General features: G+C 40.6%; 1 protein-coding gene across 2 annotated transcripts; it reads right to left on the bottom strand.

Annotated features, from left to right (window-relative positions):
* Positions 1 to 58,011: 58,011 nt before the first annotated feature.
* On the bottom strand, positions 58,012 to 107,066 carry LOC139808063 (uncharacterized). 2 transcript variants are annotated; one of them, XR_011730778.1, is made up of 4 exons: positions 105,293 to 107,066; positions 83,094 to 83,266; positions 60,578 to 61,061; positions 58,012 to 59,578 (listed from the first exon to the last, which is right to left on the bottom strand). XR_011730778.1 is itself a non-coding variant. In XM_071769684.1 (3 exons), the coding sequence occupies exons 1-3, from the start codon at positions 106,203 to 106,205 to the stop codon at positions 60,786 to 60,788; spliced, it is 1,362 nt and encodes a 453-aa protein (XP_071625785.1). In that variant the 5' UTR covers positions 106,206 to 107,066; the 3' UTR covers positions 58,012 to 60,785. The 2 variants fall into 2 exon arrangements, 1 of the variants encoding a protein (XP_071625785.1); XM_071769684.1 differs by having other exon boundaries at positions 58,012 to 61,061.
* Between the last annotated feature and the right edge of the window lie 37,113 nt (positions 107,067 to 144,179).

Here is a 144,179-nt window from a genome sequence, read left to right as displayed (position 1 = left end):
ACATTTTATGCATTATTTATATAGCGTCACAACTATACAATTAAGGCGAAGCTATTCAGAAACGTTAAACATGATGAAGAATACGAGACAGAAGCTAGGGTTATTTGATACATTGGTATACGTATATCAATGATTTAATACTCACTTTGCTAACAAAATCGCGATGTTGTAATATATAATAGATTGTTGTCAAAGTTATGTAAATAAAATTATTATTCATATATACCAATTTATCAAACAACACTAGCTCCTCTATCGTATTTTTCTCTTAAGTCATAATATTTTCTGGGATCTGACTGCAAACAGCAGTACGTCCTTTATTTAGATAGATAAATAATATTATGCGTTATTGTAAAAATTCCACGATTTTTTGTAGAAACATAAGTAAAACATATCTTTAAAAACCGTTCTGTTTTAGTAAAATTAAAATAATTAAAGAACAAGTTCTTTGACGGACGGAGTCTTATTATGTAAAATAGATATTGAAAAGTATTTGAGAAGGATCGAAGGATTTAAACGAGCTTCAATTCCGATCTTATACGGATCGATCTCCGAGTCCTGTTTAGGGTCAGTGTTCGAGGATTTCCATGCAAGATGATCGTAAATCCCATGAAGCGTGCATAAAGAGATATTCTCCAGGGTCTCTAATCATGCGATCGAGTCATTGGTTATATTTTATCGGTTCCGCGAAAACGATACTACCTCGTGGTCGATCGATAGAGATCGATCGTCCATGGCGATCACGTTGGATCAGCTCTTGTTTACATACCTCGACGGTGACCACTCCTGAATTTGAAATGCCACCTTCTACCTTTAGGCACATTCTCGAAAAAGCAACTTTCGCGTCACGTTAACAGAAAGAAGACCCATTTTTTTTTAAATCATAATAACAACTTTATTCCCTACGTACAAGGTTAATTTATGATAAGCTGGATAAAGCGATATAGATGTTTGTAGATTTTATAGACAAATTTATACGCGATTATAGTTTTTTTAATTTTTTAAAAATTAACTTAATTTTTTATTATTTTTTAACAAATGTTTTGTCTCTAACGGAAAAAGCCCGAAAAATAATAAAGGATAAAAAATGAGTGCAATTTGAGAGCAAGATTGAGACAAATGAAAAATTTTATAGCAATTGTCTCATCTTTAATTGAATAGACTCCAACTAATTATCTAATTTGCCACGCGCATCGCGGACGAAGAGATGAAACAGCTTTTATCTAGAGAAAACCTCCTTGCATTATAGGTATAAGCTCAATTTAATGTGACCATCGAGGCGGGAAGAAGAAAAATGAGGGATTTCCAGGGTTGAAGATTTGATCTTGAAATCAGTAGACTATCTTATACAAAACGCCAGTTAATCCGAGTCTGTTATACTAGTGACCTGTCAGATTAGATTAAAGGTCCGCAGAAGCACAGACCACCAGGTGGATGGTAACTGATCCCGTGTCAAATGCACGAACTAGTTCAAACGTCCGTCATCCTTTTGCTTCTTTGCATTTCTTTTTTATTCAAAGAATTCTCAGCGAAGAAGAAATGCAATGCTGAAATTAACAATAACTTGCTCTTTTAAAACTCGGTTTATTTGCAAAATTACTTACACAAAAATATGCATGATTAAATAAATTTAGGCGAGTTATAAATTTAGAAATAAAAAAAGGTTATAGCTATTTGTTTTTTTATTTTTCAAATATTAGGAATGTGGTTTCTGTTAATAGTAAAATCCTTTTAAAATTATTAAATTTAAGCTAAAAATAATTAAATAATCATTTGAAAAAACTGTGATTTCTATTAATTTAATGTTTTTGTCTTTTTCCTTTGCTCTTTTTTCTGCAGTTAACTACTTTAATTTAATGTTATTATATGTTAATTAACTGTTTTATGATAATGCACAGATATCTTTAAAAATATATTTTCAAAGAGATTTTGAATAGGATTTAACATGCTGATTTAAAATTAACGTTAGGAGTAACTCCACTATCTAACTTATAATAAAATATTTATAAAAATATATATATCTTTCGAGCTATCTATAGCATACCCGAAATTATCAAAAATCCTCCGGCTGTTCCCTTGCGAGCGAGACTCTACAGACCGCTGTGAATTTTCTAACTTTTCGCGTGCACGTGAGAGCGCGTCCCTTCGACTTCCGCTTCAGTGGACGGGACCCGAGTTTTCGGCGAAGTCACAAGGTGCCGCTCGTAAAACCAACATTAGCCCGCGACAATACTGGGCCGAGGTGACATTTCAATTCTGGACCGTGTGTCCATTCAGAGTCAAAAACCGCGAAATCCTCGTCGCGCGACTCCGATATCGAGCGGTGCATTATCCGAAAACCACGTGATGATTCCCTGAGATCCCCTCGCGTTTCCACCCCTGCCCTTTCTCTCGCATCCTTTTGTCGTCTGAGCCATTCGATGCGTGCTGAAAATTATTTCACATCTGCACTCGCGCGACTCCCTCGACAATAGGTCTTCAAAATATTTATTTTTTGGTCCCGCGGTTCGTCCGGCCGAGCGGCCGATTTGAAAGGGGACCGCTTAATCTCGTTAAGAGGCGACAATGGACCGGACGGGACGCCGGGTTTTGACTTCGAAGTTAAGAGGCCCCGATGTCATGTCCTTGCTCCAAGTCGCTTCCTGCCTACCTCGTCATCCTCGCCGTGCTTTTCCGGGAGCGAGGAGGAGATCTAATTTTCTGATTTGCCTCGAGCGTGCAGCCGGGTGCGGCCGATAATTTTCCAACCCAGCGAGATTACTATCGGTAACTTGCACGTTATGTGGAACGCTTAACTGCATTTGTGGAAAGTGCAGCGTTGTGAGTCCTAATGCTGGGTTCGTGGATTCCTACGGATTCTGTACGATTAACACGTGCAAAAGATATAGTAATAAATATAATTGGTCAAGTTGATCAACAATTTTTATTCTCTTTTAACTTTAATTTTCTTTATTTTGCGTATTTTGATTCAAAAACTCAAAAATTCATCTAACAATAAGAACACCGCGATATAATTTTAAAACTCTCGCAACTGGTAACAGCGGTGGTCCGTGGCATTTTTCGGCGTCGTCATTAACGAGTGCGTTCGAAGAATCGATTACGACGGTGTCGCCGGAACGTGCTGGCATCCGCGTGCTTCTAACGCTTACGTTTCAGAACGCGCGATTTTCAGCGGCAGGTCGACGAGCGGCAGAACGAATGCTTATGGCAAAAAGGAGCGGAGACACCCACGTAGCGGCAACGAGACTGGAATTCCATCCGGCACTTGTAGCTGTTGCACCTTCATCTTGCGCCACCGTCCGCACCTCGCGGGAGGTGAAAATATAGACGATAAAACGTGCCTGGAAGTCTAATAAGCCGCTAATTGTCTGATGACGCGACATTGTAGCGCGCGTCTCGTGAGCCCGAAATATTGCAAACGCTATCACGTACTTGTCTTTAAAGAAAAATATTCAAGCTTATTTCTCTCTTAGGAGCAACGTTCGCCAATCGTTCGACTCGACCACAGAGCGATTGAGAACTCTTTCTTAAACAGATTTTATTTTAATATTCCAACTCTCTCATGACAACTGTTAATGGCAGATTCCTGAGATCATTTTGAGATAAAAATCCTAATACCGAAATATCGAAGCTACAACCGTTTTTAAATAAGAAGTATTTAAAGTTTACCAATTAAATTGTTCAAAAATCAGGCATCGCACAATAGTAAAGTTGTATGCAGAATCATACCAATTTTGTCATACTATAAGCGCACAAATTTTGGATAATGTGATTGGTCAACTGTAAACATTTCTTATTTAAAAACTATTATAGTCTTTGCATTGTAATGTTATAATTTTCATCTCAAAATGACCTCAGGAGTCTATCATTAACAAGAAGTGTGTGACACTGTATAACAAATAATTGTTTATTAATATGAAACATTCTTCGCGTGACAAATAAAAATACTTTAAGAAAAACTCGATCTCGGATCAATTGAGGGTGTTGTTGCTCGAATCTGACGCGGAAGCGGGATAGGCAAATCCCATTGGTACTATTGGTAGTCCTGTCACATCATCATGCCTGGGTTATTTCTATAAGATCGTTAACACCTGAATCACGATCCCGGGATCGTCGCCGGGATAGAAACGCCTGAGATCGAGTTGTCCGTTAAATAATTGAAATAATCTCCCGATGGTGCGACGCGAACGTTCCGAGAATGCCTCGCGGACGAGATCGAAGTGTGTGCACCCGGGTGTGAAATGTGTCCGTGCCTTATTACGAACGTGCCATAATAATGTGCGAGCCGTGCAACGGTAAGTATGCGTCGCGCGATATCCGCGCGGCAGCACGCATATTCGCGAAGAGGATTCCCCTACACCTCTTCCTCTCTCACGCTCTTTCTCTCTTTCTCTCTTTCGCTCTCTCTTGCTCACTCTTTCGCACTTTCTTCCCGCACCTCGCCATTTGGGTGGCACTCAGCCGAGATATTCTTGTCATGCGAACGCCGACGATAATAGTTAAACACGCTTAAGCATCGGCACGTGATCCGCCGATTTGCGCGCGAATAATTGCCGGTTAATCGCCGGGATGTTAAAACTTAAAACACGTGGTCGTTTGGAGCTCGCCGGACGATTTGCCATGCTGGAACTTCCCATTGAGATCCCAACCATTCCTAGTCGATGTTAGACATAAAATGATCGATCGGGAAAGTTGGCAATGAGGTAACAATTCAGACTTGCCGGGTATCAATGCTGATTGTTTTATAGGAAAAATTATAGTCCTATCCAATGCGAATCACGCTTTCTTCGTGCCATTTAAACTTGTAAGAAACCGGCGTCCTATAGATTTTTCAGCAATTAATTGTATAATGCCCAATATTTCTTCGTCAATTTCTTTATTATAGAATACAACCTATATCTACATGTGCTAATATCATCTCGAATAAAAAAGAGAGAAATTTCCGGATGCATAGTAATCAAACGAGGCGATGCGTTACACTCGTCAGAAATTAATCTCTCGATAATCCTCTTTGAAAAAGGTAAAATACAGCGCAAACTCTATGTTCCGCAGACTCAATTTTTTCTGAGCACGTACGCGCTTACACCGAGAAGCAAAGTTTGCTTAATCGCCCTCTCTCCCCCCTCCCCGTACTTTAATTTCGCAGGGAGCGAATCGTGCGCGATTCAGGAATCTCGTTAGCATTTCCATAATGCCGTCGAATTATCAACACCTATATGCTCTCGCGACTATCTCCCGGGGCTCTCTTCCGTCGTGTTGCCCCCCCCCTTCCCGATCAACTGTGGCCGTGTATGCCCTACGTACGAGATATCTTCCCGGTGCCGAGGCACGCGGCATGATACATAAATAATGCATGGGCACCGCGTCTCGTGTCCCGGTCTGTAATTTGATTGCGGAGGCGTCGATTTAAAAGTTTGGCGCCCACCTTCCCACACGGACGCGACCATAATAGCACTTATATATATGCATACGCGAGCGAACGCAACGGACGAGAGAGGAGAACACGCGGTGAGAAAGCGCGGAAAGAGGACACGAAGTACCGGGTTGCAGCGAGGGCGGTAGAACGGGGGTGAGGAGAAAAAAGAACGGAAAGGGGCAGGTTCTCTCGTGGAGATTCTATATCGTCTAAGACAATCACACCATTGTTGCCGGCCACGTGCAATTAGTGATACCATCTCGCGGACTTGTTCATTTATCATTGGTCCCGCGCGCCACGACTCGTCGGGCCCAACCCTTCTTGTCCTTTTAAATGACAACGATGTCGATTGCGCCGAGGGGTGACGGCGCCTTGACTTGCGAGTTTGCGAACTCGCGAGTTCGCAGACGAATTGTATATCGCGCCGTATAACGGTATTTACTTTGTGCCAGACATCTTAATCTGTAATTATATAATATACGTCACGAGAACTGCGATGATATCATAGCGATTTCCGTTATGATAATAGCTAATCCATCAATGCATAGAATACACAATTTATTGTACTCGCAAATAAAGGTGTCCGTAAAGATTTGATGTAGAAAGGGAGAAGGGCCACACTGATAGAAATTGCTTAATATAGAAAATAATTCACGAGAAATAAAATAAGGCAAAGGATTTAAGAAGTTGAAACAAACTTACAAAGATCTAGTTCTATCCCGGACACGAGTTTTTAGGTGACACAAGGTATTTTTAGAATGGCATGGCCATGAAACTGTGAAAGGTGAACTCCGTTCTGGACCATCAATGCCATATAAACAATTTGGTGATTCAAATTTAATTTAATTGATCACTAATCATTTTCATTGTCAAACGTCGATCAGATCTGATGAGAGTCCTTACTTACTTTTGTCACATTTTCCTCAGTTCATGCAATCGTCCAGAAGGGAGTTTATCTTGACATTTTCACCGCCATCTAAAAATGCCTTGTGCCCGGGATAAAACTTGACCTCTGAAAGTCTGTTTTAACTTCTTAAATGTTTCTATCGCATTGTCCTGGAGTTTGACACAGAATTTAGTCGCATAATGCTTTACAATTATTGTATTAATGTTCTATATTCTCTCGAAATATTATTTACTAAATTCGATTTTGCAATGGATTTCCAAGATGACTGATTTAAAATGACCTAAGTATCTGAATATTTCATGTCGGAGAGACTATGTTAGTTGTTTAAAGTCGCTCTGCCTTGAGGAATTTCGCAGAAGGGATTGTCCTGAATGTCTTGTGGGTCGTACATCGCGAAAGGCAGCGTCTCGCGGCACCGTGCGAGACTTCCTTCCTGCCAGGTTCGCTCATCAGCGATGTCAGTCACACCCAGGCGATATTTCAGAGACGGTGATCGCCTCGAGCACCCGTACTCGGCCGTAGGTGCGTTTTGTTTATGGCGGTCCTAACTCGGTCCTCCGCCGAGTTAGGTACACACACACACGGCGCGCATCGCGGATTCGTGATTAATTGGCGGCCTTCCAGGTAGCCAGCCGATATTGGCCGGTGGCGACTACGCGGCGCATCGTCGTGGTCTTCCGACGCTAGTACCGGCCATTGTTCTATGATTAATCATCCATTCGTAAGTCACCGTTCTTTCGCGGTAGAGAACGTCGTTTCAATGTCTCCCGTATCTTTCGCGCTTCGCGTCGCCGATCGATCGATCGTTCGTTCGTTTACTCGTGAGCGAGCACGCTCATGACTATGCTGGAGTAAGATACTTGAGCTCCAATGTGCGACACGTGTTATAAGATTTCATTTAGCAAGTGTACTTCTTTCTAAATATATTCAAAATATTAATAACAAGGAATTATGTTTTCGTCGTTCTTCCCATTTACAGAAACACGATTCAATTTAATTTAATTATATGTATACTTAGGTTTATATTGCTCTTGTGTTCATCACCACCATTTGCCTTTTTTAATTCTATTGCAAAATATATGTATAACGCCTATGATTCCAAAATTATTTCCAAGATTTCCAAACCCCGCTATCTCAACATAATTATCGCCTAATTAATAGTCTATTACTAGTTTGTTATATCTGCAGGGTGTCTGATTATTGTTATCATTGACTACGATATGATGTCGTATCTTATTATCACCAGAATGTGAAACTAAAACTATAGTATATGTCGTTATCTAAAAAAGAATTTGAGACAATGCTGTGTTAATCTTTTACTTCGCTAGATTAACTCTCGGAAAATGTAAAATCCTTTAAAAAGAAGATATCTTTTCTTCGGAAGATATGGCTGAGTCATTCTTAATTTGTTCTCTATCGAATCAAAAGGTTGCTCCGCGTATAAATATAGCATAAAACAACGATTCTAGATTTTTATACCCTTGTTATATTATAAATAGAATCTACAAGTAATTTTCGAAAACTAACGAATATCCATCGGATCTCGAGCGACTCGAGCCACCACCAGCCAAAAAGGTTAAACGAGAAAAAACACGTGACGCGAGATCAAACTTTATATTTTCATAATTTTACAACAATTTCCTCCGTTAATTGCGAAGTTAAGAATTGATAAGCGATATCGAGAGATTGTTGAACGGGAATTCATATACCGGTGCGGTGCACGGTTTATGCTCGGCGATCCATCGGAGTCACTTTATCACCGTCGACACGCGATCGAATGTTTGACGACGAGCGTTTCCGTGTAATGTGACATCATGGAAATCAAAGATTCAAGGCGTCCCCATCATAACCATTTACCGTTGACACTGTCTGCATCGTTCAACCGTTGTCACTACGCGCGCCGCATACGCGATCGAATGCAGTCGAGACGGCTGCAGTCGAACGGCGAGACTCATCAAAAGCCGGAAGCTTGCGACGTCGCAGAGAGTAATGTATTAATGTCGCGCCGGCAGTCAATATCACCCGGAATTGTTAATCGATTACGGATTTTCGTCAGATTTCCTTGATCGCTCGATGATCACGCGCGAAGGAAGTCACGGTAAAACGTCTCCCGAGTGAAGCACTTGCTTGGAATACCAATCGATCTATGGCAATGCGCACAATTAGCAACGCGTACGCATTAAATTTTGTGAGGAATTTCAACAATTTCTTTCGTCTCACGGGCGAACATTTTGTTGTTACACTACGACAAGCTGTTTGAGCCTTTTTCTCAATAGTTAGTGAATGCTAGGATTTGAATGAAGAAGGTGGCTTAAGATTAATGAACCGCTTATGGTAGAGCATGGACAGAAGCATGTAAATGCTGCCTCTATGTAATCCGTGACAGGTGATTTTAATGTTGACTTTTAGATTTGGAAGGAACGATTTTAGGATTCTCGCAGTATAGTTCGCGGACATTAATTTCGGTGAAATTAGTGACGTGATTCTAATACGTTTCCTCCTCTCCGCGGGAATTCCTCCGATTTCTCTGCTGTATATCTGTCAGCTCGTCAAATTAATCACCGGTCTATCTTCTCTCCGTTCTGGCTTCTCTCCTCCGTGGCCCTCGCCTATATCCGGGCATGGATCGCATTTTTGGGCCCCCTCGGGAAACGCGCCGATCGCAGAAATTTCGTAAATTCCAATAAAACTGAGATGGCCGTGTCGGCAACACGTGTCCACGGCCCTCCACGAAATGCGAAAAATGTCTCAGCTTTTGCTGATTCGGCTTGCTAAATCTATTCGTCCGATCTCGACGTTCATTCCCGTCCGCGGTCCGCCAGGTTCAATCGCCGACTCTCGGACTCTTGCTTACGGGTCCCGAATCATTATCAGCGCGTAGGATAAAATTTAGCACGCACCAATGACGATATTTATAACATGTAATTATGTCTGCGGGAAAAATTACGAGTATCTTGTGAGACTATTTAATCAAATAAATTTAATAATTAATTTAATTCAAATATCATAAATTCAAATATTATAAATTAATAGACTTTACATCTGAAACAAAAATCAAAATTATCGAGAAAAGTAGTTATTGAAATCGGAGATATGTAAAATTAATATTTATGCCTTCTCTAGATTTACGAAAAAAATTGATTATAGCCTTCTGATTTTATTAATATCGCGCTTGTTTTTTGAAATAACTATAGTATTATAAAACAAAGAAGTTTCTTAAAATGTGGTTCAACCGTATTAAAGGCAAAATTAAGACAGATTTCAGGGAGCGCGTATACCTATCGCGCGTTAGAAATATCCGATACCTAACTAATATGCTAAAGACCGTGATTTTGCCTTCGTACAATCGCACGATTCGCGAGACCTCGATGCGCAAAAGGAAGATGCGAGGGGAGGAAAGAAAGGATGCTGCCGCGTGGACCGTGGACCAGTCCTCTCTCTTTCTCGGGGTTAACCGTGAGCGTGTCGCTGGCGCAGTATGATGCCGATCCTATCTGAGGCGGCTAATATAGTTGTCGTGAATATCTTAAGGCTGGGCGCGCATTCCACGGGGTTCCTCTTCGAGGGTCGCCGCGGGGCGCCCATTCGATCTGGCGAAAGCATCTGCTAATTCGGAATCATGGGAATTTGATTGGCCTTCTCTCGGTAGGTACGCGCCAACGCGCCCTTGTCGCTCCCGCAAGCGTCACCGGAATTAATTCAACATTAAGCCCGCTTCACCATTACTCGCTCGTTGCAGGAACGGACTGACTGAAAAATTTACGTCAGAGGAAATATATACTTCTTACGTATACAGGAAGAAAAAGTGTCGCGCGAGAGAAATCTCTCTATAAATAATCGTTCAATCATTTTTATAGGCACTATAACTTCCGTATAAATCACATTGCATTACCAGATAATACCTCACATTTTTTTTATCGCCGTGAGAATGCAAATGAACGCGAAAGAATAAATATTATTTTTTATTTTTATAATCAGTAGGAAGACAATAATTTTAGCGTTTTAAATTTCTCATGAATTTTATTTGGAGCAATTATAGAAGGAATTGCGTTTATAGTTGTTCACACAGATGGTCCTTTCAATAAAATATAGATGTAAATCTGTCATTTAAGATTTTAACTTGGATAAAAACAGATCATATATATTCAGTTTTTATCTCAATTATGTCTGCCATCCTTCTTTCGCTTAAGAACGTGATCTGCTAGCTGGTAATCCCAGCGAGCGGCTAACGGCCGATTCATCACTGACTGGCGTAATCCGCGACGAAGCGGCGTGCAAATCGATTACGCTAAAAGATCGCGAGATTACGCGGCGTATTCCACGGCAACTTTGTTACATCGACACCGGCGACAAGAAATAATCGGTCGCTTCCCGTTGCACGCGCGCTCGCTCGCTTGCTCGCATAATGCGCCGTGAGATAAACGCTCGGACGCGTTCCGCTCTTCGTTCCGGATGCTGCGAGTCGGACACGTTCCCCCCTTTCACGGAGGAGGCGAGAGGGACGAGACGCACCGTCCTTCGGCGAATTAGCATGTAAATCCGCGGTATTAAGACGTCGGTGGTAACGCGGGATGATGAAACGCTCCGTCCCAGCATTGTTAATCAAGGAATTAGCATATGAAATCTGTATTATATACGGTGGACCTCGTGGTCGTCGTATCAGCCGGCCGTGTGGGATGCGCCAGGTAACCCTCTCTGGAACGCGCACTCCCAACACCGGACTACGATGTCGTGAAGCCCCGCATATTCTGAAGCGCGACGTATTTCATTAATTTTTGTGGAAACAGGAACGTACAGCCCGTCAGTCTTTTAATCTAAAAGATAAAGAAAGAGGGAGAGAAATAACTTTAAATAATTTAATTTTAAAAATATGTATGTCTTAGTTCTCCATTTAAAATATTTTTTTTCTGTGGTACTATTACAAACAGTATGGTATAAAGAAAAAATAATCAAGATTAAAAGGTGTCAAATATTAATTTCTCATTTAATTTCTTAATAATGTAGTGACATTGCAGCATCTCTATTCGAAAAATTATACACGATCGTATCGAAATTCTCAATTACGACCATCAATATCACCATCCGACGATCCGTCAGTGGCTCTTCTGCACGGTGGCTATGTCGCACACGTGGACATACCGAAAGGTGGCCGGGTGGGTCCGAATGTGAGCGCATCTACGTAGCGCGCAGCGCATCCCGACGTACATACGCGGGCCACGAATGTGCAGGGTGTACATAATAAATAAGAGGGACTTTATCAGATCCCACGCAGACCCCTGCGGCTACCAGCGGCATTATAATGCCCGTAAGCTGATTAGCCGCTTGAATTTGTCCACGTTCTTATAATTGGCTCAATAAGCAGGTTGCCCGATTAACGGTCCCTCTCTCTTCCGTCGTTTCTTTGTATATTTATACGCATTTTCTCCGCCTTGTTCGTTTTGGACGAGCCTTACGCCTCTGTATTACCGTGGATATATGGTATACCGCAGGGGGGGTGTACCCCGCCGTCTGGATGGCAAATGCCCTCGGACAAACGCGAGGAAATATGGGTGGCGTAACCGTGGCCGCGTGAAAAATCTCCGTAAGCGACGGACGGCCTCTTTATATACCACGGCCGTAAGGGCATTAATGTTGGGGTATTTTTCAGATTTACGACGTGCCACTGTACATATTAATCGCGTTTACCTTCGCATTTATTATCACTGCATAGCGTGATATATTTTGAACCTTTTAATCGTGAAAATTAACAGGGATGTTCTGTCTCTTTCGGCAATATTATTTTTATATTGATAGACAATGATTATGTGTATAAAAGTCGGAACATTTTTTTTGCAATTTTAATTCCGGCAGATACGCAGAGGAGGAAGAGAGGAAAGAATATCTAATTTTACTTTATTAAATTTTTAATTTAATGATATTGTGCGCCATTACGTCAATATGTTCAACGCTAATACATCTAAAAATATTTACGCAAACGTCACCTCGGTGTGCAGGCACCTTTAAGCCGTATTTATTCAACGGCGGGCCCGAAAACCCCGGGAGGAAACAAAACGCGCAACAAATAGGACTTAATCGGCCGGCTACATCGATACTAAACGCGCGGTTCATTGTGTGGAGGCAAACGCCTGCTCGATATAATTGGCCTCTAATTAGAGTCCGGCAAAAAGTAAACTCATCGCTCGTCCGCCCCACCAGCTCCTCCATTCCTCTCTTCACTGTTCTCTCGTTTCCACTTAGATCCTCGCTTCGCTCTCCTCTCCTTTATTCATGTCTTATAAAATCTCCTCTTTGTTTTGCGACTTCTCTGTCCATGGAGATTCGCTTTTTGCAGCTCTTCGTCATCTTCGAGAGTTTCCATTCCTATCGTTTCTTTGACTTCAATTAAATTCGACGAGTTATTGACATTTAGCCAATCATGCAATAATCACGATACTTTTAATGATTTGATTAAGAAACCTAGTATTGATTAAGAAACCTTCCAATATGTTCAAGATGCGCTAAAATAGATACCAATAGTTACAAAAATTATAATTATACAGTTAAATGTTCTACAGCGAAATTGAAATTTTCATATCGGCAAAAAGGATAAGGAATAACGTCCGTGATCCCGGAATGAATATATCTTAAGACTCCGCGACGAGGCCTACGCCATTGCTCAGGGTACCTGTCAGCGCGTCGAGAGGCGCTCGCGAGGCCGTTTAACGCTTTACACATCGTCGACGGAGAGACGACGACTCAACTAGCCCGCGCTGCGCGCGGCGATGGAGATTGATTTGCCTTTGTTGGCAATTAGCCCGCGTCCATTAGTCAGCCGCTGACTTTTCAATCGACCGCCAAAACGAACGAACGGGAGGGATCGTTACGGAGTCGGCAGCCTCGTCATCGCCGAACAAATGGATTTTCTTCACGGGCCCCTTCGCCCCTTAATCCTCCCCCTCTCGCCGTGATGCGATGCGACGCGACGCGACGCGACGAGCGTGTTTACGCGTCGAAAAATCCGCTAACGCGGTGGTTAATTAGAGGGGCGCCCGCCATTCCCCGGGAAGATGCATCGTTGCGAAAGCGATGAACAGGAAAGCGCCGCTAAAGACCTCGATCACGCAAAATGATAAATAGTGATTGAGTATCTCAAAATCTTTTTTCACGGCATGCAATAATCTTTTATTCTCGAATTCTTTAATGAATTTATCTACTATCTAGCTCTACTCTTGAGTAAGACTAAAAGTCTAAGAATCGTGTCCCATTCTTTTGATGTTATATTTCTCTGTTTATTTTGAAATTTTTTGACTGTTCACACATCATTCGATGCTTCAATTAGGTTCAATCATAATTACTAGGTATCGACGGAATTTTCCAGTTTACTCGATGATCGAGTTGTAACTTATCAAAACGCGACTCTATTCTACTATCCTCGAATATTCGAGCCTGGCGAATCTCGTCTCCGCATAATTTTCTCTCCTCTTCGCCTCTTTCCGTCCTGGGTGCTCCCTTTGGACCATGTCGTGCTTTTTTTTCGGCGGCCAATTAGACTATGATTTACAACGATCGTTTAGACGAGCATTTAACGCTCGTAAAAGTCTGCCGCTACCGATAATTAGCGAGACATTAAACTCATTAAAAGCATTAGCGTATGCCGCGCAATATGCCAATTAATTAACGATCAACCAGCTCGTCGAATAAATCCCGATTCCAATCATGTTTGAAAATACCTCTCATTGTGTAAACAAGGACCTCTATTTATTCGCACTTTTATTCCATTTAGCTTATAAATTTATATAATAAATACGATAATGTCAATAATATTTGTGTTATTTAAAGAATTAAGCGAGTTCAATGGGAGTCTGGGAAACTTTCTAAAAAATATAAAGTTTTTTTATAAAACAACATTATAATATATAGAAAATTATTCGTATTTATTTAGAGTGGAAGTTTTTAATGATTTTATTCGTAGATTAAACAAAATATCAATATATCTCTTTATCCATGTAAGTAAAGAGTCCGTCCATTGACGTTTGAATTTCGCAAGCAGTTAGCTCGCAATAAAAAGAGGCACTCTTCACAGAGCAACTAGAAATCTCGAAAAACGTTCACGGCGGAAATCCACAATTTCAGACACGAGCAAGAGAGCTAACATTGTTGCTGTACAGTTAATTGGAGCGATTTCGAAGTGAATTGTTAGAGCGCGGAGGTGTTGTCGGGTCGTAACCTTAAGGCTTTACAGAGTATCGGGCTGAAGAGGGTGAACAGAGGGGGGAAGACAAACAGACGCGAAGGAAGAGAGAGGATGGAGGTGAAGGAAGAAAACGCGCAGGAACACGAAGACACGAAACGAAGACAGCATCGGGAGGCGTCTCGAGGTGGCGGATTATCGGGAGAAGAACGGGAGAAGGAGAAGAGAAAGAAAGAGAGAGAGAGAAAGAGAGAGAGAGAGAGAGAGAGAGAGAACGAGTATGGGTTAACGAGGGTGTGATTCATGGGGCCCCGGCGGCGCGGTTCCCCGTTCGCGGTCGAAAGGTGCTCATATCCCAAAATTATGTCCGGTCTGCACCTGCTGCATCCACGAACTTCCAGTTTCTTCGTTGGTGACGTCCTCCAACAGTAGTCCAACGTACAGTATATTCCCCCTCTCTTCCGAATCTGCGATCGATCGTCAAATCGAAGCGATAAGCGATGTAACGAATTGATCGGCGACTGTAATGACTGCTATCAGCACGTCTCGGTGTGTACATTGCACGTATATATTACGCATGTAAGATATTTTGAATAGATAATAATTATATTTGTTTAAGATAATTAATAATAATATTTTAATGATGTATGGTCATGTCGTTTACAGCATGCGCGCTCCTTTGTATTTCTTAAAAAAATGAAATTTTCTATCTATCTGAGAAGATAAATATTTATTTACTCGTATTTTTTTACATATGCTAAAAATTATCTAACCATTTTAACTCAAAATAATTCTATTCTATATAGATCTGTTATTTCAGGTAGGCACAATGTGTTGGCCTTTCTTGACGCCGGATATTCTTAGTTTCTGTTATTCAGACTTTTATTCAATATCTGTTATGACTAGAGATTTAATGATCAATATAATACTTAACAAGAGTCACACTTTATCTCTTCGAGTAATCTTTATCTCCTAAGTCACATTGTGTGTATGAAATCAGACAATTAACTTAGGATAAGATTTAAATAAAATCAGTTTTTATTAACACGTCCTAAGCTAAGCATTTGGGAAAACCTCTTTTGTGGTGTGGCTATCCCTTAATCCTCGGATTTCCGCCATGAATTTTTGCGCCCGGGATTAAGCTGAGAGTCACTGCGTGACGCATCCAGGTATTATTTAACTTGGTTAGGGAGCGACGGTGCGTGCGACTGATGGGTATGAGGTTGTAAAGGATCCCTTCGAGACATTAATATTACCAACGTAAGCACTGACTCTCGCTTGTAATCATGGTGCATCGTTGCACCGGCCGGGCTGGTCAGTGTGTATGCAAGTCGACTTTAGGTGCGCACATGCACAGTGCACACTGCACACACAGTGCCCGTTTGCCGCTGCTTTCACGTGAACGCCCCTCGTTCACTCGCTCGCTCACCCGCTCGCAAGTCGATCGCATGAGGATCGTCGTCGCGTCGTTAACCGATGCGCACCGAGCGCCCCTTAAACGACCGGTGTTTTCGCTTTAGCGTCAATTTATCCAATTTATTCCGAGGTTACGTCGAATTAAGGGAAAACGGCGTAAACGCCGAGATACCGCGACTGCCATGCCCGCCCCGGGCGGGGACGTGCGTAATTGAGGAAAGTCAGTCGATGGGCGAACAGGGCGAGTCCCGATCGCCGATTATCTTATCTCTGTTCCCGTCGTATTTAAATAGAAGCGCAACGGAAAAGATAATCGTCCGGGGTGATGACAGGGAAATCGGCTGGTCCTTATGACGATATCTAATTAGATTATCCTCGTTTTGGCTAAATGTCTGTATTATAAAGCACACGCACACACAATCGAGAGTAAAGATTTTTAATTTTTTTATTTTTAATTTAAAAGAATTAAATTTGCAAAACAAAATCCAATATCCATACTTTTTAAATTTTTAATTGTATTCTCATACAAAAAATTAAATTAAATCTTTAGTTTTATTTTTACACAAAAAATTTATATGTATAAATTGTTTATTTACATCTTAATTAGGAAAAGAGGATATTAAAAAAGTATCGATTTTGGCCCCCAAGTGTAAAGTGAATAAACCTTGAAAAATCATTGTTTGAGTCATCAAATGACAAAATATAATTTGTCTGAGAAGTAGTGGGAACATTGCTAGAATGACTTAAATATAGTTTAAAAAATGAGTTAAATGACTTGTCGAAATTTGGAACTTTTCTGGAGCAATTTTTAAAAAATGACTAATTGTCCCATTTCTTTTTTGACACAGAGGTATATCTAATTATCAAAAGTTTCTCTGTGTCAAAAAAGAAATGGAACAAGTCATTTTCAGCGCAGCGAGAATATTTAAAGTGATCTAGGAGTAGGTTTTTTTAGTATAAGGGTGTCTTCCGCAATGTACATACATATATGATCAACTATACGAAAATAAATTCCCGTTGAACCTGCAATCCTTAAATCGAACACAATGTTAAATTAATCCATCGGCCATTTGGAGGAAAGAGAGAAAGCGTGAGAAAAGAAGAAATGGCTTGCCTCTGGCCTTATGCAGAGAGTATCCTCATCCGCGAGTGCTTGCAGTAAAATTTGTCGCGCAAATCCGTCGGCCATAAATCGGTGCCAACGTAGCACGGCCCTGGACACCGAACAGGACCAGTAACGCGATCGGCGCCTTCCGATCTCTCCCGTTCTCCTTCTTTTTCGCCCGGCTTCTCACCGTAAAAGCCACATCGCGCCTTCGACCGAGAGAGAGCGCCATTTTTACGATCTTATTCCATCGCAAACGCACGTCGGGAGACCTCGTGTTTCCAGACTGAAATTTTCTGCGCCTCGAAGAAGCGCGCGGGACAACAAACGGGACAGCTGCACCCGCGATTAACATATTCGGCGTGATCGCGTTTTGTAGGGCCGCCCGATGGCAGGTTGACTCTGAATTGTCCGAAAGGACGTTTTTACGACTGCATAAGTGTTGCCTATCCTGTGGAAGCGGGACTGGAGTGTGTCCGATTAAGGATAAGAAGAAAATGTGAGGGAAGACGCACAATCTTTCATCCACTTAGAGCTATTCACGCTATTTATCACATCTTAATTATAGTATTCACGTGGCGTTAATTATAATATTCCGTGGCATCGAGCTGAAACAATGGAAAATGAATGGCGAAAGTAAGTTTAAAATATCACACATTATACATTTTCTGTACTTTGTATCATATACAAACGTTGCGTGACCGCAAAAATTGGAATATTTCTTATGGCTTTATTCTGACAACCGAAAATAGTCAGTAAAAAAAATATTATTCTTTCGGTCTTCCCGGAACATCTTTCGCAAAAAAATTCTCCAAAACATAGCTCATCCTTCGTGTTTGCGAAAAATTTTCACAACTCTTATAAAAACATTCCGAAATGTTCAAATAATAGGTAATGTCAGAACATAGGACATCCACGATCGACGTCTTACTTATTGTTAGTAGACAAAGCACAAACTGAACCGGACGTTATACAATAGGTTTATAACGTAGGTAGAAACTACCTACCAATAGCATCATTGTCATCAGTTTACTCCATTTCTGTCTCTATCACTCCATCTTCCATAACCGCATAATACGATCCTAAATGATAAACGATGATTTTCTTTTTAACCAGCCAAAATCTCTCTCTCTCTCTCCAAAGTTTTATGGCTTCAAAATTTACTGGACTTTTAAAACCAGCAATTTCTCCATTTTTCCTTCAATTTCTCCGGTCGTTCGGTCAATAAAAGGCTACAACTTTTGTGGTCACTTATAGTAGATTAGTATTGTCTACCTTTACCCTTTATAATGTTCAATTCCCAAGTGAGCCTCAGGGGTTATTCGACAATTCTCTTCTTTCTCTTTCTTTCTCTCAGGCTCCGTCCTCCTCTGGGTCTCTTAATGCCAAGGCTTCGTGCAGTCGACGACCCCACGCGCCTCCTCGTGTCGCAGGCACAACGGGCTCCTTTGACGAAAAAATTTCGTTCGTCAGGTCTGCTTTCTTTCCCTCTCTCCCCTGTTGCCAGAGATACCATCCGCGACGATGAGTTATTACGGTAATTGGCAGGCTATCGTGTCTCTAACGCGTTGGTGATTGACGGGTCGGAAAACGATAAATCTCGACTTCGAAGGCGAGACGCGCGGAGACGCGGGATCTAATAGAAATATCATTACGCGTTATTAATCCGATCTCCTTTAGGGAGGAGAGAAGAAGGTGTCGTTTGGGATGCGCCCGCGCCGGTTTAATTGCGTGATTTAAAACGACGCAACGTGACATAGCACATTGTGATGATTATACACCTAAAGTGGAAAGAAGGAATCCTGTTTCGTAGTAAATTTGAAGATTTTCTTAATATAAATTATTGTGAACACTTTAGATTAATTTTATGGAATCATGATTATGCAAGATACGATCTAAATGGAAACTTTATTGTTTCGTACAATCATAATAATTAAATTTTTTGTTAGATTATTATTTTACACATTTTATATATATATATATATACACACACACACACACACACACAACAAAATATTCAGACTACAAAATAAGATATAAAGAGATAGAAGATTCGCGAGATAATTTACTTCCTTATCACCCACTCCGAAGAAATTCCCATCTGACGCTGACGTTTTCTGTGACGACGAAAAAGTAAGTAATCGCGAGAAAACAGCGTAGCATAATTCCAGCCGCGTTAATCTAACCGCGTTACATGAAGAGGATTCGTGCATAATTTGACATATCCTCTCGCAATTACATGATGCGGAACGATTGCAATTACGCCGAGATAAACTGGCGGAATCGCCGCAATTTCGCGCGCCTACGCGTCGATTCGTGACGCGAGCACCTCTCTACAGTCTCTACCGTGTTGAACGCCGTTAAACAAAGAGTTCCTTAGGAGCCGCGAGCGTAAATTAAACTATACGCTGAACGTTGGTGTGGTTTGGTACCCGACTCTCCCAGGTCCATATTTATGATCGTCAGAATGTATCGAGTGAGATACTCACGATAAGGTCTCACAAGCCTCGCCGATAATTCAATAGTCACACCTATTGAGGAAGGAGGCGAGTAAGACCTGATTTGACCTAAGACGAAGGAAGATATTCAAAGCTCTGTAAATACTAATGAAAGAATGTTGTCTTATTGACACGTTATGAATTAATTTTTTGTTCAAAACATTTTTGAAATTGCAGCTGCAAACTCACATGGGATCGGCTCTTGAGACCCGTATCGTATGTCCCGGCCTGATTATCTTCTTTAGAATCCGTCTTCTTCGAGGATCGATGATAAATATATGATGTCACGGATGCCAAATTGACACTTGTAATTATTAATTAAAATGCGTTGCGACTCGGGATTAATTTGAGTCGAGTTTTTCAGTACGTACACAGTTATAAATATAGCTCTCGCAGCTCCAACGTGACGGCAGGTGAGGAAGAGGAAACGCGTACGCATCTCTCTTTCGGAGGCAAACTCTGAAGAACCCGAGCTGGAAGATCTTGAAACACTCCGCGAGCATCTCGACGCACTCCACCCACTCCCTTCTGACATTTTAACAAACAGCGGCGCGCCCAGAACAGATAATTATTTTTGCGGGCCGCGGAGACCCCGATTGCCTCGCGTCTTCATTTACCCGGGGCCCCGTGCCTCCTCCACCCTGTTACTCTCCTTCGCCCGTTACCACGCACCCCCTCGCTCTTTCCCTCGCCATATCGTACACGGCCTCGGCGATTTTTCGTGCTGAAAGCCGCCGCCCTTTTGTGTCTTTTTTTGCGCGGGCCCGAGGGCCCCGCCACATCCGTGGTCGGAAAAGGGTGAGGGGCGTGGTGAAACGCGCTCGGCGTTTTAAATCACCTCGAGACACACGAGAGTACGAACCACCTTCGTATACTTAGAGTATTTTGACGCCTCCATCCCGCGTTATTCTATACGGTACCCCTCGCGGTATGGGCCCCTTCGTTATTGGCGCTTAAACGATCGGCCTGCGCGCGTCGATGATATTGATTTTTCATCTTCGCTCTCTCGCTCGGCTAGGATTTATATACCTGTACACGTTATCGAGCAGCGGTCAATCAGCGCGTTCGGCCGCCCTCGATGGGCCCGATAAGAAAATGAAATCGCGTCTCGGTTCTCGGTACTTAATATGTCGTGCATAAAGGGGTGTTGTGCGAGATGTCGAAGGCGGGATAGTGCGATGGTATCGTACCTGATATCTGGGGATTAATGTTAATGTTGTATGAAGAGATGCACGGTTTAAAACATACTTTCTGTTGCATTCGTCATTGATATTTGTAATAGATAAGTAATAATTTAACGATTTTCTCTTTTGACTGATTTAGAATTCTTGCAAAAATGTAGATATGTGTGACTTCTTACAGTGTTTATATAAAAACTTGAAATATAACAATCTTTATAAATTAAAAGAAATAAAAGAGAGATAAAAATTGGAGGAAAAATTTTTTTAAATAACACTATTTTTATAATAAAGTTCTGTTTCTACAGAATAATTCTTTGTGAACTGCAAATTTTCACTTTAGAATCAAATTGCTTTTGAATTCGTAAACCTTATGAAATACTCTTATTTTTCTACAATTAAATCTAATCGCATTTTGCAATACTGCAAAATCGTTTGGAGAATTTACAATGATCGTCGCACTACAAAACATGCCTCATTCACAATTTATTGCCATCTCATCTCGTCGCCTTACGACATTTCTCGTTCGCATAACAATCGACGCCGAGTACGCTCGTAACTGAGCTCGTTCAGCGTTCACTAGAAAAGCAGAAGAACTGTAGGAGAAGAGGAAGATGAAGAGAAGGAGAAGAAAGAGAAACCGGTGGAGGCGAAGAAGCGACGGCTCGGGGGACGAAGGGCAAAGGGGGCAGAAAACCAATATGAAATTACCCTCGCGCGAGTGAGCGCCAAATTGCAGGTAATAAAGAGGGCCGATAAACAAATGAAGCAACGAGAGGCGCGAGGTGCGGCTTCTCCCCGACGGGAACAAGAAGAAAAGGAGGAAGATCATCGAACGGAAAGGCCGAGTGGGAGAGAACCGAAGAAGGAGAGGGGAACGACGAGAGAGCTCATCTTGTGCGTAAAACAAATACTCTTCGGACAACGAGCAGCCGGTGGCAAACGCGCGAACGATGGGAGAAAACGCGTCGAACGAAAAACGCGCCGAGTAACTTTTTTCCTTCGTCGATTTACGATTATTCTCGTCTCAGCTCCGGTACGAAAATAAATGCCTATTTCATTGAAATAGACGATAAATAAGTACAAAGGTCCAGCCAAATTTCGGAGCAATTTGAGATCAATTTCTCAATCCTTCATTACGATATATTCTTCTTACATATAAATTAGACTGCTGTTTACTTTGACATTTGTTCGACGTTTCCCCGTATTGTACATTGCATAATGTCTTATTATGAACTAGCATCGCGTGTCAATACACAATAACCTGCCACGATCGGCTAACTATCGTCGAGTTGAGCGTCGCGCCGCGACGATTATTAAGCGGGAAAGATGATGTTCTCGGTAAGATATGTTAATACAGTGGACAGACGTAACTATATAGTACGATTCCAGTACTATATAATTAAGCGAAATAAAACGTTCGCGTAATGCACACATAATTGACACTCTTTATCACATGTTTAATAGATTTCCATTTATTTTCGTCACACACCAATAAACTCGCGATTATTGGCTGACCAAAGGCGGAAAGATACCTCGCTTCTGGGCGATCGTTACTCCGGAGGGAAGAAAAAAAGGGGAGTTATTACGGAAATTAATACACGATGAGAAATATGTTCGTTCCCAACTATGCAGCGCCGATAACAATAATTTCAGACATTTCTCTCGTTGAGTATGCGTAGGAAGGGGCGGAGCATCGCATCTGTCACGTGACAGCGGTCAAATGAAGGGTTGTCCGCGGCAATGACAGAAGTTGATACGCCATAATTTCGCGTTGCGAAGGATAGCGTGCAATGAGTAATAATAAAGTTGCGTTCGCGCGGTTATACGATCACCACTGTCGTGTTTGCAAATGGCGTCGCGAAGCGAAAGTCGGATCAATTATGGAGCATTACCGAATGCCTCCTCTTGCGGTGTGTATCGAGAAACACACGTTGCCTCTCCTTAAAATGCGTTTGAGTCTCTTTCGGTGTTCCGCCATAATGTTGTCGTAGAGCATTCTGGAACATCGAACGTCATTCGAGTTACAGATATTAGAGAGGAAATCAAGAAAAAAAAAAGAAATAGCGCTAGCAGCGAACATTTAATGCCGGAAGAGATTACGGAGCCGATCGATATTGAGAGCTAATAGCGTTTGATAAAAGGCAGGTGACCATCAGTGACGATCTTAGACACACAGGATCGCCGCTCACGCCTTAATTAATGAATCGTAATTACGGTCTATACGGCACGCGATCCTGGTGCAGGACGGTGTTCCGCCAGCCGGTCGGCAGCGTTCGCCGGTCCGTGGCTTTCGTCGGACCCGCGATTTCATGCCAAGATGGCCGCGCTCGACGTACGGCCCTCTTGGTCTCCCGGCCGCGGTGGGGGTAATGACGCTCATCATCCGACAGTGTTTTGCTATACCAACGTCGAGCCGCGAGCCTCGAGATCGTGAGATCGACGAAGAGGGCCCGACGGGTCCCGGCCGGCCGTGCGAGCGAGAGGCAGGAGAGATCTGATCTCATCTGCGATAGGGAGACCTCCCGCCTCCTCACCATCGCCCCCGTTCCCTCCACGGCGAATCTCCACCACCTTCGAATCCACCTCTTTCCGCACCCTCCCTCTCTCCCGCGTCCCTTGCCTCTCCTCCGTTGTGCGCCCTTCCTATCTGTTCCTCCTCTTCGTCGTCTCCCTTGTCTTCCCTTGTTGTTCACGAGCCTCATCGCGCGCTGAATTTATCCCCCCAGCTAAATATCCGCGCGTTCGCCTTCTGATATCGCCCTCTTCATCTCCATTTCTCCCACTTCTCCCACCTCCAATCACTGTTCTTTTCGCGTCCACAAGCGCGTTTTTCTCTGATTCCTTCTGTTATTTATTTCGTAGCCCATCAGTCTTTCGGCATAGGACTCACGTACGCTTCTTCGAATCCCCACTTAATTTTTTATCAAGCTTCTTTTTTTCCACCATTGTCCTTTTACATTCCTATCTTTTATATTCTAGTAAATCCTAGTAAATCCTACATGGATTAACCACTCCGGATTAATCTCCAACCATTTTCTTTGCTGGTGACATTTTTCTCTTATTGTTCATGTCTTTATATTACTTATTGCTTATGGCTTTATTTTTACCCTTCTTTCACAATCAAATATGGTGGATATTTACTTTGCTCCCCTTCATCTTCATTGTAATCCCCTCCTGTCATTCCATATATGTATATCTCCTCCGCTTCGCTTGCTTCCTCATTCTCCGCCAAAGGATTTCTCTTTCGGTTCAGCGCGAAAGTAACTCACGCGGGTCGTTACGACGCTCAGCGCCGTGATGTCGTCGCCTAGAGAAGGAGATCGATAATATGAGGCTTCGAAGGGACGGAAGCGGGACGGAGAAGATCGATGAGTGGCTGGCTAATAGAGGCTCAACGATGGATAGTTGCGTGCGCAAACGCACCTTTGCTTTCGCTTTGCCACGGCGCCATTTGCATGAATTACATGATCATCGCCACATGATTTATCGGGGCTGCAACAATCAGGTCTGGAAATACAGCCAGCTTCGAAGACTTCGGTGTAGAGCGTGTGGTTCAAGGTTTCTTTAATCTTTGCGTTGAAAATGCGTCAGGTCGATGATGTAAAAAGTTGAAAAGTTAATTAATTATCTCAATGCCAATGATAAGTTGGTAGCTAATTTTTATTTTATAAAATTTTATTTTTTTACCTGAATTTCTTGAGTCACGATTTAGCCTTCTCTCGATTATAATTTGATATACAAAGAAGCTTTTTAATTCGATTAGAACAAAGGTGTGGATCGATGGCTCGATGCGCGTATAGATGAAATTGTGTGGAGAAATTGAAACGAGTATTTCTTCCGTATTCGCAAGGCCCGATAGGTGTAATAATATCCTCCTTCCCCGCATGATTGATACGATATGAAACTTTATACTTGGCCACGGGCGCGGCATAAAGCAGCAGCGCACCGAACGATATCAACTCAATCAGTATCTGTGTTCCTGGATTACATTAACTCGCGAGTAATATAATTACAACCGGGAACAAAGAAGCATGCATCGCAGCGCCGACGGGCACGTTGTTTGAACGCGCGTAATAGCAACGTCCTGCATCACGTGCAACGCCACGGGAGCCATCCCGGGAGAGGATGCGTGAGTTATCCCTCCAGGTTGGACCCAGTCGATGATCCCGATAATCTCTCCCACGAATCTTCTTCACAACCGAGATCGAACAAAGTAAAAAAGATATACATAAATATTTTTTACAACATTTGTTGCTTTTGCGAGCCTGAAACATTTAGGAAATGGAAACATGTAATCAAAAGGCGAGAAGAGAGTGTCCATCTCGTAGCGCCGCTGAGAGATGGACAAGCTAACTCAAGCGAGACAATATGGGAGCGTTTATCGGGCGGATTATCGAGGGGCACCGCGGCGCGGCGCGGTGGGCACACCGTCCGACGGAAAACAAAAGAGCATCGGCGGAATGATGCACGAGGTGTGTTTAGGCGCGCGATAGTGACGTGCTGCAGCGACGTGCATACTGCATCGCGCCACGGGAGCCGTTCGTAGCTCGTGCGTCTCCGTCCCGCCGCTGATACCGACGCAGGATCGTCGGGCATCCTCCTTAGCCTAACGAGAGACCGGGGATAGAGCCGTCAAAACCGCGGGGGGGCAACGCTGCCTCGCCGACCCCCCGTCGCTCGCCATCTTAGCTTTTATTAACGAGATAGAGGAGGAGGGTTCCTGCGCGGGAGGAAGAGTTTCATCCCCCTACCCTACATCCCTCTCTCTCTCTCTCTCTTTCTTTCTCTCTACCGCATTTAGGGCATAGGGACTCACTCTGGTGAGACGGAATTCATTAAGGCCGCGGCTGGTTAATGACTCGTTCAGCTACTTCGTCACGTCCAAACCATCGCGATGATGCCCCCGCAACCCTTCGTTCCATTTCACACGAAATCGCATTACTCGCGTAATGTGTCTTATTGTCGACACACATGTGGCGTTGGATGAATTGGAGGTACCTTAAGGTGATTGGGCCATCAGAGCATGTTAAAGAAAAAAATCCGAATTAAATATATGTTATAAAAAAAACCTAAATACGCTTAAATTTGCAATTTTGAGAAGATCTGACGTCTAGTTTTTAAGATATTAAATCTCAAAGTTGGCAATTTTAAATAGGTTTTATGGGAAATTGTACCGAAAACATACATTTTTCGAGAATTTCACTCACTGTCTGTAAAGAAACAAGTTCAAAAAACTGAAAATAACATTATTTGATTCTTCTAGCACTTGTTAAGTATAAGACAAAACGACGTTGACGTGTAATAAGGCCAAAAATTCAATCAAAAGTTGATGAATCGTCGCGTTTCTTGTCGGCCTTTCGATCAGCTGTACGCGACGTGAACATGTGGCAACGCCGCGCCGTGTAGTGTTTTCTTTCCACAGCACTATTCTTTGGCAAGCAAATCTCCCGTTATCGAAATTGTTTGTTACCTTCCATTATTTTTTAACATAAACACAATACATAACCTCACTCAAACACATGGCACTGGCATGATAGCTGCCTACATCGAAGAGATGCAATGTCGCGACATTTCTCTTGTACGAATGTCAACTGAAGTCAAATCTTGAACTGTTTACATTTATCAGTAGATAAATTGATACGTAATCGAATGAAAAGTTACATTATAAAACCAGTAATTATACAAGTGTCTAGAATACATCCATAAAAATGGTTTTTCTTAAAATAAAATTTAGCCCTTATATTGACTCACATGGTACATGGCCCAATCACCTTAAATTAACTGCTTAAACTTCTCTAGCCGTCTCTGAGTAATCGAATCTTTTAAGTTATTTCGAAAGTCATTATACGATGTACAGAGCAAAAATTATATTCTTTTGTAGAGCAAAAACTGTTAGACTATACTGATACAAATATAGATGAGGGAGTTCAGATTTCGGAGTCTCGAAGGCTCGAAGGAAAAGAATAGATCGAGACGCATTTGAAAACTTGACTGGATTGTACTATAATCGGAATAAATAATAAAAATTAAAGTCGTTAGAAGTCTGTGCCTCTTCCGTCTATTACTTCTAAACTTATTTTTGACTAGGCCTACTCTTACACTTTAGACCAGTATTATTTGTTCTTCCGTAGTTAACACCAAATTCGAGATGTAAATGCGAACTCACCAGCGCTCTATATTGTGAAAAAAATAATATATTATAATTTAATATTATATAATTGAATTTTATATAATAAGTGGAGTCTCGTTAACTCGAAAAACGACAATGATAATGATCAATCAATTTATGTCTCGTGGAAGTTAAGTGGATAACCATGAGCTTTATTGTCACGCATCAATAATTCCAGGACCGACATTATTATTCACAGAAATGGCGAAACAGCGAGCGACGGACCGCTCGTTCGCGACTTTATGGCGTGGCAAAAATTACAACTTCCGGATGCACAAAGTTGCGTGTTTTTTTAACGCGCTCGGGGTGTCAGCTGTATGCATATGGCATAACGAGCCATGCATATGTGAAATAATACATAATTTCGCGTTCTCAAATACGACAAATGCCGCAATTTCGTCGGTTTCTCACCGTGTTACCGTGTAACACGCCGTAACATTTTTGTGACGGTTTGACGTGGGGTATCCTCCAATCACACCCATTCGATCCACTTTGTCCTTTCCGCCAAACACTTTCGCTTATATTTCAATAGGATAATGCCACGTTACTTGTTTGTCATTTAAAATTTCAAAGAGCTCCGCGGCTTTCATGCCTTTTCGTGTATCGCTAAAAGAACAGCTTTCTAAAATTCGTCGGAAACCATTTTCTTCGATAATTATTAGAAACATCGTTGAATACGGCAACAATGCGTTCCTTTATCTATTTGACGCGATAAAGATTCTTCTAAAACTCCAGATTAAATCTAGATTTTACAAATATACTAAAATATAAAAAATAAAGACTTTCAGACTTACTCCGAATTTATTGCACACTATTTAATTTAATATAATATCTAATACTTATTGCGAAATCTTTCATTTGCTCGAAGCAAAGCGCGAACAAAGATCACTTGGCAATCGAAGATCTCCCTTTTGGAATCAATGTCGCCCAGTCTGGCGTCAGGGATGTAATCCAATTGCGCGCCAAGGGTAGCATCGTCTTCTTTTTCTTCTTCTTCTTCTTCCCTCTCGCATACGCTTAAACCTCTAATGCGACCCGATCCGCGCTTGCCAAGAGGTGAGTTCGCGCACAACGATCGTTCCAGGATAGCGTGACCGTTAACGGCGTCAATGGAGCGTAGTGCTCATAAGTGCCCACTTACGCGCGCGGATCCTGACGAGCGACCATCGCTACGAGTTTAATCCTACCGTCGTTATTGCCCGCCGCCTACCCCCTCGGGACCGTCGCCGTCGTCGTGGTCGTTACAATGACAGCGAGTTTCCCGCGATAGAGCCGGACGCCGGAAACACGAGAAGAGTTCGCCCCGACGTCATCGTGGGCGTCACGCCGAGGCGTCGCTTTAACGCGTCGCATAAATTCTTCCTCGAGGACGCGAGTGTCCTTCGGATCAGTTTGTGTGCAATGAAACTTCTATTACGAAACTTGCTATCTTTTCGCTATAATTAAATTTTATTTAATCCCGAGTATGATTTAAATATAATTGAAGTCCAAACTTTAAATTATGAGAAAACTCTCTCCCTAAGTAAAAATTAATTTTAATTTGATTATGTTTAAAATCTCACATTTGATTGCTTGTATAATACACAATATTTTGTATTTAAAATAAAATGTTTGCCTTTAGAAAGGAAATTAGAATGTGCTTCACGTCTCTTAGTGGGAGTTCATTAATTCCTCCAAAATCAACGTCGGCTTATTCTTTTCGGCGGCGATAACGCAACGTCAGTATGAATCCCACTTAACTCGTTAGGATGACGGCGAACGCAGCTCGGTCGTATAGCCGGCGGTTTCATTGTACACCGCCGAAAAGAGCAAAAGGACATTTATCTCCCCTGACACCGTGTTTATTAAAAATAATGACGTGGGTAGGATGGCCGAATTAACGGGGATCGGCTACAGTCGCACAAATCTACCCTTCACTTCTTTTACATTCATACGGAATGTCTCAGAAGCCTCAGACTCTCCAAATCGGTCAGGTCAAGTGGAAGAGAGTCTTATTAAAATTAAGTATCGGTGATTTTGAGATGGAAACACCGTAGAGCGTGGTATATAATTTACAGTTTATTAAAGAGAAAAAAATATTAAGATGAGACCATTTTCTTCAATTATGTTACTATATTGTTAAAGTAAGGTAGTATTTTCTTCTATTACCCCCCTTCTATAGTACCCCCCTTGTGTCTATCAATTAATTATATTTATTACTTAGCTGGGGCGAAACGCACGCTTATAATAAACGATCACACACGGTCGAAAATATATATTTTCATCGATTATCATCGACGACACCATGTTCACGAAAATGACAGTAATCGATAATTATCGATAACTCCGCCGGCGTATAACAATCAAACACTTTTGTCTCGCTAATTATAGTGATTCTCGCTGTAATGTCCATGCGGACGAATAGATGCAACCGCAAATCTCAGGGTTCCATTACAGACGCGTCGTTAAAGTTCAAGGACTTCTTCATTAAATCCTAGACATTCCGCCCATTAACGGCGATGATCCTCGCGTTTATCCTCAATAGGATAAGCGCGAAATTTTCCATTCCTGCCGGCCACAGAATCGAAGGTTAGTCTCAGTAACTCATCATTATATCAGAATTGTTGTGAACATTGAACATTAGTTATGCAAATCAAATCGCGATCTTTGCTGCACGATCTTTGAACAAGATTTCACACACAATGGAAGGAATTTATTTCAACAGAAATATTCAACAGGGATATTAGTCGCAACACAAGCTTCGAAATTTTCATTAAAAAGAAAAGAAAGAAGAAAGATTTTATAACTATTCTCGAGATATTCCTATCAAAAAATAAATATTTTAAGAAATTAATTAGAAATATATTAAATATTCTGTCTTTGAAACATTTTGTGATTTATTTTATAAATGACATTATATATAAAGTTTTTTTTTCGGCAAACTTATTTATTAGAAATAGTTTTGATTAAAATTATTTTAATATTTGAACTCTGATCCCGAAGATCCAAGCAAGGAAAAGAGGCCTCTCTCGGGACAGGTAAGACGCCTTCTAGATCCAGATGTCCCCGCCGAGATACGGGTTCCACGAAGTAGTTTTGGATGGTCTAGAACCCGGAGACCCACTGTGACGGATCCGAACGCGTTATGCGATCCTATCCTACAGCCAAATCTTGCTGGTACCGTTGCCACTATAGTCTCTTTAGGGACGTGTTCAGCGAGCAAATTACCTTTTGTTTTGAAAACTTAACGGTTTTCGTTGGATACATATTCATGGATTGTCGATACATACCGATACGTGACTCATCACGCTTCGCAAAAATGCCGTCGTCACCGATAAACAGCTCACTTGCGAATATTTTCATCCTCTCACCTAGCGAATAATACGAAAACTCCGAAAGATATTCACAAAATTAGCAAGTTTATTACGTTAGAAAACTGCACGTACATGACAAAAATAACGACACAACACCATTTTTGAACGATTTGTTCATTTGATAATTTCCCAAACTGCGCCATTATACTTACAAAGATAAGTATGATGTATTATACAAGAAAAGAAAATGACCGTGGAGCTTCATTTAGTAATTAATCGCTCTAATGACACTATTCGCAAGAGTGAACGCATGATACGTCGGAGCCGGGACGTTCCTTATCAGATGCCATTATTCTCGATGTTCTTTCTCGACATCCATGTCGCACGGTTACGATAGACTATAAACGAGGCTGCCGGCGGATGATCGCGCAGGTGATTCTTTCTAGCCTCGCGGGAAACGATCGAAGACTACCCCGGGTTGGCAGGCACGAATGAACGTACGCGTCGGCAACAAATGGTCCTGCCGCCACAGATCGCTATCGGCGAGCTCTCGTGGATATATTTATACGGAACTCAAGCTGGTAATGTACCCGAAGAAGAGCTCACGGAGGAGGACTCGTCTTGGCGCAGCCGCGCGGACCGGGACGATCGCCCGTGGCCGCGCCAAGACATCGCGTGTCGTCCGATTACTCGTGATTCTGATCCCCGCGCCTTGGATCGGGTTACTACTCGAGATTCTCCCGCTCGAGTGTCCCGGATGTCCTTGGCGGGACATAGACATCTTACTCCAGCGCAAGCGGCGGGACCGAATACCGCGGATATTGAAAGTCGATGGGCCGTTAAGAATTCAAGAATTCAACAATACCTACACCTCATGTGCAACCGTTTGCGTTAGAATACAGATCCCGAGAAACTTTACTTTGTTCATAGTTTAAACTTTTAATCATGCAAGAGGTATTCTATGGAGTATCTTTATCCTCTTTAACTGAATCAGTAAAAATTTCACTAATTAAATAGGAACTAACACAGGATTTTATTGAAGATCAGGAGTATTTACTTCATTTTACTCTTCCGTCTTATGTTTCACTGATTACGGTCAATGGAAGAAAAACAAGATTTTACTATAAAATCAATAGTGGTCGTAGATATTCGCAAAAGATGTAATTTCTAAAGCTTTCTATATTTTGAGTCGCTATTTTTTGGGAGTGGCACCCATATCTGGAGTAAAATTCGTATTATTACCCAAATTTAGTATTATATACTTATATTTTTAAGCTTATTGTTCGCAACAACTGTTTAGATTAATAATATTAGACACTACTTCCAGCAGTCTAATATCGTTGATTAAGATAGCCTATTATTTATTAATTGATTCTTTCCATTGAAATCTCACAAATACAATTGCTACACTTGTTTATTACTGCTACAGTCTATTGCTTTTCACTGCTAACACATTGATTTTGTTCAAAAAAGGAGGAACAATAATTAACAATAAATAATCCGTAAAAATTATTATATAGTTAATGGAGCTAGCTTTCGTTTACCTCAGTTCTTAGATTTTTCCATATTGTTATGCATATCTGCAAATATTTTAAAAATTATAGATGGATTAAAAAGCTTTTTACCCGTTATAGAGACGATATCTGTGAGAGCAATCGCATATATCTTTGACTAAAGGTAGCACAGCACGAACGCTGCTGTGCTGATCATTTATTTAGAATCGATCACGTAGCAGCGTAGCGATAGTCATGTTGGAGCAGATAAGTTAATTCTGCGGTGCATCTTGGGATCGATCGCGAGCGAGTAAGCGAGGCGCAGGGAGACGGGGAGGGCGAGATCGACTTCGTTATACATACTTTGAGGAAGACAGCAGCTCGGCGAGGGAGAGGCGCGATTTTATCGTCGACGCTCCGTCTGGCGCACGGTAGGCGCATGTAGTACGAGCGCGCAACAACGCCGCGATACTAGGTCTAGTCGGTTGATAAGCCCGAGCGGGCACCGCTAATTATTTATCCGCGGACCCGCGGTAGTGGTCCGCGAGCGGCGCGGCGCACAGTGAGGTCATTGGCAGGGCCGAAAGTCGAACAAAAAGGCACCACGCACGAGGGAGAAGACGTCTCACTCGAAGAGGCGCACCGTGAAAGACATTGCGAGAAAAAGGTGGGCGAGGAGAGGAGAGGAGGGAAACGAGGACCGACCCAGCGGAGGCTGAGAAGGGAGAAGGCGCGAGTGGTATAATCGTGATAAGCAGGTGATAGATGCTCCTCAGGGCCCGCGTTGCCGTTGCTCGCCACAGACAATGGCTATTTGTTTCTGCCTCGACGAAGAAACACATTTCCCTCTCCGTCCTCCTCCCCTTCTTCTCCCTCTTCGTCTTCTTCTTCTTCTTCTACTCGGTCATCGTCGTCATCGTCGCTGTCTTCCGATGGTCCGCGGTTGCGTTACGAGATCTTCACCTCCGCGCTCGCATGTTTCATTCTAGCGAGAGACGGATAAAACGGTCCCCGAGACCGGCGCATCGGCTAAATCACATCGACAGATAATCACAACTTAATTTGCCTCCCGCGGGGAAGTCCTGGTAGCCTCTATATAGCCAAATTTGGTCGAGTCACCGGCGCGGCGTCGTGCGTTGCTTGAACATCATCGGATGCCGGCCGCGGACCCGTGTTCCTGCGATTCCGTGGGTCCCGAGGATACATGTGCCATGTGCCACGGGAGCTTCGTGGGTCATTCATTGTATGCAGATGCAGCGAACGAGATGTAGCACGTTAGGCGAGACCGCGCCGGGATCGAGGCCGCGATAAAACCCCCGCGGCGTTAAACGGCGTTACCGGAGTTGTATTTAAAAGTACCCGCATAGCGTACATCCGTCCGACACCGCATCCTTCGATCTTCTCCTCTCTCCTTGCCCCATATTATCCTGCGCCAAGGACGTAAATGGATAAAGATGTCCTCTCCTCCATCCTCCACTTGACTCTTGCACAAAGATCTCCCCTTTTATAAGGGAGAGGGCGGTTTAAGCTTTATAAGAAGTATCGGAAATAAAATAAGCTCCTTAAATTTTGATTTTTACCATATCTACATCCTGTCTGATGAGCATCCGCGCGTAATGCAGCGGCGTAACCCGCGCGCTTATTCATACGCGCGTCAAGGTGAAGTCGCCTTATTTCTCGCAATAGTAGATCGTTACGTCACGGCGATCGGCACGCTCGCGCCGAAGCCGAAGGGCGCGCTGGTTAACGATGGTTAACGAGTCGGCCGAGTCATCGCTTCATTAACGCGGCCCCGAACTGCCCGCGCGTCATTAATCATCCACGGTGCCCGGCATTGTGGATCCGAGGCGCGGGGCCTACGATGCTTGGACGAACGGCTACGACAATCGGCCACCGGGATCATCGGCACCTCTTCTTCGTCGGCGGCGGTGGCGGCGGCAGCGGCAGCGGCGGCGGCGGCGGTGACGACGACGTGGAGAACGGCCGATTCCACCGCGTTGAGATGATTAGGACGAATAAGCGAGAGGAGCGTGACCGTGAATCGGCGGCAAATGAATTTTAATGACGACCAGAGCCTCGATTGAACGTGCACGCCTGCCTCCATTCGCGGTGATTGATATATCAATGGGATTACTTGTAAAAGGGGCCACTGTAAACTGTTGGAACACGGATAAAAGTGTTCGGTACTCAGCCCTCATATATCGTATACACACACACATACCCGCGCGCACGTACATACATGCACGCATATACATAGATATATTGGAATGTGTAACATACAAGAGTACACATATAATAAGAACAGATATGGTATCTATGGATATTCATAATATTTTATATATAGCCTTTGAATAATTTAAATAATTCAGTAAATAATATCCATTGTAATTTGATAAGGGAAACGCATCGCGTGTCGCCAGCAGATCTCGATAAACCAACTGGCAGCGATAAGCATCTTCATTCTCTCCGCAAACTTCAAATATAACGAACGCTTCACTCGACTCCGTCCGTAGATCAATCATATAAATCGGCACTACTCATTACGTATCATTGCGCCTATCTGCGTCCGTATCAGCGGCGAAATAGCCACGCGATATAATAAGCATCCCGACTTTACGCACGCACCTGGTGTTAAGTCGCGGGAACGTCACATTCTGGACTGTTTTTTGTACGTTTTCGTGACGTTTATACGCGCTCCGACGCATATATTCCGCGCGAGAGCGCGCGGAACAGTCGGGCGATATAAAACTGGCGACCGATTATTTCGCAGATATACGCGCGAGAAACGTGATACGTCGTCGACTCGTTATCACGGAACAAGTTCCAGGAAGATTAGAGCGGCTAATTAATAAAGCGGGATTATCCGCGTTACATCTCCGTGGCATTAGCCGGCCGAATGTCCCTCTTTCTCTCACTCTTCCTCTTTCTCTCGTTTCAAAGAATCCGATATCTCGATGGCCGATCGAGCTTTAATAAAGTTCTCCACCTGTCGGATCCTGGAATTCGGTAAGAGAAGGGATCCGACCTCACGACGGAGACCCCGAAGAGTGAAAAGGAAAGAAAAGAAATGCCCGTGCGAGATAATACGGCGATAAGCAGTTGCAAATATGTATATTCGTGCGAGAGGTACACGTGCGAGAGGAAATTTTGCGCATGTTACATTATCACGCTTCGATGAAGATACCGCGCGTGCGAATTATCTCGAAAAGGCACTGCAGCATTGAATCCTAATTTTACAATCGTATTTTTTCTGCGTCGCTACTCTAGGGAGCTCGCGATGCGATAAGAAGAATTAAACGACCGCTTTGTAACGTTATTTTAATTAAATCCTCTATAATAAGTTCGAAAAACTTCCGCATACCGTAGATATTATCTTTTCCATATATCATTCAAATATTCTTATTATAGACTTGCAAGGAAGATTAAAATGCATTGAACAATCTTGTGTTACTCTCATACTAACACTCATAGTAACTCTCATAGTAACACACAAAATATTTTATCTTATTTTTTTTATTATTAGGTTAGGTATTATACATTTTTTGTTTTTACGTTTATCTCTTTTTCATTGCTCGTCTCTCGTAGTAAATGAATTAATTAGAAAAATTCTTAGTTTGAAGTGATCTCCTCTGTATCTTCTTCTATCCCTTCTTTAATCTCTTAAGTTCTTTGGAATTAGGGAAAGCGAGATTAGAAATATTCGTGGATATTGCATCAATTGAGAGCCACTGATTACGCGGAGGCGCATGACGGCTCTATCAGGCCCCAGGCACTGCTTTGGAGTAACCTGCGGTACGCGCACGTACGTATATCCGTGAACCCGTGCGACTTACCAAGGAGCTTAACACAGGGACGGACATCGGAGTCGCGTGTGCACACGTGAGTTCGTGTGCACGCGACATCGGGCAAGATTATTTCGCGGTGTACCGCGAGATCATTCAATAGCATTCCGCACATACGTATCGATTGGGCTCAAGTGGTCTCCGCAATTATCGGTCGTGTCCACGACGTATGCACGTGCACGTGTAATCGCGAATTCTCACGCGGTTCTCAATTCCAATTCGTAAATCTGACCGCAAATCGCGCCTGCCAGGAGACGGCCTAAATGTGACGTAGATAAAAATTCGTTAATTTCGTTAAATTATCGACAACGCATGTATCTTATTATTCGAAATGTCCAAGATTCCGAAATGACGTTTCAAGAATTCTTCAATTCTCTTTAATCCGCAATCGAGGCAGATTAAGGGGATGCTGGAGTCGCGGGCGAACTCGATCAGCGTCGATAAAGAAGTGCTCACCGATTCTTACATATACATACAGAGCGCAGGCAAACTCGACCAGCGTCGATAAAGAAGTGCTCACAGATTCTTACACATACATACAGAGCGCAGAGTTTTTGGCTGAATTCGGGGAGACGCGTAACATGTGCATATGAAATTTTCTAACATACTTTTCTCTTATACTAAAGCTCGCAGCTCATTTCTGCAAGCACAGGATTCTTCTTTATTGTATTTCCGTGACGGCTGCAAGGTTTTTGTATACGTACACAGTCTAAAACTTTTATCTGCAGCAAATGTTGTCATGAGTCGACCGCAGAATCGAAAATAAAAATGTAATTTTCTAATTTTTTTTCGTTTTTCATACGCAATTGGTGCCTGCCGTCTTCGTTATCGTCCATACTTTAATTCTGGACAAAAAATTTTTAATTCGGTGAAATCAATCAAAAGATTTGTGTGTCTGAAAATTTCGTGGTAAAACAGACCTGTCTCCAGCATCCCCTTAAACAGCTACGTGCACTCGCGCGCCACTAACGAATTCATCGTTCCATCAACTTGCTGACGCGTTCCGAAAATATCGAACCACGTGCGGAATGACCATGTTTTATTTATGAAGCGCGACGGCGGGGAAAGCAGGCGCGAGTGCGCACATAGACATCGCGGAGTCGACTCACGGCGGACTTTTATTAATCTCTAATCGGCCCATCAATATTTAACAGTTGATTTTTGCCACCAGTTATCATTATTGGCAGCGTAAAGATCGTGCATACACGCCGGATGAAGCGCGGGAAGAGCAGGAAAGGAGTGCGTGGGCCTCACGAAATTGGGCACGTCGACAGGGCCTGAATCCTAATCGGAGAACATCGGTCGAGCATTGGTCGGCGAGCAAATTGGTTGTTTAGCTACCGCGAGTATTCCGGCATAATTAGACGATCAATTTTCTCCTAACGTCGTGTAATTTACTGGCGTTGCTTTCGTGGACCTGGTATGTGTGTGTGTGTGTGTGTGTGTGTTTGTATGTTATGTGTGTGTGTGTGCTCTGGGCCTCTCTTCATTCCTTCTCCCGTTCCCATTCTTCTTCTCCCCGGGCTTTTATCGTGTATTCATTCCTCTCACGTTCACAACAACATTGTCCTTGCATCGAACTTTCAGTCGTGAGTTCCGGCCTGACTTTCTTCGCCTGACCGATCTTCTAGCCATTCGTGCCACTTTCGTCGAAGGTTATTAACAGGACTCACTTGGAGAGTCCCCAAAAAAGCATCGCAATGTCTGCACACGTGTCAAATGTCGAGTGTGACGGTTTAGCAAAGGAATGTTGCCATAGCTAAAAGACAAGGCTGAATAAGATTAATTTTACTCTCTTCAGTGTTACGCCGGTATATACATAGCTTTTGAAACTCGCAATGTTAAAAATTCTTTTATTTACTTCCATACTTGCATGTTTGAAAATAGTTTAATAAAGTCTCGCTGTCTTTCACATCATTCTCACAAAATATCAACTTTGTAAGTCTTTTTCCCAACCCTCTCTCTTTGTAGAGAGAGAGAGAGAGAGAGACTTCGCCTGAAAGGTTAACATATAAAGTATCACATTTATATTCCTCTACGGAAATTTGTTACGACGGTTATAATCGACACCAGACTCTCATTAAAATATTACGGATTGGACATAATTAAGTGGCAAATTCTAAAATGTTTTCCAGCCAATCACTCGAGAAAATATTGTCCATTTAGCGACATGTATCTCCAAAGGAAAATGAAGAATCTGAAAGAAGACAAAAAAAGAATGCATGATTAGCTGTTGCGCAACTCTGTGTCCAATTAGAAAACAGCATAATTCATCGCGCGCTTACGGTGTCATAAAATAACTGTCTCGCGCGCATCAAAGTTTGTTTTATTCAAATTTATCCCTCCGAAAGTGGAAGTGATTCATACAAAACGCAAAAGACGAGAAGACAGTCAAACTGGATCTACGAAGGCGGCCGCGCGATCCACCTTAAGCGAGCCACTTATCCGATAACTTATCCCCGCGATCGAGAGTGCCGAGAGAAACCGCGCCTACCGATTCGCATAATGCGGCGCACAGGAGAAAGAGCACGAGGCCGAAGCCGAAGGGGTGGCGACGGATAGGTCCATGCCCGTTAAACACACATTTTAGGTACTCCAACCGCAATACCCGCTTAACTACGGTTTAGTGGAAGTTAAACCAATGATTATGTTGTCAGGCCCCGAGTGGGTGGAGAGGAAAGTGATCGCTCACCGGTCATCTACACACTCGCGCGGACGCAAGGAGCCACGCATATACGCGAGCGGGAACGTGCGCGCGGAGACGCCTTAGGCCTGTTTCACACCGACCCGCAGCGATAACACGCATACCACATACGGAGAGAAACATCTTCAATGTGTTTCAAACGATAGCTCCCTTTTTTATACGTCGGTTCAACAATTTATTTTACGCGTCTTGAAAACCGTATCTCACATTTGACAATCGCCAGCAAATAATCGTAAATGTCATAACTGTGATTACACGCTCTTTCGTCAATATTTCTTATTGAGGCCTAGAATTTACGAGTCTCAAATTTGTGTATTTTTCGTTTTTTATTCAAATCGCGCGAAGGATCGATATCTTCCTTTGGTAAAGACAATCGCTCACAACTGGCGTGTAAAAATCCTCGCTCAAGATCATATTTCCCTATTATATAGCAGCCTAATTGTGTTCTCCTCTTGATCAGCGTGAAAGCGGCCTTAGCCCCAGCGTCAGTCCGCATCAAATTCGCTCGCGCGAGCTTCGTATGGTTGCGTGAGAGAGAGAGGGGAGGGGGGAGGGGAAGAAAGCGATCGTGTGTACACGCGTGCTACCAACACCATGGTCACACACGATCCGCGGCGAGCATTAATGCCTCGCTATAGCTGTAGTCCGCCTATGCTCGGTACACACACGGTGTGTAAATCCAGATACGCAGACGGGTTGTAAGCGAGCCGATTCATCAACATTATCACTGACGGCCGTACTCGCTCCGCGGTTTATTCTACGTGTTTATGTGTACGTATGTGTTCAGAGGGGATAAAGAGGTTCCCAACCGGGAAACGTAGATATTGCAGGTGCATTCCGATATGATATGTTGTAGCTCCAACATCTACGAGTCTATCGATCTAATTCATCGACCCGTTCGAGATAAGCATCGATAAGGATTTTTCCGTTAGGTGAGAGAGATCGTGTTTCGCCGTTATAAAAAGAAGTGAAACGCGCGAGGGTGGGCGGAAAATCGAGAGTCGTTTCGAGGAAGTGTATACAAATGGCAGTAATTAATTAGCTATTTATAAACCACGTGGACAAATTGAAAAAGCGAGATAAAGATCGCGACTTCCAAGCTGAGGTTCATTGAAGAATGTGATTTATTAGAAGTGGAGACTATAATTTAGTTGTTCGAATTGAAACTCTTTATAGCTTCTCTCTTGTATCATTTCCGCTCATTGAGCACGAAAAGAAAAAGTTTGTGTAAAAAGCATGTAAATTATTCCAAACTTTTAAAACGCGTCGATCGTGTTATATCTCTTATTTATATCACGCACAACGCCGCGAATGTGCAAATAGCTCCAAACTACGTTGTTGTAATTATTAAATAAGGTAAAGAAATCTCTCTTTCTCATGACCACCTGCCGCATTAAGGGTAAACCAAACATCTTCAAGAACGCCGGCTTTCGCGCGCGATTAACGTAACTCGCTGCGCTAAAAAGTTCGCGTCAGCACGCTTGCGTGCACCCGATTGGCCCGTAAGAGGATCGACCGTCGAGCGAACGGATAGCACGTAACGAGATAACTAGTAATAAGGAGGTAATGACTACCAGAAAGAGAAGGAGCCGAGACGAAACGGAGAAGGAGAGACGACGAAAAAAAGCGCTCGAGGACGAGAGAAAGAGAGACAGAGAGTAAGAGATCGATGTAGCAAGAAACAGCGAGTGCGTGTGAGAGACCGATACGACGAAAGCACGCGAGAAAGACGGGTGCGGTGAAATTGAACGAACGAAGAGGAAAAGCGAGGAGGAAGACGAACGGAGATGGAAGGTGTAAGGGCAGGAACGAGAGACAGGAGACGCCCGCTCGTAACTTCGGACACTCAACCGTCTCCGAGGCAGTTTCGTCCGCTAAAACCACGCTCGACGGTTGAGTCAACAATCCCAAGTCCAATCCGCAGCGCCAAGACGAGCGTCGCCGTTCCCTCGCGGTTGTCGCTCGTAAAGAAAACGGCGCTCTTTCCCAAATACGAGCGAAAATCCATATTTCCAACGTGTCCCGTTCTCCAACGTGCTTTACGAAACTTTCTTCCAAGATCTCTGCATTTTTAAATAGCAGACAATACCGTCGTGCGAAATACTTTATTCTAACTCAATATATTTTGTCACGAGTGTACAGCCCCGTACAAACCTTGGAAAAGTAGTCTCAGTCAAATTATTGTCTAAAAGTTGGGTAAAAGCCTCCCAACGGGCACAACTTTCGAAAATAAACAGATTTTTTGCTAGAGCTGTTATTCGAAAACGGCAGCATTAGATTCACGTTTGTCGGCGATATTGACTTCGAGTTCGACATTACATCAACATTTGGAAATATACGTGTACGCTGGTGTATGCATGTGTATGCGCGAGTCTGCGTGCGTGTGTTTATAGGTCCAATTTTTTTAATTTTTTAGCCTTTAATTTTTTATTATTTATTTTTCCATAAGGTTTGTCGGGGTTCTTTCTCCAGATATGTGGGCCTGTCAAACTTAGAATATCCCTCGAAAGAAGGATATTCGCGGGACAAACGACGTTGTGGGTGCCGCTTAACCAGTCGGGATGTTGCATCGCGCGTGACGCCAGCCCATTATTTTCGCTCGATGAAACAATTAGTCAGCCGACCCGGCGACTGTAATTAGACAAAGGACAATTACGGCGAGTCGCCTCGTTATCTTGCCGTTACACCGGTGGACACGTGTAAGACAAGCTGTTATAAATTATCGACTCTCCGCCTTACACCCATCGATCTACCCCGAACGATAATGATTGTCCGTGTCTCTCTCCGTTCTTTCTTTCTTTCTTTCTGCGGCGCGATTTTGACGGTGAGGTGCGCCCTCCGAAACATAAAAAACGGAGTACATTCGAGACAGCCGTGGGGCAGAAGGCTCGAATGAATCGAGCCGATTGGAGATACGCGAATAACTCGCGACCGATTTTATCGGTCGCTCTTAAACGCGTTTTATCTGCTACGCACGTCGCCTTCGAACGCGTTCGCCACGATAATTACGTATTTTTATTTTTCTGCGTGCGTGCGTGCGTGCGTGCGTGCTTGCGTGCGGGCGCGTACCAGTAAGCGTATATCATATGCTCTCGATCGCGACTTATTGATCGACGTTCCGCGGATTGTGCTGTGTGTGCAGAGGCATTGCGATTCGTGATCGAATTCACACCCTGCGGTGCCGAAAAGTAGTCAAAGTTTGATAAATAATACGAGTGGCGCAAGCAAGAATGTTGCGGAATAGTAATTTTATCAATATTTATAACATTTTTATAATATATCTTCAATATAGTAAAAAACGAAAATCTCTCAAAGTCGAGGTTGAAACGTATTTTGAAAAGTACCCATAACATTTTTATAAAAACCACGTACGTCATATCTCGAAGTAAAATCGCACGGAGTTGAGAAAAGCAAAACTCTAACAAAACTCATGGAAAGCAGCGAGCAAGAGCGCCGCATGCCCGCGGGTTCCGGAAATTAGATATACCGGTAATCGCGCCATTAATTTAACGCTCACAACCGGGGTCCGATTCATTATTTAACGGCAATTAGGTCGATATAAATTGATTGCAGGTCGGCGCAACGCGCCGCGTACGCAGCTGGATACTGCTAAATAATACGTCGCCGCGCGTTCAATGACGCGTGACGAGAGGGCCTCGCGCGAATAAAACAATCATGGCTAGCGCGCATTGCGCTCGCCGGCGGTTCGTCGACGCGCGGATTAATCAGCGCGTTTGTGATTTAATCCGCAATTCCATCCGCGGCGCGTCCTCGTCGCACGTGTCGACGACAGACTCGTCGCGACGCATGGCAAGAACGACGTTCAGCGTCAACGCACAATTTGTATCTGTCTCCTTCGATCGCCGCGATTACGGTTGAATCACGCGAACAACACGAGATGGACGCGGCGATCAGGAAATCGCGGTACACAGGCGCGATAGCGGTCGTCTCCGCGCGCCATTTCCTTCTGCTGATGATGCGCACGCAAAGTCCGCGCGCGCTCGCGGAAAATGACCGGCACGGACGTAATTAGCGGACCGGTCACCAATAAAACATCCCGATGCGCGGTACATTGAGCGCGCGAGCTGAGACCGCGCTTCGTATCGCGCGGCTTCGCAGCCGACGTGCTTAATCTTCCACGCCCGCGATCCGCGATCCGGTACGTGTATACGGTCGGCGTGTAATCTGCAATTCTGGAGCGGTAGATTCCTCGCCGCTTCGAGTTTTCTTTTTACAGGAAATTACAAGTGCATTCGAGTGTTACAAAGGCTGTGAGCTCGCCGTGGAGTGCTGTACGTGTTACTCCTCCTCCCTCCTCCTCCCTCCGTCCTCGGTCGAGCTGAGGGAAACGCGCTTCTGGGTCGATTAACGGGGCCGTTCAACCCTCCCCGCGAAAATAGCGATCGCCGCGGCGCGATAGCGCGATTTTGTGGATATTTAATACACGTCGGCCGATACGAGGGCGGCGATCGCGCGAGGCGATAGCTACATATCGGAGCAACATTTCCGCGGTAATTACACTGATCGCCCGATACGTCTTGATACCGGCGCCGGGAGTTCTTAATCGCCAGGCTCTAATTACACAGGTGTTTATACGAGTTACTAAATTCCAAACGGCAGGCCGCTGAACTGATACGCGCGGCACCGTAGAAACGATTGCGGAATTACTGACTGTAAATGCAATCTTTACGCGATTAATATTTAATTCCACGCAATGGAATTAATGGAAGCTACATTCTAGGACGCGAGACTCGAGTATCATTTTATTATCGATAATAACATCTTTCCTCGCGCTCGATAGCTGATCGATGTAACGAAACATCGTAGATATTTTCTGAAGATATTCGATCGGTGTTCTACGCTTACGAGTAACTATCGAGCGTAGCGGAGCGTGGTATTAAGCGACCGATATAATTCGGCTCGAGCCAACCGAGATGAAAACCGCAAGAGTTTCAGCAAAAGTGCAGCTTTTCGTCAGCCAGCGTCATTTTTCACGTCGGCACAACAAATGGTGGTGTTTACCGAAGATTTATACGTATACGCGTGGGTGCCGTTTCCATTTTTACACCCCGGCGCGGCGAGAGCGCCAGTTCGGGAGTTTACGCCGCGAGATACGCGCACGCATTCGGACGTACCCGGGGGACTCCCCCGAACGCCGGGAACGTGCTTGTCAATTGCGTGGCAACGGGGTCCACGATTGGATAACGCGACGTTGCAACGCTATCGAGCTTCGATTATTGGTTAGACACGGGGTTGGTGGGCGAGGCTGGAGGCAGTATTTGCAGACGGCATTCAGCGGTATCCACCCGCGCCTGTTTCCTCTCTCTCTTCCTCTCGCGCGCTATCTGTCTCTCTCTTTATCTCGTTTCTCTGCTCCTGTCTTCTCCCTCTCCTCGCTCCTTTATCTTCTTCTCCGGCTCCATCCTCGCGGCCCTTGCCTCGCCTCTCGCGCGAGATGTTGGGCCAAAACGAGCACCCAATTAACCAACAATCCAAAACAATTTGGTCGCTCAGATGCTATCTGCGCCTTCTTCAGCGCGAAGCGAGGCCGCTGGACCGAGGGCATCTCGAAACCTTAAGGCCGTACACATGAGAGAGACTCAGACCGGTATTACCTTGATCCAAACATATTATTGGTCACTATAGCGCGAACAAATATTTGTTGAAATTGAAGCGTGTCATTTATACGTGTATCTTCATTGTGTATGTCGTAAAATATTGATAAGAGTTATATGCCTTGTAATCCAACGTTATTAATTAATGACTTATATTCTAACGTGACAAGAAAATGATACGTTAATTTCACTTGATATTTGTTCGTGCATCTAGGGGTGGCTCCTCGGCAATTTCGACGTGCGGAATTACGCTGCCGAGAGGTTCCCACATCCTAGCGCGAATTATCGAGCGCGCATAACTCGTATCCGGCTACTCTACCATTCGTCGATCTTTACCCTCCGTTAAACGCGCGCATTCTCGGAGAATTTCCCCCTTTGCGATCTCGCGAAAGCGGCGCGAGCGAGATACGGGGGAGATGCATTCGTGCATAAGTGCAGTTCGAGGAGGGACGATGAGGAAGGAAGGGAGTGAGTGAGAGAGAGAGAGAGAGAGAGAGAGAGAAAAGAAGAAAGGAAGAAAGGAGGAAAGAAAATTTCAGCCGTAGGTGGAGGCGCGCACCTACTTCCACGGTACATCTCAACGCCGATAGGCCGAGAGCTCTCTTTGCACGCTTATTACCCTAATATCAGTACTTAACACACTGTTGCCCGCACATATTCGTCGTTTATTTGCCGTGGCAACGACCGGGTGTCCCGTTTTACCCGATGACTCTACCACACGGCGTCAGACGCGGATGCAAACGAGCTTCTTCTTCTGTTTTGCTTTCTGTGCTTCACTCCGATCCAAATAAATGAACTTAACGTAATTATAATGACTGATAATGGCAAACAGTACGGTCAATATAATGGCAAACAGTACGGCGAAAATAGAAATGTTCGAACAACGACGTGTGGCAAGAAATCTTCGGTAGTTTACGTCGTTAATGGCTGAGTAAATTTACATTCGACGTTCTTAATTATTTGTTAACAAGATGTGGAAATTATACGAATATGTCGGATAATACCGGATTCAGATCGACGATGCGTCGATCGCGATTTGAAAGAAATTCGAATTCCACGGAACGATCTTATCCACGGTCGAAGAACGGGAATTATCATAACGTTACTGCCAATTTCAAGTGAGACGGTCGAGACGGGAGACCAAGAGAAAAGGAAGAACAGCCGGGTCAGAGCAAGAGAAACAGATAGAAAGAGAGAGAGAGAGAGAGAGAGAGAGAGAGAGAGAGAGAGAGAGAGAGAGAGAGAGAAAGAGAGATATCAAGAGAAAGAACGAGGAAGACAAGAAGAGGAAAGAGAAGGAACACGAGGAAGAAACGAGGCAAGGAAACGCGCGTCGAACGTTTCGCTCTAGGCACCCGGTATATAGATCGGCCAGAGCTGGCCCAATGGCGTGGCGTTCTCGGCAGATAATTATCACTAACCATCAGCTATTTGCGAGGAATGGCTGATAATTGCTACGTTGTTGAGCCTCTGCCGAGCGATAACCTGCCTAGGACTCCTTTTAGACGAGCAGCTCTCTCGCGCAGTCACTACAACCTCCGGGGCCCTACGGCCCCACGGAATTCTCTTGGCCTTTTATTTTACTTACTTCTCTTTCCCCTCCCCCGTTCCTTCTACCCGCGGCCACGTCGCGCGTAGGATTTTACTTCGCGTGGCGTTTCGGCGCGCCCCTCGAAAAACGCATCCTTGCCCGGTTGCGAGCCGATCGGAATGTTCAGAATACTAAAGTTCTCACAATTTTATTTCTGTTAAAAACATTCGAAGAATCGAAAATTCATAGAATATTTTTTAAAATTGTAATTTGGTTAAATTTTTACAAGGAAGAAACGGCCACTAAATCTGTTGTTAAGTTTTGACAAAATTTGTAATTAATTAATTTGGTCATTCCTTGATGCCACAGCATCATCGTTTTATTTTTTTAAAGTAAAAATAAAATAAAATAAAATTGTATTAATCAAGATAATTTCTCGATAAATTCACGCATGACCGCGATTTCAGCTCTTAGCTCTATATACTTTGATCAAACTCGAGGATAAAGATAAAAGTGCCCAGCTTGGCATCTCGTAGATCTTCGCGTTTTTCGGGTGGCACGCGATTCCGATTTATCGCGTCGCAGTCGAGCGATCTCGCGTTTAATACCGTACACCGTAAATCCCGGCGGCCGTAAAACGCGCATATAATTGTTTGGTAGAGGAAAAGGGGGCGTGGGAGGGAAAAAGGGGAGGAAGGAAATCGACTCATCCCGCTTCGTGGAAAGCGTCGCGCGGCGGAAAGTCGCCGCGACGCGGCATTAACGCGCGTGTATCTACGTCCGCGATTCCTCTTTGCCGGTTAGATAACTCTCTTATTGCCCTGTAAATCGTAATGTTACACCGGCAATTTAATAAGCCGTGCGCGTTCACTTATCCCCGCTGACGAGTCCGGGCGCACATAATAATGTTAATGGCGGCGAGTATATCTTCTAGGACGCGCGCGTATGCGTGTGTGTATGTGTGTTCACGTACCACCTCCACAGCCGTCCGCGATAATACGTATAATCCTTTGAGGAAATCACGCGCGTGAATATTTTCCACCGGAGTCACCGGCCCGACCATGCATCTATCTATTCACGGGCGGCAATATCGCAACGTCGTCATAATAATGGTAACGCCCGCGTATCGCACCCGCAAATATGCCGTTATCGATAACACGGTTGACAGATAGGATCGATCGACAGATTGCGCCAATGCGCGCGCGCGTATCACTTCTGACTGAACTTTCTTTGATTCGACATCGCGAAAATAATACGGCGAGAGAGAATTAATGGAAGCCAAAATAAGAGATGGCATAATTCTGCTGCAAGTTCTACTCGGGCACTCGGGCTCTCGTGGTGGATTTTACACCCGTCTTACGACAGAACAAGCGACTCCTCTTTGAACTCCTCGGGAGGCCAGACTTTTAGCTTCGACGCGCGCGATTCTAAACCAGTTCGGAATCCGTGCCTCGGCGAAATCGCGCCTCGAGACTCCTCACGGCGATACACGATCGCGTCCGATCGATTAAGCCCCGTCGCTGCCACGAAATAAGAGGCTGTAACTTACAAACACACGCGTATACGTTCACCGACATAAATTACAACGGGAATCTCAAATGTTAGCGGGTTCGCGAGCCGCTCGGCGGAGCTGCTCGTGCAGACATTCGTTTAGGGGCGATAGGCGCAACGTAAAAATCCGCCCTAACAACGTGCCTGTTTGCATTCCAGTCAGCACTACGCGATATGCCTGTATGCAATACGTACAAGCAGCAACGTCAGCACGCATACAAACGCGCGCAATCACGGCGTGCGTTAAGAAGAACGGTCGAGTTCGCGCGACGAGATGAAGCATCGCCGTCGCGTCGCCGCGTTGCATCTAGCAGCGAGAACAAAAACGGCGCTTCTCGACTCCTCTCTCGGCGACGAGAGAAGCGCCCGTGGAAGAGGCCAGAGCAGCGAGGAAGCGAGAGCCGGGCGAGGGAGTGCAGAAGGAATAAGGTGTAATCAGTTTAATGAATAGTCGCCCCGCGTAATTACGGTGAGGCTCGTAGCCACGGGTTCGTGGACGTACATCCATGCGAGCGGACACATTGACGCGTTCGGGTTCAGGAGAAGACAAAGCAGAAAAAAACAGAAAAAGAGATAAATAAATAGAGGGAGGGGGAGTCGTGATTCACGCGTTACTTGCCGAGAAGCAAGCTGAAAAATTTCTAAGATTAAAGTTAAATCTTATATATACAAGTTAAAATCTTATATATACAAGCTAAATTAAGACAAGATAAAAATTAAATTACGATTAAATCTCTAATTTAAAAATGCTAAAAATTAATAAACTCTCTAAACACGAATTATCTTATACATCTTTGGATTCTTAGGTCCATTTTAATGATTTATAATCGATGAGAAATTTTCAAAGTTACTTGAACATCGGTCAATGATAGGATCGATTCCGATTTTAAATCCTCGATCGCGTTGCGGAGAGAAAACGTCATCCAGGACAACGTTCTCTAGTCATTGACCGGGTGCGCGAGTTTTTATAGCAGTTCGTAACCCGTCTGCACGGTTACTCGATCGTCAGAAGGCAACCCAAGGTGTGCTGGGATCGCGCGAGCCCGCCAGCGATCGAATAAAGTGAATCGAGTCGATCGGAGGGACTTGGTGTGGGTGACCCGGAGAACCAGCGAAATTCCCCGTGTGATTGCCGATTCTGAATGAACCCCTCTATAAGTAGTTCCCCGTACGCATCCGGTGAATATTTGGCGCTGAAAGCGGTTTTGAATTAAATCTTGGAAATGCAAACAAACCTTTATTCCCCTAGTTGATCTTTATGCATGATTCTTAAATTATACAGTATTGAAGATTTAAAAGTTCGAAGCGATGACGGTCCGGAATATAAAAGAACACTAATAGGCTTGAAAAAAGAAAAAAGATCGATAAGATCTACGTAGGGTATCCGCATAGCAAGGTACGACATCCATCAATCGCTCGAATGATTGACCCGTCGATGATTATCCGAGACGAAGGGTACTCTCACGGGACTAGAAACGCGGCTTCGATACTTGATCTCGTACCTGAGAACTGTCTCGATCCGGAAGACAGTCTCCGCGCCGGTATATAAGTGTCCCGCGATTTTCTACGTTTGATTTGCGCCACGACGGGGGAATCGTAGAATTGAGCCGAGGATCGGAATTACACGATTTGCGGCACGATTCCCTCGTCCATGCGAGGGATATACCATCGATAGGTCGCCGGTCGAGAGACCATCGAGGTCGCCAGGCCTGTGGCATAAAAGCCGTGGAAGAAGACGAAGAAGAAGCATAGGCCCCCGTGAGGTACCGCCGCGCGTAACGTCTAATAACCGAGTATCGTTCCGGCGAGGAGGAGGAAGGGAACGAAGGGGGATTTCTACGATTCGAGATCTCGATCCGTGGATCTGTCTAATGTGGGCCAACCACGCGAACCTATCATAACCTGGGCCAACCTCGGCCCGGCATAACCACATGTTTGCCCAGATAACCTCCTCGCGACTATCTCTTTCTCTCTCTCTCCTTCCCTCTCCTTCCTACTTCTTACTTTCCTCCATCACCTCATCGCTTCTTCCCAGTGCTATCTCACCACCCTGGATTTCCTCCCGGAATTTGCATTTCTACGAGTGCCGCTTCTGTTCCCGCAGCGGTAATGCCGGCCGTATTCAGCGACGGCGAATTACCCGCCGCAAAAAATCCTGGAAACAATGCTGATTGCGTCGCTGACGGAAGTGTTCTTTCACCGAGCAAGCGATTGAACCTGTAATCTGTATCTCGACATTGTTACTTCTTGAAATACCGATAATACCGAGTGCATGTACATTGTAATTACTGTATATCATATTTATTTATATTATCATCATTATTTTTTAAAAGTCTAGAAAAGTTTTCTCATATTTTTACTAATTAATATAATCAGTATAAAAGTGTATTTTTTGCTACCTTTCCGCAAAACTGGCATTGTCAGAAAAAAGCTTGAATGCATCAAAGAGGATATATAATAAATTGGCGAACAAACAAATGTGTTGCAAATTTTATAAACATCTCTTTCTCCACGTCTGAAGATATAAGATATGCTGACGAGATAATCGGGCGCAAAGGATGACGAAGACAATATATTTGAAGATACGAGGACCAACCGCGTGATCCAGTCAATCTAATCTACGTTAAATCGGCAAAGAAACAAAGCTGCACGTAGTTTTACACGTGTCATCCAGTCGGAACGAAGAGCTCTCGGTACCCTCGTCGGCCATCTGGTTTCGTGGAGAACGAAACGTTGAGAAAATACAGTATCTTCGCGGAGGGATCGGTCCAATCAAGGACTACTCCCTCGGAGCCGAGTCGAGGGCCGAAGGATAATTCTTACGGCGCGCGAGCGTTGATCGTGCGCAAGCGTGATTCTTCACCTCGGACACGCTACATCGGTGTTGCGATCGGTGTGCGTAACACACGCGTTCGTATCGGACACGCTTGCGCCTCCTTATACCCACACCCGGCCAGTGCACACCCCCGACAATAATGTAAACAAAATGGTACCACTATTTCATTGGTAACCCGACACCCCTGCGCTGAACCCACACACATCGCTTCCACCGTCGTCCCTTCTATTTCTGCATTCTTTCTTCCTCCTTCTTTTCCTCTTTCTTCTTCTTCTTCTTTTGCGTTTCCTTCACCTTCTGCTTTGCGCTCTTCAGTCATGCTTCTTTACTGTAGTCTTTGGAAAAATTTTTGTATTTAACACAACACAAAAACTTTTATTTTGAAGCTAAATTATGTTACAAATCATGAAATATCGTCTTCATGAAATATATCAATATTCCTCAAATTTTGACGTTTGCAAAAAATAATTACTGCGTATTTTTCAATTCTTTCCTTTATTCGCGCTTTCTCAATCGCATCCATCGATTTTCCAAGAAATCCTTCTAATTACGCTGATAATACTTGTTTTTCTCGACTCAACGTGCGCGCGCTTATTTCGCAACGAGTCGAATCCACGAGCGATTGACCTCTCGAGGCTACTCTCCTCGTTCCGGGACTCTATGGTGTTTGATCCCACTTTCTGCAAACACTCAAATCGAATGACAGAAATGACAGAGGTTGTTGTTCAGGAAGGACTCTGAGCGAAACGAGGAATGCCACAACGTTCATTTGTTCAATTATGAATGCATCCTCGATGGGAACTTGTTAGAATACTAGTCTAGCCGGTGCAATCACGTTTGATTGCGATGATAGCGAGAAATTGCATATACTCTTTTCTTAGAGTACATATTTGATTACACTGTCTGTTTCATCACAAGTTTATGCTTATATATATAAATCTGATGTACAGATAAAATAATTGACTTCGACAAACCCAAAGATTTTTCAAGTTTCCTTAGCTCGAATATCGGAACGAACTGATCGTGACAGCCATCAGATGTGCAGATGTATTAGCCAACTAGCATTTAATAACGTTCAACAAAATAATCACGTACCTGCTAATAATTAGGCGATTAATTTCCAAGAAAATCGAACGTCTCAATGTACATCGCACCGGCGATCGTACGTTCACTCGTCTTACATGCTTAATTTGCGAACGGCGCGCGACTCGTTTAATCGGTAACGTGTTCGGCCGCTCGATCGATCGATCACAAAGACGAGGGAAGAAGGCGCGGGGACTGGCCTGACGTCTGCGTCGTATAACGAGGCGAACGAGAGAAGCCGGGACTCTCGACGTAAGGAAATGTAACAGGAGGAGATCCAGGGAATTGGTCGTTCGATAGCGAGAGACGATCGATCGACAGATTTTGCCGCGGCCGCTTAATTCAACTTTAATTTGGACTTTACGAGCGTTGTTATCTGGTTGACTCGGTGGTCCTATCGCCTCCTCAGTCCTCATCGGCCCGTGGATTTATTTATTTCGTGGCACACATCCGCGAAAAAGGTTCGTGTCGCTCGCGTGTTATTCAAATGCAAACAACGCCCAGAGAGATATCGGCCTGGTAGGGTGACTTATTAGCGCCGCGAATCGCAGTCGCAGATCTTTCGTCGAGAAAGTCTCAGGATATCGAATGACTTTCGTCCAAAAGATTTTGTTCGAGCGCGGATTACCTATCGATCCGGTTGAGACACGAAATTGTTACGCGACGGTTGATATATATAAGTATGAGTTAAATAAAATGCACGTGCAACCACACACAAGAATTTTGCGTTGTCTATGCTTTGTTATTTTAATATTTGCATTATTTTCTGTTTTATATTTTCCCTCTAAAAAAAATCAGGACCGGTGAAAGCGTCAGGTCCGATGTCGCGAATTTCGGTGTTTACTTTCAACCGCGCACATTCCTTATCCCGCTTGACCGATACAATACAATTACGATGCTGATGCCGAGACACGAAGTTTCGCACAAGCGGAAAAGAAAAATTCGAGACGCTGGCCCGCGTCCGCGCCCGCGCCCCGGACGGGCCCCGCGACACGCGTGGAACATTTGTCAGAACATTTTAGGACCTGTCGGGCCATTGTTTTCCCATCGATTCCGACTTGGAAAGCACGGCTTTAACCGGTGTTTTACACGCTCGGTTCCTGGAACCGGATCCTCCATCTGGGATCCCAGGCTTGTGGCATCCAAGTCGTGGGCCCAGGAGGGCTCGGCGGGCCCAGGAGGAAGGAAGAGGGAACGGGCGCGTGAGACAAGTGACGGAGCGAGAGGGACGTAGTGGGGGGCAGGTATACATGCCCCGGGATTTCGGGCCTATTTCGCCTGTCAGGCCCAATTCCGTTTGGGTCCAGGAACCTTGGAGCGCTCTCTGTTCGGCGCTGCAGTTTATGGCCGTCATTACCTCGATCGGCCTCGAGTTGGATTAAACGATTTGTTCGTGTGCACGTTCTACTTTATTGGCTGACATCTCCTATGTGATACTTAATGTTACGCCGGTCTGATGCGCGCGATGTAAAATTCGGTCCCGCCGTCTCTCGACTAAACGTTCAGTCGCGATAATCCCGCGCGGACAGATGGTAATTACGAAGCGTAATTATCGTACAATCTTGAACCAACGATTTACATTCTGAGTTAACGTTAAAGTACATTGATTGCACTTTCAATGACTTTAATTCTATATTATATACTTTCGAAAGTTATTAATTTATAAGTCAGTATACAGATATGTAAATATATATACACAAAAGAAACAGAGGTAAGAAAAAAATACAGAGAAAAAAATCGTTAAATTTATATTGAGTATGTAATTAATTTTTATTGTTGTTACAGCTCGTCACCATCTCTTCTGTACCCGTGAAATATCGACGAACGCGAAATCAGTAAAAGTCAATTGAAGGCGGTTGAACAAAGATGAGATACACGACTCTTCAATTGTTCGGGCATCAAGCACTTCCTGCAGAAGGTAGAAGACCTGCGTGTTCGAACTTCTTCATCCTGTGGCCTGCGCGACCACTTATCTTCCCTAATTTACGTAGCTTGTTTCGTTCAGCGGTGCTGAACGACGTTTCGTGTCGTTAAACACCTCCTGCGCCAAATTTAAATGACAATGTATCCGTCCACGTCGTGTAGGTTACTCTCCCTCTCTCTCTCCCTCTCTCTCTCTCTCTCTCTCTCTCTCTCTCTCTCTATCTCTCTCTCTCTCTCTCCTCATACCACCGTACAAGGCTCGCTCTAATTGTAATTAATCGTCTCGCGACCTTATCTTTGCAGTTTAGCCCACAGTCAGGTCGACCTGAATTCGCCGAAGCTATAAATTCTCATCGTAATGCCGCGTTTTGCGCCGTGCACGTATTTTCGCTTCTCCCAACAATGCGCACGGCGTACCATAAGTGCCTCGTTAACGCGCTCATTGACATACATTAATTATAGCGTACCATAATACGCGCGCCATCCACAAATTTGCATACACGATCGCTTTGCGCGATACTCCCCGTGATACCGTCCCTCATATCGTCATATTCGTTCCAAGCGTACTATACCAAGCGCTATCCGTTCCTCGTGATATGCAACTAAGTTCGCGTCACCTGCAGCACGAACGAAGTAAAACTCATCGTAGTCACGCGATTGCACAGCCTGCAGTTGCGTCTTCGACGATGTTGCGTCCCGCGCGATCCAATTGCTGTCATCTGCGCGACTCGCGTAGTAAATGAAAACGGTCGTTCCGCTAACTTTTCCGACGGCCGGCCGTCCGTTTCGCCATGAGTTACGTATCCCGTGCCCGGTTGAGTACCGGTTTTTGATGAAGGAGAAAAAAGGTCGCAAGAGAATACTTCTTCTTCTTCCCTCGCTTGCGACTTCTCTCCCCCTGCTCCTTCGCTTCAATTTTGTCTTCCTTTCTTTTTCTTCCTTTCTATATCTCTCTGTCTCTTTATGTCTCGCAGGACGAATTTGCATCTGTTTCACCCGTCTGGCTCGACAAAAACGTTCGATTTTGACAGTCGCAACATTGCGGCACGCATAGTGGATCTCTCTCGTTATCCATCTCGTTCACGATTGACAAGACAAATTGCGGATTGGAACTGCAAATGTAATGTCAGATATAAGTGCCAGAAATATAATTCGTCCTGTCCGTATTTTTCGTGTCTTTTTCTTCGTGACGTGCAAACGGTTAACGGACGATACATTGTTGAATTTACGCGAAACGAAGTTGAAAGGTAGAGCCTGAGTATAGTGACAGTTGAATACCAGGATAGATTTTTTTTTAACTTTTACAATATTCCTACGTCCAATGTCGTAGAGAACAATCATCTGGCTGTTATCACGTTTTTAATATCGCGTAGCAAATCGAATTTTTAATTATTTATCTCATTATCCTCCAGATACTTTATTGTTGTCGTTCTCGGATTCGCGCGTGTCGGATATTTATTCTATTTTCCCTTAGACGGTTCGCGTTTCCCGTTCACGGTAATGCGACACCCGAGATGAAAACGTTGGCGATCGCTCGCTAGGAGCTGTCCGACATCGGTATCTGTTAGCGGATACTGGTACCGGCGCATCGTCAAGTACTAGTGATGATGAATGAGAGGTAAGAAGGAGGCACCGAACGAGAGAGGCTCTCGCTCCGTCCTCGGGGAGATCATCCATCTCGCTCTAACCGCCGCCATCTTCCCTCTCCTCTCCTCTTTTTCCTCCTCCTCCTCCTCCTCCGTTCCTCCCTTTCTCTCCTCCTCGCCGGAGGAAGTAACAGTATCCAAGTGGATGGATTCCATGCGAGGTGTGCGGAGACCGCGTGGATTGTGTGCAGAATGAACGCAAACTGTGAGGGTAATTTGCAACACCGGCAATTTACATAATTAGCAGTTCTGAACCCTCGGACGTTCCCCCACCCCTTCCGAGCTCTGTCTCTCCCTTCCCTCCTTTCCGTTCCCGCCACCTCCGCCTCCTCCGCTGCTGTCTGCCTCCTCCTCGGCCGCCAGGCCACTCTCCTCACCTGCGCCGCGGGCCTTACGTGGTGCGCTCTTCGCCCAACAAACCGAACACGTCTCTGTTCTACCCCTCGCACATTGGCGTAGGCGTTACCCCATCGGAGAGGCAAACGAGGTATCAATTGCGTGAATTGCGGCTTGATAAATACGCCTAAATCGCTCCGATTCATGACTGTGAGACTCGTGAGACTCTTGAAATTTATCCCATTCTTTAAAAGAAAATTGAGACACATACTCTCTTATACTTCAAATTTAATATATCTTAATCAAACCCGATCTCTAATTGAAGGAGAAAGACGATGCGAGCAAGGAAGAACAAAACAACATAGTTCATTTCATGTAGAGAAGAGAGATTTTCCCTTTTTTTTAAATAGCTGATCGTATAAAACATGGTAACCCGATATCGCGCGTGTGAATCGCGCCTGTGTTCGAGGGGACCCGGACCGTCGCGTCGCTGAAACTCGTCGGTGGCGTTGGCGCTAAGTTGACGCGTGACCCTACGGCAAACAACAATTTGTGCATGCGAACAACTCAACTTTCGCAAGAATGCGGCGTATCCTCCCTCGTGCACTTGCGTCCTATGCGCGCATGTAATCCGGCCGGCTTATCTGCCGGCACGCTCGTAACAGCGAAACTAATCCCGCGGGACTTAATGAAACGTATTATTTTAACTCATTTACCGGCACGCGAAATACGATAAGGCTCCGCCGTGCGCGGCTCGCGATAGAGCTCGCACGATAATTTTTAAACCGCGCCGTTATCGCAATAGCGCTCGGGCGCGATTAAGATCGTCTCGGGCGCGAGAGACAGCGCGTGGCATTCCGAGTACCTACCTATACTAACGGCGACAACTTTATCACGTCGATCTAACACAATCACGCATATTGCGTCCGATCAAGTTTCCGCTTGTGAATATCGTTTGTCGTAAAAACGCGCGTTCCCGCGGAAGTCCTCCCTATCGGACATTTTAAAACGTGTGTAATATCGCGAGAGCGACGCTTATGGCCGCGTCGTAAATTCGCGTTTAACGAGTACGTCGAAAAATCGGTATACTAGGAACTTACGAAGCGCGAAGCACGCTTAACCGATACGTTGTATTAATTTGCGGATAAACGATTACGAACCCCGCGCGTCCGTGCTAATGAAAGCTGAATCGTCCAGAAAAAATCTTCGTGGACGCGAGGATCAGAAGAAAATGCGCACCGGCGAACAATGAGATCTATTAATTATTATCGATCACTGATCGATCCGATCGATCGCACGCCTTCACGACGGTTACCACGGCCCGTGAGCCATTTAATTAACGAGCCCCGGTCAACATTCCAATTAATGCGCTTCATTAGCACTCGTACGATTTGTATCCCGGCGATTGCCGCGCGCGCGCGCGCGCTTTTAATTTGGCCGCTTAATTGATCGATCGATAAGCGAGCGCGCGACGTAGAAATCGGTCAAGTAATCTTGGCGATCGTTGGCTCCTTTTCCGGTCCGTCGAAACGAGTCCCCGTCGAATACGCAATGAGACAATTAATGATTAATAGCCGCGGGAACACGGTGATTTTGAAGGAATTTGCAATGGAGATGTTGAGAATAAATTTATAGTACGTCGTACTTCGTTAAAACTTCATTAAATGTGTCATACTGAAATTGCATGAGGAGATATCTGTAGCCGCATTTATATTCATTTACGGTTTACGCAGTACACAAAGATATTTATTAAATAATTGTATTAAGAAAGATATATAGCAACAGGATTTTTTTAAACATGCCGTCAATTTTTTTAAAAAAGAGTTATAGTTTGATTATCCGACTTCTCAATAACAGAGATTAAAAAAATGGATCTGTAAAAATTCACTTTATAGACTTTTTACTTTATGTTGTTATCGTATAATTTGTTACGTGTAACTTCCCCTCTCTCGTTTTTTTCTTGTGAAATCTTATTTCGTCCTACAGGTTTGCGAACCCGTATATATAACTGTATTTATATAACTGCGCGTACTTTCAATTTACAAATTCATTAGCATGAACCGATTAATATGTCGATAATGGCCTACAAGTCACGTTACCACCGTGCTATTAATTTTCATTGAGTAAATTATGAATTCTGCCTTACAACACCACGTGTCGATGTCATGAAATTTAAATGCATCACGATGTATAATATAATGAGAAAGGTTCTGAAATTGACTCTCTTAAAATTCTCCAGATTGTCGACCCACACAGCCTCACAATTTCGCATAAATTTCCTAAAGATTTTGAAGCATTAATAACGTGAAACCCCCCAACATTTCTGTCGATGAAAAATCGATATCAAATTTTGTAAAAAATTCACAAATAAAGAGTATTGAATAAAAGCGGCGATTAATTTTTCGGGGGTAACTATCTCTTCGTACCGACGCCGACGAAAATAATAAGGGTGAATGATAGCGAATCTCCGAGTAGGATCTACCGACATTGGCCGCGTCCGCACATCCGTTGTTCCGGGCACGAAAGGAGAGATCCGCCGTGTTTAATTACGGGGGAACGAAAGAGAGTTCCACGTCCGACGTAGTAAATTATTCCTTTTGGAAGCGGCGATTATAAAGCGATTATCGACAAGGATCGCTCCCGCAGACGCGGCAGGCCGCATATGGATAGGTACCGGCGATTTCTCGTCGTCGAGGCCTCACGTTGTCGGCGCGCGGGGACCCGACACCCGACGCGACGGTGCCCTCGCGAAAAACAATTTGCGGCGCGAAGACACCCCTTTGCGCGCGTCCCGGTAATTACGGTCGGCCGTTGCGATAATGTCGCGTACTCAGGAATTACCGCGGCGCAAGTTTCCTTATTGACTTATCCGACGGCGAAAATTATTCAATTTTTCGCATACGGGACTGCCTTCTAAAATAATACGCTACGCGAGAAATTACCGCATGCGAAAAACAAACAATTTCGTCGGAACTCTCTGCGCGTATAAGTATGTGCACGCGAGGTATCGCCTCGAAAATACAAGCTCGAGTCGGTGTTCACAGCATCAAATTTGCCATCTGGATACCGTCAGAATTTTTTAACTTTCCTTTTTCTTTACCGTATACAACATACAGAAATGCGCGTGAAAAATTTCCAACACAGCTCTTTCCATATCTCCTTGCATTAAAAACGATATTGGAATATCTTTGGTTTTATTATATCTAATTTCACGCAGCACACACAATTCTTTGCTTTTTTTATAGCGAAGAAGATTTTAAGGATTCGCAGGTTACTGGAGAGATAAAAGCAGAACGTTTTCATGGGTGGTTTAATTTATTTCGCTATATTGCTAGAGAACACGAACTGAGTCATTCGATGGTCGTACAATTCTATGGCTCTGCACGTCGAGTAAAATCACAATTTGCTATTTACAGGATTATTTACAAGCGAAAATCCTTGCGCCACAACCGGCCGGATTCTTAAGCGGAGTAGACATGTGTGTTTCCTGCATGAAACTCGACGTCTCTTTCTTGAGGAATAGGTTTTTGATGAAATTGATGAGAAAACTTATCGAATTAAAGTCTGAGACCGGTGTGTGTGTATTCATAGTTAGATATTATATTTAAGATCGTCTTAAGTCTGGTCAAAGACAGTCTTAAAGACTCCATCCAGCGAATAAAGTGACCATATTAGCATCTTAAGACATTACTTAAGACGGTCTTAAAGTAAGAATGGATTGTAAATACCGGCCTGAGACTCATGTAACGCGCTGTTCGATAATATTAAAATATCGAGGTAATATGTCGATACATCAATATAATGATTCCGAGATTGATATTCTACTACTGCGACGGCTCCGTTATGGCGCAACGGAATCTCGGTCTATAACATTAGTAATAATAATTTAAACTGTCAGTACATATCTCGAAACATCGATCGACGAAAGAAATACTGCTCGCTCGCGTAGAATAACGACTTAAATACAATTGCAAATACAACTCGTTTACACTGGATTCTTCTCTCGCTAGGGGTTTACGAAGTTTGGCACTCTCTGTCAAGTTTCGTTTTTTTTTTACTTACGCTTCTGCATACAAACATGTATTCAGTGTATTTCGTACGCCTTTTCTCAGTTTATCTATTTACATTCACATTCTCGAAAACGAGAAGCGTCAGGATGTTCCTGGGAAAGGCTCCAGGACTGCTCACTCTTGTGCTACACTTTATTTACACCGCCCGACGCAAGTTAATCTTTATGGCGAATTGTTTTGTATGGCAAGAAATATATAATTGCAATAAACGTAAATGGCGCACTCCGATGGCAATCGGCGTATCACCTCGATGTATCATAGCGAACGATCGAGCCTCATTTCAGACCATTTTTCTAAGTTATAACAATCGCTTTTGAACCACATTGCGTGCAACTTTCTAAGTAACTATTGCGAACGGCTTTCCAGTTAAAAGTTTAGTTAAAGAAAAATTTATGAAGCAAGAAAACGGAAAGTAAGCTTTTATTAAATGAAAAGTACTTTTCCTCCTAAAGTCGCAAAAATGTCTACAATTCCGATTCGACCAGTCAACCAAAAAATGATTCGCCTTGTTAAAGTTGGCATCGATCGTTCTCGATAGCGAGCATCTCGCCGCTTTCCGCCGGAAGCGTGTCCATTTAGCTTCGTCGTCTCCGGCAAACAATGCCTCCATTAGTCAGTTTCCGATAGACGCTTTCGATTTCTCCATCGCTTCTTCTGAACTCGTTATAAGACAGTTTGGCCTGAGAACGTCTCGCTCTAATCGCGACGATATTTACGAATTTCCGCAATTGTTCCTTGGCCTTCGGCAACGCTGCGAAACTGAGATCCTGAGGAACTATATCGTGATTCCGGTCTAAAGAAGAAAAGAATAAAAGACACTTCTGCCTCGTAGCGTCGCCTATCGACGAATAAACATACGATATAGAGTCCTTTTCATCGAGCTCATATATTTTATGTATTACTTTCATGTACGTACGTGTGAAATCATTGCATTAGTCGTGAAAGAATAGAATTGAACGATATTTCACACCCACAGATTCAACTTTTGTATCTCGAAATATATAAAGTATGATATATGTAAGTTTTAAAAATATTTAGAAGAGGAAACAAATTAATTTAGAACAAAATGCTATTTACGGTCCGAGCTGTATCTTGGTTAGGTTAGATTATAGCCTAATAATAATATTATTTCTGTGTAAATTTGGTATACTTTTTCCCAAACTCAGTAAACTGCGCGCCGATTGTTTGTCGGCTTTAAAACACAGCTTCCGTTGAAATAGTAAAAGCCTCCTCTACTTAAATCGATTTAACTTTGTAACTTTGTAACTACAGTAATTTAAATAGGATGCTAATAAACGTCTTATTTAAATTACTGTAAAGAATTTATTACGAGAAATATTACTTCAGCCAGCGTTCAAACCTAAAAATCTCCCTTAACCCGTGACAGGTGTCTTACCAATTCGATATTTTTAAAAATATCAAAATGACTGGACCCCCTACAACAGTATATTTACTCTATTGACCCATCTGGCACAAGTTCGGAATAGAATTCGACAAATTCTCTTCGGCGGTTACGTTGACGAAAAGGTCTCTCTCGTCTTTCTTTTTAAAACCTTTAAAACTGTCCAGCCATTCTCATATTCGATGACTTTCAGTCGCAATACGAGTACCGTATTGCCGCTAATCGCTGTCAAACCGGCGTCGCTGTCAACCGGCCGGCGACGCGACCAATTCCGAAATTTCCGATTTTTCTTTCACAACGGGATTCGTACCCGAAGCCTCGACTGCGTAATTCGATACGAAGATCACCGCGCGATGACTATTCCATAAGAATTCACTCACTGCTATTTACCTCCTGCGCATAACGCTAACACGATCGTAGACGCTGCGATTTCAAAATAAATCCAATCCTTCGACGCTCAACTGGAACTCGAACAAATCAAGTCGATCAGTGTGTCGCGATTCTCTGGGATGGTTTCCATCTCGATCTAATTCTCATTGGAGTCTGTTCAGGACAATCTGTTCAATCCTGGATCCTAATCCAGGCAGAGAACGTCTAGCTACGCTTCAGAGCCACTCGAGCACTCGTCGGCTTCTGGATCGATGTGCTCCTCTTCCTCTTCCTCTTCATGATGATAGTCACCAGTCTCCTGCTGCCATTTGCTGACGTGATGAGTGTTTTTGCTGTTACTGTTGTTGTTAGCGTTTCCATTGCCACCGTTACCTCCACCCCCACCCCCGCCACCTCCACCACCTGATTGCTGTTGGGCCTTCGCCTCTTCCTCCTGTTGCATCCGCTTGTGTTTCGTCCGCCGATTCTGGAACCATACTTTCACCTGAAACATCAATGATTTCGCTGCGGTTAGTTTTTCAAGAATCTAACATGATCACATAACGCAATAATTCCAATATATCATTGTGGCTTAGGATGTGTACTTGAATTAATCCTTTCCAAAAAAGTTGAGTCAGAAGAAATTATCTCAATTATCTCAAACTAAAAGTTATACAAAATTGTTAAGTGTTAAGTCTGAACTATGCTTTATTTATAAAAGTCGTCGTGAAAATGAACATTTAAAGGAAGAACAGCAGATTTGATTTCATATATAAAATAACATACAAAATAATCGAGTCTAAAAATTCATGATTATTAAAGAATGAGCTCGGATATTTTGAGATGCTCGGTTCACGATAAACAGGAGAACCTATTGAGAGAAAGTGCAGTTAAAGATTTCCGATCGTTTCGGTGGAGGGAACGCGCCGCGGAAGATAATTCTTCGACGAACCCGATGAAGGCAGAAGATACGCGACGTTTCAACGAGAGGTAATTCGAGCGTGGCCGTCCCATGCGAATACCGACGTATCCGTCAATCGATCTCGGCGGGCCAATCCCTCCGCTGAGAGACAGGGGGGCGAATCGAACCCCTCGTTCTTGCCAGGTTTGCCAAATTAAGTGGCAACTAGTTATAAGCCCGGTCAACCCCCCGATGTATCAAGAAGCCACCCCTAAACGGGAGTATCCGGTTACAATGGTACGTGTCGCCGGCTCTGGAAGAAAAGGGGGAAGAAACGCGGGAAGGAGAGGGACGACGACAAACTCGATCGGAGCATTGTCCTGGAATTGACTGTTAGATATACGCGCCGTTCGTGAGAAAAGGGTTGAATGGGCACCATTTTGAAGCTATCTACGCGGAAAATCAGCATTGTGACACGAGAGGACACACACGCGCGATAAAAGGGGTGGATCAAAAGTTGAAACGGGGGATATTTGTCTAACGTCTCGCGTGGCTGCGCGGTTTTGACAAGACCCGCATTAGCTCCCGACACGGTGAACTTCCGCAGCGAGATGAAACGAAGCGTATGATTTCACGGTTTCGAAGCCATTATGATGAAAATTATAATATGAATGGGATAAATAACATAAATTCATTGCATTTAGTTACCAACGTATGGGATTCTTATGCTGATATTTTTATAACATTAAAGATACAATGAAAATACATTGAAGATGCATCGTTGCTTTTACGTAAAAATTATTTAATTTAGATTAATTGTTAACTTTTTAAAGTAACATATTAAGCTTTAGTATGATTCTAATTAATACAAATCAACTTAAGTTGAAGTAAATTTTATTCTTTTAAATTTGAAAAGAGAGAGAAAGTTGGCCAAGTTACTATCGTAGTAAATTCTTGAGTTGTTCTCGCGCCGTGTTAAATCTAAATGATTTAAACAACACCCCAAACCGAAATATTTCGCCTTTAACCCAGCATTAAACACCTCACCCCTCGAGACCATCTCAAGGTTGTTATTCACCGCTGACCAATCGAGAGGCAGAAAAGCAAGGACAAACTCATTGCTGCGTGCTCGGGGGACCACATCGGGGTCGCGGCACTTAACGAGTGATTAAGAGGGCAAATAGAGAGAGCAACCCCTTTCGGACAGATCGTACTTTTGGGCCTACCCTTTCTCCTACCCTACTCCCGAAAGCCACCTCGTTACGTCCCCAGACGTTGCCTCCAGAAGCGGCGTCGCGACGCTTAATCGGGTTACCCCCGTTTCGTAATCGCCTCAACCCCCGGGGTTGCCATGGCGATCGCGGGCGGTCCTGAAGCCCGATTGGCGGATCCACACGCACGCGAAAACCCGGGCGTCCCCCTTCCGCACGCTGCATCCCCCAGGATGAGCCAGACGCTTCATCCCCGCTGAACAACCCTCTCTCGCCCCTTTTTATCTCTCTCTCTCTCTCTCTCTCTCTCTCTCTCTCTCTCTCTCTCTCTCTCTCTCTCTCTCTCTCTCCTTTTCTCCGCTCACACCAACGATACCTGGATTTACACTCAGTTTAACCACTCCTCACCCCTCGCAACTGCTACCTCTATCTCTCTCTTTCACCGCGCCCTCCATCGATGCCAGTATTTCACGGACGCGCATGTTGTAAAAATCCTATAAAAGCTTCCAACACGTTCAACGATTTATTCCCTGATATATTACCCCGCGGAGTTTAATGCACGACGGTAACGCGCGATTGGGAATTTGTCCCCGTCAGTGTTGGGCGCCGGGAATGAGCCGAGATCGACGAGAAAGTGGTCTGACGCCGGTGTTGATTGGATCCCTCGCGCGTTTCAAATCCCCGTCGAAAATGTCGTGTCGTCTGTGAAACCTTAATTCACTGTTAATGGATGAAACTATTCGGAGTCGGGCGCACGTTCGCGGAATTTTACTCGCAATGGCCGACGACTGTCGGTCGAAGTACAGTATTTTTATTTTCCTACAGGATTACTCTGGTACTTTAATTCCAATCGGATCGCAACGCATTAAAGTATTTTCATCGAGTACTACTTCTCTACCTCTCCATATTTCATTCCTCAATCATATTCGCCCGCTGATTGGCTACTTCTCCTGAGCATCGTCTCGTCTCGTACTGCCAAGATTACATTTTATTCTCTCTACCGTGTACCTAAGCTTTTATATTTCGTCTCTCTAAAGCGACGGCGAACCGTCGCCGTCGCGTCGGACGGACACACAGTGCGTATGTACGACTGTCACGGGGTACGCGCTTCGCGTATAAGGTGTTCACCTGTCACTTAGTTATTCCGGGAGCAGCTTCAATTACCGGTGCCTGGAAGGTAGGCACCGGCGAGAGCGTGCTCGGCCTTTATCCCGCGTATTCGCCGGCCAGGTAAGCGAGGAGCCACGTTAACGCAGGTAAAGCGCAGGTAAACGCGGCCGAGCGCGTACTCGTTATCTCGCGAGATCGACGGACACTTTTCCGCTCGTCTGCATCGCGGAGATATACGCGTTCGTCGAACGCTCTCCCTCACGCGCGATGAGATTCCTCGTCGAAAACGGCTTTAATCCCGGCTCGGCACGCATGGACGTTGATCGTTACTTTCGATACGATTGCCGTCTTATTTGCGGGTTTTTATTCCGATACTCCTTGCCTTCGAAAACACCGAACTTTCCTTCTTTGTCCAATACGAATATCGATATTCCGAGAAAGATTATATTCGTGCCATCTTCCATCATAATTCAATTTACTCAATTGTTTATTCTTGAACGAGGGAGAAGGTTTCGCAAGATCTAACTTTGCCGTCTTGTATAATAAGTTACAATTTTATCTTCACTCAGTGAAGTCATGAATGAAACATCAGCCGAGGAGCGCATGGGGGTTAATTGGAAATAAATATTTCGCGCGTCAAAGATAGAATCCAACAATTCTACGAGGAGTATTATAGTCGGAATAGAATTCTGCAAATAGAATTTTCTAATTTTAGCACAGCAAATATCGGAATTGCAATGCATCGTGAGTGCATTATGCATATACGAGTGCTGCCCATAGCTGATCATGAATCATCAGAGACGTTTGCATCGAACGATAAGTTGAGCGCTGTATATACTACATGCTATAATTGCATGAATGGATAACTATTAACAGCTTTTATATATATATATATATAACTGTTACAAATAGTTGTCTATCTATGTAAATTATGCCTCGCGATATCCGCGATAAGCCCGAGACGTCCGTCTCAAAAGGAAATTAACTTTGGTATCAATTGCGGACCGGTTGCGCACAGAGCCGCATCAGAGCGAGGTAATTAATGTAACGACGACAACGGTGTAATAAACGCGCGCGACGAATGTCGTTGGACTCATCAAGGACAAAAAAAAGTGACATGAGCCGTATACACATTCGCGCGAGTTAATCTGCCGTCTCCATCTTCGACACAGGCGTACGTGTGCGCGCACACGAACGCGCGGATGACGAAAGCTCACGTCGCGTCGCGACGTACATCGATAATCGCGGAATTAATTAATCCCGATTATTAATTGATATTCTAATTACGTGAGCCAAGCCGCGCCATTCGACGATCGCGCTGCACCGCGCCGCGCTGCGCGAACATACCGCGGCTGGAAACGCGCCGAAAGAGAAGGGAGCGCAGGAAAGGAGAGACCTCTAATCTATCGAGGCCTTTATGCGCCCCGTTAAATATAATTACGTTTATTGCGACCGCGCTCACCGATTGGTCGCCTTTGCTCCCGCGATAAATTGGATATTCGCTAATGGAAATTAATGCCGCGTCGCTCGTGTCGCTACGTGTTTCCCAGCTGCGAACCTCTGCGAAGCTGGCGTCCTGTTTCTATATAATCGTAGAAACGCCTGATTCTTTCCTAACGAATTTTAAAGAGCGTCTACTTCGATATTCGTTATATGAGAACTTGTAATGACTTGTAAAAACTTTTAAAAATACTCGTAAAAACTGTATTTTTTAAATAACGCGCTGTCTACTTTCAAGAAATATCAATTTTTTTTTATAATATGATGATCTATGATAATTTGAACAGTTCGTGTCATTGCACTTAGCGAAGATGTATCTTACAAAAGCATACGTTGAATTCCTGTCGGATATTTATGCGTAAAGATATATCGGTAAGAAAAATATATAATATATTTTAGAATATTAAGATTAGATTAATCAAAATTAAATGAAATGTTTAAATAAAATTAGATTAAAGTTTGATTCGATTAATTAAAGTGTTGCAGCTAAAGGACATACGTCCCTTATTCGCTCAGTCGTCTTCGTCTATTTAATTACCTACCACCGTGTGCCGTACGCGCGTATTCGATTTCAATCAGCGCTTTTTTATCCGTCCGAGCGCGCTTTACAAATCCGGCCGAGCCGGCGATTTATAATTGGCGAAGCCGTGCCGTGCCAAACGGCAGCTCGACAACACAACGTGTGCTGAGCGATTTTTTTCGTCGTGTCCGCTTTTTTCGCCGGCAGAGTGGGGGGGACGGGAAAGAGAGAGAAAAAGAGAGGACGAAACAGAACCGCCTGTAATATGTATGTACACGGGCGAGCCCTCAAATAAAATCTCCAGCTGGATAGCAACCAATCGTCAGTGCGAGAGCTAGTCGCCCCCTAATCCCCCGGGGGCTCGGCGGTCACGCTCGAAACATTATTTTTAATCCCCCGTACGGCGGCCGCGACAATCCGCCGCCCCTCGCTATTGCGCGAGACGCGTCGGGCTAAATAAACCCGGCGATATTATTTTTCAATCGTCGCGAGCGTACACATCATACGCGCGAGAGGGAGAGGACGAAAGAGTGAGAAAGGGGGGGGGGGCGACAAACGACGGGCCCGATTCCACGGCTACGGCCTGGAAAATACAAAAGCGCGCACGCGCTTGCCCCGCGCGCACAAAAAAAGCTATCGCGAACGCGTACGTACGTACATACGTGGGTGTGGATTACAGGATGAAGAGCAACGCGTGTTTTGTTAGGACGAAATTGAGCGTGATCTCGCGCGAGGGGACGCCAATTTCCTCGGATATGCGTTTCTCCATCCGCCATATTCGCAGAGCGCGAGTTTTCTTTTTTTTTCCTTCTCCTTTTTCCTTTTTTCCCCTCTTCTTTTTGGGGGAACGGTCGTCGCGCACCATTGCTGTTGCGTTTAAGCTCTTCGGGGGTAATCGCGTCGACCGTGACGAGCAAAAGTAGGAAATATAAAAGAATATCTCTTATTGCACAATCGTATTTTATAGGGAGAAGTGTCATGTGTCAAATTCAAACTCCAAAGAACTTCTGAGAGCTTTATTCGGCGACATTTTGCGTAAGTGGAGTTTCTAAAAGATATGTGTTCTCGTATTGTCTGTCGGATACTCGTACGTTGGACATTTCAGATGTCGTCTAAAATATCCGTGAAATTGAAATAAAATATTAAAATAAATTACCAAAAAATCCTATAAGTTTTTCTACAAATCTATTACATATTACATAGTTAAAGCTAAACATGTAACGTAAACATGTAGAATAATGTAGTATCGCAATTTTTAAACGCGATTTTGAAATATTTTAGCTTATATGGTGTTACAGAGAAAAGAAGTGTTAGTTGGTGATATCGGAAATGTTCGATTTCGCGTTGAATTGTGGAGTCGACAGTACACGAAGTCGACAACACGCACGACAGTGACATGCCGGAATCGTGACGAGAAAACGAAGGAGGTCTTCATCCTGCCCCAATCCAGTACCAGAAGAGGCGACGAGAGAACGAGAGAATCGATACCGAACATCGACGACTATCATTTACGCCGATCAGTCGACTCGGTACTATCCACGTTTCGGAATCCTTTGAGCATTCGATCCTTTGCATGTTCCGCCGTATACGACACGTGATTTAAGTTGCAAATTTTACGTTGCAAATGTTCTCTTTAGATGGCGCACGATGAGGCGAGATATAGAATGTGTACCTGACGATAAGAGTATCAATTTGTGCAATAGGTATTTTTAATAACTTTAATAATATTGTATTGAACGTTGTTTTAACAATTTCATTAACAATTTAATACGGAAAAGATATAAAATAATTACGAGGAAGGATCGTAATTTGATGAAAAATACGAATATTGAGATTGTTGGATCTGCCATCATTTACCGCTATTAATTGCTTCCCATGTGATTATTATTAATTTATAATACGCGGTCGAGACAAAGTTATAAAAGAATATTTATATCAAGGAAAACATTCTCCGCGCCTGTACTCGTATAATAAAATATTGTCGGCTAACAAATAAAACAGCTAACAAACTTTCCCCATCGCCCTTAGATTCCCATTAAATTAAACGTCAGGTTACGTCGATATATTACAGGTTTCACGATCTAAATATCGTTTAAGGCGTTGATATCAGATCGAAACGGCGCGGCGTGGCGCGCGGCGTGGCGGGCAGGCGGCAACGCGAGATCGCTCGAAAGATCGTCTCATAATTCGTAGAAATTAATTGATAAATATCCAGGCGACCGTGAAATATACGGCTGCGCGCAATTAGGCGAGCGATAAGTCGCACCGTGGGGTACCGTCGGGCAACATTGCGTCTTTTAAAGGCTATATTAATAGGACTCTAAATTTCCCCATTTTAATTAGCCATTGTTCGCCTCGATAGGCCGGCGATGTAACGCCGTGTAAAAATGGGATAAGCGCAATATCGTTGGCGTAATTTTATATTCTCGTGCCGGGGCGACGATAAGGGGCCTGGTAAGTGGTCGGGTTCGAGCGGCCCGATTCGATTTAAACGGCTGTCGATAGTATCGATTAAACGCGGCGCGCCGATTACGGCTGATAATGTTTGTTTGGTGGCTATCTCGACAGTGCCGACAGCGGAGATCGTGCCATTTAACGTGACAGGACTGCGCCGCGCCGTAGCGTTTAATCGCGCCGTAGCGAGACGCGTCTCGCGCCTGAAATTATTGCCGCGTTCCGGCATGTTGTGAATACAGAGTCACTTCGCTATGCCTCGATCGATGCCAATTTATAAGGTGAGATATAACGTTCGTCACGAAATTCGACGTTTGCTGCGATCTTCGACGGGGGAAGCGTTCGGAGCTCTTTGGATCGCGGAGCTCTTTGAAAAAACGCATTTCGCTTTAATTATAATCCGATATCACTGACCTGCACGACATAGATGTAATTTGATATTCCACAAACTGTTACGGATTTCGCGCGCCGATCCGAGTACTCGGGGGCACGAACGGTACCGATACTCGCGACGTTCTAGTCCCGTTTTCGTCGCTGTCGTCCTTATAATGCCGATAAATCGCTCACGTACCGTTACACTTCTCAAAATCCTCGTCGCGACGTGACGTGCGCGATGATAACGAAAAGGAAGGAGAGTGAGGCGATATATAATAACACACACGGCTGTTATATTCTCCAGCCGAGCGCGAGCGGCGGGCTCGCCGTTCGGCGTATTACGCCCGTTGCGGACGGTAATGGAAGGAGTTTTGCATATTATGCAGGCCGCGTACGGATTCTCTATGCATAATGAGGCGTGTCGTCGTCGGACTAACAATAAAGCGCCGTCATTCGACTCATTCGATATATTTGGCGCGCACGGCCCTTCTTCCTGGCGTTTAATACCGCGAAGGAGTTCGCGCATACGTAAACGCATCAGCGCCAAATGACCTCGCGATTAAACGCGAATCTTAATTTGTGCTGAATGAGATCCCTGCACTCTAAATCGCGCGTTAGACCGCGCGCATGTGCGCGTGTATCGTATACGTGCGCCGTAAATTATTATTGTCGTCATGGTTGCTCCAGCGCGATTAATTCTCACGCGCGTCGCGCGATAAGAAACTTATTGCGAACACCTTGTATCTGAGAAAATAATCGACTTGCATCAGTTTCGCCGCCGCTTATTAGGCGCTTTCTTGGAATCTTTCGCGGAAACTGTAGTTCTTCGTCGACGTGCGTTTTCGCTCGTTCCGCAATAAAACCACTTACGATTCCGCGCACGCGAATTTTCCAGCGCGCAGCGCGCGCGCCTCGGCAAGGACTCCATTGCCGCTAACGTAAGATTGTATAAGATTGATAATAACAATTCTTAGATCGCGTCGGGATAAGATCGACCAAACCATAAATTCCTTCTAAGGACATATTTATGAATCTGTAAACGCGCGTGATTGAAAATTACGCTTTTAACGAAGCGAGGAGAGAGAGATGACTAACCTGTCAGCTGTTTCTTCCATCTTTATCGAACATTCGGGTAATCGAGCGGAAAGTCGATTTGGGGGTGAGAAAGAAAGGAAAAAAAAGGGAAACGAACGAATTGCGCTTTTCGCCGGCTTCATTTGCGTTATCGCGCGTTATACGGTTTGCGCTAAAAGGATTGTTAACGGGACACGTAGCAATCGCGCCCACCAACACGGACGTGGATGCAAATTACTCCGGCAGTATATACAGCGCGGCATGCTAATAACGTCGCGCTGAGTATCACTGGGCATTTGCGTCGCGGAAATATACGGCGCTATTTATTTTTCCCGGCGGATCTGCTCGAAGATTCAAGATAGCGATTATACTTATTCTACTCCACTTTGTCCTTCTCATCCTCCTACGTTGACAACAAAAATGCTACATGTTTAATGACAAATTCTTACTTGTAGCAAAGATTAAATAAAGCTACCGTCAACCTCTCGATGCACTTTAATTTTGAGTTCCGGGCGTGCCTTAAGAGCAAATACATTCAAAATACGAGCAAGTAAAATGCTCTCTTGTCTCTTTGCTTGCATACACTTTGCTCTTCCGACTCGACAAACAAAAATTCAACGAAGTAAAATCGGAATACAATGACCTTGGTGGTCAACGAATGACACCACGTATACTATACTTTCAACTTCGCTCTGTTTCGGAAATCATTCATGTTTATACGAATTTTCTTCTTCAACCATGACCAATACTGTGACTTCTCACATTATTGGTCTTTTTTCTTGAATCATGCCATATTATACAATACAAAAATATAAGCTCGTGCTCTTACACGGCAGTTATCCCGTTATTGGCTTGTTTGGAAGTCACAATACTATTCGCCGGGGACGCCGGGCCTGTGACTCGAAACCTGCGCGTTGACCATTGTCCATCGATGGCGTTTCGTCAAGACACGAAGGAGCGTCCCCGTTCACCGGACTTGCTGATAAGGAGCAATTAAAGGCATGATTTACTGACTTGACTCGCCGCAAGCCGGCCACGACGATTATTTTGTAAACGATGAACGACCGCGCCGCGACACAGTCTGATTTATCGTTGACCTTCTTTCCGCGCCACATGTCCAATGCGTCGTTAATTATCGCCGTTAATAATACCCTCCGCGTGCCCGCGCCCACGGAACAAGTAACGATGGTGTAACGATCCTTTCCAGGGGGACACTTACGTGCTCCCACGGAAAAATACGACGGTGTTTCGCGAACGTTAGCGACGTTTATTTATCGGCGGCTCAAGAGCGCGCACATGGATTTCCCGTCCAAACAATGCCGTCGAAAATAACGAGGTGTACGCGATATATTCTCGATGGATGTTGCGACGGGCAAGGTAAACTTTCGTATAAATTACTTAAGAAAATATCAGGATGTAACGTAACGTAACACAACGACGTGACGATGTAGTGCAGCGATAACGGGAAGGTGATGTTGCTATTAATCTATATCTCGCTATCGATTGTCGCAAATGAAGTCCTCGATTTGACGTCATTAATTATTGAACGTCTCGTCGATCATTTCTGAAGATAATTAATTTGGATTATGGATGTCGTTCAATTACGATTGACAATAAAGCGTCGTTGAATCGTGAATTTTCGGGCGGGGAGAGCACCGATGTAATTAATATATAATAACGCCAGTTAGAGCTGCGCAAGTATGAGTGATCGTTAGCTGAATCGACGGGAGGCCGATGAGTTAATTGGCGTCAATTTTCCGCGATAGCGCAATCGTCCATATACTAATAAGTATGGTTCTTGTACGCAGCGGATATTCTAATGCAGTCGTTCATTAATTGTGAGAGAGCGTGCGTGAAAGAAAATGAGTCAAGCAAATACCTCGATCGCAATTCTTCCTGCAGTAAAGCAGTTATGTCTTGTATTACTTATGTAAGTCTGTGTGTATATACATATCTTTCAAAATTCCCTTTTCAAAGAGCTTAAAAACGAATAACATGGCAGTGACTTTACAAGAAGAAGGAAAACCATTGAAAAATCATCAAAGTAATTATAAGGAACACCGTCAAACTTTGACGAACATTTCTGTTGAGAAAAATGCCTGACAAAGACAATCGTCGAGAAAAATCGTCGAGTTAATGGCGAGATTAATGATACGGATGAGTCTTAAATAGAGTCCAAGTTTCTTTTCGCCGTCCGCATACCAATGAGGCAATCGTGATAATTAATCACCGTTTCATCGGGAGGGATGATAAATTCGCGAAGAGTCGATTCCGACGATAGGCCGCGCGCGTGATTAACGCCAGCGTCGCCATAATAACGGCGTCGCCATAATCGACGATAAATTAATAACGAGTCATCGACGGGTTCCGCAAAAAATACGACGTGCTTTCCCTAATAAATTCTCGCGAACGATAATTAACGTCACGCACGGACATTATTGCAAATACGGAGAAAGCCGACGTCGGCGAGAATCGCGAATATTATGCCGCGATAATTGCGTTTGTTAAACAAAATCTTCCGTCTAATTCTTATGAGAGAGAGAGAAGAGATACGATAGGAAGAAGAAATTTCGCGAAGATAAAGTGCAAGAAAAAGGGCCCTGCCCTTTTCGTTGCTATATTATAAGCTTGAGAAGGATGCTGGAGATAAGAATGTTGAAAAAAAAGTCTGAAAAATGCACGGCCAGGTGAACACCTGCAATGTTTACAACAATGTTTACATTCGATATCGCCTACTTATCTTCAATTTGCATCCTTTGTTCAGTTGAATATCTCCTTCCTCTGCCTTTGATATCGCAATGTAATTACGCTTGCTACATGCCGTTTAACTGCTAATTGCAGCGTGCAAAATGCGCACACATGGTCCAGCTGTAAAAGCGCGCCCTCCTCGTTTCTCGCCGTTCGCGTCACGCACGTAATTCAGCAATACCGATCACCAGTGATTTATCTCGGTTGGTTGTAGCTTGAAAAGAAATACCAACGTTCGATTTGAACAATTGACGTCTGGACAAGCACATTTATCCGATAGTCAGATTGACATTAGAACTACCAAAGAAGTCAAAATGATTTGTTTGATATTTTTTTACAATAATTACTCATTTTTAAAGTATCTTAATTTCTGAAACTTTCCTTAATCTTTATTGAAATATACAGATGATTAATTGAAATATACAGATAATTAATTCTATTTTTTTCCTCTTTTTTCTCAGATTTCTATGTAATATTACCGGGACGGATCATTTTAACTTCTCACAAATGCTAATAAAATTTTAATTACATTCGCATTTCAGAAGTTTCTTAAGAACTTTTAGAATTCTTCCAACACTGAAAGTAAATCCATCCTGGTATGTCTAGATATAATACGTAGAAATCTTACAAAATAGAAAGATAAAGAGAGCTAGCGTAAGAAAAAGAAAAGGATGTGCAAGCAAATAAGCGTAAAACAAGTGCATTCGTAGCTGGTGTCGAGTTCTGCATCAACATAAGCTAGTATCTGAATTGTTTTGTGAAATATATTCTACTTTTTCAGAGGACTTATAATATCATGCAACGCAATGTTGAAGATTAACATCCCTTTAATAGAACGTCCCTTTGTCTCACTTTAGTTTTTACTCTGATGGTTGAGAAGATTTCACCTTGTACTATAACTCCGATTGTTGTATTTTCTAATGTAATTTTGATCAGCCTTATTAATTTCTTCAGAAAGCTCGTTTTCCTTAATATATTTATTATGCCTGTTCTATTCAAGCTGTCAGATGCTCACCGATAATCTATAAACAGAAGGTATGGGCCTGCATTATCCAGATTATCCTCATACAACTTTTTCAAAATTTATGATAATGTGAAGATATGGTCGATAAATGGATTTGTTTGTTGATTTTCAGAATTGACACTGATATTCCTCTAGTACCTTTTCCACTATTTTAAATCCTTGTGTGTACAATATAATATTATTTTTATCTGAAAGTAGCCTCCCATCTTTACACATCGCAACCTTGGTATATATCTAGTACTGCGATCCCTAACTGACTTATAGACTTGTCTTGTGTTGCCCTCTGACTGCTCCTCCTCAGTTCTTCTGACTCTTTCCTCCATCCATTGTTTCTTCTTCTTCTTCTTTTTGTAGAATTTGGTGATTTCTTTTCTAGCTTTTCAAAAATAGCTTTTTTATAATAAAATTCACAGAGTTTCTTGTTTCTCTCTGTAGCATCTTTTTCCGCAGTTTATTTTTATTCTCTACCGCAATTCCGTAGTCGCTATTATACCACTCTTTGCTGTCTAGGCCGTTTCTTTTCCCTAGTACCGCTTCTGAAGTTTCGGATAAAATTTTCTTTAGGTCATTTCATATCTGTAGATGTTAGTATATGGTGATGTTGATATTCCTCCTCAAAAGTTCTTTTGAAGCTATCTCTTTCTAGCTTTTCGATGTTCCATCTAATCTGCCGGTATCCCGTTATTCTACCTATTCTATCTTGGGCAGTCATTGTCAGGTGATCGCTTCAACCATATAGTGGTCACTATCATAGTAGGCTTCTCTGCATGTTTTAACATTTATGACTGAGGTAATACGCCTATTTTTCATAAGAATGTGATCTATTTGATATGATCCTTCCTGGTGCTCTCCATGTGCCTTTGTGAATGTCCTTCCTGGGGAATTGCATACTTCTAATACACAGCTTAGTTTGCGCACAATGTGTATAGTAATCTCCACCCATTCTCACTTGTAGCTGATGCAGCGAGTTTAATTCCGCTATCTCTTAAACTTTCGCTTCTTTACCTATTTTTGCGTCGAAATCATCCATGATAAGTAACATATCATGTTCTTCTTCTTCCTCGGCGCTACAGCCCAGTATGGGTTTTGGTCTCTCTTACGACGCCTCTTCATTCTTCCCTACTCTGCACCCTTTCCTACTATCTTCCAACTCTCATAGGATATCATGTTCACTGATTCCTTTATTTAGTAAGTCTAGCTCATCATAGAATCTTTTCTTATCTACCTCTTCCGTCTCCTCTGTTGGTACACAAGTAGATATAATAGAAATATGATGGAGATGGAATTTGCTTTTGAGTCTGATTTTAATCTATCATTAACTGACAAAAATTCTATTAATAATTTTCTAATTTGCTTACTTATTATAAATCCTGCACCCCTTTGTCTTCGTATCAATATATACCACTGTGATATCTCGCTTGTCTATCTGACCACTCCCAGGCCATCTTACTTCTTGCAGCGCCATAATATGCAATTTATATTTCTTGAATTTTTCTGCAATTTCTGATAATTTAAAACATGTCCGGTTTGAAGTATTATTCGAATATTCCAAGTCGCTATCCCAAGATCATTTAATTGCCTTAACTTTTCGAGGCCACACTGGGTGGCGGCTACCCAGACAAAATTCAGAGCCCGATATTTTTAAGATAGACTTATTTTTAAACAACACTCTTAAGATGTTTTTCGTACGTTAATTGGAATTATAAGACTTTGAATCCGTCTGGGTGGTGACCACCTAGTGACCGGGGCCCTTAACCTAGGAAGGAATCCTTAGTAAGAAAGATGTTGCGTATTATTTATTTTATAAAAATAATAATTTTATTTCAAATTTCTACTAAATTAATTTAAAAAATATATATTATACTGTTCCGGATTTATACCGATATTCTCGCAATGCGTTTTGAAAATGAGTGCTCCAAAGAGCCAATCGGAAGCATTATGGCGCTATATAGCTAAAAGTATAAGCCAAATTTCTAGTAATTAAACGAGATATTTACTTTCACATAAACGTTCCGTAGAAGCGTTAATGTTTATGTTTCGTCACGCGAAAAGACTATATAAAGGTCGATATGCTTAACGACGATTGGGCCACCTAAGAAGTTGAAATAGAATCGTTCTCCCGACCGGCCAACGAATCTAGAGAGTCATCCTTTTGCTCTCGTTCGAGATTAATCACCATTCAACTTTAAATTATCGTTAAACATAGTTGCTGCGATTTTGTCGGGTCGTTTTAGCAAGATTGTACAATAAAGCTAACGTCGTTTGTAAAATCAAAAACTACAATAAATCACATTATAAGGAACATTAAATTCGTGCTAGTACCTATTCCACGAAGCTGACCGTTGAGTCTTCATATAAGGCTGTGTAGCAAACGTTCGTCGACATTCACGTATATAATAAAATAATTTCAAGAAATATAAAAATATACATTTTTTTCTCGAATATCGTATTTTTTCCGAAAACAAGTTTTGATTTTGACCCTTTCGGTAGAAATAGGTATAGGTGAATCTTCGGTAATTCTATAGTGTTAACCCTCCATTGTCCTATATATGAAGCGAACGCTTAATCCACATTTTACTTTTTTAATTACATAGATATATGGCATCAAAGTTGACTCTGAAACTTTCTGACTTCTCACTTACAACCTTCTAAATTATATTTGTATAATTGTTTTCTAAAATTTTCTCATATGAGAGCACTATATAATGTTCGTTTGTTGAACAAGGGCAATGAAGGGTTATATTTATATATATTATGCATATATATATATATGTATATAATATATATTATATATATATATATACACTATATATAATATATTAATATTATACTATATGTATATAGGACATAATACATATAACAATATTTTTTTATACGTTAATGAATTTCATTATTTTCCTCGGACGTTTAATTCGAGCCCCCATTGATCGCCTCACTCCGAATGGTCCCCTGGGCGACTGCAGTTATGCAAATCGAGATGATACACCATTAGCGGTATCCCTCCAGCGCGTCCTTCTCCGCGGAAGCCAATCAGCGTCGCGAGAGGCGCGTAATTAGCAGTTACATTATATCCTTCGGCTTTCGTGCGTACGCACGCAGGCAGCGAGAAGCGCACGTGTATATACATATAGGTACGCGCAACACGCACACGAACAAGCTGGTTGTTCTCGCGCTTGTTAAGATTCATAAGGCGAACGCGCGTTACACGCGACCCGCTGGCCCTCATTAGAGCTCTAATTGCGTGCGATTATCCCGGCAATTACCCGGCGAATACATTACGAGTCGCCGAATCGCGATCACGCAGGCGTCGCGCAGCGTCGCGTTTCGCAGTCTCACTCTCGTGCTCGACGGCATCGCGGCATATCCACCGGGTTCGAATTAATCTAAAGCCGCGTGCATACTCAGCGTGCACAGAAGCGTGCATTCGGACATACCACAATCGGGTTTTTGATTCAATTAATAAAAAACAGTCAAAGTTTCGTCCACCCCTACGAGCTTAAACGGCAAAAATGATAAGTACTCGATACTCTTTCAAGTTTTTTAAGTTTCGTTATTTCGTTATTTCGAATTTTCAAATTTTATTACGATAGATAAGAGGTCGCAAAATTCACGCCTAAGGTCTTTTTAAACGCCTTAATCCACCGCTGCTGTTCATGCCGGTCGATGTGTAGGTAGAGCTTAACACGCGTCGACACGGCGCGTGTAATATAACGTGCCGCGTGCGAGAACTTTGTTGGCCGATAATCCGCGGGGTCCCGGGTCCCGGGTCCCGGGTCCCGGAGTCACGCGAAGAGGCCTCGTCGGAATTCCACGTGGATATATTCGCGCCTTATTAACGACGTGCCCGCGTCGTCGCGCTGGACGACGCGATCCACGAGGGCAGTACGTAATAAAGTACAGTTAACACAGTCCGCGGGATCGGCGTGTTCCGCGATGTCTTCGAGCGAATCTCGCCGGGTTGACGTGGGAGAGAGAAATATGTAGCGACGGAGAGAGAGAGAGAGGGAGAGGGAGAGAGAGAGAGAGAGAGAGAGAGAGAGAGAGAGAGAGAGAGAGAGAGAGAGAGAGAGAGAGAGAGAGAGAGAGAGAGAGAGAGAGAGAGAGAGAGAGAGAGAGAGAGAGATTGTCGAACCGGAGGAGGCGTGCGTTTGCCTAGAAGCGTGGAATTCCATCGACCGGCACTCGTGCGCCTTGTTAACGTGACGCCCACAGCGGAGTAAACGGTCCGTCGTTGTGGCAGAAAAAAGCTGCAACTACTTATTCCCGCGATCATACCTTCTCATGCGAAACGATATTTAACGACAAAATCGACGGCATCGATGGCGTTATTATTTATTCTTACCGCATTATTACTTATTAACCGCGCGCGTTTCCTCGCGCACCACCGTTTAGCCATTTAACGACAAACTCGAAGAATTCTATGTAGTTATTCATTCACGATCGTATATAATTATCGAGGTAAATAAACATAAAAAAATATTCAGTATACATATGTTTATGGAAAGATGAACATTTACTGCGAAATTGACAGAGGCAGACGTGATCACGTGAGTTGGCCTCATTTCCTTCTTTTTTACAGGGAAACAAAAGCACGACGACAGTCGAATAAATTTTCCATGTAGTTCGGCTTATCTTATTCACGATGCAAAAGACTATTTGCATTACCAAGTGGCTACGAGTTTTCTTTACGATACGATAGCAACTGCGTCATTTATCTATACACCTTCTCTACATTGTGCTTGCTTTACTTCGAATAGTTGAACAACATTGATCCTAACTATGGAAAAAGATGTAAAATATTTCATTTAAATGTATTATTTAAAATTATATTTTTAACCTGAGAATGGCTACCTGGGGTGATTTTTCAACGCCTCAATGTCGAAAAAATGAGGCTTACGTCACAATAATTTTTTTTTTATTTATTGATAAAAAATCCATATCTATCTTTTATTCAAAGGTTTCGAGATCCAACTTTCTCTCGTATAATAGGAAAAATTTAGGACTTGTACATTCGTAGTACAGACTTATTAAAACTTGCTGATGTAGAAATCACCCCAGGTGATCGTTTATTACATTAAAAAAATTAATAAAGTATGGTAAGAGTTTAATTATAAATTTAAAATAATAATAATTGGAATGAGTATATAAATATGTTTATAATAAATAATAATTATAATAGTTTACATAAAATAGAAAAAAATAACAATTTAATGAAAACATGCGTAAATGCTTACAAAAAAATAACAAAAAATAAAATAAATGTTATAAATTTATTTAATGCAAAACATGTTTTGTTAATAACAAAAGTAATATTTTTGTATATATATTTGTATATACTTATTATATTTCTATCCGATTAATCGATTAATGCATAAAAGATTTTAAGAAGAATCGAGTTTTAATATATAAATATTTATTTTTATTTAAAAATTCTTTATGTAACTTTTATTTATATATAAAATAATAAACAAATATTATAAAAACAAGTTATTTTTAATAATTCTCTGTGAACAGAGCAAACACAATATAAATGACTTTATATAGTAAAAAACAGCTTATTTCAAATTGCTATAAAACATATATTAATTAATTTTCTTTTTACGGGCCTTTAAATATGCAAACCAATAAAAAATCTGTAATACAAACACGTTTTATTAACAGATCTTTATTTTTTAGAAATACTATCATAATAATTCGATTAATGTATGCTATATAGCTTCTTTTGATTTTTAAATTTTAAATATTGCTTTCTCCTTACTTTTTTTCAGAAAATGTTGAGTATATAATATTTATTTATTTGATCGTGCCTTACTACTTTGGATGGATTTCCGTACAATACATTATTTTACATTATTTTCTTTTCATATTTAAATTACGTTATATTATCTCTTATGTCCTATAATACATATTGTCCTCAAATACTAATAAATTATAGAACAATAAAAAATATGTAATATGTAATTACTAACAATGACTTTTAATTGGGGTGTAAAAATCACGCCAGATGACCATTTATACAAAAGAAATCAGGCACTCGTTCCCGGGTTAATACACAACATTCTATAATTAGAAATAAAGAAATAAATATATAAATATTTTTGTAATAAATTCATATTTATATATTAAGTATATAAAATTACTTTTTTTGTATATAAAGTTAAATTCGTGAAATTGCGCATTTCTTAATACGGTAAATAAAAAGGGAATAAATTTTAGAAAATATTTCCTCCTGTAAGTCTGTCTGCTCGTCACTCGAATTTCTCGAGACATCTCTATGACACTAACAAAGCGCGCGAGAGCACGCGCAAGAAAAGAAATGTCGTCTGACTGTACGGCTGTATATTTTCTACGCGAGATAGTCGCGATGCGTACAAGGAGAAGAAGAAGGTGGACGATGTGCAGGAAAGGACGAAGAGGAGAATGCGAGGCAGAAGCCTGTTTGGAACATCCCGGCGCGGCGGTGGCGGCGGTCCAAGATGGCGTCCACGCTCGGTGGTTTCCCGTTTTCTCTTTCTCTCTGTCTCCTTCTCTCGGCTTAATTTCCGATATCGTCAGTCGACCCTTACCATCTTGCCCTTTTTTGGTGCGCGTTACGCCCATGGAATACGTAACAACCCGGCGCGTGATATACGTACGTAGTACGTAGTACGTAGAACGCATCTGGAGCGCGCCATGCCCGATTCTACGTTGCCTTATACCCGTGCACGCGTATGCGAGTAAATGCATGAACGCGTGCGTGCGTGAGTACATACATGAGTATGTGCGTGAGTGCGTTCATGAGTGCGTGCGAGAGTGGCGCGCACGTAACGGTATCGGGCACCACCGAAAGACGCATGGCCACCCCTCGGTCACGGATTAGCATATCAATCCCCTCGTTATACGACCCCATCGGTCTCTCTCTCATTCGCGCTCTCCATCCCTCTCTTACCCGCTCGATTTGCGCCATTAACGTTTCGCGCGAGTACATAGCCATTGTTACCTTCAATCGTAGGCTCTACTTGATATCCCGGACTATAGGTAGTTATAGATTTTAAAGCAGTCCTATTTGACACGCGAATTTTAGCTAACCGAAAATTTTAGATTAGCTCTGTCTGTCTGTCCCAGACTCTCCTCGACGCGATATTCGGACTCTAATTACAAATCATAGACAAAGTGAAGACTAAGTTTAATATTTAAGAGAGTAGAAAACGACTCCTTAGTGATATTAACGAGAGATTAATGTAATCCTTACGTCCGACGATAATAAATATCAATACTGCTAATAAATATCGTCGACGGATTGCATTAATCTATTGCGTCTGGTATAATATGGTATTAACCATATAAACGACTGGCGCGGCGCATTATACTACTACCACGTTGCATTAATGTTGAAACATGATATTAACTGACATATACGTTAATGGATAATGGAGTTTTTGCGCGTAAACCTTGCGGACAAGATCATCAATATAATTGGCGATCTTTCCGCTTTTCTCTAACTGAAATAATCATATATATGTATCATACATATACAGAGTGTTTCAGATAACTGTTACAAAATGAGACGACAGATGCAAGGCATTAAACAAATATTTTTTTAGCAAAGCATGTCCGGTCATACCGTTATGAAATTACAACCCATGTGCGAATGTCGGACTTCTGCCAGAGTTGTCCGCATGGCCCAGAAGTGGCACAATATTGGCTGCCAAGACTTGATGAGTGGTACTGCCCCAGTACGGATAAACCGCTAGATCAGTATTGTGCCCGTCTCTGTGACCAGTACTCCCATGCAACCATATTCTGTTCCAAGGCGAGTCTCGTCTCAGTACTGACCGTGTATAAGGCCAGAAATGATATTGATCTACGGTCGAAAGTCGGCTCAGTACTGGGGATGTATTGGGTCGACTTAGAAAATTTTCGCTCGGGACCGGAGGTAACAACCGCGCGAAAGCAACACGCCGCGAGGGGATTTAGAAAGCTTTTTGCTCGAGCGGCGCCGGAGGTAACGACCGCGGCACGAAGCAACACGCCGCGAGTGATATGGCAATCAGTGTTGTCCCCGTACTAGTACTCTGTGTCGGGCCAAAGTTGGCGCCAAGAGTTAGCCCAATACTGGCAATCAGTGTTGTCTCCGTACTAGTACTCTGTGTCGGGCCAAAGTTGGCGCCAAGACTGGGACCCGTGTTATCATTCCGACATTGCCCCAGTAATGACCCCGATCTTAGCTTGTACTGGCCCAGAATCGTCAGCCAGTACTGGTAATTCTGGCACCAGTACCAAGCCAGCACTGAGCCTTTTTGAAATTCGCACATGGGAAGCTATTAAAAATTTTGTTATTGGACACTTTTTTATCTTGGACACTTTTATCTTTTTTTATCGAGTTATAACACATATGTTCAAAGTTATCACTATGTTGTTCAAACATAAAACTATTATTGCCGTAACAAAGATTGTTGTATTTTTTAAATACTGTTTTTACCATGGATCACACCGTTGCATATGATGACCATATCCTGGTCATGGCAAGAAAATCTTTCTATTCGACAGATGTTTCATACAAGGTAATCCTTAAATGATCATAAACAACTCCAACAAACTTAAACTAGCTGAACGTACAAACTATAGGATGAGTCTATGGTATTCAATTCATTAATGGATAACAACGGAACTTTTAGTTCCAACAATGTCTGATTGGATACGCCTTGCTTAATAAAAAATGTTTGTATTGATATCCCGCATTTACTTTCTCATTTTGTAATATTTCTGAGATTATTTTGAGATAAAGATATCAAAATGTCGAGGCTATAATAATTATTTTTATTATCGCCTTTCTTATCAATATCGATATAAGGATTACGGCAAAAAGAGATTAATTAATTAATATAAGTAAAGAAGATTAATCGACATATATGTATTTTAATTATACATATAAAAAAATCTTTTTTTTTTCTCTCTTTGCGTCTTGTCTGCACAAAGTGTCAGAAGTATTACATTATCAGGAATATTACATTACGATGGTAATATCTTTTTTATGAATCAGGAGTATATCACGCGCGAGCAAAGTGCAAATGAGACGATTATTACTGACTGCGAAACGAGCGGAGAAAACAATGAGGATTGCCGCGTCACGCGAATGCATCTCCGAGCGAGACCGCAATTCTTCTCACGGCGCGATCCTTGTAAGAAATATCAATCTTGCTTAACGCGTCACGAGAATGCTAATGTCAAGTCGCCACTGACATTGCTTTATTAATTCTGTATACCATTTGCATCGCACATCACTCTCGGCAACTAGGAAACGTGCATGCATCTTAATCTAATTATTATTCTCAATCAAACGGTTGACTATATTAATCGCAATTCTAAATCTTATTAAATATTTAATGATGTTAACAAGATATTATTCGATATTACTTGGGATATATCGCGATCCCCGCATGACGCAAATGGCAAATAATAATAGTAATTATCATAATAATCGATTCGTTAGAAATACGATAGAATAGCAATCCCGTTTGGATTGCAAATTTCCGAATTAGACTGAAAAACTATATAAAATCGTCCGATTTAACTTATCTTCGTGAAATGAGATCAACGCAAGGCTTTTACATTCGGGACTTTAGCTTTCCTGTGCTTACCTGAGTTTCGGTCAACGATAACGCCTGCGCCAATTGCTTTCTCTCCGCCCCAACGACGTAGTGATTTTTCTCGAAGGCGTGTTCCAACTTAAGCAGTTGGCTCGGGCTGAAGGCTGTCCTTATCCTCTTCGGTTTCCTGAAGGGTTGAAGTAAGAAGCCGGGTATGTCGGGACCTGAGACGAACAATTTTAACAAAATTTAAAATTTCAGGAAATTTCAGGAAATTTTAAACTTTGTTTCGAGTCATTTAGATCTAATCTCTAAAATTATTTTAACAAGGCTCGGTTATCATCGCCGTATCGTTTTTCGCTGAAATTTAAAAGATGAGACGACAATGCAAAAGAAGAAAAAGGAAAGGAGAAGAAGGCGAGATTACCACGAAGTTGATGAGATATCATTAAGAAGGAAGCTAAATGTTGAATCTAAATAATGAATCAGCGATATGAATCGACGTTAGTAAGAACGCGTAATTCACCGCTAACAAATTAAAATGGTAATTTAATTACACGAGGAGCCGCTGCCTGCATAAGGTTTCAGACGGTTCAGACGGTTGGCATAAGCGAATGGGGGAACGGAGACCGCGCGATTTATTAACGATTAATTAATTGTTAAACGCCACAACGTCATCCGGCTAGTGTCCGTGCACGCCTCATAGAGCCTCGCCTTGAAAATAAATAATCGGCACGCAAGCCACGAATTCGTTCACGAACTGTAGGACCGTGCGTGCCGCAGCGCGACGCGGAAGAAAGAGAAAAACACCTACTCGTGGCGGTGGTGGAGAGAAGGTGCACAGAGCCAGGAACTCGGGGCCAGGTAATTGAGTATTCTACCACGAAAGAGCCATGTCGATCGACCGATAGCCACGTCTGCCGGAAGTCACCCGAGATGCTTTAGCGGAAAGCTCGGGACGATAAATCGCCACGTCGCCCGCACGGTTTCCCTCCGGCGCGGCGCGTGACTATACTTCGCGACTTGTATATGTTATACAGAGTGTTAATCCGATTTCCAGCAATCGGTCTGTGAAATCGTCCAACAAGTATCGCAGGGATACGGGGAGTCAAAATCGAACTGCTAGAAAGTCCGCTGAAAATCGATGAAAGTCTAACGAAAGGCGTTGTGCAGATTTAAAGAGTATATACGTTTACGCGTAATAATAATTTTACGCGACGATGTACCTACAGAAATTCAGCTCGAGGCTGAGAAAATCTGGACAAAAGTTCTCGTAGAATCCGAAATAAACGTAACAGAATTTCGAACTTCTCTCCATTCTTCCCCGTGACGATCTCCGACATCAATTAGCATTTGCATGCGCCTTCCGTGTTATTATTCATTGCGGTTTCTAAATTACAGCGTCAGCGTGCAAAGTGATCTAAATAAGTCACGCGCAGTAGGTTACAGCTAGTAACCGGTATAACGTACACGCGACCAGCCGCAACGGTGAATCGTATCATTTGCATTGCGAAAAATTTATCCGTTAGGATCTTCGCGGCTGAAACTGACAAGTTAATAGCTGGATAGCGCAGGGACTGCTATATCCTCTAGACATCTGTACGTTTCCCATATTTTTTGCCGGCCGGCTGGATTCTCAATTGCGGCATTAGAGCTGACAAAGTAATCGAGAAGTAGGTTAAACGCATCGACCGGGTAGTATCGCAATCGACCAATGAATCATTACATTTAATGCTGTCGATACTCAAGTACCTGCGACTTTGGATTAATAAATGAGTATCTTGATATCCGGAGGGACCGACCGATTCATACCAACAGTATTAATTCCATTTCCATCGCGAGAGAATCCATCATATAATCTTCGTAGATGATTTTATAGACCTATTCCATTCCGTATGTGGCCTTCCGTCACGATGGCATATAAGTCACGTTTTTCTCATTTTAAGAAATCAAAAGATTCATGCGAGAAGATGATTAAACTCGCGGCTTAATCATTCATTTTATTTGTCACGTTTTGTCTGAGATCGAAGAAAGAGATATAAAATTTTTTAACAAAATTAATTGAGTGGCATATCTCTTCGAGTATACATATATATATATATATATATATATATATATATATATATATGACTTCACGTCATTGTTTTGCTCAACAACTCATTTCTCGTTGTCACTCCTCGAAATCGCGTTCTCGCAGAAGAATCGCGAAACGAATGCCTTAATAAACACGTCGCATACACGGGCATGTGGTGTTTAAACAGAACGCGCTTCCACGTGCGGGCGCATTCTTGCGAATCGCGCGGCGAAGGTTGATTCTTGATGGGATCAAAGCCTCACGCGTGTAAATAGACGCGTTAATCGGCGCTATTCCAAGGTGGCGATAACGTAGTCCTCGTTCCATCTAATCCGACGTAATTCGCATAATCCATGTAAATCCTGGTGAATGAACTTGAAGAAACGCAGCATCACAAGTGCTTTACTTTTTTTACACACGTTTACAGAATAATAATAATCATATTATATATATAGATATTCTGCATAATGTTTCTGATATTTCTATGATGTTTCTGTAATGATCGTTTAAAATAAATTAATATCTATTATGTAACTTTGATTATACATATATGTATATTGATAGGCCTTGTATATGTATAGGAGCATTAGTCGTGCTGGCGCCTCACCATTTGCATGTACAATTCTTTCTTTCATTCTTCTTTATGTCTCTCGTTGCTACAAAACTTATTGATTTTGAACATTAACAATAAAGATTATTATATTTTATTAACCGACTTCAAAAAAAGGAGGTTCTATATTCGGCCTTATATGTATGTCCACGATTTTCTCTAAAACTACTGGACGGATTTAAATGCGGTTTTCACTGTCCTATAGAGTAATCCTCCAGGAAGGTTTTAGTACATTATATCAATTTATTAAAGTATATTTCGATTGCAATATATTAATCTATCTGTTAAATCTTACACCTGCGATATACAATGTATTTTTTACTGTTATTTTACACAACACAGAGGGTGAACCCAGATAAATGTAAATTTACGTTGAATTACACGAGCGGGTGGTTCTCTGCAGGTACACGGCCGGTGCTAATTACAGCGACGGAATAAAGGATCATTAGCGGTGCGCTCGTGCGTGAAGTGATCGCTATTTATATGGGTAATGAATAGTAATGCGATGACTCTTACTGCGACCGTGCTCGGCCGCGATTTTGAATGCGCGACATATGTTGCATACCGTGACTATGGCCCGCAACTGTGAGGTAACAATCGCGTTTCGCTAATAATTAATCAGCTAGCAGAACGGCTAGAATTCTCGCTTAACGACGCGAAAAAAGTGCGCAAACAGTGCGCAAACGTGATAAATAATTATACCCGCGCTTTGGTAATTCATGATCGATGGCAAACAGAAATTGTCGAAAATGTATCGTAATAAGGAATATTATTATTCATCCATCAGGGAACAATTGCTACCGTATTTTAATCATTATATTTCAATTACGCAGTAAAAAGATTTGTGTTAAATATAACATAAATCACATGTCTCAAACGGTCTACTCAAATTTTTGTGTTAATTTAACATAATGTGAATATGTCAAATTATGACACAAATATTATGTTCATAATTTAACACAAAATAAAGAAAAGTTTGATGATATGTTAACAAAAATTTTTTGTACAACAGACATCTGTATAATGTTAAATATTATTGAAAAACATGTTAATTTAACATTTTTGTACGTACAATAGACATCTGTATAATGTTAAATATAAATGAAAAAGATATTTTTTAAACAAAATTACATTGTTTTTATGTTAATCTTACAATTAAATATAAAATGTGTTATTTTAACATTTGATTTACTTAAATATGAATTTAACACAAAAAATCAGATAACATGATCAAAATTAGTTAAATTAACACATAAGTGTATGTTACATTTTTAACACAAAAACTTTAACAAAGTCCATTTTTAACAAAAATACACAAAAATTTTTACTGTCTACGTATTATGTATTCAATTCAATTTATAATATTTTTTTTATTATTTTAAGATCCTTAAACGAGCGTAAATATAGAAGATTACAATCATTTAAAGGACCTTGTATTCGAAATGCTTCACGAAGGTGGGCGATGCGCGATCGATCCGCGATCTCTATCGATCCCGTGTGGCCGGATCGCGGACGGGCGCTTCGTCGTTAGCGGTTCCCTAGGAACTTCCTAGACATCGCCTGGAGCGACACGCTTAACTCGTCCATTGCCGTGCGGCGGGGAAGCTGAGAAGGGGGAAGGAGAAGAAGAGAAGGAGGAAACCACGACAACAACGAGGACGACACAGCGCGGAGGAACGAAGAGGCGAGTCGGACGGCCTGTAATTACGGGAAGCTTGTGCTGCGGCTTTCGCAGCTGAGACGCCCAGAGCGACTCGAAATTACTCAAAAATAAGACCAAATGGTAAACGTATCAAATTATATCCCCTCCTCCCTCCGCGCGGCCTACCAAGCTTCCCCCGGGTCTTGTCTCTTTCTCTCCTCTCTCTCCCTCTCTCTCTCTCTCTCTCTCTCTCTCTCTCTCTCTCTCTCTCTTCCTCTTTGTCTCTCCTTCATTTCTCTCTTCCTTTCTCTCTCTGGTACCGCATTTTGCCAGCAAAAACCACTCACGCGCGCTTAACGCATCACACTAATGTGTTTTTAATTGTCGCTAAGCGTGCAACGAGATGTCGACGATCGCGCACGAAACCAACCGACCGACGCGACGCGACAACGCGTCGCGAAACAGGTGAAAATGTAAATAGGGAAAGGTAGATACGCCGGCGTTTGATGAGCTGTGTTAATATATCCGAGAAGAAAACAAACCTCGAAAGAGGTTGTTCTTAAAAAGCACAGCGTTATTAAATTTAAAAGAGATTGCGAATACATAAATAAAATAGCGTCAAAGACTGTCAAACATCACCCTCTCGTTCCGAAACCCTAGATCTCTCTTCCTTATCGGAAGTCAAAGGTCCATAAATCTCAATGGAATTACGACGTGATAGCACGGCATTTTACTGATTGCTCGACTTTATTATTTCTCGTGGCTACCGTAATTACAGTGGCGATCGTCGAACTTTTTCACGAAGGTAATTTCATCACATATCTGAAATAATTAACCGTGACGCTATTAATTATTCGAAACCGATCTATTTAATTCCGTTTGCTCTCGGATAATTTCAAACTGGCAACTGGTCGTAAATATATAGCGAGTCGAGGATTGCGTGGGATGAAGAGTTAATCTCATAACGGGAAATTAATTGAAAGTTGGGCCAATAGTTAACTCAAGGTGGCAGGCAGCCTTGAATGCTAGGGCCACGATAAAATTCTTCGTCACCTAACACATCTTTGCGAGAAGATCTTCAAGTAAACTTATGTAAATATATAATAAAAACTTATATAAATAGCATTGCGCAATTAACTATGTATATACGTAATTACAATAGGAAGCGTGTGTGAGACATCTTTCATATCTAATATCTTATACAAAAGTGATTAATCGCTCAATACCGCGATATGATAAAAGTCTACATCTTCGTCACGTCTACTTCCGTCCATTAGGTAATATTCCATTAATTAAGCTTTATATAATAGTCACGACAACGTGTTGCCTTAAGTATCCTCATCATAATATCCCGTAAGGTCACAAGCGCGCCTAAGAATCCACGCATAAATTAATAAAACATTCGACTCGCGCGGCAATTTACGAAACGACACCTTCCGGTTGCCGAAGCGGGGCGTTTAACGATTTTTAACGGCCCGCGATCGATCGAACGCGGGCGGCGACGCGGTCCTTTGATTTCGCTACCGGCAATTTGCGAGCGGAATAGAAATGACGCGAGGAAATCCCATTTCCTCCGCGACAAAAGGGGTGATTGGCACGTCGTAGTCGTAAAGTCCGCCTCGGTGCAAGCAGCCGCGACAGGTTTTACGAGAGCGGCTATTTAAAGCATAATCGAATTCGCTAATGGCGATTATTAGCGCCAACGCGCTTGCACGTGCGGACTTTCGCGGCGCGGGCGAGTCGACAATCCCAAGATTCGGTATCACGAGATACTACGCAATGAAAAATCTAAAAACAAACAAATAGCTTATTCCTGCCAGTAAATAAATTCAAAACAGAAGTCGTTTTTGTTCGACCCGACTAGCCAAATAATTAACTTGTTATGTTATGTTAAAACAACTTGTATGTTGTGAACTTAAATAAATTAATTATTTGGCCAGTCGGGTCGAACAAAAACGACTTCTGTTTTGAAAAATCTAAAATCAAACAGTCAGAGGTTATTTACCTTTTCAGCGTGTAATAGCTTTATTTGTTTATTTCGTATCATTTGTATATGTATTTATATAATAGAGGAAGTTGGGGTAATGTGAATTATCCTGTGAAGATAGCTGAACTTTGTTTTCGTAGAGTTGTAATGCCAAATGTTTGTTACAACGTGTTTCTAACAAATTTTGTTTATTTATAGTGAGTTTAATGTTATAGCAAAATTTTTGAAGGTAGATTTTTGTAGGGTAACTTTGAACCATGTTGGGAAAAAGGTGAACCACTTTATTTATATCTTGCAAAAGAATCATTTTTCTCGTATTTTAAGGCATATTAACAATGAAATAATCTATAATAATTATTGTATTATATATTTATTATATTCTAATATTACAAACTCTAAATTTTGTGCTCTTTATAACAATGTCATACAAATATATGTAACATGTTTGAAACTTTTACTCACATAATATAATATACTTATAACGTATACTCATCATAATATTATTACTCTTGAAAGAAAAAAAACAATAGAATATAAAATGCAATACTTATAAAAAATATTATACAAACTATCTCAAAATTATTCGATATCGCTAGTTTTACCTTGTTATCGTACACAATAGAAATATACACCATATGCCACTTGCTAAATAGACAACATTTAAGTTCTATCTTAGTTTTACATGCAACAAAAAGCGATTAAGAATTAAGCTGTGAAGCAGATTGACTGCAAAATAACAGTTTATAAGCTTAAGCTGTAAGCGATACACACCAAATCTTCAGGTTTAATTTTTAACTTTATGACAAGTTGTGCCATGCTGCCACTTTCTACGTTAGATTAGGGAGCCAATAGCTATAGTAATTCCATTGCTGTCCGTCAGGTTGCAATACTTAATATTCTAGATATCGTGATGGTTTATGTTGTCCACATGGTTCGCGTTAATCCAACTAGTTCCTCTATAATGATTATGTGCGAGTACGAGTCACTCTTACAATAAAAAAAAATTGCTTATACGAACTAAATTTGTATAGTTGTAGATTTGATTGATTCAACAATTATTAAGTTGCATTAAAAAAGGTATATGTATAATAGTTTATTCATGTCAACCATTAAAATTTTTTAATCAAGAATTAATTAATTTAACTAATGTTTAGTTGAACGTATCGGATTAAATATTTTAGTTGGCTGAAACATATTTTGCGTTTTTCAACATTTTTTTTTCTCATTGTCAGTAAACACGTGCTTTATTTTGCACAACGGTAGAAATATTTTACGGACCATTTGCACGGTCACCTTCGATAAAAATGCTCATAACGAGGCTATTACACGCTGAAAACGTAAATAACTTCCGTTTTACACCTTCACACGCCATTTTTGCAATCGCCGTATAGGAGCGTAAACAAAAGAACGATAATCACCGAAATATTTATATACGCGCTTCGCCGTAACAACTCGTGTCGCGCAGCTCCATATTCACGAAGGTTTTTCGCGAACACTGTCATGTACTTGCATAAAACGCCTCGGTTTAGCGATATATTATGGACCGCGCGATTACACAGATAATAGCGCGATAATGTGAACAGCAACCTGCTCTCTAACCCGTGCCGTAAAGCGCGTAGGCTACCATTTGAAATGTAAATAGAGTCCATAACTTCTTGGATATTACGCAGCAAGAAGCGTGAATTATATGTATCTAAAAATAATGTTATAATTTAAACGCAATATCTTCTGTTGCAAATCAACTAAGTCGCGATTATGATTAATCGTGCAAATTACCAATTAAATTGGCTAAGTCTTTTTCTGTCTTTTTTGCACAATCAACTCGATATCACGAACGTCAAAGCGGTCTAAGCAAAAGCGGACTGTATTCATTTTTCGAATCTAGACTTTTATATCAATTGTACGAGCAGGATTGCACAAATGGTATTAAATTACTGAAATCGCAATTCAAGATAGTTTCGATACATCTGCGAAAATTTTTGAAAAAAAACTATCTTATAAGGTGACAACTGGGAAATTAAATAACTGTTATTTTATAACTTTTACTAAATATAGCTATTGTATTTTGTAATAAGTGGACGTAATGTAGTAAATTAAATACTACATTGTAGAAGAAATCTGTTGTTATTGAAATACTCAATGCAAAAGAAAGGTAAGACTTTAGTATATCACTCAAGTCCGATTTTGATTAAATTTTGTAGGTACGTAGTATTCACTAAATGTAGTTACAAGCAGAGTTGCGGAAATACTTAGTTTCCGAGAAAATAAAATTTTAATTATTCGGTTTAATTAACGTTTTTCAAGATTTTGATATGGAAAAATAATAAAAATTTAATAATATTTTATATTAAATTATATACCATATAATAGATGTGTGTAATACAAAAAAAATATAATTATTAGGCTACTAAGATCCAAACTTGAACCGTAAATGGCATTTTATTCTAATTTATTTGCATATCATAACAGTCGTATATTTCTCTTATTATTATTAATAATATTTTGCTGAAATGTTTTATTTTATTAGTGTATTAGAGAACTATACTTATGTATTAAGTTGATAAAATATCATTATAAAAAAAAAACAAATCAAAGAAGAAATCATTTTCTTACATATTTCACACTTTAAGCACCAAGCGGTGTGGAATGGACCTCGCTTCGCGTGGAAAGTTGGAAAGTAAGTGGAAACTCATGTGGTTATTAATTACTTTTATTAATTACTTTTGATAAACAACGAGCGACAAGATAAAGAAATGTAACAAGAAAATAAACTGTGGTGAGATGATTATAGTAAAAATACCATGCGCGACTCTGTACGAGTCGCAATAATAACTTCACGAGTACTTATGTGATTAGGGGAGACCGGGGCTCGTTGGCACCGTTTTCACAATTTCGGCATTTAAGTTTTCAACAACTAATTTTCATATGATTAAAACAGTACTAATATGATAGAGAGAACCTTTCTCTACATTTTCGTGCCAGGAACGCTGCTATATACTGTATATAGTTTCTTTGTAATAAGTGAAATACGAACATGCTGCATTGTAGCCAGCTTGCTTCGATATAGTAGGGTAAGTTGGCTCTGCGACAAAAGTCTATGTTAAATTAATGAAAACTTTATAGAAACACAAAACGGGTAACAGATATACATATATGTACTTCTGGATGAAAATTGTATCTTTTAAAGTTATTTTGTAATGATCAAATAGCAAAATGTTGTTGCAGAAAAACAATTGTAAACTATTTAGATGTAGCTTATTTTAGATGTAGCTTTCTTCAATATAAAAATATTAATATAAATATATATATCTAGCTTCTATCAGCATTGTAGATAGCAAATCACATACACAGGTCTCACGCGCGCGGCAACAACAAGTCAAGCTAAAAGCGTGCCTTAATATGAGCCAACATACCCCATCCCTAAATACGTTTGATTTCAGTCATTTTATTACAACAAATTACTGTTGTTCCTCAAAATAACATGTTGTATAGTAACAGAAACTTTTCTTTTAACTAATAATACGTCACTTTGATTTACTTTTCAAGCTGAAGAACATTAATACGATATTTTGAAACGCTCGAAAATTTACTTGCCACCTCTTGAATCAGAGTTTTCTCTTTTTCTATTGTAATACTTATTTGATTTAAATAAAACTTTTAGAAAAGTACTTATGTCATAAAAGAGATATTTTGTGATAACTTTTCCATTGTTCTTTTGCTATAAATACATAAACGGAACGCATTGCCAACTTGTCCCTTGTACCAACGAGCCCCGGTCTCTCCTAATGTCTATTTCTACCAATATAGATTAACTTTAATCTCGGGTTAACTTACTTATTATCCTTTTCTAATTCTTAAGACTAGAAAAAGATAAAAAATCAATTAAACCGGGATTAATCTACATTGGTAGAAATAGACATAATTCGATTTTGGTGGTATATAGCGTCGATCGTCTGTTGAGAGCGTCGGTAAGGGCAATGAATCTTGTTGCTAAATTTGTTTATATTATATTTAGTCGGCGCGGCCAAGCGCTCGCGAGAAAGCGTGTTTGCCCACGCACAGTTAATTAGTGTGGTGCCGGACTACCATCTTAGGCCCAGTTTCACAAGTGTCGGTTAACTTTTATCTTAGATTAACTCACTCTTCGTCTCTTTCTAAGGGGGATTTAGAAAGAGACGAAGAGTGAGTTAATCTGAGGTTAACAGTTAACCGACACTTGTGAAACTAAGCCTTAAAGAGGGACACGCGGCCAAAATTTCTTTGATTTCTTGTTTTTTTCATTAAATTTTGACAATATTATACATACAATTTCCTAATACACTAATAAAATACATTTTAGCAAAAATTTTTTGAATTTTTATTTTGAATTCTTATTATTTTCAATCTTGAAACATGTTAATTAAGCAGAATAATTAATTAAAATTTGATCTTCTTGGAAGCAAGGCATTTCCGCAACTCAGCATTTGTGACTTCGCTTATACATTTAGTGAGTAGTACGTATATCTGCAAAATTTCATTAAAAAATTGGACTTGGATAATATACTAAAGTAAAGTCAAAAGAAATACATACATGAATTTGTAAAAATCAATATTATAAAAAAAGGGTTAACAATTCGACTGGATGCTTGGTAATATGTGTGTTTTTTAAATGAATGTGTTTGAACACGTACGATAATATCGATATAATCGAGATACTTTTGGAAACTATTAAATATACTTTCTAACATTAATAATTATAACTATGCCTCCAAAGAATTTCAGCTAAATTCTTTTTATGGAAATAGCCTCTCAGATCTTCTGAGCATATATTACTGAACATGATGCAACCAGCCAAAAATATTTATTTTTACAAGTTCATAATTATATATTCTTCTCGCCATACAATACGTGTAAATAAAAAATGATGTGTCTCTGATGAAGAGATTTATTATTTTTATTAGCACGTAATGCGAAATAAATGTACAGTATTTAATTCATTTGGTTTAGTCCATTTATTTAAAAATAATTATTTATAAGAATTGTTTAAAATAACTTTAGTTTCAGCAACTTTCCTTGTTATACTGTTTATATTATATTAATAAAAAAAAAAGGACAATATAATAAAAATCTCAGAAAAAATTAATAGGTTTTAAATTCGTGCACAAGTTTTGCTCGCAGAATCATGGGCAAAACAAGAAAAAAAGGTGAAAATTTATTAACTTTCTGAGAATTTATTATATTTTTTCTTTTCTTTCCACTTATTAATATAATATGTAGTTAATGTAGTATAATATGTATATATCATTTCAAAATATATCTCAATACCATGTATCTCCATCAATATTGTATACCTATTACATCCATGTCAAGTATATTAAAGTATCTCTACATCTCAATTATTCTGAGTTAATATGATTTAAATAATTTAATACCAGTTATAATTCTGCTCGTAGGTACATAGTAAAAAATAATACGTACTTTTAACAGTTTTTACATGTCCCAGAAAATCCAGCACTCTAAATTTTAAGTTAAAATGACTCATTCATCGTGTGTTAAATGTTGACAAATTAGAAATGTTAATTAATTGACACTATACTTTACATTTATATTTGTTCTTTTGACTTTATTTTTCAAGTTATTTTCATCAAAAAATATACACATGATATTAATTATTTTACAAATTTTACTTGAATTATGTGTAATAGAAACATTTAATTTTAGTAAATTTAATTATTTTGTGTGTCAAAGTTTACGATTATTTACTTTAACTTTTGTTTATGTGTTAAAATAACTTCAAGACATGTTGATTTTTTAAAGTAATTGTGTTACAAGAACTCAAAATAATATTCAATTTCTAAATGACATATATAAAGTGTTAAGTTAAGTTATCACGTTGACATAAATGTAACACATGAAAATGTTAGAAAAAAATAACATAGCTGTTGTATGTTAATTTTACATTGAAATAATAATCAAATCTTGGTAACACAAGAAAATTTTAACTTATCTCTCTAAATTTTTTGGAGTGAAATTTTCACTCTAAACATGGAGTTACTGACCAGTTCACTCAAAAAGAGTGAATATTCGCTCCAATAGAGTGAATTTATTTACTCTAAGGTAAAAAGAGTTGAGTTTCACTCTGATTTTTAAAGTGAAGTTGTTAGAGTGAAGTTGTCACTCCAAATTTCACTCCAACTTGAAGTGAAATTGCCTTCCCGCTTCCCGCTTCGAGTGAAGTCATCACTCCAAACTTCACTCCAACTTGAAGTGAAATCGCCTTCCCGCTTCCCGCTTCCCGCGTGTTCAATTGTTCCTGTGTAGAAATTTGTTAGGGATGGCCTTACATAACATAAGGCCCCGATTATTTACGAATATATTTATGAACACAAAATTTCATAATGATCCGGCACTGGTTTCTGACATTCACCCGACATTAAGAAATATTATATCATATATCTAATTCAAAATTTTATTACTCTTTTTAAACTGAATTTGTTTCTTAAGATAATTTTTGAAAAATTATTTATTTGCGCTGGTTGTGATATATGTAGACCATATATACACGCTTACATCAAATTAAGAAGTAGCCTACCACGTAAGGCAGTTGGCTCACGATGCAGAGGTCCCGAGTTCGAATCCCACCAAGGTAAGTGTGTTTTTCAAATACGAGAAAATATTTATAATCATAGACAGCATCTTAAGAAACAAATTTAGTTAAAAAATAGTATTAAAATTTCGAAATAAATAATTTTTTTTATGTCGGGTGAATAATTATTCAGTGAAACATGTCACTCTTTCCAGAGTTGAACAATCACTCCAAGTAAAAAGTGAATAAGCACTCTTTCGCAAAGTGAAAATTCGCTCTATTTAGACTGGCAGTATTTTCATTATTCGTAAGAGTGGGATCTCACTCTTTTGGAGTGAGATTCCACTCCAAGAAATTTAGAGAGATGGACCGCTATGTACACACAATTTTTTACTGTGTACCTACAATCAGCAATAATCCAAGTTTGAAAATTGCGAAAATAATCCGTGTTGGAAAAAAAATCTTTATAAAGAAAAATCTTTAAGTAATCGATAATTAACCTTTGAATGCCATATTATTTTCCTCGAATGGTCCTAAAATACCGAATTTCAGGTCAAATAAAAAAAAATTGTCATAAATCTTCATTAACTTTTGTCATAAAATTTTTTAACCTTTTTTTCAAATATGATTTTAAAATCATGTTTAGCACACCCAAAAACTCCTAAACGTACTTTGTTTCAGCTATCAATTAATTGTAAAACTTAATATAACAAAATATATCTTACACTGACAATGAGAAACCTATTTTAGTTGAACTAAATGGGTTTTTCAGTGTATGAGAATATTCGAAATTTTCATATTTCTGATAGCCATATCTTTTTTCTGACGCAACATTTTGTAAAACAAACTTGAAAATCGTGTTTAGCACACCCAAAAACCCCTAGTTACACTTTGCTTCAGTAATAAAATTACTTAGCGGCTCTAATATAATAAAATATTTCATAACGAGAAAATGCATTTTCGCGGAACTGAACGCAAAGTCCCAAAATGACAAAAATTCTCGTCATCGGCACTCAAAGGCACATCGCTTAATGTAAAGCGAGATTTGGATATAATCTCTGGAATAAATGCTCCGGTTTGGAAGGGTTGAAGCGGCGAATGGGGATTAGAGAATTTCGCTTGGCCGGTTACACCGAAAACCCGTGTTCCGGGCCGCGGACGTACGCACAATAACGATAAATGGCGTAAGTAAGTGAATGATTATTCTTTAATTGCACGTCAGCAAAATACACGTATGGGCGTTAGCCCCGAGCTTGATATCCGATACCGGATATCAACGATTTCTCGCGCGGCCAGCCGGCGTAGAAAATCGCGAGAGGCGCGCGTGCAATTAGCGGCGCGGTATGCGCCCGCCGAGCAGATTGTTGACAATGGTATCACATTTCCGCGGGGAGAACCAACCGTTGGTTAAGGATCGTTAGCAGAAATGACGTTTACATCCGCGAGAAATCGCGGGATCGAGAGAGTCGCAGAAATCTCTGTTATTATTTAACACTCAGGCACACTCAGGCTATCTTGTCGCTTGCATTAGTCCCCGCGTTCGTGATAACGTTCAATTAAGCTCGTGGAATTGCAAATGAAAATGATCCGGCGTCGTTTCATAAACGAGTAAGAGACTTACTTCTTTGCGCTGCAAAATATCCTCGTTACCTCCGTCGCATAACTCTGCCTACTTTCTACGATAAAAGTGCGCGATGTATATGTCATTACACTACTGCCGGATGCAAATGTAAATTTTAGTTATTAATTGTAGAAGAGAGAGAGAGAGAGAGAGAGAGGGGGGGAGAGAGAGAAAAGAAAAGAATCATATATTAATCACAATTACAAAGGTTTTAAAAATTGTGTTACTGTTGAACGAAATTCCCACGTACATATCTTAGAAGAGATATTAATTTTAATTGCGCAAAAATTTTCCCTAGATATTAATTTTGACTGCGCAAAAAGTTCATCAAGCGATATTTATTCTTCCATGAAATAACTCGCGTCATATCGATACTATGAGGCCACGAACATTGGTAGCCGCGGGGAATATGCAATCACCGTCGTCGGCCTCCGTCAATTTATTTGCGTACCCGTGTACTCTCATTGAGAGATACGCAATGCATAGGTAGCCCGATCACCTGCGTATTCATAATCGCATTCCCGCATGAAAAATCGACGACGAAGCGTCAGTGTGTATTACCATTGCGAGAATATTCAAATGCACAACACGTGCGGTGGTAGCTAAACTAAAAATAGTGCCGATTAGAATACTCTCATTCCAGGCAACCAAAAACTAGTTATATTTACAGTTCGGAACAAAAACTATATAGTTGATCGAGGCATTGCTACGATTTACGAAAGAATTGGACGAGAAGTGTCGGAAGATCAACGACAAAGTGTCGATATATGGTGTCTCGATAATCGAAAAATAGTATTCTCTTTGTGAAAGAAAGGCCTGCAACAAAATTCACAAAAGAGAAATACGACTAGAATCGGGAAAGAGAACATTTACGTGACGTGTAACGAAAAAAGGGAACAGAGGGCACACCGCCAGCTATTGTTAATGGACGTCCCGTAGCGAAAAGCGTCCCAAAGCCATAGGGGTATAAACGGCCCTTAAGTAATACTGATTAAGTCGTTATTGAACTTTTCGATAGCTTTCTGGCGATGAGGCGGAAGCTTTGTACATGATACGCTTGTCAGGTAAGAAAAGTCATTTGTGTCAGAATGTATCTGAAGCATATTTCTTAAAAGGAACGACATTTTAGAACCAAACAATATAAACTCGATATTAATGGCTCATAAGCCAGTAGACTCAATAGATAATAAACTCCAAAATGATGTGATTCCAAAAAAGTTATACAATAGATATCTATACACAGAATTATTGCGCAACGTAAGAAAAAAATGAAAAAATATTGATTATATTATCAATTCCAGAGATGATTATGCGCGATGCTTCACATTATCTTTACATTATTTTACATTAGAGGAAGTGCGGGTAATGTGGAATAGTGGGGTAATATGAAATATCACGATGATATCTAGCCTATTAAGTTACAACCTAGCGGACAGCACTGAAATTACTAGCTGCTGAACTACTAGACTGCTAATTTCTACGAAATACATGACTCTAAAAAGTATGTACAGAACTCGCATGCGTATGCGTTGTGTAAATAATATGGCAATTACATCTGATTAGTTGAATTTCAAACAATTATATAATATAATAATATTATATTATAATTTATAAAATATAACAATATTATATTATAATTTATAATATAATAATATTATGTTATAAATATTATAGACTATTTAATTATTAATATGCATTGAAATATAAGAAAAATTATTTTTTTTGCAATTAATGAAGTATTCCGCATTATCCGATCTAGTCCACATTACCCTTTCAAACTCTACCTTCGATAGAATTGATATAACACTAAACTTATTATAGATAAATGAAATTTGTTTGGAACAAGTTATAACAAATACATGGCATTGCAACTCGTTGACAGTAAAAACTGAATTCAGTTATCTTTAATAGTTTTTAAGTTATCTTGAACAAAACTTAGAGTATTCCACAATATTTGCACTTTCTTTAGTACATTTCAACATTTTTAATTTCCATATTATTGATGTTATGATGTTATGAATATACTCTCGCATTTTAACGTTTACAAAATATATCGTTTGCGAATGGAATGAGAGGAATGTTCACCTGAAGTTTTCCATCATACTCACTCAATTACCATTTCTCGACGTATTACTACCATATAGATATCATTTCAATTATCCGCATTTGCATGGGAGCGAAATTGCACAACACTGTTAGCCGTAATGACAGATCCAGATACACACGCATCGATCCTTTCCGCGAACGTTTCTCCACTACGGGAACACTTTTTTCTCTCTCGCGGCGTATTATAAGCATAACCACAGTCCCGTCTTTTGTGTCTCTCTCGCAAAAACAAAAGAAAAGAAAAACGCAGGCTACTTAATAAGCCTCGGAGATCAATCTGTGGAATAGCCGCGCGGAGAGTGGTTTCTTTTCCGCTAATAAGTATGAACTTTCCACAAGCGTTATTGGCACGAGTGTGGCATCCAGCGGGATACTACACGCAAATCCGTGTATATTCACAATCGTGTCTTTTTCGAGTCTGTGAATCTTCATTACAGGCAATTAGAGTCGCGCCGCGATCGCGGTGGTCATTCACGCGGGATGGTCATTAAGACGTCCCGCGAGTCGAATTTTCAAAAGCAAGCACGGAAAAAACACGCCGAATGCAATTTGCCGTCAGTGATGATTAGTATCGGCGAAAGGATGGACATGCAATCAAAATAACGTGAAAAAGCAAATTATTTCCTCGTGAAATGACGAGCGACAACCATCATGTGGCGGAAAAAACCGAGGGAGCTCGTGGATTTTTCTCGTACGAGGAACGAGGAATCGTTTCCTTCGGCCACGTGCCATGCGAATTGCCATTAGGATACCGCATGCGCGATGCGAATCCTGCTTGCAAAAGCTTCTGCCAACCGATGTTTAGCGTTGAGCACTATCAAGTAGGATTTGCAATCGCGTTGTCGACTAAATGCGCCGTTAAACATAGCATTGTTTTCGCATCGGCGATTAGATTCTTCTCAAGGATGAGAGACTGCCTGTTATCTAGAAAATCTCGGATGTAATTGCAACGGTAATACCTGCCGGCGTCGACAGTGGAATGTTCTCTACCGTATTTAGCGATTGATTGGGTAAACGGAGATTGAAAATGAACTGTGAATTAACTGCGAGTTAACTGAGATTACATGTTACAACAGATAAAAAATTGTTGCTCTTTAAAGTGTTTAAGTGAGAAACGTTGTTTAATATTTTCTCGGTATGAGAGACTTTGATCACTCTAAGCAGAGATTTAAAGTATAATGTTAATTCAAAATTTCTTATTTACCACTGCTTCCTCAAATATCACGTCCGAATCACACAGCTTTCACTTCTCAATGTGAGAAAGTCCATTTTTAAATCATTGCTTGAGAAATGTGATACATCAGATAGATTATAAGACTGCACTTTAAATGTTACGTCGGCGGACGGAAAATCTTTTAAGCACGTGTCAGACGACAAATTATCAATAAAATTACATAATTTGTGTAATCTTATTTCAAATCTCACTTGTAAAAAAAATTGTGTTATTTTCGAGAATTTCAAAATCAGACAATAAATAACCAACATGAATTCTTGATATTAATTCACGGTAAGGCCCACCTCCCTGATGCTGGCGCATGTTGACTGTCAATTCATAATCAAATAATGTACAGCTCATAGATTAGTGACACTTAAGGAACCGAGGTATTTATAAATTTTTTCATCCGATAAATGTACAGAGGCAGGATCTTTATGTACAGGTGATAATTGAAGTAAATCTCTCTAAATAAAAAAATATGTTTTCGATCAAACCATCCATCATAATCTTATTTTCATATTTAACGCAGAATAAAAGTTATTTTGCAACAGCCGAGATTTAATTCGCGATATCGGTGTCGGCTTTAAAAAATCTGTGCAGAAGCGGAGCGGCGAAAAAACCGCCAGGAGCAATTAATCGTTGCGGTAATGTCCGTCAACGTCTAGGATGGTCGAGCACAGGAGATTCAACGACGAAGTTCTCTTTGCGCCATTAAGAGCCTTTAAAGACGTTGGCAGGCAGAACTGAGGCGAAATAGGCTAGAGAAAATAATCAAAAACTCGCTTATCGAGACGTCTGCGCGTTCGCTCGCGCACGATCGACCGTGTATTCGTACAAGATCGCCCGTGCGTGTATTCGAATGTACGCGTGTGCTACGAAATAGTGAGAGAAGGGAGAATCTCTCGCTCTTCTCAACAGTAATTACCAATATTGACTAATTGCTAGATAAGCGGCTGCCTCTTCTACGTGACTGAACCTCCGATCGGCTACATCGAGGTGCGTCCCGGTGCTCTTGTTGCATTGAAACCCGATCGCCGCGCGAGATTTCGCGCAATTTCTAATATATAGGAGATATTTATTACAGCAATGCGCGTAACACTCTGCCTTGAGTACGCGTTATTGTGTCAACGCTTCAACACGAATAATCGCTGCAAACCGAAAAAGCCGATAAGAAATATCTTAATTGATATCTGAAGAAAAGTCGCTTAGATAGCTTAGAACTTCCAAAAGCATAAAACTCTTTGTGGAATTTAGATGAGTGTTTATAAGAAAAAAGAACTACCGAGAGTACCGAGCTGCGCTGCATTTATTCCCCTAATTCAATTTAAAAACAAACAAAATTATTATGTTGATTGTATTAAACCAAAGTAGCATGAATAATATGTTCATTATTATTCGCAAAATGTGTAATATTATCTTATCTCTTTTTCTCTCCTGTCTCTTTTCTTCGCGTTTCTAATTCTGTTTTACGCTCTTCTCATAGTGGACCCTTAATTGTTTAAGAGCACTTGATTTTTTTAAGTATTTGAAACTATGAATTAAGGTTTATTTCTAGCAAAGCTGTGATGTTACGGATTACTTGCTTTCACCATTTCTTTTACATTCCTTTCTGTTAAATCGCTCTCAACAAGTTTACAACCCTTTTGCTACCCTTTTTTCTTGTAATATTGTCCCATCCGGCGTTCTTCAAGGATCAATCCTTGACGCTGCTTTCTAATACTTTCATTAAGCTATCATCTAACTGTCATTTTTATATGAGAACTAAAAGTGAACATTATTTTTTCTTCCTAAATCTTTCAGTCCTAAAGACTTATGCAAGACACGTTCACTTAACTTGAACCGTGATTTTTTTAATGTGTATCAAATTCTGATGTGTATTCTTCCAAATTCTTCTCGGTAATATCCAATTCGTTTCATAGATTTTTTCTTTTTCCTTTATTTCTTTCAATCCTTATGTCTCCATACACAATACTGTGTCTGCTTGAAAAAAATCAATTATTCCTACTTTACTGTTTTTCACTCGTTCTGTGAAATTCCTTGTACATATCATTTTTTATGATCATCGGATATTACTTTGAGCTATGGCTCTTTCACATGAAATGGAATAGCTGCATATGCGCACCATAAGACCGCCTGGACCAATGAACATCCAGCATAAAATATAGTCAAGACTTTTAACTAGGTGCTAATTGATACAGATGATCTTATGCTATGCATGTGCATATACAGATGTCATTTTGTGTGAGAGGATCCTTACACTTAAATTAGGCTAATGTTTATACTTATGTATAATTATCATTTTTCCAATTAATTCGAGGAAATTTCAGATTTTTTAATATTACATTTTGTCGCCTTTACCCATTATCTACCATTATCATAAAGAAAAAAGAGTTAGTCTTTAGAGACTAAGAAATGTGCGAAACGTCAAGGACTAATATGGCATTCGTTTGAAAGCTTTTCTCAGGGGAAACTAGTTTCGTCTCCGCAGATATATTTCTTTACCGAGTGGCACGCCCCGTATATATGCCGATTGCGGTAAATTTATGATAATCGTCTTCTCTACCTGCCGGGGACGTTCTGTCTTCTCCAAGCTTGCCTGCCTCTTGTGGCCTACCACGTAAGTAATATTAAACGGAGGCCTATGTTGTCTGATTGCCGGCCAGTGTATCTTAAGTAGTTTGTAAAAAGTTTGCTAAACAGACTCTATCTCTCTGTTCAAACTTCGAAAAAGGTTCGACAAACTGCCTTAGCCCTTAGCGCAAAATATACACAAATTGGTCAACAATCGTGCGCTTTAGAGCAAGAATAAAGTAGATTCGTAATTTGCAAACAATTTTAAAACCGATGTCTCTAAAATATTAATAACCTGTAATTCAAAATTGATGCTTTCTTTAAAATAAGAATCCAGCAATTAGTCAATTTTTAAATTTGTATTAAAAGTCATCGATTAAATTATTATCTGCCGCGCGGTAATAGATGTCTAATTGATCAATGAAATGTATTTATCAAATGGCCGAAGATAAGACGCCGATTACTATTGATTGTCTAGCGAACCTCCAATGAGACTCAAATTGATCTCCCGGCAGTGTCGCGTCCCCTTCGCGTCATAAACATTAAATGTCTCTTCGAGGTACCTCAGATTGTTCAATAATACATATTGGACGACAGAAATCGTTATCTCGGCGTAACCGATAAGCGGCATCATCCATCATAAAGTTGTGCATGCGTGCTTCAGCATCGCGCGAACGAAACGGTCGAACCGCGGGGAGCCGGAACAAGACGCCGCGAGAGAGCGAGAACTCTCTCGGGTGCGACGATATTTCTTCTGTTTCCCATTAATAGTACGAACGGCGATAGGCGCGTAATTGGATTGGCGGTTATATCAACGCGGGGAAATAAATTAATTACGACGCCGAGAAACGCGGGAAGCTATATGACACTTGTTTTGCCCGGCATAACGCGGCGTGGCGCGGCGTGGCGCGCGATAAGAAACGCCATACCAACAACATTACAAAATCCTACATTACGAAATACTTACGTAACGCAGCGATGCGCGCGCGTCAGTGTACAGGGATAATTATCAATATTGCAAATGGGACGCGCGACCGCGATCTCTCGATCGTGCGCCGATCGAGTTTCACTCGGCTTTGTCAGTTGACGGTATTTACATACGTCTCGAACGATAACGTTTGAAAAAAAATATGTGTCGATGTCCTTTGACATATCGGAATGGCATGAATACATATGAAACATTCAAAGCGGTCTCCGAGACAAATCGTTTCTCATTATGAATATTGTTATATTTTCTCTATGCTTACACATCGATCTCGCATGATTTGTGATAAGGAATGTGAATGGTATGGTTTATCTACTTGTATGACTTTCACGCAGATAAATTACTACGCGATAAACCCAATGTAAATATAATTACGTCTGCAAACCGAATTGCCGAAATCTTCAGACGCAGATTTAGAGTTGTGTGCTCACAGACATAATCGTTAAATCGAGGTCAAGTAAGTTTTCTAAATTGTTTGGCTCTTGAAGATGATCTTAGCTTCCAAATATAAACATTTCTCGGACAAACAACGATCTCTTTCATATTAAACAAAATAAATATTTTCACTCAAGTGACACTTGACACTCGCTAACGTCAACACGTGTAAATTCCAGTGAATTACACAAGTCAATCATTCGCGAAGGAAATTCGACTAAATATATAACGTATCTCATCTTTATTATTATACGTAATTTTTCTTTCATATCGCGTAAATCGCATAACGTCCGTTAAATTTCACGCGTTAAAGGACACATTAAACGTCTTTTGTAAAAAAAAAAACATAAATTGTTTCCAAACAGTTACCTGACTTCGCATGTCTAACACTAATAAGAATTATTATACTCAAAAGAGCAGAAAAGATGAAGGACATACCTCCAGGAAATCTATGCGGAAAGATTCTACCATGCCTTGACAGTAACCAAGGGTACAGGGGGTAGCTATCTCTAGGCTGTTGATGCGGATGAGGTGGCGGATGTGGCCCTCCGGGAGCCCCACCATGCGGATAAGGTCCATGCGGCGGCCCATGGGGCGACGCGCCGTGATGAGCTTGAAGTGCTACCGCGATATTCGCCGCCTGGAAATGCTGGGCCGCAGCCAAATTAGCGGCTAGAGCCAATTGCTGAGAGTGGTATTCGTTTTGACCAGCCTGCGGACCAGCGGGACTGTGACCACCGGGTAGTCCATACAGAGATTTGAGCTGTTCCGCGGCCATGACCGCGGCCGTCGCGGCATTAGATGGCGGGGCGAGGTAATTCGGGCTGGGCCTGACCACCCCTGGGGGCGGTTGGGGATGCGAGCCGATCGGTGAATCCCCGTGTGGTATCCTGTGCGGCGGGCTGGGGCTGTTGTTGGGCGTAGAGCCGCCACTGTGGCTGTGAACGGTTGTCCGTCCGAAGTCTAGATGCGTCGTCGCCGACAGGTGGTGATGCGGGTGACCGTGATGGTTAGCGCCGTGAAGATGATGGTGACCGCCGCCGCCGCTACCGATGATAGCGTGCGACGGTGTTCGTCGCGAGTTGGGATATGACTCGACGGAGGAACTCCTAGAGACGGGCCGATCGGAACCCTCGGAATGAGCACCGGGCGATCTCGTGGTGACCCGACGCGCTCGCGGGGAGGAGGAGCCCTCGACTATCTCCATCGGACTGCCATCGATTTCGACTCGCTGCTCCAGCCGGTCTGCCTCGCGACCACCTTGCCCGCCGCCGACGATCGAGTCGATACTGAAGCCGATCTTCGGCTTAGATGGCACCGGAACGATTGGCGTCGGCGCGAGCGGCATCATCGTACGATTATCGTACGCTTCCCAGGTGGACAACCCACTTTGAAAGGACCAACGGATCTGCGAGCGCTGAATCGTCGCTGATTAAGTTCGCCGCGTCATCGCGACCGCCTCGAAGTCGTCTTCTTCGAATCGATCGCACGACCTACGTCAACGGTAAACTTCTAGACGTATTTGCTCCCGATAAACGGTATTATATTGTCACTGGGGCACATCAACCCCCACCTGAAGATCTACAATTTTCAACGTCTGTATCTCTTCATACAATTCCCAGGGTGTCTCGATTTCTTGATTGTTTTCTTTTGTCCGGGAATATTAATTGCTTCTTCTCAACCACAATGATCATCGATGAAATTTGTTACTCCGAACACGTTGAATCGGCACCGATTGCCTCGACAGTCACTCGCGACGGACAATTAAGTCCCGGCCTCTTGTTGGCGCATCACTAGAATACGACGGATAGAAATATATCATGTACTCGCAAACTCGTCGTCCCGCAGGTGTCTCCAAATCACCCACCAACGTAACTCAACTGATGTAATCACGTCGTATAATCACGAATGCCGTCGCACTGGCTGGAGTCTCACGACACTCACTCGTACGTCACGTCTGACACTCTCCATCGACCTGCTCGCGCGACACGACTGGAGCCTCGACGCCCTCGACGAGAAACGCGACACGGAAGGTTGTTGTGGATAAAACGTCGAAAGGGGACCATACGTCGCGCGTGTCCTGTGAATTTCAGCTCTCGGTTAATACGAGAGCGAACACCGAGCGCCAGCTCTGACGGATGTTCCTGGCACGAGAGCTTGCTAGTGTTTGAGCAAATTACAGGCTAAACGAGGCGCTTGCCACGCCGTAGTGGGGAACCGCGTTCTGTTGGAGCAGGGCATCGAGTTATACGCCCCACCAGCTTATTTCTCGTCAAAGCAAGATTGAGCTCGCGAAGTGGGGAATGGGCGTTGCTCAAGTTACACACGCGAAGGCGTGCACTCGGATCCGATTGGCCAATTTGACGCGACGCGAAACCAGAGTTGGACACGAACGCGGTCCTGGCTACCACAGTTCCTGCGAGATACGTAGAAGCTGCAGTGGGGCGACGTATTAGTCGACGATGGGCGTTAAACTCACGTTTTTGTCGTGCGATGAAAATGAGTCGTTTAATTAATACGTCTGGCTCTCGCTCTCGCTCCCACCCGCGTTTTCCCATTTCTCTCCTACCGCCCCCCGTTCCGCCCCCCTTCCCCTTTCTCCTCCCTTTCCACTCCGCCCCGCGGGAGAAACGTGAGAGGAGCTATTCGTTCGTTTGTGGATTGTACGGCTTCGCTTGCTCCTTCGACTATCCTCTCTACTGGAGAGCAATAAAACTCCGCCAGGGATACAGGATTCGAATAAAAAGCTGTGAAAAGGTCAAAAGAGTAACAAATATCTAGAAAATCACCTCAAAACAAAAAGCATCTTTTTCTTTGTATATAGTAATTACCGTCTTTACATTCTTTGTACAATAGCCTTTTCAGTGAAAGATATTTTACGTGAAAATGGATATAATTAATGAATATTTAAATTAAGAAAAATGATTTTCCGCTACCGTTTTCGCTGTTGTTTACGAAATAATCTTATCTTAAACGGAAACTAACGGGAAAAAGATTGTACGATTGGTTACAAATTTAATTGTGGATTCTACCATTATGGCAGATTTACTTGGAAATTTCCACTTGTAGGACGAGTGAAGATGAGTTTTACTTAAAAATTGGTTTTCTCTTTTCGTTGTCAACACGAAAGAACATGTGAAAAGAAATGATAATAAAAGGTAAAAGAAAAGAATAAAAATGGAAAAAATAAATCCAGAAAAAAGAATAAAAATTTTCAAGCCTATAATCTCAGATATTGATATGTATTAAAGTATTCGTACTTTCTGTCATACTTTCCGAGAGGATTTTTAGGATTATCCTGTAACAGGTAGGCTATTCTGTATATATAGATTATATAGGACTACTATAACAATATCTAGAGGTCGAAGTCAGTGGGTGTCTTTTAAACCTAAGGTGTCTTTAACACGTTGCCTGTCCAATAAATTTTATATGTCTTACCGTCCCAGGTAGAACAGCAAATCATAATAAAATCAAAATAATGTCAAAGCGATGTCAAAATAGTGGCAAAACAATGATTTTTAGGTCACTTTGACATTATTTTGACATTATTTTGACTTTTTATTCTACCTGGAGTATAGACTACAGTAGAATTTTCGGTAAATCTACAAAAACTTACACAGCATGAATAACGTCGACTTTGACCTTGATATATGTTATAGAGAGTTAATTCTTAAATAAAATGCGATTTGAATCAGGTGGTGCTCTTTTATAGTTCGATATAAAAGTATAATTGTGTAGAACATTTTAGAATAATTTTTTTTTTATATTTAAGTAAATGCTTGGACGGGCTTCATCCCTCCCTCTGCACCCCCATCCCGAAAAAAATTAACCTAACCCAAACTTAATCATAATTTTAACTCAGAAATAGGTATGAGTTTGTTTTTTTCGGGGCGAGAATGCGTTTCTTTCCTAATGTTATACCCTTTAATTGTCAGTCATAATTCCAAAATATACATGCATACATATATATGTTTGTAAATTAAATATTAGTCGAATGACATATTTGGAAAAACTACCGCACGCGTACATAAAATAAGGAAGTTGAAACACAACTCATCTTTTACAGTTTTTGAGCATATCATAAGTAATAAGATATATATATATATATATATATATATATATATATATATATATACAGGGTGTCCGAAAAATCGCCTACTCCACTTCGGGAGGTGATTCGGGACCCAAAAACAAGCAAAAAAGTTCATACAAACATAGGTCCAGAAATGAGCCGTTTCCGAGTTATAGCCACTTTTATGTTCAAAAATCGTAATTTAGAATCCGCTTGGCATCCCTCTTTCTTAATTATTTCTTATTAAAAATTTTTATTTTTAAATATTTTTAATTTTTTTAATTTTAATTTTTTTATTTTTTTTTCAATTTTTTAATATTTGTAAATACGATTACATTATTTTTAAAAGAAATCAGTTGTTTTCACGGCTACTTGAAATCAGTTGTTTTCACGCCTATTCAAAATCAGTAAGTAAATCACGGCTTTTCAATAAGTTTCAAATTATTATTTAACAACACCTTACTTTTAGATTGTATCTAATCTTTCCGTATTCATCAATGGATCGTTTAAGTTTTAATGAATTAGCTGATATTTAAAAATAAAAATTTTTAATTTAAGAAATAATTAAGAAAGAGGGATGTCAAGCGGATTCTAAATTACGATTTTTGAACATAAAAGTGGCTATAACTCAGAAACGGCTCATTTCCGGACCTATGTTTGTATGCACTTTTTTGCTTGTTTTTGGGTCCCGAATCACCTCCCGAAGTGGAGTAGGCGATTTTTCGGACACCCTGTATATATAATATATATTACGGGAAAATATTCTAAGATGTTCTATACAATATATCCTTGCTCTTATTTTTAGTCACATATATTCTCAATTTCAAATATCTTTACTCAGGAATCAATTCTCTATAATATATGTCAAGGTCGCGTTTATTTATGCTGTGTAAGTTTTTCTGTAGATTTACCGAATTTTCATTGTTGTAAGCATATAATATTAAAAATACTAAGAAATATGTATTAAATAAGAATATATTCTCACGGGTAGTATATTGAATTGTGCATTTTATATTTTACAATGTTATCTAGCTGTTTATGTCATTCAAAATTTTATATTAAATGGCATTTATTTTTTACAAATGTTTAAAAAAATTTCGTAACGCCAGTCATCAGTGACCATCAAGGTACTACTAAAATGTTAAGCGCTGGATATGGATGACCATCAATCACCGTGAAACCACCATAGTAAAGTGTTAATGCGTATTTTGTCAAATTAGAGACATCTCTTTCACAATTTATGAAGCTTAAATTTAAATCTGTTAATTTTTATATGCACAAACTGCTCCCTGAAATTAGTCGACAAAAATTAGCCTTTCGATGAAACGCAACACAAATACTAAAGTTATGCCCGTTCTATAAGACTGGAGGATGAGCCGACTCTCGGCTCATCCGCCTTCTATAGTGTACGTGACATAAACTATACATAAACTATAGATTTTTACCCGTCTACACCACTCACTCGGATGAGCCGAGAGTCGGCTCATCCTCCAGTCTAGAACGGGCATTTACGGATGAAAAGTTGATTATGACTGTTAAAAGTGGTACGCATGCAAATTCGTGCATTTTGAAAACCTTTGGAATATCATGTGTCGTCGACTGGCTGATATCTACGTCCGATCTAACGATTACGGGGAATCTAACAGTAACATCCGACACCGTCATATAATTTGATCGACGCTAATTACGCAATTAAGACGTCAGTCGACGGCGCGCAAATGACACTCCTGTCACGACGATGAAAACGCTCGTGATCACCGATCCGTGAAAATCTACTGTCAACCGAGCGAATATTTCATAATTGACGTTTATCTTCGGGCGACGTTTAACCATCGGTTGTAATCAAGCTAACATTGGTCTCAAAACCGCGTTGAAAATTAGAACGGATGACGACGCGTTCGTTACAATTACATTGATTGGCACTCATACAGGATGCGATTCTACAATACGACCATTTTCTTTTATTATAAACGTTTAATGAATCGTATTTATATGATTACATCATTGTGCTAAATGCTTGATAAGCTATACAAGTTTTACTTTTTAAATATTTCTGGAATATTCAAGCTTCACCGAATCTTTTCTAAAGAGTAATTTAAATTCCATATTTAAGAAAGATATATCTGTCATTAAATGGACGTGGCAAGAATACGTTTTATAGTCGGTTCATTTTAAACGATGATAGCGATTTGTCAGAGCTATAGAGATATAGCTTTAAAACATTCGATATTGTTATTAAAGGCATATACGGCATAGTACGTGCAAATTGCATTCGCTAGCAAATCGATATCGGACTATTCGATATGTTATAAGAAAAAATATTCCGTCATGACAGGGGGAAAAGGGGGGGAACCAAGTCTATCAGCGACAATAAATTCCGTGCTAAATCGCTACGTCTAATCAGAGTTAGAACGAATCAATCGACGTATCAAAGGACGACGGATCGGAGACGCTCGGTAAATGCCATATCGCGTGAGATTGGAAGCACTCAATCACCATGATCCTTATCTCGCCAGGAATAATCGATTAACTTTTAATGTTACATATGTTCGGATGATATCGTGCGGCATTTACAGCACGCAGAAATGTAAGTGCTTGGAGATTGACTATTCGCATCATTATACTTTCAATCAATAATTTAATTTAATTTCAATCGATCAATATTGTTTTAGTGGCGCATTGTTGTGTGCTTTAAGGGAAATTACATTCGTGTTAGTGTCTACTCATAATGGCACTTAAGAAAAAGAGAGAGAGAGGAATAATAAATTCATATATTAATAAATTAAGTTCTTATAGCTTCTAGTAATCGATCAATTTTATATTGGTTTAATTCAATAAAAATTGTCTCTTTTACTCGGCCCAGAATTTCAAACCACAATTATCACGGGAAAGTACAATGGGATCAATGTTGTTCATTGACGTTCCGAAGAATATCCCTTTCTCTCACGGATAATTTTACGAACGTTACGATAGTAATTCAAGTCCAAAAGAAAAGATACTTTGCGCCCTAATAAATATCCTGTACAACGCGAACCGCCGTCAGGGTCTTCAATTAGAGGAGGCTGCGCAGTGAGTCGGCTATCCGAAATTGCATCCAACCCCTTAAATCCTCGTATTTTTCTGTTTCCCCTCTCTTTCTGCCGGCTCGCCGCGTCCCAGCCGGAATGCTAGCGTCTTTTCTATAAGATGTCAATTCGACGTCTATAGACGTCGGCGTTCCGGCTGGGGTAGCAGCAACCAGCCCCCATGGCGGAGCCGATGAGGCTCGATCTCTCACCCTACCGAGGACGGCGCGTGTGGCTAGGACAGTGGCAGCAGCACGTGTGTAGGTATCTCGACACGTGAAACAGAAGTGGGGATATTCAACATGGCGACTGTGCACACATCGTGCACAATGGTGCACCAATGCGCGAGCAGCGAGCACGCCCGTTTCAACGACTCGTCGCTTTCTTATTTCCTCCCCGAGCTCCCTCGGCTCTATCTTCTCTTTCTTCTTCTCCTCCTTCATCTTCTTCTTCCTTCTTTTCCTTCTCTTAGCCGTTTTTCTCCTCGTCTTCTCTCCGATCGCGAGATTTTCTCACCTCCTCTGATAACTTCTTTATATCAGAAATGAAGCTATTCGTATCTCTTGAAGAATATATCGCATATCGGTTATCGGTAACGGAATTTTAGCGAAAAATTTATAAGGAGGAAATGAAGGATTTTTCAGAAGATTTTTAAATTGCATGATTAAATTGGCATGATAAATATTCATGCTATCGTTGTATTTGATAAGTTAATTTAGATAAATACTTGTAATTTATAGGAACATTAACATATCAACATCTATAGTTGAATCGGAATTTTGTTTTTATTATTTCTTATATCTGTATAATAAAAAAAATATTAAAACAAAACTATCTACTTAAATAGGGATTTTTATTCCCCAAATTCCCTAGAAAACATATCCAATTGTAATTTGTTTCTTAGGGCCGGTTGTTCCAACCTATTGGTAAGCTAACTAATAGTTAAATCATATGTCTATCTTTGTCTAATTTAAAGGAAAAACAAAGACATACATATGATTTAACTATTAGTTAGTTTACTAACAGGTAGGAACAACCGGCCCTTAGAGAAAGATGCCTCTCTGTAGAAAATAAGAAAAACAAAAACAATTATTTCAATTAATTTAAAGTTCAGATATGAACTACAGCTTAGATGTTTTATTTTTTGCATGTTATCGTAATGTAATGAAAGTATAAGTTATACACAACTCGGATAACTTTGATCTTGATTATATGTTATAGAGAGTTTTATTCCTGAATAATTTTGCTTTAACAATTTATAAGTGGCGGTCTTTTGTAGTTTTTGAGATATATTTAAGTTCAAAATATATAATTAAAATTGATAATTATAAAACGTTCTAGAATGTTATTTCCTCGTAATATACATGTATTATACACAAAAACAATAAGAAATAAAAAGTTTACGTTTCTTTTGTTGTTATGTTACTTCCCAGACAGTTTACGCATGTTTAAAAAGCGCCATAAAGATGTCTTAAAGATGTCTTTACGATGTCTTTTAAACATGCGTGCTGTTTGGGTTGTTAGTACGCTTTACTTAACGCGTTACCGATACAGTTTTGACTTCCAAATTGAAAGCATACCACCTGAATTACTGTTTTTATATTTATTACAAAGTAAATGCATGGGCGGGAAAGAGAGAAACGGAGCTAATTTTTAGTTTAAAACTAAAATTAGATTTGTGTTCGGCGATAATTTCATGATATAGGGGTGCAGGAAAGCGGCAGAGCTTCTCCCCCGCCTACACATTTACTTAAATATGCAAATATGCAACGTCGTAATACTCGGTAAAGCTGAAGTTATCACATTTAACATTCATTTAAATCAACTTTATTTGTTCAAAAATTTTTAAATAAATAATGAATAACGACTACAATCTTTTTAAAATTACTCGTAATTATTATCTTAATTATATAGTCAAGATTATATATATATTTCTTAATTGCTTTTTTACATGCTTTGAACATTGTTTAAAAATTACTGAACTTGGACTTAAAATATCTCCGAAATATACTATAAGAGACCGCCATCTATATAGTTGTCAAGGCAAAGTTACTCAGGAATGAGTCCTTGTACAATATTAAACATATGTCAAGATAGAATTGATCTAAGCTGTGTAACTTTTTCTAAAGATTGACCGTTTCTTGCCAGGTTCTTTCTATTTTATTCGATCCAACGATTCTGATCCAATCATATAGGACACTTTCCCCATTTTTTATAATTAACACAATAAAAATGAGAAAGAGGCATATATGTATATATTACCATGTTACTGAAACATATTTGCAAATTCGAAATACGCCTGAATCAAATATGCATTTTTTGCTGGATATCAAGTACGTACAAAAAATACCTTATTTTATCTACTTTTTGGAAATGTAAAGCAATTTTTATTATTTAACCTAAAACTTGCCGACAATATAATTGCAACTTTGTTTCTTTTACTTTTACTATAATGAATAATTTTTTTCACGCATATATAATCGCTCCTTAATCTTTAATTAAATATATTGAGACATACGCGTGCAGATAGGCACTTTTATTTGTTTTTTTTTTATAACAGTTATTAAATATAGAGAGAGATACATATTTTCCACTAGACTCTAGAGCACAATTATCAAAATAATTTATTACCTATTTATTATCAATTTACTAATAATATCAAGAATGCATGATTATTGACAATCTATTGTTATATTTGTAATATATCTCAATATATTTTCTCTCTATTCGCAATAATACAAAACATACAGAATAGGGAAACTTATTCTGTCCTGTGTACAGTTGAACTTGCAGTCTATTGTATTTTCTTACAACCCTCGCTTTCAACCTTCCCTTATAGATAGAATTGTGGCACGTGTAAGTCATATCGTGTTTGTCAATAGCTCTAAGGTCCTATAAGACATTTTTATAAAAGTGCATCGAAATTTTTTAAGTAACTTTCGGTTAAATTCAGTTTTCTTTCTTCCGACATGAAGAACCGTTGAGAATATCCGTTTACATGTGTAAAAAAAACACGAGTCTATTTAAAAAAAAAGTCAATTTCTAGAACTGCATGAAAAAATCGCGGAAGCTACTCGACAAATCCGTTGACATTTTCCGTTAACTAGTAAGAATCGTTAGACCGCCATTGTCGTGATGAAAAAGGCAAAGAAGTGTGATCTAGGAAAAAAAAAGATAAAAAAGAGTAACGGCTACTGCACAATTGCCGATTGTATTGGCATTGTGCGTGCCATTGTTTGATAGCCCCAGAACAACAATGGATTTTCTTTGTCCGCTCGTTTCCTATCCGATCCGAAGTATTTCACGATCGATTGAAATTGACCCTTTTATTGACGCCATGTTTTCTCGCGTCGCGAACAAACGAAGAAATTTGATTTTTCGTTGGCGTACGTTACGCCGAGCAGACGTGCGAAAAGAAAGTTCCGCGGGTATATTGCGCGAGAGAGCGAAAATTTTCAGATTATACGTTCGAGAAACGTGTGTTCCGTGGGATAGTAAGGGTGTCAATAGCAATCGTTATTGAAGCAGACATAGAGGTGGTAAATTGGTAGAGTTTTAAATTAGTAGAAAATCTTAGAGATTATAAGGTATAAAGCAACGGCGTACAAACGGAGCTTTTAATGCCACAAAATATAAATAATCATAAATTAAAATCACTAAAAATTGAGAACGGACCCTTTCTCATTTACAAGCTCCTAAAAGCTGCGACTTGTGAACGCGTTATCGCGACTGTCGACAATTATGCAAATCCGCTGAAGACCTACTCGGCTTAAGAATCGGTCGCGGGATAAAGGCTCGTTTCGCATAGGGAGCATTAATTTCCCAGACCGTGCGCGTTCCTTCTGTTACGCGCGAGAATCGAATGTAATCGAGCATATAAAAGGGGAGCGAGACTAATCCGACCGCATGATCGGAGGCGCATGTACACGAGGGCACAATGGCGCGACACAAATAAAGCTTCTCTCTCTCTCTCTCTCTCTCTCTCTCTCTCTCTCTCTCCTCTCTCTCTCTCTCTCTCTCTCTCTCTCTCTCTCTCTCTCTCTCTCTCTCTCTCTCTCTCTCTCTCTCTCTCTCTCTCTCTCTCTCTCTCTCTCTCTCTCTCTCTCTCTCTCTCTCTCTCTCTCTCTCTCTCTCTCTCTCTCTCTCTCTCTCTCGCTCTCTCTCTCTCTCTCTCTCTCTCTCTCTCTCTCTCTCTCTCTCTCTCTCTCTCTCTCTCTCTCTCTCTCTCTCTCTCTCTCTTCTTCTCGACATGCTTAAGGATTGCATTACAGGCAAAATGGCGTGCTTAATCAGGCCATTTATTCGCCGAGCAACGGCCGGCCTGGCCGTGAAAAGCGAGGGCACTTTTGTGAACCCCGAAACGTCTACCGGGGCCCCGCTGTCTCGGCCTGGACGCGCGTACTTTACTGCACATTGTATGTATTGCGCGCGTCCGATGAAATTATAATAAGCTTGTAATGTCGGCATAATGAAACCGTCGAGAACCGTTGACTCGTCCCAAAGAAGTCTCAAAAGCGTCGCTCTTGGTTTTCATCGCTCTCGGACTGTGAGAAAGGTGAACGAGTCTGCACTTAAACGTTAGAAACTTTTATTTAAAGTCGCGTTGAAAAATCACAACTCACGCCTCCGTTCAATCTCGCGTTTGAAGAAACTGCGCGCGCGAATCTCATCAATTAGTTAAACATTGATTAAGTAGAGTACTTTCTTTACACCATGAGTAGAGTATAAATAATAAATTATTATTATTATTAGGCTACCAAGATCCAACCTGGACCGTAAATAATCTTTTCTGTATAATTTATTGTATATCATATATTGATTGTATATCATATTGATTGTATATCAGTTCTGTTTCACTTATTATCGTTTATATACATCGTCTGAAGATGTTCTTCCTATTATTTAATTAATCGGTTATTGCGATAAATATCATATCACATGGCTTAGTGATCGAATTAGTAAAAGACCGTCCTTCATGGAATGTAGGAAGGTCCAGGTTCGAACCCTGGCTGGAATGATATATTTCGTAATAAATGTTTTATAGTGATTTAATAAGGATTCTTATTAACATCAAAAAGTTAAATCAATTATTGATTTAAATATGTGAATTTACTGTTCCAACAAGAAGCTATGTTTTTAATATCGACAAAATATCAGTGTGCATGCAGCTTATTGAGTTTGGAAAAAAGTACACAAAATTTACACAGAAATATTATTATTAGACTACCAAAATTCAACCTGGACCGTAAATAGACCTTTTCTAATTGATTGTAAATTATAATTGTGTATTTTATAAATTAGTATAAATCTCGATTAAAATAACTTCCAAAAATAGTAAGATTAAACTTATTTACCTTTCTAATACTGAGAAGTAAAAATTAAGGTCGGTCTCGAAGTGCTTCTCTTTTACATTTGTTGCAAGATATAGAGGGCTAGAAACTTCAACCTAAGCTTGACCGTTGTCACCGTGCCGCTGTTCGCGGAACGTTAAAAATAACTCCTTGCCCTTTTCGTGAACCTGAAGGAGCGCTTAGATAACGGACGGCATTTTTGCGAGAGGTCGCGATCCCTGCGCGGATTTGCGCGAGGATAGCGGATACCGGACGATCCAGCTAACGCACGGCTGTACTTTATTCGTTTCGGAGGATAAGAGCTGTGCACAAAAGGAGCACCGAGGTTACGCTGACATTCAATTACCGTCCACTTATATAGGCGAGGCCCCGCTATACGTGCATCCACTTAATCTGCCCACTTTCAGGCTAATCGCCCTTAATAAGAAATCTCGGACGCGGCACTGAAGGGGTTTTCTACCCGCAGGTACTACGCGCGAGATCGGTTATACCTTTCAAGATCCGCTCACGTTGTCTTTTACGATCGTAGCACGACAGATCGATCGCGTTCGGCTGTTTTTCAAACTGGTCTTGATCGCTAGCTTCTTCCTTACAACCTCCAGGCGCACTAAGATTACTTCAAATCATACTAGAATTAGTTCGAAGATAAATCAAAAAAAACATTTTTAGATAAATAACAAAGTTGATATAAAATATAATTTGTATATAAAGTAAAACTATTTTTGTTAGCAAGAATCTCACCGAGTCTCTCGACATTTTATTGAAAAAAAAAATTATTTTATAAAAGGAGAATTATTTGCGCATCCAGTGGTGAAGAAAACGTTTGACTTAAATGAAAATATTGGATTGGATATTCGACAGACGAATCAATATTAGCGTATTGAAGAATTCAAACTGACAGCAGTGAATACGCTATATCGAATGCGCAGATGGAATTTCAACAAGGCTGAGAACCACTGACGATCGCGGTCCCCGGTCCCCCGTATCTTAAATAACCGGCCGGCACCTATGATTTTCTTGGAACGACCGACGGCTCGATTAAATTGATTCGCAAGCTCGGGGGAAAAGATGGGTATAAAACGAGGCTGCGCATCGTTTTGCCTCGGTAAGTAAATAAGTTTAAGTGACCGCGCGACAAACTGCGCGGAAGATCCACCGAATTGCGCTACACGAGCGCAATTATTGACAGGATAAGCGACAATAGGCGCCGTGCGAGAACTCTATTTTGTTTGTGAGAAAGCTCCGCGTACTGAACCACAGGTGGTTCATGAAAGAAAAAGTTAAAACCCGACCATTTATGGTGAAACGCAATTTTACGGCGATCCGTAAGAAGCCACCGGGAGGCCATATTATGAGGCGCATTATGATAATCAGTCATTTTGCGTTTACGACACATTATACGTGTTTAACTTAAAAAATATGTGCATATATATTTTTTTACGTTACAAAAATATGTATACATGTACGTAACACATGCACGCCTAAAAGTCCAGAAAGACTTAACCGTTAAGTGGCCACGGTAAAACAATCTATTATGCATGCGGCATGTATGTCGCCATGACGCTTATTATTTTATACACTGTACCTCGCGCACCGTGCACGCGGATGTGCGGAACGCGCAAAGGGCATGCAGGACGAGCCGAGGGGAAGATTGGAAAAACGCGATGGAATCGTGTTCGAGGCCATCATCGACGATTACGCATACTTGCCGGGGCCATTATGCCTCATTAAAGAGGCCCGATCGGCCTTATTATGTGAGTCGTGGACCTCCTCTCGTGGGGCCCCTTGGCAGAACGGGGCCCCACCGCCTCATCTCGTATATCGCCGGCTTGAATATAATTTTCGACGGGCACGAAGATAGTGGGAGTGCATCGACCGAAAATTAACGGCTCTTTAGGGCAAATTGATCGGCCGTGTTCGCACTTGATATTTCTGCACGCCCGTTTAAAAACACGGGAGGCGCGGATTTACGCGCGCGCGAGAGAAGGCGGAAGCCCGAGGTGCAGCTGATCGACCGACCGATCGTGAGAAAAACGATCCTCTTCGCTCACAGATTCGAGGGAAGCGCGAGATGAAAGCTCGATCGTCATTACATGCATCTCAATATGCGAGATAAAGATTATTTAGTTAATAACATTATATAATACGTTTTACTAAAATAATAATTTTTCTTAATGTTAAAAAAAATATATTATGTATAAAATACATATATATATTTATATTGTATTTATTATTATACATATATATATAATTTATTATATATGTAAATAATTCATGTATTTTTTATATTTATAGTCTCTCCTAATAAAAATTTCTAATTACATTAAAAATAATTAAATTTCTGTAATTTAATGAGCTATCGGGACTATAATTGTGCAATTATTCTCAATATTTTTGTAAGTCAACTTCAATGTATTAATGACAAGTGCAAAGATTTATACAAAGTTTATAGGATGTTTCCAAAGCATCGCGTGTAATCGCGATGAATATAATTTTGCCGACTTTTAAGTTATGTTACGTCGTTCATTTTTTCACGCGTTATAGTGCTCTGACATCGATTTTTCCCTCTAAACTCATTACGCGTTATACGAATGAGTTTTTCGCGTTTATGCAAATATCCAGATCATTATCGCCCACTAGACTTCAATTACGTTCGCGGCGTTACGTTAAAGAGCGCGCAGTGTAGGACTTGGAAGAACAACATCCTTCACGTCACTTATTGCTCATGAATATCCATAAGTCGAGAGCGGCGCGGGATGTTACGTCACTCGGCGGTGTTAATTACATTCGCAATTAGCTCCGTTTTCGAGATAAAACGATTCGTCGGCATGCGGCACCGAGACGTCCGGCACAACTCGGCTTCCAAGATTGTATAATTTTTAATTTTAATCATAATTCAAATAGATCTCCTCATTCTTTTATATATACCCGTCCACCTATGATACCGTGCAATCATTTTTAATTAGATGGAGAGCTATTATATCTAATAGCCTATATTTATGTTATAACCATAACGTGTCCGGCAGAGCAATTATATGGCAATTTGGGCAAATACCTTCTTGATGCTCACGGCGTTACATCTTGATGAGCTTTAATTATTCTAGCCGCAAGGTCGAAATAACGAACGTACCTCTCAAATATTGCATATATAAGAGAAATAATTAGGCTAATGAGAGCACCCCTCGTAAGCAATTACATAATGCGCAGAGCTTTGTAGTCATATACTTGAATATAAATCTGCTTACTCAACATTCCGTTAAAATCGCTTAAAACACACAGTTAATATTTTTTGTGTCTCAATTTCTATCGAAACATTATTTTATTTCACCAATATATCGCAATTTGCGTGAACCTCGCGAACCATTGATACCTTCGCCCACTGCGATCGATTATCGTTAGCCGATATTCGTGTCGCCGATATTCCTCGCTCGTATCCGCACGATACGACCACGAAACGCGTTACTTACGACCCATGAATATCCATAGGGTCCGGAGAGCAAATCGTGTGGCTGGCGTGCTCTGATGATATAGGTAACCATGTGTAATGGAGTGCTAACTACTGGCCACCTTGCCAACCAGCACACCTTCCATCGACGAGGAAGGTGGTCGAGGGGGTTGCGTGTGCTCGAGAGAGACGATGCTGCGCAAGAGAAAGGGGGACGACGAAGAGGGAACGGAGAAACGGGTGAACCCCATTCTTTAAGGCGATGAGAGAAGAGAGAACGAAGAGAAGCGAGAGAGGAAGAGAGGGAGAACCAAACGCGACGGAAAGAGAAGAAGAATGAATAATGAGAGAAGAAGAACGAGAAGAAAGAAGGCACTCGTGCAGGCATGTTTCGTCTCTTAGTTTCTCAAACAAGGGGGCGGTACCTCCAGGCATACCAGTGGCAGTCAACCGGGAGACCAAAAATTTTCGTGGGGTCCAGCGTGATTGTAGCCGATTAAAAAGACACCGTTTACATCGAAACAGGCATTTAGTAAACACTGGGACACGGGCCAGAGTAAATAAGTGACGGAAGCCACTTATTTCTCGTTAAATCAAGCATAACCGACAACCACAATTTAGTGAAATCGCTACAATTGTCAAATAACGTAAACACAGATTGTTTAAATTACATATTTAAGCTCGAAAATTTTTAACATTTATGCGCAAAAAATATATACGTGTGTTTCCTGACGATTTAAAAATTCCGATAGATACACTTTTATATAAAGAATAAATGTTTCAAAACTGTCGCATTTTATCATAAATATTTTGCAAGCAAATAATAATTCTGTTATTTGACTTTGTAACAACTGGAGGTAAAAAATTACGCAAATACAGAAAATATTACGTAAATACATTTATAGATCGAAGCTAAAAACTAATTAGCAATTGATACAAGTATAGCGACACATTTATTTCTTTCTATATTAATAATTTATTTATGCAAAAGAATAAAAAGATATCGGATCAACAACTGATATAACATATGCTCTATACGTATTATTAAATTATATTCAAAAAATAGAAAGAATAATACATTAATTAAACTAAATATTCATAATTATATTACTCTATTCTCTATTATTACTCGCCATTAATAAAAGCTATTTTGCAGTATTTCCATAATCGTTGCTATATACATATACGCTACAAATATTTCATCAAGATTTGATCATTTGATTCGATCAAGATATATTCAAGTGACAGAGGACGTTATCTCCTTGGCGATATCGCTGGAATTTTTGTTTACTATTGAAAAATAAACGCATGCATATACGCATACCTACTTATAGCGCGCTGGTGAGCTAGTTGCGCAAAACCGCTCATTATCGTTACGAGCATCATCATCATTATGATGGTTATCATCATCATCATCATCATCATTTTCCACGTTGGAGTGTTTGTTCTGGTTCTCTCTGCGCGCGCGCGGCGATAAGCGAGTAAAAAGTAAAGTAATCCGTTCGAACGGAGCCCGTCATTATCGGATTATTACCTAAGTATCGAAGTGGAAACTGGACCACGCCGATATCAAACTAAATGGCGGAAAAAAAAGAAAGATTTGACTCAGGCTTCCTAAGCCCCAATGTGCGCTTTTGCCTTTGACGTACGACTTAATTGACATGAAAACGGCGAGTATACGGAACTGCGAGGACGTCTTATTATTATAGTGATAAATGCTTATTTCAAAAGGCTAACATAACCGATCGTCGGAAGAAGCTTTTTTAAGAAAACAACACAAACATTCAAATTTACAAAAATGACAGTTAAAATATTTTTAAATGTAATGCTAACGATGCGTATATAATATCTAAAAATAGTAATACGATTTATTCTTGTTCTAACCGTTTTTTTCACACCTAATACATTTCCTGATACATTTCTCATACAACTGCATTTATTATTAAAAATATGCAACCTAAAAAAATTTATAAATGTTTTATTTTTAAACCCTAGCTTTCCACACTTCCAAATTTTTACGGGCTTCCCACATTGGGGTACAAGCTACCCCACGTCGTATATTTAGCTAAAACTATAAGAAAAAATCAACTGATTTTAAGTCACTTTTTTCCATTGATACCCCAGACATCAAGGAATATGCCATGAATAAGAAGATATGAAAAAGACAGTAGTTTGGAAAATATTCGCTTGTAAAGAAAAGATAAATTCTCGAAGTAGCAAACTAGAGAATTTTACCTGCGATTACAGGCACCCCAGTGTGAGAAGCTAGGATTAATCACTTAATTATTAATTCGGATCATTATAGCTTGTATAATGAAGGTTAATTATTCTGATTAAATGCAATAATTTTAATCAAAGACTTGCGTAAATATAATTGCTCTGATAGAGGATTTCTAAGTCACTAAATAAAAAAGAAATCAAATTGTAAGTCATGATCCGAGGGAGTCATAAAAAAAAGAAGTTATGCTCGTTTCCTGTACAAATTAGTAGTCATGTAGTCATCAATGTACTTTGATCGAATATTTAAGATACATATACCTCTATACACAAACGAACATCAGAGAAGCCATGTTTTCGTGAGAGACTGATCTCTTATCGTCAATAATTTCATCCTTAGCATCAACGGGATCGCGGCTTCGTTTCGATTCGCTGGCGCATCGTTCTGGTACGCAACCTGGTGATTTGTAATAATAAAATACCCTTTATCTGGGGTCTTACGCAGCACGATATTCAATCGGACACTCTCCACCGCTCTAGGGACTGGCCCTGAAAATTCGATAAATCATAACCCAATTTCAGAACGATATCAATCGCGCAATTCCCCTCCTGCCCCCCTTTCTTCTTTCTTTCTCTTTCCGTCCCTTTTAGCTTACTCGCTTGCCTTCGAACAAGGATACTTCGTTTCAAGCGCAGCATCCGTATTCTCCTCTCATTCTCTCGTGGTTCAAGGCATGATTTATAAAGCAAACACCGTGCGGCACCCTGCAATCAAGCTACACAACGCGCCTCTTCGGTTTACCAGCGATCTTTCTTTCGCTTTCGTCTTTTCTCTTCTTTCTCATCGTGCGCCTCTTCGTTGTGTATCGAATCGGCCGATCGGCACTTATACATCGCGCATCTCATACCTCCGAGCGCGTTTACACCGTATTTAGGACTTACTCGGCAGAGAATAAATTAATAGTTTCTTCGGATAACAGCTGGGGCATGGAGTTTCGACGATTGCCAGGGATGCAGAGATCGATTCGTGAGCGCACGAACCCTTTCAGGCCACGATGGGTCCATCTGCCAATCGCAATTTCCGAACTTCTACGATTTCCTAGTAAACAAATAATTTTTGTTCATGTTAATTGCAGTCAAAACGCACGTATATCAAGAGCGGAGAAAATTCGAGCAGAAGAGATATTAAGCTATGTATAGAAAAAGGACTCTAGAACATTTTTTATATACCTCGCTGTTTCAGAGATATTTACTCGTAATCAAATATATGGAATTTCTTTCAAGTGGTTATTTCAACCCCTAAACATGCTTCGAAGCCGATAAAAAAATACGTATAGCTGTTATTTTCCGCTACTCTATAACATATCGAAAGCCCATCAAAATTGATGAGGAAAAGTTCCAAACGTTCCCTTGTAAGTTTAAAAAAATCGTATGCATGATTTTCGTTGAATTTATACTATATTGCATTTCTTCTATGCATGGAGATTCGATTTTCGGTTTCTACTCGTGCTTTCACTAAAGTTGATGAAATTTAAAACTTTTCATCAGAGACACAAGTACTACAACATATTAAAAACAATTTTTTAAGATTGACCGAAAACGTTTCTTTTTTGTTTTTTTCCATATAAATCGCGCGCGGGGTCCTTTTAAAAAAATTTAAAATTTAGAAGTTTTTCTTTCAAAGATCCAATGAGTCAATACTAAAAGACTAAAGAATAAGCTAACACTGTTAAATTCGTAGTGTCCAATTATACTCAATTTCAGTCATTTTTAATCTATAGGTCGTCACTGCTCTCACTAAAAAAAAATGTTAATTTAACTAAAATAATTGAGATAAAATAATATTGTTTTGTGTTAAAATAATAAATTTTGACACACATATCAGTTAAAAATAACAAAATGTTATTTAACTCAAAGTATTGGTTCAAATTTCATCCTTTAATATTTAACAGTAAATAATAATTAATAAATTTAATGTTTCCAATATTCGCAAAATGCGGCCATCCCATCGCGTCTGAATACATTTTTGTATAATTGCGATTTATAGAGAGCTCGTCGATCCTCCGAGGAGGATCCTCGTGATCGATGAGCTTGGAATAATCGGCCTCAGTCGGGTATAACGTGAATGCCATGCACGCATCTGAAAACGCAGATATCCAGGATTTACTTCGTGGGGTACGAATTAGCGGTTCTCTCCTGAGATAAATTAATAGTTCCGTAGACAGCTGGCATGGACTTTCGACGATTAGTACGTACGCGGCGGGCACGAACGTCTCTCAAGCGCTGTTCGTGTTCGATTGTTATCAAGGAACGGATCGCGCGGCGATTTCATGCCCGCACCGATGGAACCGATCTTTATTCGCTCGTTGCTGGCTGTTACTGCTCGCGAGTTTCGAATCTCTCAATTTAATTGCACATTAAGTGAAATTCTCTCATCGGTTTTAACTATCACCTAAAACTCATCCTTATCTCACAATCGCGCATGTCTCTAACGATAAACGAGTCGAGACTCACTTTTCTTATTAATTTTCTTGTTGATGATTTATCCTTTGGCTAATTATTTATATCAGTTTTAAACAAAATTGCGTTCTCGCAACGATTTTATTAAAGAATCTTTTAAAAATTAATTTTACCCGAGATATACTTTTGTACTAATTATGAACATTTGTAATATCTAATTTAATATATGGTATACCTCACGATTTTTCTTTTTATTAAATATATTTCATTTTTTTTCACAACGATCTTTTAATTTAAGAGACAGGAACTATCTTCGCGCTCAAGCAAATGTAATTTTTTTGCGTCGAGATATTCGCAAAAAGCGATCGTTATCTTGCGCAACGGCAATTCTGCGAACGGCGGTCGTCATAAAGTTCCGAGATGCGAGCAGGAGATGCAAGACGGAGAGGGACCACGCGATGATCAGATGATTCTGATGGCTCGAAGAAACGCTCGACTTAGTCACGAAGGTATCCTAAACGTTTGACGAGTCATGTCGTAAACCGTTTTGCGGAAGAGGCAGCTCGATTGCCAAGGCGAAGGGATTCGAAAGAGAGGACTTCGCAGGAGGACTTCGGGAGCCGCGACTGATTATGAGTCTAAATGTCAAGGCTCCTCTGCAGACAGGAAGAGGATCGACGAACCGGGGGCCCCCGATTGCGGGACGATTTCAGCGCGGGACTTCCGAGCAACCACGGGTAATCGCCCATGAAGTTCCTAATGACAGGTCATTAATGAATAGCCGATTGTTTCGTAAACCGCAGGCAGGTAGAACCACAAAGTAGCCGAAAGTATAATTCGCTCGGCGAGAGAGAATGCCGAATTCTACCCTCGTTCCAGCACGAACTAGCCGGCTCCGAAACGCGGGCACTTTCGCGGAAATCTGCGCAGACGTGAAAAAAATATATATTCAGAGCGATTCCGCGAACGTAAATCGACGTAATCGCTATAATAGCGGGAGCACTTTTCGACGTTACAGAGATGCAGAATACAAAGCCTATTCGAATTACACTGGTTCCAATTTTTATTTCTAATATGCACATTGCATACATATTTGACATACGCTTGAGAAATCTGATTTTGGAATTAAGAAAAGATAAATTTTATTTAATTCCTTCAAGTGTTAATTTATAAAAAAAATTTATTATCCTAAAATTCTATACATATCCTCACTTAAAAAGATTGTTGCAAAAATAAAATTAAGACGTAATATAATGAGACTTATATTCGTTTCTCCTTCGAGAGAGGAGTGGGATCATTAGAGAGCAAGAAACGAAAAGTATTTCCTCTCGAATGTCGGAACGTTGTTATATGCGGTGGATGGTCCGAATCCGTTTCGTTTGCCGTGATATATGCCCAATCTCGTCCGTTCTCCCCCAACGATGATTACAGGTTGCTTGTGCATTAGACCCGTGTCTAAAACAAACCGCTCTCACATCTACCAACAGTTTAAAGCCGCGGGGCGTGACTGCCGATGCCCCGTCGGATTTCCTGCGTGTACCGCCGGACTCCTATTGCGGCCGTTATCCGCTATTTGGACTCCGTCAATTGAGGGATCGAAGGACCGATCGCGGAAGTTATACGTATAATATCGCGGATACTACGCGAACACGAACATGTTGTCATCGCGGGCATATCAAAACCGCGGCGGTCTATGTCAGTAAATAATGTCAGTAAATAGTCCGGAAAGAAGAGCCGATTTAAAATTAGAATTTGTTTAATGACAGCGAGAAGTACAAGTTTATGAAAAATAAGCATTGGATAAAAACGTATAAAATTTATTTATGAATGAGAATGGGAGGTACAAGTCTGTAAAAAATAAACATTTCTTGTCGTGTAATGACTTAGGTGTATAGGAAGCGGAAATCGTATTTCGAAGAGAGAAGAGAATTTGTTGAGTCACCCAACCGCTATATAAATTAAAAATTACTTCATGTAATTATCATGTAGCATAATATTTACACTGTTTTAATTACCAAGCAGATACGATCCTTTGCTATAAATTTCAAGTCATCATTATGCACATAATAGTGCTCGTAACAATAGTCCTCCGAGTTTATCTAATCACTGCACTCTTGTTTAATCGAAATTTCCCACATATAACGAAGATTTTTTCAAATATAAACTTTGAAAATAAAAATAATATTAAATATTTTAATTAAATCATTTCTCTAACATCTCTAGATTAAAGTCCAGATAAACTATGATTTGTGTGAGATTTCAGGATAAAATCTAATTTATTATGTATCTTGATGTACCTCCTATATGTATTTTTTATATTTTAATACATATTTTTTATTTGTGTATCCATTCTGATTCATCAAATGTCTTTTATAAGCAGCGTATAAGATTATAAATAAGATTCTACTCTAACTAAATTCTGATACTAATTATAAGTTGTCCAAAGTAAATTTAATTATAACAAGTTATTACCTTAATTTGCGTAACATAACTATTTTCATATATATAATAGTAATTGATTTATGACTTGCAATTTTCTTGATTTAACGAGTCTGAAGCGTAAAATTTGCGATTTGCGATCTTGTCTTTCTTATTTCGGATCGAGGATATCTCGAAGTACGTTTTATCATCCGCAGAGTCTCCGCCTACATTAACTGTCGCAAACAAAATGACGCGAAGAGAATGACTTGGCGATCGGGCTGATCGCAGGGTAGCTGCTGAAGATGCCATTGATAGCGTCCTAGTGGAGGTACGCGCTGGCATTCATCACCGTAGGACCTATCTGCATGGGTATCGCGATTCTCTTCGTTATATCGCCGGAGTCTATGTCTTCATATACGCGCGGCGTGGCCGAGGAGATACGCTGCGCGTTGTCCGATTCACATTAGCATTATTTATCGCGAGCCACGAGGTTGAAGGTGTATGTATGTATCGAGATCGCGCACGATCGTGTTCCTCATCGAAAAAAAGAAAAAATACAACGTAATGCGAATTACGACACACCATAATTCGCGATTCGACTAAACAATAAGGAGAAACCGAATCAAACCGTGCGTGACTGAGACGTTTAACTTGTCACATTTTTAAATCGCGATAATGAAACGTACGTATTTCAAGAATATCTAGAATACTTATATAGAGGCGCTTGTGTTACAAAACTAAAAACATCACACCTAGAGATATAAATCTTTCGAAATTCCGAGATAATTATTTGAATTGCGGTTTAAAACTCGTATTACTGCTTTTCACATAGATTTGTCAAAGTTTAAAGATTGAATGGACAGCGGTACGTATTCTCTAAAAGCTAAGCTATTCAGAAAAATTAGGACCTCTGAGCACTTTGCATTTAACACGAAACTTCCACCTGCGATTATTCCCTCCTTCGCGACCGTATAGTTAGAAGAACGTATTACGGAGATCATTATAACGCGCGGTCGAAATATTTAGTGGAGTCCCCATTGGAATTAGAGGGGCCCGTCATTGTATAAGAATTCTGTTTTTCTGCTGCCTTCTGGGGAAAGAGGGTGTGTATAATCAACATGTCAAAATAGTTTCTCGAGTAGAGCCGGTCCTAATATATCGTTCGAATGAGGCAAACAAACACCAGGAATGTAAAACTGTGCCGCGGGCCCTCGACACGTCATTTCGAAAATTAATCTTTGCGAGAGCTCGCTCCCCTACCCCCGTAATAATGTATTATTATAGAAAAATTTTGTGTAATATAAATGTGAAGAAGCAAAAGAAAATTTATGTATTTATTACAGATCATAAAGTTATTGCACTATTTGAAAAAGGCATTTTAAATTGTATGAAAAATAAGTGTAAAAGTGTATACATTTCCGTTATAAATTGTGTGGTTCTTACACTAGTTGTTCATATAATTCTACGTTCTTTTACAGACTATAATCAAATTACATCGTCGGGATAGTTAACACGTCACTTTAGCGATGAGATAGTTACTAAGAGACTTCGCTGACTGTTTAGCGCAATTACAAATTATTACAACTTCGACATGGCTAAAACTTGTTTTATACCACAGCCAAAAAAAAATACAAAATAAATGTACAAAATAGTCGAGCGATAAATACGTCACTGTTGTGAAAGGAAGGGAACTGAGAAGGGGGAATCCTAAGAGATGTACGGGTCAGGCGGCCTCCCGGGGTTAAATGAGAGGGCGTTGATTATGAATTTTGAAGGATTCTTTAACCGCAGCGTCTTTAATTAAAGTTAATCACCGTCAGAATCGCCGTTCGCTACCCTAAACGTCGCTAACTCTCGTCTCTCGGCGTTACAGAGCCGTATGATTACAGGGCAAAATGGTCACGTGATTGATCTCTCGACTCGAACATGTACAACATGCCTTGTTCGAGCTCGTCTCTCCTTCTTTCCTTCTGTCTGCTTGTCAAATCAAGGGGAAAAGAAAGGGAGTCGAGAAAGGGAAAGGGTTCATGCTGGAAACGCATTAGGTTTCCAAAGCAAGCAAACCAAACATGCAAAAACCAACTAAATAAATAACTAAATATAAAGCTTGTTTATTTCTCTAAAGCTGTCCAAAATAAAAAAAAACATATTTAATTAATTACCTATAATAATGTATTTATATATTATAATAATACAACACATTTTAATGTATAAAATATATTTTAAAACTGCTATATATAAGGATCTAGCCGGTTTTCCTATAGTGGGATGCCCCCAGCGATATCGGGCTGATTTTCACACATAAAGTACCTCATGATCCAACATTAAATTACCGTTCATACTAGCTTCTAGAACAACGTGGTTCCGGATGACGTTAAATTTAAAAAATCAATAAGTTTTTTTTTCTCTGGAACGGGAAAAGCTAGGACCTTGAAAAAAATATGGGTAGTAGAATAAATACCTTAAAAAGGTTCAAACAAGTATGGTTTAATTTGATTGCGACATCTGTAGGGTGTCTAAAAAAAATATTTTAGTTTTTAAAACGATATTTTTTTAACACCCGGTAGAGATACCACTATAATATTTTATATACAACATCACTACTTACCCATGTATAATATATGTATATTTTACTCGAAATGATCGTAGCGGTACAACATGGTTAAAAACACAAAAAATCAAAAATATCCCTTCTTTTATACTTGAGTTACAATGAGTTAGGTCTTTTAATTTTTTTTTTTAATTTTACAATTTTTTTATTTAATTTAAGTTTTACGATACTTTTAAAATTGTAAGTGGCACTTACTTTCTTAAAAAAAAAAAGGATATTTTTTATTTTCTTTTATGTTTTTAACCATGTACCGCCACGATCATCTCGAGTAAAATATAAATCGAAAAATCCAACCTAAGTGGTATATTACCTTTATTTCTTTTTAACAAAATTATTATATCAGAAAATTGCATCACTTAACTCAACCCAAGTGATATATATATATATTTTTTAAATATATAAAATCTTTAAATTGCGCCAATTACATCTATGTATTGCCTCAAAAATAACTTTTGCACTTTTAAAAAATTAAACCCAAGTGGTACGTATCTTTGTATTCCAATTTAAGGGAATCCTATAGCGAAGGCCGAACTTCCTCGACGTCGGTAATGTCAACATTTCTAATCCTGTTTTCTTATGTTCTATATCTATATCTGTCCTTGTCTAACGAGAGGCATCTGTCTTTGTTCGATTGCTGCGCCATCTCTCGCTACACGCAATACTGCTTATCCTATCAACCTGAATGTGCTTTTGCTTAATAAAACTTCATTTTACAGAATCTTTTTTTCTAGACGTTGAATCTTAGTTTTATTTACACGATATTGTTCCTACATGTTGTCCCTACGTCGCCTTGGTGTCATTATATATATATAAACTGCAGTAATTTTGTTATTGTCGTCAGATGACAGTTGTATGTGCCCAAATTAGTAAAATTTTTAATTTTTTTTCGTTCCCGAAGGGGATCCTATAGTGGCGGTAGTTACCGACATTTTTTCATTTTAAGGAATCTTTGAATTGGCTTTACAGAATTGCAAGTTTTTGGTCTAGAATTAAAGTACGCACAAAAATCTACATCGCGTTATACGATTTCATATCGGGAACAAAAAAAAATTAAAAATTTTACTAATTTGGGCACATACAACTGTCATCTGACGACAATAACAAAATTACTGCAGTTTATATATATATAATGACACCAAGGCGACGTAGGGACAACATGTAGAAACAATATCGTGTAAATAAAACTAAGATTCAACGTCTAGAAAAAAAGATTCTGTAAAATGAAGTTTTATTAAGCAAAAGCACATTCAGGTTGATAGGATAAGCAGTATTGCATGTAGCGAGAGATGGCGCAGCAATCGAACAAAGACAGATGCCTCTCGTTAGACAAGGACAGATATAGATATAGAACATAGAAAACAGGATTAGAAATGTTGACATTACCGACGTCGAGAAAGTTCGGCCTTCGCTATAGGATCCCCTTAAGGCTCTTCCTATTCCAAAACCCAAGTGGTAGTAGCTTATTTAATTCTCCTTCGGAGAATAACATCATAAAATTGTGTTACCTTACTCAACTCAAACAATTGAAAAGTATCGTAAAATCTAAATTAAATAAAAAAATAGTAAAATTAAATAATAAAAAAATCAAAGGACCTAACTCATTGTAACTCAAGTGTAAAAAAAAAGATATTTTTGATTTTTTGTGTTTTTAACCATGTTGTACCACTACGATCATTTCGAGTAAAATATAATATATTATACATATTATAATAGCTATTAAACCATACTAATATATAATATATTATTATAAGTAGTGATATTGTATATAAAATATAATATTAATATCTCTACCGGGTGTTAAAAAAATATCGTTTTAAAAATTAAAATATTTTTTTTTTGACACCCTATAGATGTCGGAATTAAATTAAACCATACTTGTTTAAACCCTTCTAACGGTATCCTACTACCCATATTTTTTTTCAAGGTCCTACCTTTTCCCGTTCCGGAGAAAAAAAAACTTTTTGATTTTTTAATTTGACGTCATAACTCTGGAACCACGTTGTTCTAGAAGCTAGTATAAACGGTAATTTAATGTTGGGTCATGAGGTACTTTATGTGTGAAAATCAACCCGATATCGCTGGTGGCATCACGCCATAGGAAAACCGGCTAGACCCTTTATAATATTTATATATGTATATATAATTGCATAACATAACATTATTTTAGTCTTTATCAATTTTTAGTAATCTTTAACTCATGTTCATACTGAGGCCCAAATAACGCTCGAATAGAGACAGCGAAAAATGTCGAATCGTCGAAAAGCGAGGTATCGCGATGCGAGACAACGAGGGTGGAGGATATCGAGGCGTGTCCTCAACGAGATCGAGATCGACGAGCCTCTTACCTGGAACGGGACGCTCCGTATCGGGTCTCCCGCGAACGACGCGCCTAAAGAAAAAGAACAGAAGAAAAAAATAAATCGGACGACGGATAAGGGGGGTGAGAGCGATGGAGAAGTTGGAGGGAGAGCGCTAATAATAATAATAAACAACAATATCGACGGGGATTAATGCTCATCTTGATAGATCGCGCGATATACAATTCGGACTTCAATTTCGGCCGCGATGCGCGAACTCTCCTCTCGCATAACCGGGCGGCATGAATAATTCAGGCCGAAATAATAATGTGTGCACGTGCTATAATCATACAAGTCAAATATAATTACACCGAGGCAGGACGAGAGCGGAGGAGGTTGACGGGGATGGGTCGCGAGCAGTGAAATATCAACGTGTCGGAGGGGGACGCTTCGTTAGGGACAACATAACTTGCGACGATTACATTCTACCAAATTACAACTGCTGCTACGGTTAATTCATATCTTTTCTGTCGTTGAAACAGGTGAAGTTTTCGAGCGATATATTTTCACGTTACTCTTTTGCACTTGCGCCCTCAATTGAAAATCTGGAGAGATAAACCGGTAAGGACCGAGTCCATAAAAATGTCTACGAAATAATTGCGTGCGTCGCGAGACTCTTGCTCTTTCCCTTTCCTTGTCGTTATATAAATTCTTGTAATCGGTGAAAGGATCGGACTTAATGTTACAATAAGTGTAGCAATCCCCCCTGGAAATAGAGAGGACACCCACACTCACAGCCTCACAGGTGTGAATCTATCCAGGTCGTTCGAATGGCCGTCCGAACAAGCAGTCATCTCTCGTATGGACGTCGTCGAATTGATTCTCGAATTGACTCCACAACAACGCGGCAACGGCGTGTTTTCGACTACGCCTATCTGATTTCATTTTTTTTTTTCGGTGTCCTAACCGATGAATAATGCATCTCAATTATTAGCGTTACTGTCCCGCCAATGATGGATCAGAAGAGCACAGAGAGAGATTTCTCGGTGAAAACATACTATAAATCCTTTTATAATGAAAATCAGTCCGCGGATAAATAAAGTTTTATATCACGCGTTATCTGTTCTCTTTAACTAAGAATTAATTTGAATAAAACATATTGTTAGTTAGATACATGTTCAAAATACCGCTTATAAGGATAGGAAACAGTGGTGTGCTGCCATCTGTTGGAATAACTGAATCACTAATTATGTCTCTGAAAGGCTCTAGCGGGACCAACGTAGGTCCTAGTTATATCGCAAAATAGTGTCGCGGAACGGCGCTGCTATACAAGGTGGTAGCGCTACCTGGCTTCCGGTTTCTTCACGGAAGTTCGGGCTTCTTGAGCGAGCGTGCGTTCATTACGTTTCTGTTCGTCGTTGTAAGAGTCACGCGTGCGGAGTCAGAAAGACTCGTAGCCTCATTTTACTAGTACAAAGCTCGCGATTTCGTGCATAGATTTCAGCGGAATTCCAGCTGAAATAAAAAGAGGAACCTGATACATCAGGTGCTAGATTGCATCAGCATATACGCTACGGACGAACAAAGGAGACGTCCTTCGCCATTATTCCCGTTATTGAAGGATGTCCGCCATTACGGATGATCTGACGACTGATGGAAATTTCAGAGCCTTGAGGTATAAAGGCATACGGCTGGCGATTGAGATGGAATTATTTCAATGCAAAGGTCCATAAGAAAGGTAACTCTCGTTGTTCAGTTTAAGGAATCATTGATCTTGAAAAGGGGCTAAGGTGCTTTAGCAAAACGGCGATCTCTGATTCCAGAACATTCGAGAGCTTCTATATTACGTCTGGATGGTGATCACCAAAGGCGCCCGTATATTTGTGTGGCATTTCGATCCCATCCCCGAGCCTTCCCACCTTCAGTGGCGAGGCCGGACGAGAAGCTTCCTTCTCATTGCTAGAGTACTTAAAAGTAAAATACTTAAAGTACTATATTAAATTTGGTTGCAACCACGTGTAAGAATACTTTGTATGTGGATAATCAAGGGATTTCACCTTTCGTAAATCATTCGTGCATTGTAAAATCAAGCTATTTACCTGTAGTAAATAATTCTTTAATTGAAAGCTGAATATTAATAATTGTTTGAAAGACACGGCCGTTGTCAGTAAAAGCTATATTTCGTCTTTGTAAATATCTCACGAACTCAATACGAGTTATTAGAATTATATTGAATTATTTGAATTCTTCGATACTTTGCGTTGTATATACTTTTCTTTATATTATTAATTATCGTCTTGAAATTACGATTACGTTTTAATTTTATGGAATATTCTCTCGCTCCGTCCGATACTCTTTTATTTGACAAACATGGATAAATGCGTACATAGTTCAATTGTTCTGATTTAACAACCAACTCAGAGGACGATAGTCATATATATATTCAAAAGAAGATCGTCTTGATATGCACATTTTTATTGACATAAATTTAGGTTCACAATCTAATTCTTAATATTCGTTTGAAGAACAAGAAGCCTAAAAGCAACAATTGTATGCATTCTTCCATCACTTATTTACTACTTTATATTCTATGTTGTGAATTTATAATGTCATCGATATTAATAATGTTCGTATTAATGGTCTTTCCAACTGTAAATATTCATGAGTGGAATTTATGTAAAATACACTCAATTCTTCATGTTGATAGATCTTCTTTTTTACAGAAATTATATTAAATTACAAATCTTCAACTAATTGAGTCTAGTTTAAGATTTTTCTTACAAAATAAAATATTGCTTTGAGTTGATTGACCAATAATACAAATTTCATTCTGAATTACGTATTTTCTATTCATATGGTTTGTTATTGATAAGATGTTTTCTTCCATAATCAGACTTAGAAAATGTTAAAAGTCTTAACGAAACACTCTTCAAAATATATTGACTCATTTACTAAACGACAACAAGTTTCCTAATCCTCAACACCATTACGTAGATCACGATTCATTCGGAGCGTGTACAATACACTTTAATCATAATTATAAAACAATTATTATTATCTAAATAAATATTATTAATTACTTATTATTAAGTGATAAAAAATTAAGAAGTAATAAAATATTACTATTGACTAAAATATTTAACAGTAAATATTTGCGGACGCTGCTCAAGCTTTATTTTAAATGTACTAAAAAAAGATATTTATTTATCATTATTTTATAACATTATTTTATAATTAACAGCTGAATCAGAAAATGTCAAATTCCTAACGTCGCATTGTCTCCTCACATCACTTTATTAATAGAATTCTTCGCAACTGCCCATTACCGTTATCATTCACAAAAAATCATTCTCGAAATTAATTCACAACTACTCGTTCCACATCATTACGTAATTACGCATCGTTTCAGGACATTATAGTTTTGCGCGGAATCATACGAGTCCTCTCGGATGAACGCAAGTAGCCGCGCCGGCTTTGATTAAACATCATCCTGAGGTTATCGTGATGATCTGCCGGATGTTACAAGAAAAAAATCCGAGCCTGATGCGAGTCCTTACATATGTGTATATCCACATCATCATCACAAAGTTGGAGATTGCTCACATCCGGCTTGCAACGATAAGAACAGCACGTCCGATTCCTATCGCTGTTTTCACAAGCGTCTTCACAAATGGGGTTAATTATTGGCACTAATATCAATTCACATATGTATTTATAGTTATCGCAAATGCACGACCACTCTATGAAGCACCCAAAGCAAATTCGAACAACAGAAAGAAACGTTAAATTTACGTCGCCTTTCCATTCTCATGTATATCATCAAGTGCACAATACAGTCTTGCGACTTATCAATGATGCCAAACAATAAATAGACCAGAAACTATAAAAATCGTCTTCTTAAAACAATTAATTTTCAAAGAAATCTTCGGTTTATCTATTTTTCTTGACACACTAGAACTACCAAGGGAGTCGTTTTGACCCGTTTGATATTTTTAAATACTTTATTACTCATTTTTAAACATCTTAATTTTTAAAATTTTCCCTGACTTTTATTGAAATTATATTAATTAATTTTATTAATTTGTTTTCTCTTTTTCTCTTTTCTTTTTTAAGATTTCTTCGGTAGAAATAAATATAGATTAATCTCCGGTAGTTCTAGTGTTAAACTTTCTCATTTTAAAAAATACATTACATTAATAAAAGATAACAAAGGCAATAAAGGCATCTTAGTAAACTAAACTCAAGTATAATTATTAATTGGACAACTCGATTGGTTGCAAAAGAGAGCATGGATTAAGCCAGGCATGGATACGCATACGTCATATTTCTCAAAAGCTTAGCCACCTCCTCGATACGATCGTGCTCGCAAAAAGAATAAAATGGCAAATTAATTTGCTCCCGGGTATGTTTTATTTGCCGCTTAAATGCAAATCGGCAGCAATTCGTCTTGCTCATTCCGTTGCCATGGGCAATAAAATGTATTTGCGAATTAAGACATTTGCTGGTCGGATACAGCAATTCGCCAGAAAAAAGCAAAATAATTCATTCGAGAAATCACTCATTCTAGAAATCAAAGAAGAGGCAACAGGATCAGTGGAGTCTGACACTACCTATTACAGATCTTATTGTAAAATTCTGAAATATTTTTTTACATATTTTTCTAATATTCTCTCGGAAATCGAATTAATACAGTTCTCTAATACTGCACAATGTAAATGTGCAGTAATAATCATGATAAAATTATGATTATTATATTATACATACAATCATACAATACATATATATGACTTTATAAATGATATAGATATAATGGATTTGCGGATACTATTTTTAAGATATTAGGATTATTTAAAATATTATTTTCTAAGAATTTTATTCATATATTAATATTTTATTTTGTTTACGCAAATCGTTTTTACGAAAAGATTAGAAAGTACAAGTAGAAAGGCATCATCTTTTAACTCGTCTCTTCACGGACATGTTTCTTTTCGAAGTGAGCTTCGTATATTACCATGTATCCGTAATATATCGTGAAACGTTTGTAACTCGAGTTAAAATCGTATTCCCCGGTCGTTTCTTTTATCCGGCTTTTACATCTGCCGGTTCGAGAAGAATAAGCGCATCACGTGCCGCCTATTAATAACGTCAGACGAATAAAACTTTCCGCGGTATCTGCGATTGTCATCCTGTGACGCGACAAATTCCGCAGCGCCACACCAAAATCCTCCGAATCATCCTGATCATCCTGCCCCTTGCTACTATAGTAGCACTGTTTTGACTTTCACTGAATATCGGCGCTTCGCTCCCGTACGTTTCGATACGCCTTACGATTCGATTCAATTGATATAGCAATTGACATTCATAGTTGTAAGGCCATTACAGCTGTCTGATCAATTCATTTGTTTCTACTTATGAAATGACTTTTTTATAAACTTGTCACTATATTTCATAATTTTGCAATATATGTATCTCGAGATTAACACATTTAAACGTCAAACTTAATTGCTATGTATTCGTGATTTTTTAAATTTACTACACTCTGTTATTTGTACATTAATAAAGTTAATGCGTTGCACTTGATACTTATTAATATTTATAAAGCAAATATGTGGAAAGAAGGAGGGAGCTGTCAGATAGATGTCAGATTTTCTCGAGAATTTTATGTCACAACTGGTCTTAAGCAGTCCATTCTCGTAGCGTTTATTCTACAAAAATCACAAACAACCCAATTCCTGTTCCTACGATCCCTTTTGTCCTCCCAAATTCGTCGGAAACGTGATCAACATCGCAGAGCGAGCTCTCATAATCTAAATTCCATCTCCCCGCGGTTCTTCCTGCTCCTTCACGTATTCGTCCGCGGGAAAACGGGCCTGACCAGTCGCCACGGCCCACGAACTTGCTTCCCCGGCTGGGCCCTGCGACGGTCCCGGCGAGCTTAACTCGAAAGACCTCAAAAGGGTTCCGTAGGGGCCGCAGTGTCCTCTTCGGCACATGTCACCGCGTCATGGCGACCGCGATTTCGGGCCCCGCCGCGCCGCGCGCCGTCCTCGGGCCCGCGCGCGAGCGTACGTGTCGCGCATCTGATACAGCCGTAACAAATGACATCGTCGAACCGGCGTATAGTCGCCGGCTGGCTATCTCTTCATCTCGCGGCCGACGGCGACCGGACAAGTATTGTCTATCCCGACGCCGCCGCGGGCCTCGTTGGGCCCGGGACAACGCTTGGCCGGTCGACTATCGGCCGGTCGGCGTAAAAATTGTCACACGATCGTTGACGTCGACGAACGGTCCGACCGGTCAGCAGTTTCGCCGCGGTTTAAGGGTGGCTTAAGCGGCCCCTAGTTAGAAGACATGACACCGGGTTATGAGCCCGATGCCGGAGCCTCACGGGGAGGACTTTCATTGTAACACGTGTTGTTAACCGGTTCCACCTTAATTGTCTTAAACGGGCACCATCATAATTCTGAGTTTATCTCTCGAGGCAGCAGCGCGCCGTTCTGGCCTGTGATGTCGCGACGTCCGCTCACTCGGCGACTCCTCGTGATCTAATGGCAATTTCGAAATTGATGAAGCAACCGCGCACCCGAAGAAATAATATTACGAAGAATGATAATGGAGATCGCTGTTCAGTGGCAGTATAATAATCGCAAAAGCGGAACGAACTCTCGCGACGTCCTTATTATCATCTTGCCAAAAGCAACACGGACTTCCACGCGAAATGAAATGTGTTCGTCTGTGATTTATAATACAAGTGTCGACTTTTGTGTGGGCCAGCCACTTTCTCGAAACCTTCGTCTCATAAATTACGCAATGATCTTTATTTCTCTTTCGATATTATAGTTCTGCATATCTCCTCCATCTATTTGTTCTTAACTTCTACGCCGTTATAGTTTGTCATTTTTGCAAGCTGTTTCTATTTGGACATTCTTTAATATGAAGAAACTTTGTTTTGGCTGTATTTTAGAAGGTCCAAGCGCGGTAAAACACGATACCTTGATAAGATACGAAGGGCCCCGCCGGCCTGAAAAATTCGGGGCCCAGGGATCGTGTCCTGACGATCGTGAAGGAAGGGCCACGGCCGAAATTAGTTTGCGAGGCACGTTTCTCCCCTCGTGCGGCGCGGCGCGAAGAGAACGCGACTTTCGGTTCACCGTGCGACGGTGTCAGGACGTTAACCGTGAAGTATCCATCACTGCCTTACCGAGAAACCCACGACACGACGGTGTTCCGACTTCGGTGGATCAGGTTAGATAAATGTAATAGTCCATAGTTCAGCTTGCTAACAAGGCTAGCTTCCCCTAGATCCGAGATAAAGTCCAGCGGTCCAGCTGACTCCGGGGCCGCTCATAATGAGGCCTAGTAGAAGCCGATCGCCGATTAGGGCATTCTTCGGCGATACTTCATCAATCATCAAAATCGCCGCCGAATTCGTTATGCGAAATCCGCGCGTTCAATATTTACGACAATTTCATAAAGCGGAGACATCACGGCGAGACCATCGCTTCGTTGTTGAACGTCGAAAGGCAGAAAGAGAAAAAGAGAGAGAGTGGGAGGGGGGAATTATGAAGAATCTTCATAAATTTTTGCAATGTAGAGAATCAACCTTTCGTTTTTCGACGCGAAAAGAAGTTATCTTGATATTTATTATAAATTTTAATGGCGCCAAGATTTGACCTAGACAGCAGCGAGTTATCGATATAAACGACACGTTTTGAACGATTTGTCGCGCTAACTTGATAAATATCACAAACAAAATTACTGTATTAATCATCGCGGGTAATTTCAGCGGGACGTCGCGGCCGAGTGGCATTAATTTATGTCCGAAAATAATCTGTTAACCGCGAACAGCTCTCTTTCGATTAATAATACCGATAACATTATTGCCAAACGGCCATCGTGCATACAAAGTGTTCCAAACCATCGAATGTTCCTTAAACGGCAGGTTATTGGCCAATTTAGAGTTGATTTCTCTTTATTAAAAGATCGAGGACGTTTTTTTTTTTCAATTTCAGGTATTTTTGTAACAAAGCGTGAAATTGAAATTTCGCTTACACAAAGACTAAAACTAGAAATTAATTAGCAAATATTAATCTCTTATATATCTGGCGTTTCGAAACTTAATCTGTAAGAAGCATTTTATTTTTCATTGCTAATTGTTTAAAAACTGTATCTTGATATTTTTTATTTAAACAATATCTGTCTCAAATTACATAAGAATAATATGCGACGAAAAGAACATCCGGACACTCGGTATGTAACTCGTTCGCCTAAAGACCGGATTTCTCAGATATTAACGGCCCGTCTCTTTTGCAACGTAACGAAACGAGGCTCGCAAGATGCATCAACTTTCAGTTCTCTCTCCTCTCCCCCCTCTCCCACCCCCCCCCTCTCTCTCTCTCTCTCTCTCTCTCTTCTTGCGTGTTGATTAAGTTGAAATTTATTATTAAACCATACCGATATATGTTCCCGCGCATAATTTTACGACGAGGGGCTTTAATTTCCTGAGGAACGCACATTAATCATTTATCGGTGATTAGAGCCGTCGATAAAACTGAGAACGGTTCCCGATATTGTACGCAACGGCGAAAAGTCGATACGGAAATCTCTGAATGTTTCTCGTTACGAGAACCGAGTTTAAAGTATTCGTTTAAGCTCATTTTAAACGATCTACAATTCGCGATCAAATTTCACGATAAAATTCTACAATATCTATATTTAGGATTTTATGTGCCTATTAATACATACAAAAAATATTGGAAGTAGCCGAATATACATATATACATATATACATACCTATATAAAATTACATTAAAAATAAACATTAAAATATCTATACATAAAATAACAGCATATAAAATTATAAATAAAGTTAACGGAATAAATATAAAATATGTAATAACATGACACAATTCTCTTTGAAATTATGATTCGCTATTGATTCCGCGATTTACAAATGGTACACTGCAATTTCATCGATCTGCTTGTTCTTCAGCTTCCCTCTGGCTACAACACTTATCGAGATGGCGTTAGCACACGGAGAATTTTTTTCTCAAGCCAAAGTAACATATTTATATAAATATCTTTTTTGTTTTTAATCTGAGCAATCCCCATTAATCTGAACTTTGAAGTGAAGAGTTTTATCAAGTAATAGCAATTGCACATGACTCGATTAAAATTTATATTATATAATTAGGTACAGCTTTTTTGTAACGACACCTTATTGATGTATTAGAAGCTGCAAAATCAGAAAATAGCCACTTCCGCTTATCTATTCGCTTATCTCTTTTTCTTTCTCTTACTTTGGGCCGGTATCACAGTCTCCGATTAACGTGATCCTCCGATTAAACTCACTCTTCGTCTCTTTCTAGGGGGACAGTTAGAAAGAGATGCAGAGTGAGTTTAATCGGAGGATCACGTTAATCGGAGACTGTGATACCGGCCCTTTTTTTCTTTCTTTGTTATTATAGCATGACTTCGACCAAATTCTCTGATTAACTTAATAGGTAATTAACTTGTCAATTAAGAAACTTTTAGTATTTTGTTAACAAGAATAGGATTACTAATTTGTTGTTGTTTGACAAATGGGAAGGAAAACTAGTTTAAAAAAAGCGAATAAAATAATTAAAATTAAAATAATTAAAATAATTAAAAATCCGCTATAATTATACCGATTGAATTAATCAGCGATTAAATTAATTTGGATTTCATCGAAGTCGCCCTTAATACAATACAGCTACTACAGCTATATATAATTAACACTATAATAGAACAAGGGAGTCAAAATAATTCGACTTATTTGACGTTTTTTAAAATAATTAATATTCATTTTTAAAACATCACAATTTTTGAAATTTTCTCTAACTTTTATTGAAATATATATCTATAATTTTATCAATTTGTTTTTTCTCTCTTTTTTCCATTTTGACCCTTTTTTACTTCGGTGGAAATGGGTATAGACTAATTTTCGATAGTATTAGTGTTAAAAAACAAGATTTATACATACCGCCCGTTGTCTGCGTCCAGTGCGTCCACTGTCCTTTGCATCTCCATCTGCTCAGACGCGCTTCGCCGAGAAAGTATAAGTACGTGGCGTGGAGACGATCGCTCGATAAATTCTGATTCGCACACACAAAAGATAAATCGCCGGTTACCAATAAAGTCACATGATATCAGCATATATAATCGCGTGTATATTGTGCGTTGATATTTACGTTAAAATGAATCTCCAATCCGCGTGTGTGAGAATCACTTTTATGTCACACGTGCGTGGAAAGTGGCCCATTCCGCGCGCGATGCGCGCGTGATAAACCACTTTCCACGCACTTTTAATATAAAAAATATATATATATATATATATATATATATATGTAGGTCCGGAAGTATGTTCCGGGACTTTTATTTTTTTACATCGGTATATTCCAGGACATTTGGCAGTTTCCAGGACTGTCCTGGAAAAAATTCATGTCCTACGGCACGTTTCGGGACAATTTTTTGAATCTGATTACATATATATGCGTTATATTCCAGGACTGTACATTTCAAAAAACGTAAACAGTCCCGGAACATACCTCTAGACCTACATATATATATTTATATATATATATATGTATATATGTATATATGTATACCGCAGCAAATATATTACACTTTCGCAGCTGAACGATATAAAGTTTTTCGCCTTTTTAAACGAAACCGTGATCCAACAAACGTTTTAATTAATTTATTCGGGACCAACAAACGATTCCGCATCGAAGGCCGTTTTGAAACAAAAAACTGTAAAGAATTCCATAATATTTATCGGCTATATATACACTAAAAATTATTTTTGTATTTACATAAAACCTATTAACTAACAAATGTTTAAATTAGTCTGATAATCACCTATTATATAAGCGACTAATAAACGATTTGTAAAAAAAAATATTTTAAGTCAAAGTTGTCCGACTAAAGGCCTTCACACATAAAATCGTGTAAGAACGTAAAACGTAAGCGTAAGAAAATCGACCAATCCCAATCAAGTATTGTGCTGTCCGTAACCTCAGTAGGGGAAAATACTTGATTGGGATTGATCGATTTTCTTACGCTTACGTTTTACGTCCTTACGGCATTTTATGTGTAAAGGCCTTAAAGGCCTTCACACATAAAATGCCGTAAGGACGTAAAACGTAAGCGTAAGAAAATCGATCAATCCCAATCAAGTATTTTCCCCTACTGAGGTTACGGACAGCACAATACTTGATTGGGATTGGTCGATTTTCTTACGCTTACGTTTTACGTTCTTACGGGATTTTATGTGTGAAGGCCTTAAGGCTGAGTTTCCACTGAGCGCGTCACGCGTCGCGTCGTCACAAGTTAACCAATCAAAACATCCCATTTTATTACATTC

The sequence above is a fragment of the Temnothorax longispinosus genome, chromosome 2, assembly GCF_030848805.1.
Source record: "Temnothorax longispinosus isolate EJ_2023e chromosome 2, Tlon_JGU_v1, whole genome shotgun sequence".
Classification (NCBI taxonomy): domain Eukaryota; kingdom Metazoa; phylum Arthropoda; class Insecta; order Hymenoptera; family Formicidae; genus Temnothorax; species Temnothorax longispinosus.
The sequence above is the reverse complement of the archived record's forward strand: the minus strand, read 5'-3'. Positions and strand labels throughout refer to the sequence as shown.

What these genes read in the sequence shown, in the direction of transcription:
- LOC139808063 (XM_071769684.1), bottom strand. Translation starts at nt 106,205, where the DNA reads ATGATGCCGCTCGCGCCGACGCCAATCGTTCCGGTGCCATCTAAGCCG. An exon ending in TCCGCATAGATTTCCTGGAG is followed by an intron (nt 83,267 to 105,292) that starts GTATGTCCTTCA and finishes TGTTCGTCTCAG; the next exon opens with GTCCCGACATACCCGGCTTC. An exon ending in TATCGTTGACCGAAACTCAG is followed by an intron (nt 61,062 to 83,093) that starts GTAAGCACAGGA and finishes TTGATGTTTCAG; the next exon opens with GTGAAAGTATGGTTCCAGAA.